The sequence below is a fragment of the Cynocephalus volans genome, chromosome 1, assembly GCF_027409185.1.
Source record: "Cynocephalus volans isolate mCynVol1 chromosome 1, mCynVol1.pri, whole genome shotgun sequence".
Taxonomy (NCBI): Eukaryota; Metazoa; Chordata; class Mammalia; order Dermoptera; family Cynocephalidae; genus Cynocephalus; species Cynocephalus volans.
The window spans coordinates 80143814-80265709 of NC_084460.1; the positions used below are offsets into that span (position 1 = coordinate 80143814).

The window sequence follows — 121896 nt, forward strand, 5'->3', positions numbered from 1 at the left end:
CACTCTCATGGCTCCACTAGACATGACACTGATGGTATTTATCTGCTTTAACTCTGATCCTGTTTCCACTCAGCATTACTCCAGTGAAGGCTCTCTGTGGTGACTCCACCTCTGTTACAGGTCTCCTTCTGGGTCCCCAGGCTTTTCCGCACATCCTTTGAAATTGTGGTGGAGGCTCCCAAGCCTCCACAGCTCTGGCATTCTGCAAGCCTGCACACCTAACACCACATGGACTCTGCCAAGGTTTCCAGCTTGTATTTTCCAAAGCTGCACATCCAGCCACAACTGGGGCCAATTTAGCCCAGCTGGAGCAGCCAAAGAAGCTGGGATGCTGGTGTGGGGGCCAGCATCCCAAGGTGGACTTGGGCAGTGAGCCCATGGAGGGTGCCTTAGGCCTGTTCTCCAGGACCATTCTGTCTCCCTAGGCCTATGGGCTTGTAATGGAAGGGGCAGCCTCTGAAATGCCTTCAAGGTCTTTTTCTTATTCTCTTCATAATCCTTTTCTTCTGTACTAATCTACTTAGCAAATGGTTGCTCGGCTACACCCTTGCTTTGTGGGCAGATTGAAAGTTTTCCAATTTTTTGCCATCTGCTTTCTTTTGAATTATAAATTCTGGCTTTATCTCATACCTTTTTTGCCATAACTCAGCATAGGCTGTTGCAAGTAGCCATGAAGCTTCCTTAATGCTTTACTGCTCAGAAATTTCTTCTGCCAAATATTCTGGTCAGCACCTTGAAGTTCCACATTCCATAAAATTTTTGGGCATGAACAGAATGCAGCCAAGTTTCTTGGCAGTTCATAGCAAGGGTGACCTTTGCCCCAGTTTCCTGTAAGTCCCTTTTCATCTACAACTGAGGTCTTCTGAGGATGGTCTTCACTGTCCATATTTCTATGAGCATTCTGCTCACCACCATTTAACCAGTCTCTAAGAAATTCCAAACTTTCCCTGGTTTCCTTGTTTGCTAAATGCCCACCAGCATCTAAACTTTCTCCGGCCTGCTCCTCCAAATTCTTCCAGCCTCTCCTCAACACCCAATTCCAAAGTTGCTTCCACATTTTCAGGTATTTGTTATAAACAACTTCTCACTCCTGGTACCAATTTTCTGTTATTAGTCCATTTCTGTTGCTTATAACAAAATACCTGGAACTGGATGATTTGTAAGAAAACAAAATTTATTACTTATAGTTTTGGAGGCCAGGAAGTCCAAAGTCCAGTGACACATCTGGTGAGGGGCTTCTTTGGTAGTGGTTTTACAGCAATGCAGGGGTCTCACGTGGCAGAAAATGGCAGAACAGAGGGAGAGAGAGAGCTCCTCATGCACTCTCCTTTCAGAGCCCCCCAAATCATGCCCATAACCACTTTAAATCATTAACTTAATCACCTAATCAAGGCCCTACCTTTCAATTACCATAATAGGATTTCCCACCCTGTCAACACTGTTACAGTGGAGGCCGAATTTCCAATACCTGGAACTTTGGAGGACACAATTTAAGATTCAGTGAGTTTGGGGAGGCATTCTATATTAAAAGTGTCTGTGTATGAGTATGTAATCAACCATATTTCTTCCAACTGAAATATTTGGTAAATTTCTTTTCTTAAAATTTTCTTATGCATTTTTGATGCCATTTTCCTTTTCCTCCTACTTTATAAAAATGTCTCAGATCAAACTAATATATATTCATTGTACAGTAATGAACATGTAAGTACAGAAAAATATAAAGAAACATGGAAAACATCCTTCATCTCACCAGCCAGAGATTACCTCTTAATATTTTTGGCCATTACATTCAGTGTTCCTAGGGCAAAAACAAGCAGCATAACTTGCACACAATGGATGTTGATTACATCCCTGCTGAATTCATGAAAGCTGAAAAAGAACTTGCAGAAGGGCTCATATGTCTTGCTAATAGAATCAATTATATAGATCTTATGGACTAAAATCATTTGTCTTTTCAAGTTTGCTTTATTATTCTCAAACAGCAGGAGCTTGGCCAAGACACAACCAACTTTCTACAATTTGGCAACTGAGCACTGTGGGAGGGATGATCACTTGTCCTCACTTAATTTCTCTCATTCATTCATTCATTCATTCACTCACTCAACAATATTAAGTGCCCACTATGTGCCTGGAATATCGAGGAGAAACAAACAAACATGGCCCCTTGCCTTGTGCAAATTACAGCATAGAGATAGAACAGATCATAAACATAAATACATAAATAAATAAATATAGCTATGTATTCACAAATTTTGATTAAGTGTGGAAAAGGAAGAGAACAGATGGCTGGGAAAATAAATAAACGTGGCAGTGGTTAACTCAGAAAGGGTCAGGGAAGACCTTTCTGATGGAGTGACAAGTCAGAAGGTCAAAAAGGAACGAAAGGGAAGATTCTGAGGGTGTGAAACTTTAAGGGGCTATGTCCAAAACTACTGAGGGAGGAACTGATGGGGCAAAGACTAGGCTTACGAGGTAGGCCTTCGTGCAGGACTTAGTAAGGCATGGTAAAGACTTTGAATTTTATTCTTGTACGGTTGGAAACCAACATTTTTTTTTTTTTTTTTTTTTTTTTTGTAGTTTAAACCAACACTTTTTTTTGTAGTTTAAATCGCATTTATTTTTAATAGATAACTTTCAAGGTTCAAAGCATGTAAGATCCAAAGATTATTGGCTGAAAACTCCCTTCCCGCCCCCGTTTCCTAGAACGCCCAGTTCTTTTCCCCACAGCTACCAGTGTGTATGCCTCTGGAAATATTCTAGGAACAAACTAGCAAATCTATCTGTCCATATTACAAGGCATTTTAAACAGGGAAGCTAGACCATCAGATTTGTATTTTAAGACCACATGGCTCCTCTGAGTTAGGGCTCCGCGTTCCCGCTCATGTATTTCACAAACCCTACCCTGCCACGCTTTCTGGGTTTCAACGCGGGAGACCCTCCCTGTTCCATGGCTTTGCAAATTGCATCTCGACAGAGCTCCCACGCTCTTTCCCACGCTGTTCTCCTTGCTACGACCTCGCAGCTCCGGTACCGCGCCGCCACCAGCCCGCAGCTTCCAGCCCGGAACCCTGGAGCTCAGCACCCAGCTCAGGTGTGCGCGTCTGTTAATTTGTAGACAGGAGCAGATTCAAGGCACGCAGGGGCAGGAAGACAGCTGCTCCCTGCTGGCTGCGACAAAGGCGGGTCCCCGCCTGGCCAAGTCTGGAGGCGGGGCCAAGTCTGGGGGCGGGGTGAGGCATGGGGCGGAGCCGGCGCCGTGGTCGGCTGCCTTGCTCTCCTGAGCGGCCGCTACGGCTCTTCGGTCCCGGCCCGGGCCACCCACCGGGTGGTGGGTACTCCTTGGCTCCCGGCTCTGCAAGTTTCCTAAGGTAAATCCGCCTGGGAGCCGGGCAGCTTGAGTGCTAGGGGACCCACGACGGGGGCGGGAGGCTGGATGGCGGCAGAGGGGAGCGTCCCTCCGTGAGTTTCCCAAGAAAGCTGAACTCGTCCCAAGTTTCTTGTGCATCGACTTGCACCCGGCAAATTGGTGGAGGGCTCGTTCCCTGCGGGTGGTCTTTGGGCGGGACGCGGAGGTGATTGGATTAATCCGCTTGGGCTGCAGTCCAGATTTCCTTCCCGGGACCACGCACCACGGTGGGTGCAGATTTTGCCCGAGAAAGGGCGGGTAATTGCCGCGCGGTTGTGTCCCGCGCAGCAGCAGGGTGACCGCCGGGCTCGGAACGCGCGGCTCTGCAAGGCGTGCTCGGTCGTTCGCAGGCAAAGTTCATAACTTCTTTCCTCTTTAGGGACGACTATCTGGGTGGCGTTCTCCCTGGGGCTGACTCCCAGGCCCCGCTATGGACGGCGACAGCAAAGTGGAGTTTTCTAGCAGCAGCCTAACCCCCTTGTGGCGGAGACGGTCGACCCCTCAGCCCCAGCCGCTGGGCCGGAGCAAGCCGCGGCCCCAGTCTTACCAGAGCCCCAGCGGGTTGCTGATCACGGATTTCCCAGTGGAGGACCGGGCTGTGCTCCCCGCGGCGCAGACTCCAGCCCAGGTGCCCACCTCCTCGGACGGAAGGACGGTCCAGAGGAGCCCCTTGCTTCTCTGCGCCCATCGGAGGGCGGTGGCCAATGGTAGGACGGTCTCCCCCGAGTACAGGGCTGCCTCACCTCGGCTCCGAAGAACCAAGTCACCCCAAGTCTCCAAAGCGGCGTCGAGAGGCTCCCCGAAATCCCCCGCGAATGGCACGGTGACCTCGCCTGCGCCGCCGCCGCCGCCGCGCCCCCCGCGGACTCTTACAGCGCCCGCCCCCTGCGGCCTCGAGGAGGACCCGACCCGGCTGACTGCCAGCCCGGTGCCTTCGCCCACTGCAAATGGCCTTGAGCCTAATGACGACTCTCCTGGCTTCGGTTCGCAGTCCGGCCAGGCGGCTAAAGACCCTGAACGGGGACCTCTGAGACTTTCTCCCGCGCCCCAGAAAATATCTTCGGAACAAAAACTCCTCCTCCACAGGCTGTCCTCCCAGGAGAGCGAGCTCCCCGAGAATCCAAACGTGGTTCTGAGCACCAACAGTCCCGCCGCCCTCAAAGTGGGCAAGCAGCAGATCATCCCCAAGAGCCTGGCCTCGGAAATCAGAATAAGTAAATCCAGCAGTCACAGTGAGGAGCCCCACAAGAGACTCCTCAAGGTACGCAGCATCGTGGAGGGCCTCGGGGCACCCCTGGGCCACGCAGGGGACGACGGCGGGGGCGAGAACGACGGCGATAGCCCCGGGTCTCTTCGGAGGGGCTTGCGGTCCACTTCCTATCGCAGGGCGGTGGTCAGTGGCTTTGATTTTGACAGTCCTACCAGCTCGAAAAAGAAGAACAGAATGTCCCAGCCTGTTCTGAAAGCCGTGATGGAAGACAAGGAGAAGTTTTCCAGCCTGGGAAGGATAAAGGTAAGAGTGGCGGTGGTGTCGCATGCCATGCACTTAGCCGAGAGTGGGGCTGGGACGGAGGAGCACCGAGGAAACCAGGAGTTATTCTCTTTCAATTCTGTTTTTGCTGTTGAGACCTGTGCACATCTATCTGTTAGGCATTCTGTTGCTGGCAGGCACAGCCTAGTTTAATGCAACTTTGTGGGAGGAAATGGAACTGCTGTCACTTTTGACTTTCTAAGCTCAGGCAAAATTTGGGGGACAAAGGGAACACAATTACGGCAAATTAAGTAATGGCCGAGTGGATGCCCAGCATTTCTAATGCAGGTAGCTGAAGCGGGCAGAGCATGCTTACATCTGCACTTTTGGCTGTGGTCAAGTTGCCTAGTGGTTGTTTAGTGGTGTCAGGCAGTGTTAGTATCACAGCTGATGCAGGAAAATACTGATATTGAATTTGTTTTATGAGTGGTGATCACACACTTGATGTCATTCAGGTAAAATGTGAATTTTAAGATCAATTGCCAGAATCACAAAAGACACAAACAGCTTGTCATGTTTGTTGTTGCTTGTTTCTGTCACCATGGCCTTTGGTTGTATTTTATTCCCGTTTATGTATGACCATTTATCCTCAGTGCGTTTAACTGATTGATAGCTCAAAACTTCAGGTCAGGAGAACTGTGTGTTATTGCTTCCTCATATAGGCCTAGGAGCTGCACTTACTAAAATATTGCCAAATATGACATAAAGAAACAGCGAAAGCTAGACAGGGATATTTTGGAGTGTGTGCTGCCTTCCCCAGAAACAAGACAGATCTCAGCAATAGGGCAGAGATTCCTTTTGGCAGCCACATTTTTTCTTGATTAATCAGAGAACTGGAACCAGTCTATATAAATGTCACACATGTAATACACAAGCAAGTCTGTTTTATTTTAGAGCCTATGGTGTTAAAGAAAAGAAATTACATAACATTTTATGTGTTTTTTTCCAACTCTGCAAGTATAGCAAAGTTCAATTTAACAGTGATGGTGAATCACAAGTAGTGAAATGAGCTGAACTGCTGGTCATTTGAGAATTCTCAATCTGTTTTGATGGGATGTGGGAGACATTGTATATATTATGTCATTCTTTCAGTGAATTGTAGTGGTCATATGAATGAACTGCTCTAGGGATCATCTGCTGTGTGCTTTTGGAAATGAATGTAACAAAAAAAGTACTTTTACTTAAAATTGCTGTATTTTCTATTTGGCTCATTCATACATAGTTTGCTTTGCTTTTTCCTTTTTTCTTTTTTGCTTTTCTTGTCTCTCAGAAAAAAATGCTGAAAGGACAAGGAACATTTGATGGGGAAGGTAAGCAAATTTTCCAGACTTCTATTGCTATTTCAATGTGGAATATCAATTATAAGTTGAAATCGAACTGCAGTAACAAAAACACTTAAGATGAGAACTTCCTCCCAAATTATACAGTACAGAACTATGCACTAAGCTAAATTTTCATCTAGTAATACCAGCAGTGAATAAAATTAATGACATTTTTCATAGCTGATAACTTTTTCAGCCAATGTCCTGGGATTTTTAATTCTTCTCTACTTTGGCTCCATCCCCCTCCCTCTCAAATAACACAGAAAGAGTAAGAGCAAGTTTTAGTTTTAATTAAAAATTCTGAGAGTTTGGCATTTAGATCTTAAGTCATATTTTCTTAGGTCACATTTCAATCTTATTTTCTCCATATTTCTACTTTTTATTATCATTTCTGACTTCCTGTTTCCTTATTAAGTTTCAGCTTTAGAAATGGAACTCTCCTGGCTGAAAAAGACATATCCTTAAGAATTTGTAACCCATATAGTATTATTGTTAGGGTTCTCAAAAAGATAAGCAGCTTCAACCAGGTGTTCAAATGCTAATCAGATTAGTGCACTTACTGTAAACGGATGGGTCAAGTGTCAGTCAACTGGAAGGACATGAAAGCAGCAGACCCAGCCTTAGCCCTTGTAGGGCCGGAGGGTCCTGGTAGTAGTGAGGGTAGTTACTTCTGTCATGCCTTGAAATGCTAAGTTTTTCCAACCTTTAAAGAATAATGAAAAAGGGTATGCTCCTCCATAAGTAAAGCTAATGTGAAACCATGCAGTTATAAAATATATGACCTATGTGTAAAGATGAGTTTCCCATTGTAGCACTTAAAAATGGGAAGCTTCTTTATAAAATCAGGGAAAGGAATTTATCCCAACCAGCTAAAATACTATGTCTGAGTTTCTTCTCCATAAATTTATATGACTGATTTATAAAAATTCATTCATTGCACCAATCTTAGGAAACTTGCTGTATGAAGAAGAAACTCAGACACAGATTTTTGTTGGTTGAGATCAGTTCTTTTCCTTGATTTTATAATTGAGGAAACCAGAAGCTCTGAAAGGCTTAGTAACATGTCCACTGTCACACAGCCAGTAACACAGCCATTACTATGATACAGATCTGGTTCTTAGTCCAGTTTGCTTCCTCTTGTACCACTCTATGACCATGAAGGAAACAGAGCATATACCTGATACCTACATAGGGAGATGCTCTACATCCCCTGGAATTGACATTAGTTCTGTGACCTTTGCCTCAGAGGGTTGAAAATTTTGAGATTTTTAAAGCCAGGGGGCAGACCTTTATTATAACTAGTTTTATGTTATTTCCTTTTATAAGGAGATGTTTCTGTGTATCCTCTCATGTCTCTTTTCAGTGTGATGATCTAGATATTCTTTTTCACATATATCTATGTGAGGAATGCAAGATTCTTACAGTTAATGACTACAAGAGTGTAACTTAGGAAGCAGTGTGGTTGAATGGTGAGATCTGTGATGGGAACCAGGCAGACCTGAGTTTCTACTGTTTTGACTCATCAGTTGAGTTACGTTGAGCAAGAACTCTAATATCACTGAGCAGCCCTAGTTTCAACACGTGTGAAATGAGGGCAATTATACTGTTGCCCACGTTGCTGTGAGAATGAATGATAAATCATATCAACACTGTAATACACATACGTTGTGCCAACCACTAAGTACTTTAAAGACTGGTAGAAACTGTGCAAACTGGTGCATTTGTTTTACATATGCAGAACAATCATGGAACAGTAAAATCTTGCATAGACTCCAGAGTTACTTTAGTCACAGTGCATAGAGGACAGTCTACAGTTGATGAGAGAAGAGGCAGATGTTTGCTTGCTTTAGTAGATGGGAAAGGCATTTCAAACTCAGTATGTCTCAAACCAAACTCATAATCTTCCACACTGAACCTGAATCTCTTCTGATATTCCATCTTCTACATCCCAGTTGTGGGACCTGAGGACCTAGGGAACATCTTTAACATGTCCCTCTCTCTGCCCCCATATCCTGTCTATCACCAGTTCATTCTAAGTTGCATAGCCTGACTTTCCGTCTTTTATTGCCCACTCCAATAACATCCTAATTAGTCTCCTAAGTAGTCAATGTTTTGCTCTCCAATCTGAGTAAATCTTCCCTTTCAGCAGATTCCCATTGCATCAGGATAAAATACAATCATTACAGTGTGAAAGAAACTCAGTCCTTTTGTACTCAGGGTAAAACTCAGTTCTTTAACATGGCCTATAAAGCCTGTTTGATTTGTATTGTATAGATCATCTGTCTACACTCACCGTGCACTGTCTGGCCACTAGATACATGCAGGCTCCAGCCGCAATGACCTTCCTTAGTTCTTCTAAAGTAGTATGTTTCCTCTTGCCTCAGGGCTTTTGCTTATGCTTTTTCCTTTAGCCCTGTAACTTCTCACCTTTCAGACTTTGGATTTTCCTTCACATTTCTGACTCCCAGACTATATCATACCCTGTTGACAGTCATTTCTCAGAGCACCTGCATATTAATCCTTCAGTGTATAGGTATGTACAAGGGCACTTCAAAAAGTTCATGGAAAGATTCGTATTATCTTTTAATTCTATTTTCCCGTGAACTTTTTGAAGTACCCTCATATTTGTGTAACGTTATTGTGTCTTCACAATGACTTGCCATCACACTTGGAGTAAAAATCAATATCCTTTCAATGGTACCAAGGAAAGGTCCTACCAGGTCTGCTGTCCACTCACCCTCGACTCCCATCCCCTATACTTTTCCCCTTCCTCACATCATTCCAGGCCTCCTCGCTGCTCCTTGTACATACAGGTGTGCTAAGCAGACTCCTGCCCCAGGGCCTTTGAACTTGCTTTTTTCTCTGATGCGATGCTCTTTCCCTAAGCTGGACAGGTGGCTTGCTTTTTCACCTCCTTTCTGTCTTTGCTTAAATGTCCCCTGTGTGACCTTCTATTTAAAATCTACATGCCCTCCTCTGAGCAATTCTCACCCCCTCTTCCTGTTTTATTTTTCTCCATGATACTTATCCGTGTGAAATACTATGAAAGTTACTTGTTTATTTGTTGCAGTTCTCTCACACTCTAATGTCAGCTCCATGAAGACTGAGATTTTTATCTTTTTGTCCATTGTTGTACTCTCAGTGCTTAGCAGTTGCTGGCACCTTTTCTGAATATCAGTTGAATGAATAAATGCATGAGTGAATTTGACTGTTCTTCTCATTAAATTCTTAGCTCATGAGGGCAAGAGAGGTGTCTTGTGTTTTCCACTTTACTCTCAGCCCTTGATACATCACAGATGTACAATAAATGTTTGTTAAACAGGTAAATGAATGGCGATGGACCTTGAAGGAAAGGCAGGGTGTGAATTCAATTTAACCTAAATAACAGTGATTTAACAGGCTTTGCTATCCTGCATGGGTAGTGGACAGAGACATATGGCATTTCATGTATGGGCCCCTCCCCTGCCTGTGCAGGTGAGTTTGGGACATTGCTGTATAAGTGAGAAAATCACTTTTCTGTAATTACTCTTCAGTGATGAAATGTTTGTCTCTTTGTCTGTTGTATATTAAACTGGAGACCAAACATTGTATAAATATGAATGTTTGTTTAGAACAAGTAGCATGATGACTGGGGGCAATTAGTGACACGTAAAGCTTGTTTTCTTGTAGAAAACGCTGTCCTGTATCAAAACTACAAAGAAAAGGCCCTTGACATTGACTCTGATGAAGAGTCGGAGCCCAAAGAACAGAAGTCGGATGAAAAAATCGTGATCCACCATAAGCTGCCGAGATCTACATGGGGCCAGCTCTCTGCGGTGTGTGTTTAATTTTTTCTTTTCTATCTGTGTAAGGAAAAAACTAGGTTGTGGAAATTATTCGTAAATGTGGCTTTTACTTTTCTGCCAATGGTCTTGTAACTCTAAGGAGAAAGACACTTCTTTTCAGATTGTGAAATGTTCCTTGAAATCTGCAGGTACCAATGAGAACATGAACTTTGAGTCTTCTGATCAGGAAAATTAGGTTTTGATAAAAATATCCAAACCTAATGTACTATTGGGCTCTGGAAACTCTTCCTACTCAGTATCTTTTTTTATGTTTTTATATGTAGTGTATATGTAGTGGTACTTTAATATGTACTGAATTTTATCATAATTATGGCCATATGCACATATATATGCGTGTGTGTGTGTGTGTGTGTGTGTATATATCTATGCACAACAGGAAGCTTATTACAGTTCTTCCTTGGAAATTTCATTCGGTATAGACACATTTATGTTTTCTTGAAGTTGATTAATGAATGGCATTTCGTTCCATCTCCCTTTGTGCATCTTTTGTGTGCATATGTCTGGCACTTATTTTTGTGTTGATGAGTAATTTCTCCTCTCAACATTAAACATCTTCTGTTTTTTAGCCATAATTTCTTTTCCTCCTGGCTTACATAATATCACAGTGTGACACTATTTACTTGGTAAAAGTTTTGGTGCAGGAAAAGATGCATGTACTAGTAGAAAGGAATTCCCATTGCTGGCTTGGGTGGTGGGAGCATTTCATCAAAAACAAGCCAGTACATTTCCATGAGTCCATAAGCAGTATTGCTCCATGCTGGCCAGCTTCCAAAAAAAAAAAAGCAATATAGGAGGAGAGTGATTCTCTCTGAAACTGCAACAAGCATTGTTCAGAGCTAGGAATCTCATATTTTTAGGGAACCCCCAGTGTAAGAAAAGAAGTTGTGTATGTTGGTGCTGAATAACTAGGACCATGGGATTATGAGTTTGTTAATGTTGGGGAACAACTTCTGGTTCAGACTCTACCTCCTCTCCTCTAACTGTATTGGAATTCAAAATTCTAGAAACCAAACTCTTATTTTGTTCTAAGAAGAGTCTGTTCATTTCTAATACCTCCAGGGTGTGACACCTTTAGTTTTATGCCAACGGTGGCAGAGAAAATAGTGTGAGTAAGTGCTGCTGGTGTGTGTGGCGATAGGGAGTTGTGGGGACTGCAGTGAGCAGGTCTTATACAAATAGAGCAGCTACGACTTAGCTCAAACCAGGTAAGTACGAGGGATCAGTGTTGCCAGATCTTCTGATATTTAAAAAGGAGAATACAGAAATTCAGACTTTTATGAATATTATCCTAATTCAAGTTTTAAAAAAAATGTTGTGTGAGTTCAAGAAAATATCCGTGGGTCAGACTTGGCTCCTGTGCCAACAGTTTGCAACTTCTGTGTTATTTTTATGATTTTTGTGTGTGGTGAGGGGGTAACACCTATCCATGGAACTTGTATATTTGCACCTTTATTCCCTACCTCATGATTTCATGATATGTGTGTACCAAAACAGATACCTGGAAAAACTGATATCAAGGTCCAATTTATCATTTCAGCTTTAAATATCTGTCATTCAGTTGTTGGTATGGACCATTTGGTATGGGATCCAGGAGCAGACGGCTGGGGAGTTTTTGTTTTCTCTCTGGAGCAGCAGCTGCTTTCATTAGCACAGGCCTAAATCCTGCTGTTGGTCTCTGAACACTAAAAAGAAATGTGGACTTCTGTGTCACTCTGATCCAACTTAGCTTTAGCACTGAAAATCAGGCTGCCATATTTACACCTCCTGGACTTTGGCTTTCATTTAGATGAACAAATACACATGTGATTAAATAATAGTGCCTGTCCTCAGTACAGCCACAAATATGGGCATGCGTTTTATTTGACAGAGGATAAATGTACCAATGTGCTTTTGTTGGCAAGATTGATATCAAAGAACTATCTTGTAATGAAATTTAAAATTATAAAGTGGATTCTAACTTCGTGTGTATTATCTTGGATTTGAGTGTTCCCAGGAGGCTTGTGTGTATTTATTGTGTTGCTTGGCAATTCAATTATATATCAAAGCAGCGTGATTGGACTTTGCCAGTTAGCATTGCTTAAGCACCAGCCTGCATTTTCTTTGTGCCTTTTGTGTCACCTTTTCACTTAAATATTACTTTACTTTTTTTATTATGAAGTACTTCAAACATGCAGAAAAATTTAAAAACAAGTAAAAGTAATAGAGTTCTGTGTACCCACCACCCAGATTGAACAAATGTTAACATTTTAACATATTTGCTTCATTTGGCCTCTGTTATTTTAGACAGATCTAGCTAACCACCCCCTTCTCTCCAGTCCTTTTCTCCTTCCTGCTTTCCCTGTGGTAATCACTATCCTGAAGTTCTCTTCTGTCCTTTCCATATGGGTTTTCTATCCAACAAAAAGATGTAACCAGCTGCGATTTTCAGCTAAAAAACAGCCATTACTTTTTTAGAAGCCTGTCTGTTCATAATGTCCAAGTTGCAGTTAGGACCCCTAAGAGAGGAGGCTTCATGAATTGTTAACGGTGTCGGGATGTTTCTCATAAGTGATTGGTACCTCCACTTCTCTGTCTGACCTCGTGCCCTGGTCCCTCCTCGTGGAGGAGCAGCAGTGTTTCAGGCAGGTCTTGGAAGACTTCTGCTTTTTACATTTTTTTTGCATCATTCTTCCATGTTTAAGTTTTAAGGTATCAAATTAGTAGGGTAGCCCCTATCTAATCTGGCATATGTCAGTTTAACACAAAACATTTTTTGGAGTAAGGTCTTGATCCCAGAGTGAACAAGGGGTTCTCTAGTAGTGGGTTAGTTCTCAGTTTGGCAAATACCTTGACTTTCTACTTAGGAGGGGAGTGCACATGTGCCTTAACCGCTGTTGATTTTTTTTCTAAAAATCTCTTATCTTCTTTGCAAACACCTGCTTGCCTCTTCAGATGATGAAACTTTCCTTATCAGATGACTATAAGAAGCATTCCCTATGCCGAAGTTTCTTGAAGTAAAGCAATTTGCAGTAATTTATGGTTGTTACGTAAGGACTTTACGCCTGCAGTCAGTAGTGTCATTTGTCTGAGCATGTTTGTTTATATGTCTCCTTTAGTTTCATTGGACACTGCTGGGTAGGGCAGAGCAGGGCAGTGTTCAACCACATAGGTGACAGGCATTCCTCATTTACAGTGTTGGCACAGGTTTAATTGTAGTGTTGTGGTCATCTAGGAATAAAAACAAAATTAGAACTGTGTGTGAGGGCATTTAATTGGGCCTCAGTAGAATAATGAATCTTTAAGCTGCCACAGACTTGTATAGTCGGATTAAAGTGAATTAATCGGGAATGTGTTTAGCAGTGGTGTGTCTGCCCACAGATTCTCCATGTGGAAGTGTTCTCTTGTACTCAGGAACACAACCTGGATTCCTTAATTTTATAAAATAGGGACAGGCTTAGTCTTCATTCAGTTGATTATCAAAGTATATAGATCTCTTACTAGGAAATAGAGGATTTTTTCACTCCAGGGAATATAACTTTGTGCTTCTTTTCAGGCCTTGGGGAACATGAATGTATGTGAAATAACTCAAGTGATCATGGTTCCCAGTTTTGGGTTGGTCATATGTGGAAGGGATTTGAGGTTTTGAACTTGAAAAGTCATTTTTGACCTCGAGAGATGATTATCTGGAGCTGTGCCCAGAGACAAGGAACCTGCTGCAAGGAATTGCCCAGTGACTCACCTGAAACAGCAGCTTGAGGATGAAGCCAGCAGTTCTTGGGTCTGCGGGAAAAGCTTGTGGGTTGAAAGAAAAATATTGCGTTGCCGGGTGTGCAGTCATTTGAGTCCTGGATGCAAAGTGAGCTTCGGGTTTTCCTTAAATAAGCTTCATCCTTTGCAATTCTGGAAGTATTTGCTGTCTCTTCTTTTTGATAAATTTTGACTGGAGTATTTCGCTTTTTATTATAACCACCACCCCCCCCGCCCAAGATCACGTACTGTGTATGTACTAAGCAGTGACTGTTGTGAAACAAGAGTTTGTTTGAAGTTCAGTGACAGCACCAAAGCCACACTTGCCAGCCGTGCCCTGATTCTATTTATTTGCCGTGGGGCGTGTTTGTGTAATTTCTGTCACCTTGAAATACCAGGTACCTTTGAAAAGGGTGTTCAGGCTCCAGAGGCAGAAATGAGCATGCTGGCATATTTTTCTCCTACATTCAACACCTAATATAGTCATCCTCTACTGTACTCTTCTTTCCTATGTGCTGACATTTGGCTTTATCAGTCATCTTAAGTCATTTTGAATGTTTCTTCAGTTTGCTCAAAAATTTTAAACTCTTTAGTTAGGGACTGGTTTTTCTATTTTCATCAATGTATTTCTTCAGCTGAGCTTAGTGTGGCTACCGGTGTAAATCTGAGATCTAGAATTCAGACCTCAGTCTCTTCGGCTCTGGGCTCAGCTCTTGAGACACACATAGTTTACCTTTGGCAGACTTTCTGGAACTTGCAGAATGAGAAAGGAAGAAACAGGAATTTTATTATAAATATAATTTTGTTCAGTTGGAAATAGAACAGACACTTTGGTGTCTTAGCAATTTGATTTGTTGGGATTTATTTTATAATTTACACTGTGTTTATTGTGAAAGACATACTATTTTCTACTAAAAATCAGAACTCAACAAATGTAATAAATCTGCATATCAGTCAGTTTACAGAAATGCGTACTGCATTTAAGCTTTCATTCTTTTCCTTAAATTCTTACCCTTGTCTGAATTTTCACTTGTTCAGTGACATGCTCCTTAAAATAGTAATTTCTGCAGTCATAAAAGTTTTTATTTATGGTTTTGCAACACAGCAATCTCATAAAATTTTTTTTAACCTTAAATGGTGATTAATACCTTTTTACTGTATTTACCTTTTGTGTTTAAAATATAGAAAAATATCATTTTTCAAGTTTGGCTTACTTTTAGCACTAACAGAGGCTTACAGGCACATACTAGTCTCACTTTTAGGTTGGATAGTGGGTCTTCCAGAATCTTTGTGTCGTTATAAACAAAAATAGAGGTCCATGTTCCTAGACCCGGGACCCCATCCGGACCTCCTATTCTAGCCAGGAGAGGTGAAGGTGAAGGACTGCTTACTCTGGCCAGGGATCAGGCTCTTGTCATTTCAAAATAATTAGATTATGGCATTCTCTCATCATTTTTGAAAATTAACCTTGACTTATGAAAGCAATAGATAGTAAGTTCTTCATGTAAAAACAAATTTAAACATTTCAGATAAGACTAGAGTCTCTTTCGATCATATCTGCAGTCCCAGTCCTCTGCCCTTCTCCATAGGTAATGCTCTTCTCAATTTGGTGACACTCTTCTCAAAGTCCATGTATTTTCATTTAAAGAAAAAATATAGATTACATGTTAAGAGGAAAAAACACAAAACTGTTTTTCTACTATGCTCTAACAACATACTTCTGCAGTGGATACCAGCTGGGGTCCTCCAGTTCAATTCTGAACCCTATCTTTCTGGAGATAGGGTCAAATCCTACAGGTTGATGGTTCAGTCCCCAAGACTGCCCCCCACTTCAGATGCCTGTTGAAAGTCCAGGCTTTAAGAACTTCTGACCGACCAGCTATAAATCAAGGTCTCCACAACCCCCTCCTTTGGTTCAGTTGATTTGCTGAGTGGCTCACAGAACTCAGGGAGATGCTTACGTTTACCCACTTATTATGAAGGATATTACAGAGAATACAGAAGAAGAGATGCACAGGGCAAGTATGAGGGAAGGAGCGAGAAGCTTCTGTGCCCTTTCCAGGCACGCCAGCTTCTGGGAACGTCCACGTGTTCAGCTATCAGGAAGCTCCCTAAACCTTGTGCTCTTTGGTTTTTATGGAAGCTTCGTTACATAGGCATGATTGATTCAATCATTGGCCATTGGTGATCAACTGAACCTTCAGCCCCTCTCCCTACCCAGAGGCTGGGGTGGTGGAGCTGAAAGTCCCACCTTGGTCTTTCCTGTGACCAGCCCTCATCCTGAAGCTATCTAAGCTCTGTCAGCCAGCAGTCAACTCATTAGCGTACAAAAAGACACCACCTTTCACTTTGGAAGTTCTGAGGATTTTAGGATTTCTGTGTCAGAAAAGGGAAAGGGTCTGAAACTAGGATAAGAGCCAAATATATACTAGTATATTTCAAAATATCACACATGTGTATTTACATAACTGATATATAGATTATTTATAATATACTACTTGGTTTTTTTCCTGAATGATGTGTCTTATAAATCATTTCATGTCTGTACATGATCTAGTGTTATAACTGCTGCAATATTCTTCAGGATAGATATGTGTTTAACCATCCTTCCTTTGGGGGTCTATACATGCTTCGAGAATCTAATAAAAACTATGAGCCATGGACCTTCTCTTTAGAAAAAAATGCATAAATGTATACATGTAAATATTTGTTTATAACTTTTGTTGTTTCGGTTTGAAGGTATTGTTTTTTCTAGACTTTATTTCCAAAGACTAGGAGCACCTTACTGTACCTCTCTATGTATTGGTACAGTTTCCATGTTGTTTATATCACCTTCAAAAGTTTTTCCTTATCTGAGTAATAGCAATGTTGGAACTTCGACTCCTTAGAGAGGTGAAGAACAAAACTACTGTGGTTGTTTCTAAGTAATTAAAGGGCAGCTGAGTGGTACATATGCTGATGTTGATGTTATTGATTGTCTTTGGAACAGTGGGATGTGGGGATGTGTATGTGTGTGCACCATGCTGCGCAGGGGAGGCAGAGATCAAAAGAGACAGGTGCTCCTAGAAGGTGGGAGGAGACGAGCACAGGGTTAATTTGTTAGGCTTAACTACAAAAGGAGACGTTTCAATCAGAAACCTAGACCTGGGACCTAGACAGGGAGGATCTTCTTATTTCATTGAGTAGAAAATCGACGTGTGAGAATGATCTCTTCACTCATCAAGTCTTATCATGGGTCTGCTCTACCTGAAGCCCTGTGCTGGGCACTGGAGATGGAGCAGGAACAAATCCCACCATGCTCTTGTATCTGCAGACACCCTGAATGGCAGACACAGAGTAATCCTGTAAATAAACACAGAAGTACGACTGTGGTAGAGCTGTGAAGGGCATGTTGGTGCTGTGTAAGGTCTTCTGGGGAGAGCACCTGTCTGGGCAAGGCACTATCTGTCGAGGAAAGGTGTCAAAGGAAGTGACGTGAGCTGCCATCTGAAGGGTGTCTGGACAGGAGGCTGGGCAAGGGGAGGGGTGGCAGGTGGGGATGTGGCATGGGTTGGAGGAGTTCCAGGCAGAAAAAGGTCATGTGCATGGACCTTTTGGAGTGATGGCAGGTAAGAGGAGTTGGAGTAAGGCCGGTACAGCTGAAGCTTCTTGATCTCCCTTGTGGGTTCCCCTTAATTCCTTCCATCTCTAAATGTTAGAGGGTCCCGAGTCTCAGTCCTTGGGCCTCTTTAATTACTTGCACTCACTTGATGATCTCCTCAATCTTGTGACTTTAAATATGTCGTATACTCTGATAACTTCCTATCTCTAGTCTAGACCTTTCCCTGAACTGCAGACAAAGATATCAAACTGCTTTTCTAATACCTAATCAGCATCTCAAAGTTAACATGTCCAAAAGTTTACTTCTGATCATTCCCTTCTCCTCCACCCACACCTGCTTCTCCCACAATATTCATTTTCTCAGCAAATAACTCCATTTTCCCTGTTGCTGAGGTCTAAATCTCAGAGCCATTCCTCACTCTTCTCTTTATCCCATTCCATACACTTGCAATTTGGTGCAAAGCCTGTTGCCTTTACCTTTCAGACTAGATCACCTCCACTGCTGCCACCCTGCCCACCCTGGAGGTGGATTACCCCCATTGCTTCCTAACTCAGCTCCCCTGGATCTACCTCTTTCCCCTCAGTCTCTTCTCCATGTAGCAGCCAGGGTGTTCCTGGTAAAATATACTGAGATACTGTCTCTTTGTTCTGAACCCTCAAGTGTTTTCTCACCTCTGCTCAGGGTAAAGGCAAACCCTGTATACGGTGGCCAGCGAGCATGTGTGATCTGGCCCCTAGTTACCTTTCTGAACCTGTCTCCTACTTCTCCACACTGCTGGGTGCTCATCACACGGAAGTTTCTCAAACACTACGTGTGCTTCTGCCACAGAGCCTTTGCATTGGCTGTCTCCTCAGCCTGCCATAGCTCATCTTCCAGAGAGCCACATGGCTTTCTCCCCCAGCTTCTCCCTACCACCCCCTTGACATTCCTTATTCTCTCCGTGACACTTACCGCCAACATGCAGTGTGATCGATTTTTTTGTTAATTGTCCATCTACTCCCACTGCTACAAAAGCTCCATGAAAACAGAGATGTCTGTTTTGTTTCCTGCTATATCCCTAACACATGAATAGTGCCTGGTTTGCAGTAAATATTTGATGAATTTATGAATGAATGAAGGAATGCAGAAACCTTAGATTTCAAAATGAAGACAACAGAAAGTTACTCAGCAGTGAAAATAGTCAGCAAGTTTCTTATTTAGGGGTCTTCTGGAGGCTGTTTTTTAACTTTTAGTTTAAAAGAAAATCTCTTCATGATTGTTTGATTGCATCATGGATTCAATAGATGTCTGATACATTGGGGAACTTGCATCTATGTTCATAGTTTAGAACCGTGTTAGTACACAGTAGGTATTTGCTTAATATGAAATCAAATTAAATTAGAGCCTCATTTTCAACTAGATATTTCTTTTGGAGGGGAGGATGGGATACATTCAAGAATAATAGTATTCTGTAGGAATACAGTATAATTAGATAAAAGAAGAGAAGGCTCATTCACTTTGGGGAGTTCTAGTAACTATGGGGAAAGTCTCTTTAGTACCCATCTTTGAAGTGTGGAATTTATCTATCAGATTCTTGTATTTGTACTTTTGACCTTACAGTGTCTTCTTGTGGGATCTCCTCTGTCAGTCCTGTGATAAGGCTGTTTCTAAGGGCCACATCTATGCAGTGACAGGTTTCTATGATGATTGGGGAGTATCGTCACCATCAAATTACTATTGAATCTTAACATGGAATTAGTCCTTAAAAATTCGTTACACAAATTTTGTTGGTTTATCTGGAGTACTTACGGTCTGTTGATTTTCTAGATGACTAGTCTGTACTCTGATGTATTAAGAGTATTAGGACATTTATTATCTGTATTTCTATTCTTTGAGGGGGTAAGGATTCTAAAGTCAATGGACAGCTTCTGCAGAGGGAAGTAGTATTGCCAGTAAAATAAAATTGCTGATTTTTTCCCCTTTGATGTAGGAAATAAACACGGCCATCCATTCAACTGCAATAACATGAAAAGGGAGCAGTTTCCACTTTAGGTGGCAAGAAACCCAGCTTCTGCTAGTGGTGTGCAAATGGGTATGGTTGTTGGCCCAACTGAGCAACAGGGAGCCCTTGCAGCCACATGGGTCCCAAGTTTCAATCTGAGCAGGCAGTGCAGTGGCTGACTTGCAGGACAGCTGTAGCTCTGGGACCTGCCACAGGTCATCACAATATTCATTTGCGGTTAAATTATCGACCAAATATTTGCATAAGACTTATTGTGCCAGGGATTATATTAGGTGATTTCACATATGATTTATGTAATTCTCGTGACAGTACCATGAGGGCAAGTACTATTTCTCTACTTTTCATCAAGGCAGCTGAGCCTCTGGGATGTTAAATATGAGATTACCTGGAATGGAGCTCTTACGTTTCCTCAAGTAATGGATATACATGTGCCTGGGGCTCTGGAAGAGCAGGAACCATATTTCCCTCTGGTGCTCCACCAATAATGTGACTTGATGACTCTCTGCCTGTTGTCTCTCTTCTCCTCTCAAGAATTGACTTATTTTCCCTTTTTGCTATGCCTGTTTTCTCCTGAGAGCTCCTGCGTACTCAGAGTGTCCGAGTTCTTGTAACTTAGACTTGAGATTATCTGGCATGGCCCCACCCTCAAGCTATCCTTTCAGCTTCAATATAGAAGAACTATCCAGTTTAGTTTCTTTTTCTTTATTGATTTTTTGTTTGTTTGTTTGTTTTTGGTGGCTGGCCAGTACCGTGAACTGAACCCTTGACCTTGGTGTTACAAGGTGGTGCTCAACTGATCTAGCCAGCCAGCCCACAGTTTAGTTTCTTGAGAGAGAGGATCATTGGCTCACCTACTTTTCTTCCACTTATTAGGTGACTTAAACATGTATTGTCAATTGGCCAGGTGCCTGACCTGCTCTGTACCAAACAGCTTTGGCCTCCATGATGTGTTACAGTAGAAAGCATGGCCGCTTCGGGCTGCTGCTTATGGAGAAGCTGTGAATAGAGCAGCTTTTCTTGTCTTAACAGCCTTTTTAAAGCCCACCTACTATATCATCAAATAAGTGGATGTTTGGTTCTTTTAACCAATTCCCTACTGTTAGTCATTAGTTTGTTTCTAATCTATTTAAAATTCAAAATTTAAAGCCAATTAAGTTCTTTAAACAATTATTTTTGAGTCACGGAAGCAATACAAATATATTTCCTTTTTAAAAAATTGAACATAACAGTTAAGATTGAAAGCTGCTTTGACTTTATCACCATTTCCAACCCCTCAGCTGTGGGAGTGTAAGTGACATGATTGACATATCTAGTGTAAATTTACACATTATGGCGTGTACATCGCAACCATGGTCTATATCAGAGGCTTAACAGTATGAGAAATGCATTTTACCTTGTAACCCAGTATGTGTGGTCTGAGAGAGAGTGTCTGTGTGTGTGTGTGTATGTGTGTGAATATCTCAAACAAAAGTTTTACGAAGCAGAAGTTACCCTTGATGTTTGCAATACACTCTGATATTTTCTGTTCTGTTCTTTCTGTTTTGTTACATTTAAATATATGATGATCAGTCTATTAAAAGATGGATTTTATTTTGCCATTAACTAAGAGATTATAACTTGTAGTTTGGAAAAAACACTAATTCCTTGACTCCAAAATTCATTTGAATTCGACCGCATTGTAGTGGATGGGACAGACAACACAAGCCTGAAACTCAGCCTGTATGGCAGGAACTGAGGACCTAGTTTAGAGGACAATAGAAACAAAATGTCTAAAAGATGTTTTTGAGAGAATATAGGACAAAATCCCAAAGGGAATGGCACAGATGGAAATCATAGAGAGCGGTGAAGTTCAGGAGAGTTCTGCCTGTAAGACGTGACAAACTAGAAGGTCTAGACAGGCAGAAGAGTAGGAATTGAAGCAATACGAGTATGAATGTCTTGAAAAAAGCTTGATACATAGGTAAATGGAAGAAAAAAGATGGTAATTCTGTGCCTACTCCTCAGATCGCCGTGCAATAAGATAATTCCTGTCCAGTGAAACCACTGCGTGCTTTGTACATCTAATGTAAAATATAGGTTTACTTTATTTCCCACTTTTCTGAAAAAGGTTTTGCTCAGATTACATGTTTATTGCTAACCTAAGAAATTAACATCCAAGTCATTGTTCTTCTAAGTAACTTATTGTTTTGGAGTTTGTCATTCCTACCTACCTGCCGCTTTGTAAAAATAACAAACAAAAAATAAAACAGCAACTAAGATGCCAGCACCACCTTTACAAGCAGGTGTTTTCTCTTCTGCAGAAGTTTCTCAGACCTGTTCTGCCTTCCTTGAGCCCTTCTTGACTCATACCTTGGCGTCATTCTCGGTTGTGCTGACGCTAGCCCAGTCCTCCTCCCCCTTGCACACTTGCAGGTCGCCTATCCTCACTTCTTTTCAGCCCTGCCTCGTAAGCCATTGCTTGGTTTGGACTTGACTGAAGTCTTTCTTTCTTATTGCCTCCCTTTACCTTGGCTTCTTTATTTCATTTCTGTACTGGTGGCCCCTTCTCATTTCTCTCGCTTTTCCTTTGGGCAACTAGAAAGAAATATGGGTTTTATTGGCATCCTGGAACAATTTCATTTGTCTGCCCTACTTTGTTTTGTTTTTTTGAGAGAGGACGTTGAAACATATTTTAGTTTTTGTTATTGACAATGATGCTTTAATTACAAAGCTAAGGCATGTTTATTACAGAAAAATCAAAAAGAACCGATAGATAAAACAAAGAAAATAAAAATTACTTGAAATCTCTCCCCACCAAACCAATCACTATCGACATTTTCATACATAACTTTTCAGATTTTTTAAAATGTATATATAGAAATTGTCTTTTCTTTTAAGCAAAAATTCAGTAATACAGTAATAGTTTTGTCACCTATTTTTTCTTCTTAACAGTGTTGTAAATACCTTTTCATGTCATTAGGCCTACTGTTTTGTAACCTGTTTTTTTTCTCTTAGTCATGTTATGAATGACTTTCCATGTCATTAAACTTTCTTCCACAACAACCTTTTAAAGCTTACATACTATTGAATCAGATAAGTGGATGTTTGGTTCTTTTAACCAATTTCCTATTGTTAGTCACTAGTTTGTTTTTAATCAATTTAAAATTTAAAGATAATTAAGTTCTTTAAACAATTATTTTTGAAGTACAGAATTAATACAAACACATTCTCCTTATTCAAAAATTAAACATAACAGTGAAGACTGAAAGGTGCCTTGACTTTATCACCATTCTCAGCCCCTCAACTGTTAACCACTGTTATTAGTCTGTTGTTTCTCAGTATTTGATTAAATGTTCTACTTTTAAAAATTGTTAATCTTTTATTAAATAATTTTATAGAATTTCCCTTTTAATCAAAAATTATTTTCTCTCATTCTTTCTGCTGCTTTGTCTTTAGCTTTTCATGCATTTTTAAAGTTTACTTGCTCTTCTTAATTGCTGATAGATACATGAGCACTGTATTGGCTTATTTGGGGACAGAGAATGAACCAATATGAGTCTAGGCTCAGTAGCCCGTAGGATGAATGCAGGTTAGGGAAAGCCACAAGTAAAAGAGAATAATTTGTTTAGTGGGAGAAATGTCAAGACTAATCAACAAGTTAAATAACCAGGGAGCTCTGCTGACAGCTTAGCTTTCACTGCAGCAGAAGCTGGGAGCCTATAGTGATGTGGTTTCTGGGGCATCGGGGGGGGGGAGGAACTTAATTTAGGGGAAGAGTAGCTGCAGATCATAACTCTTAAAAATCTCAGAAGTTTTAGAATGCTGCGGTGATTAAGAGCTCAGGCTTTGGGAGTGGGCAGGCAGGCCTGGGTTTGAATCCCAGCTTTGCCACTTATTAGAGCTAATGACTTCACTTTTCTGTGCCTCTTTTTTAAGTTTGTAAGTTAGGGATGGTAATTCTTTCCTTGCAGAGCTGTTTTAAGGTTCGGATGCATGGAAGGAGCAGTGCCTGGTGTGTGGTAAGCATTCGATGTGATGGTAGTTTGAGAAATAAGTTATAAACCAACAAGAACTCAGCATCAGGAATTGGCTATACGTGGGTTGCTAGCTAGTGAGGGCTGGCTGCAAATGAAGGAATGCACTTTTATCTCCTGAATCGTACAAAGCACAGCAGCTTATTCTTGTACCTTTAATTACCTATTTGTTTTATGGTTTGTATTCTCAGCCTCTTCTCTCTATTGAAATAATTTGGGTGCATTCAGGAATCCTGGCTCTGTCCATAGAGGGTTCCGCAGGCTGTAGAGGAGCAAAAGTCTCAAGCCCTGGCCTGCTTCATCTGACATCACTTTAGTAGACCTGATATTACCTGCTTGAGTCTGAATGCTTGGTATTTCCTGAGATCCAAGAACTTTGGTGAGGGTTATAGAATTATATTTAGCAACAGTAGATCAGACAGGTTATCATTCTTTTGAACAAATAAATTAGGAAGTCACTAGCACATTACTTAACATGTTTTTAAATTAAGCATATGATTTTATTAGCCATTATCTTCTACCTGTCCTTTTTTTTAAAAAAATTGTATTCTGTATTTACCTACCCTTCCCCAAAAGAATGATCCCATGTTGACCTCATTTATCTGGTCTTTGGTTATGAAGATTTCCAGCCCTTTGATGTTCTGTGGCAGCTCATAGCTTAGTAAAGTGATGTCTCAGGACCTTTCCTTGTGGATGAAGTGGGGCTGGAGAGAGCCTAAGTGATCTGGTTACAGAGTACACTATTTCTAGACTCTGACAGATTTTTCATTTTAAGGACTTCAAATATACTCTCAAACTGTTGCTGTTTTCATGTTATTTGCAGTGAAAGAACTTTAGATCATTCGTCATTCAGGGATGACTTGGGTTGTAAGTCTGAAGGAAGGACCTGGGAGTGGTTGTGTCTTGCAGTGTAATTTTACTTTGCAGTCCCTTTTCCACTTGAGCTCTTCAGAAAAGAAGGCTGTCAGTGGAGAACCATCAATAGGCATGAATAACCAGCTTCTTTTCAGCAAGCGAGTAAACCTTAGCAAGTTTAAAACGGTCTAAGCTCAGGTGGGTATTCATTGCAAATTAGTGCTGGATGGAGCCAGAGTAATCTTGGATTACAAATGTCTGATGTAAGTTTTAACTGGCTATATTTCTGAGTCTTTTTTGGTTGGTCTGTCTTTTGGGGTCCTCCCATTCTGTTTTCCCTGGTTGGTGGGGAAAAACAGAAGGAATGCATACCCATCTTGTCTAGAAACAATATCAAGGTCTGGGGGGGGCCCTGGAACATATCCCTGTTTACCCCACCGAAAATGATGATCTGACTGGCCAAGAGCCTGGTGCTGTTAATCTTGGCTCTCTCCACAGATGAAGGATTGGCTCTACCCACAGATAGGTTCTGTGTAAATGGCAATATTAGGGCTCTGTTTGGAGCTTAGAGAACTAGGCTTATAAACTGTTCCTGTTAGTGGAGTCAAGGGCCAAAGAATACTACACAAAGTTTATGGATTTCCTGACGCAGTTATCTGCAAGGTAAAGATGCTTACACAAAGTGTAACTATTGTGAGTGTGGCAATGGAGTCACTGCCTTAAACTTGTTTGTTCTTTCGAGGGTGTTCATCTAAGAAGCTCAGACTTTCAAGGTGCCTTAGTTTGGGCTACCATAACAAAATAGCATAAACTGGGTGGTGTATAAATAACAGAAATTTATTTCTCACAGTTCTGGAGGCTGGGAAGTCCAAGATCAAGGCATATTTGGTATTTATTTAGTATGGGGCCATTTTCTGCCTTCTTGCTGTCTTCACGTGGTGGAAGGGGTGAGGGTTCTCTCTGAAGCCTATTTTATAAGGGCATTAATCCCATTCACGAGGGCAAATCACCTCCCAAATCACCTCCTAAAGGTTCCATTTTCTAATACCATCACTTTGGGGGTTAGAATTTTGATGTGTGAATTCTTGGGGGACACAAACATTCAGACCATAGCACAAGGTATCAAGGAGGAAACTGGCATAAATTTTAGATGGACTATCTAATTATTAACTTTTGTGTCTATACTTTAGCATGTTTCCTCTTTTATAAATTTCATAGACTATGTTTCGGGTCTAACTAGAAAATATCATATCCATGGAAGTAGTAGTATCTTGTAGTGTTCTTTATTAGTTTTAGCTCATTGTTAATTTCTGTCTCATTTAGACATGTACAATATCTGGGTTACAAAGATCATGGGTAAAGAATTTCAGTACCAATTACAACAGTGAATGTGTAATTTATAATTGTGAATTTAAAACTATTACCATGTTAGTAAGTTCTCTGCATTCTCTCTCTTGATAAGCCACAGATATATGTTCTTTTTTTTTTTTAACAAGTCAGAACTTTAGTCTGATGCATTCTGTTGTTTTATTTGAATTAATTTTTATTCACTTAAAATATTGAAGGTATTAACATGTGTTCACACTTTCTTTTTAGAGTTTAGACTCTGCCATGGCCAGATTTGAATAGTTTTGTGAGTTGGTTAGATTACACAAAATCAAGAACCCCAAATTGAATCCAGTTCTTAATGCTTCGTTAAACTACTTTTGCAATTCTGCTTGTTGATAACATATTTAAATAAGGAATTTAAACCAGAGAGGAATAAGAAGGTTCAAACAAGGTTGCTTTGGCTGTCATCTGTGTGTTCCCATTTGTATCCAGCTGGAGCTACCAATAGGAAAGGTATATTTTAAAAATAAAAAAGGAACCTGTACTATCTTACCATCTTTCACTCTAGATAGCAAAATAGGACTCACAGGTTTTTGAAGCTGGTACATTATTTTTTCTTTTCCACAAGTGGAGACAAGGGGAGGATTTGAAGAAATGTGATAAACTTGACACTACTTTAGATTCTCTTTGCAAAATGTGCAAACTGCAAGAAGTATGTCAATTTTAATACTCTAGGTATAAACATATGCTTTTTACACATTGTTTTTCATGCAAAAAAGCCTGGGCCTTCAATTGATTTTGACGTAAGTTTACTGAAAAGGTCACTGTGTTTGAATTAGTTAATTTTCAGAGATATTTCCTATTAAAAACTTTGAACATGTTCTCTTTCTTTCCTTCCTTTTCTTTCTTTTTTCTTCCTTCCTCCCTCCTTCTCTCTTTTTTCTTCCTTGTTTATTTCTTCGTGATGTTATGCTCCTATGTTCTCATTCTCCCCTAATTTCCTCTCTGCCTTCAGCCAGTCTTCTTGGGGCTCCCTTTTCAAATCACTCTCTCCCCTCTTTGGTTTCATCTCTCCGCACTGCTCAGTTTCTGAAATCATCTTGCCCGCTCATGACCTTCTACCTGCAGGCACCTGCTCTCAGGTGCTGCTTGATTTAGAGTTGAACATAGAGAGAGGCCTCAGGTGGACAAAATGTTTCCTTTTGGCTCTGGAGGAGGAACCTGGCGAGCCTGCTCTGTGCAGGGTGTGGAAAGGTTGAGGTAGGAGGACAGGCAGTGGGAGGACAGGCCCGGGAGCAGTGACTTGGCAGCCATCCTTAAGGAGCTGCTTTGTTATAACTCTCTAGAGCAAACTTTCAGGTTCCCCTAGTGTGCTGCACTTCAGTTTGCTTAATCGTAACCCAAGAATACTTCCTGTAATCTTTTTTTTTTCTATCACACTAGTTTTGTGTGGGCTTCTGGTTTCTTACAGAGGACTTTTCAGTTAAAGGAGTATTTTATCATATGCCACATCAGTATTAGCAAAAGATGATAATTCTGTGTATTAATACTTAAACTTTTTCAAAACTACCTTCTCTCTCCCCTCAAAAGAGCAATTACGTTTGTGGATTTTTTTCCCCTTTTTGGTAGGATGAAGTACTTTTAATCCCTCAATAAACTAGTCATTTGTGTAGGTCTCTGAGTCTCTTCTCTTCCGTTTAAGATTTTTGGGTCTGAACTCCATTTGGATGGAGATGACATGGCCTGGAAATTCTTGCTGGTGACCTCACCTGCAGAGATTGTGGGCATGGTGCCTGTATATCCATCTGCCCGGACTTTGTGTTAGGCAGGAAATCCTGTGAAATTCCTGCTCAGGGTTAACCAAAGGGACCAGCTCTGAAAGGTTTCATTCTTCTGGCCAGTCACCCTCCCTTATTAAAATGTGTGAAGAAGGCTTTTCAGCCATGAATTGTTGCTGACAGGCTGACCCAAGGTCAGGATGCTGGATAAGGCTAAGAACATTCCATGATATAGGTGGACAAGAAAAACACAGGGAAACTTTTGTATAGACCTGGCACTAGAAGGGGTTTTAGTGATGATAGCCCAACCCTAGAAGTGCGCTGCTTCTCATAGAGAGCAGGGGGTCCATAACCCATATCCTATGGTTAATAGCATGAGTCCTGGAGTTGACAGGCTTGGATGCAAATCCTTGCTTTACTGCCTGTTAGCCGTGTGGAATCCTAAGCTTCAGTTGTTATCCCCATCTGTGAAATGCGGAGAAGAATAGGATTAACTTTCTGGAGTTTTTATGAGGATTTAATGGGAAAGGGGGTATAAAATGCTTAGCATATTTCCTGGCACAATAAATGTTCAATAAACGATTGCTGATTTTACTATTGATTTAGGACTGTTTCTACTCTACTGCTTTCTAACTTTTTCCAAAAAACAAATCAAAGACAGTAACATGCAGTTGTCTTCACTCCCATGACAGCACGATGTAGCGAGAACTGTGCACCAGCAGTGTTCACACTATGCGTACACACCCCTGGGCATCTGTGAAGACTCTGCAAGGATGGGCAGGAGTAGTTTTAAGGATACCATTTTCCAGGTCCTCAACTTCTGGGTATTCTCCTTTCTAAAACTGAGACTGCATCTGCAGTTAAAGTGTTATAGCAGGTTGTCTTTCCCACCTCCCTTTTCACAGTTGCTGTTTTGCCATTTTAGTACAGAAAGGCATCTCTTTTCCCTATCTCAAATCTTACTCCAGTGCTGCTGTGTCCCAAGGTGTGAAACCACTGGAGCAGCAGATAAAGGGTCAATTTGAAAGAGTAGTTTCAGCAAAGCCTTTTTTAATTAAGACACTGTAAACGTCCATCTCAATAGGAGATGCATTCTCAATAAAATTTTACTTTTAGTCCTAATGCATTAAAATTAGAAGTAATTGTGTCGTTTTGATCATAGGTTATTAACGATATTTGTGGCGATTATACAATCCAGAAGAATCTCTTACACTTAAGCTCAATGGTCACAGGATGTTTTAGAAAATTAAATTTAAAAACATGCTTTTTTGCATCAAAGTATGCTAGCATGAGTAATAAGAGACCCTTACACGAAGAATTATATTACGTTAAGAAATTTCAGGGGGAAATTAATGTAGAAATGTGATTTCAAGGAGAAAGAAGGATAATGTAAAACCTCCAACTGTTAAGGAAAGCTTATTTTTAAGTGAATGATGGTGAATATCAAATCATTATGGTTTTAATATTCCATTGGATACATTTGAAAGAGTATAGTAACATGTTTAAAAATGTTTAGATTTGCAATTAGCAGGAAAATACATCTTTTGAATTCTTTAAACGTGATGAAAAATTTTAGATGTCAACTCAAAAATAGGCCTCGGGGAACACAGTTTTTAAATTTTTTTTTAGGAACTATCATAGCAAAAACATTTGAGACCTTTATCATATTTTTTTACCATTCATTTCTATCATGAGGGAGGGCACTCTCCTTTCTTGCTGCTCTTCTTTCTCTTAAGGCCAGGATTTAACTGGTTGGTAATTTTTACATAGGTCTTACCTTTTGTTAATATAATCTTGTATGAAAAACATGAACGCCTTTCATATGCCAGACTCAGAGCCAGCTGTACCAGAAGAGACACCAGGTCCTGCTTTGACAGAGTTCGTAGGTCAGCCTCCACTCTTTGGTGTACAGACTGCGTTATGATGGAAACTGCAGCAATCAAATAAAAATGTGTAGCAATTGAGATGGGGGTGCAGCGATTCGACTGACAGTGCCACTGCATTACTGCAAATTTGGTTCTGATGTTCATGGCTCTTGTAAATACTATTGCTTCTCAAAAGAATATCAGATTAACATCCTTATTTTCCCTATTTAAAGGTACTGAAAAGACTGCTGACATTTGGCAGGGTGATGGGGGGTACTTTGTTTTTTTGTTTGATTGGATTTTTCTAAAGAGTGCTGGTATTTCATTGAAGTCTTTGTGGAAAATAGTGTTAAAATCACTTTTTTCAATGTGTGGTCCTGGACAATAAATCTCAGAGTGATCGATTTATTTTCTTTAATGTCAGATTTCCTTATTCATGATTTAGAAGATTAATTTGATATCTATGAGTATTTTAGAAATATCCAGAACTGAGACTAGAACAGAAAAACTCAACCTGGTAGGATTGTGTTCTAGGCACTTCTCAGTTGTTTAGTGTTGAACTATTTAATTTATTAATAGTGATTAAATGTTATTTAGGGTTTTGAGAACCAAAAATTAAAGTGTGCTGAATTCAACATTCTGCATAATTTCTTCTAATTCATTTTTGAAGGGTGCAGAGTTATGCCTTCCCTAATAAAGATACCGTCAAAGTAAATGAGTTCAACTCTATTTTGCTTTTTCTCCTAGGTGAAGAGAAATGGATTATCTCAAACAGTAAGCCAGGAGGAAAGAAAGAGACAAGAGGTATGTTTCTACCAAGCAGGTACCTTAGAGCTCTAAAGTGTGCAACTATGTGCACTTGCTCAGTGTTGTCCTTTGCAAACATATTCATTTTCTTTTTACAAAAGCAGTATGTGATTATTGTTAAATAAAATTACACGTAAGCCCCCAGGAAAAAAAAATAATTATCCCAAGTTCATTTAAGTTACAACAATAAAGCCCCTAGTGCAAATATTTAAATGGGAAGAAATGTGTTGAAAACTGAAACAGACGTTAGACTTTTGAACTTAAAAGGATGTTGGTGGAAAAGCTGGCAAAATTTGAATAAAGTGTGTACATTAGTCGGTAGACAAATATACCCTGGTTATGTAATGTGCCCTGGATAGGGGCAGCTGGGTGAAGGATACAGAGAACTCTGAACCATCTTTTCAAGTTTTCTGCAAATTTAAAGTTATACCAAAATAAAAGTTTATTTGATAAAAAATAAAACAGATAATAGGGTTTTACAACTTGAAGTGTTTAAATCAATGCAGTTTAAGAAAATTGCTCATCGTAATAATATTATGAAGTTCTCAAAGTACTTTCCTCTTGCCTTATGCATACTTATATATGTACACGTATAAGTCTATGCATATACATACATATAGATTAATTCCTAAAGCACACAAAAGTATCCTATTTTTATTTCATTGGCATGGAATAAAGCAAAATTATAAGGGTGGAATACAATGCCATTTTTTAAGTTTAAAAGAACAGAATAGTGTAGAACTTCAGTGTATCCACTACTGAAAATTAACAAATGTATTATATTTATAATTAAAAAAAAAAATTTTTTTTTTTTTGAACAGTAAGGGGATTGCAACCCTTGGCTCGGTGTCGTCCACAGCACGCTCAGCCAGTGAGTGCACCGGCCATCCCTATATAGGATCTGAACCCGCAGCCTTGGCGCTACCAGCACCACACTCTTCCAAGTGAGCCACAGGGCCGGCCCTAAAAATATTTTTTAAAGGAAGAAAATTTTGATAAAGTAGAAGTTTCACATTCTCTTCCTCAGTCCGTTTCTTTCATTTTTTTTGTAACTTGCTTTTTACACTCAACATTATTTTTAGGATTATCCATGTTAACGCATATTAATCCAGATCATTCATTCCAACTACTATAAAGTGTTCCATTTTATGAATACCACCTTTTAAAATTTTTTTATCCATTTTCCTAATGATGGATAGTAGGTGGCATGCTTTTTCTTTATTGTTAATTTTGTGGCATAAACAATATTTCTCCTTGTGGAAAAATTCAAGAGTTCCCCAAGATCCTAATCCTATTTGGACATTTCTGTTCTTTTAAACCTTATATGGTTTGAACCTTGTCTACTTTTATTATATTCTGAAAATATTCAGATTTGTGATATAAAAAAGTAATGACAGCAGCAAATATAACTTATGGTTTCTTCCTATTCCTGTCTAGCTATTTTTAGACCTGATTTCCTAAGCAGTTGATGGCTCCATTGCAGAATATTTTAACAATTATTAAATTAAACTTATTGTATTAAACTACCACTTACTGACCTTTTCATGTGATCTATTCTCTATAGTTCATTATTTCTTTTTGTCCAAGTTTAGTATTTCGGATTTGATTACAAAAATCTTTCCCGTTGGAAATATTTTAAGTCATTCCAAGGTACCATATACGGCAACGACCTGAAATCCACAATTTTTGGTCAAGAAGGAAGAATTTTCTTTAGTTTGCCTTATATTTCTTGGGGATAATTGTATTGATTGAGTAGAGTTACACAAGATACAGGTTAGGTGAGACTATTAATGTTCTTACTCTTTACTCTTCAGACAGTGGTATCACTTCATGCCCTGGAGTACAGCTGGGGCTAGACCCACACATTTATGTAAGACCTAAGTCCCTAAAACCTTACCAGTGCTAAAAAGGGAGGTGAGCACTGAGATTAGCACTACTAACCTGATTTATAAAATATGGCCCATCTGCCAGCAGCTGGGTGTCCACCTGCCTATTCCTACCCCACTCCCACACAGCCTCAGTCCCTGTGTTCTCTGGGGCAAGGGCTTTACGGGTGATGAGAGCAGTGTTACAGAGAGCTCTCCAGAAGGATGCTAATCTCAGGCCTGCGAGGATATTCACCACCCCTCCCTGAGGAGGAGTTCTCCCTACGTTGTCATTCCTAGAGCATCTGACTTGGATTTTGCTAAGGAGCTAGATGAATTCCTTACAGAGGGCATTGGTGTCTATCCACATATGTGGGTTGGCATTTCATCATTAACACTTATCAGGAAAACTGCTGTGTGCCCGGCACCCAAGTGCTTCTGCAGAGGGTCCTTTGCTCCTCCTTGAGACACTGACAAGAGTAGAAAGGGTGGCTTGTTGAATGGGTGGAATTACTTTCAACTGCATGAGTTTATATAAAAGAATTCCTGTGGCTGATAAGACCCTTTGAGGGTGGGTACAGTCATGCCAGAATATTTGCTGTTAATGACTGCAAAATTTTTTAAAACATAGGGAAAGAAAGAGCACATATGAGATGTGAGTGAAGAAAGGTATTTGTGAGAAATTTTCTCTGTATCCCAAGTGATGACCGTAAATCCTTATTGTCCCTGAAACCACATGCTTTGAAAGCAGGACTGGAGGCAGTGACCCCAAAGGTTAATTAATGTCACACTGAGATTTTATGATATGCCCTAGCTTCCTTCCATAGATTCTACCCCTTGGCAAAGGCATGACCTCAGGATGCAATGTCAAATCATCCAAATGCCTTTATTTTTTCATATTTACACTGCTGGCAGTGAGTGCTTCTTGAGATTTGGGGGTATGTGCCTCGTATAAAGACAGTAGCTTGGTGATACAGTTTTCTTAATGCTTATCCATTTGTACTTTTCAAGGTATTATATCATTCTTCTAGCATAAATTATGAAAGCTGTATTTAGTTCTTCAATTAAAAAAATTAATAATACATTTCTTTTCCTTCTTACCAGGCTATCTTTGAAGTCATATCTTCTGAACATTCATATTTGCTGAGCTTGGAGATCTTGATACGAATGTTTAAAAATTCTAAAGAACTGAATGATACAATGACTAAAACTGAGAGGCACCATCTTTTCTCCAATATTTCAGACGTCTGTGAGGCAAGCAAAAAGTAAGTGCATTTCAGTCTGCCTGTGGTCATGCCAGGACGCAGCTGACTGATAAACACCTTCATCATCTCAAAAGAAAGGCAGTATGGTTATAAAGCCTCTCATCCATTCAATTAGCTTTTGTCTTCATTCCCTGAAATAAGTTTCCAGTTACGTTTTAAGTTGTTGAGGTATAGACAGATGCAAGTATGTAACTAATGGGCAAAGCAGATAGCTATCTAAGGCTTCTTTGTCCCTTCTCTTTCTCCACTGCTGCTCACCCTTTTCCTTCCGTTACAAGGAGAAAGTCTTGGTTTGCTGCCAGTTTGTGGTCTGTATCTGCTTACCTATTCTTTTTGCTTAAATATTTCAAGTATATAGATAGGAAGTTGTACTCATCAGTATTTCAGTATTCAGCTCTGATAAGTAAGGAAATTTTCTTACATCATCACGATGTTATGATCATGCCTATCACTGTTTTATTTATGATTTGATTCTATTTAATTTAAGTATAAGTAATAGGTTCACGTGTTTTAAAGATATGAAGGTTATGTAGTAAAAATGCCCTTCGTAAATTCTTCCTTGGCCATCTGAAAGACAACCAGAGGAAACATTTTCTTGTGTATCTTTTTAGAAATAGTTTATCATGTTATAAGAAAATATATTTATACTTTTTCCTTGTTTTTACTTACATCGTAGCGTAAAGCACTGTTCTGCCCCCTACTTTTTTATTTCTATCTTGAGGATCATTACATGTCTGTACGTTAGAAGCTTCCTCATTCATTTTTACACTTTTTCCTTGTAAATTATTTGTTCAAAAGACCGGGTCATTTGTTCTGTAGCATTTCCCAGGAGGCAAATAATGTATGGGTGGAGATCAATACCAGATCCATTAACTCATTAAGGATTGTAAAATGATGTTAGTCCAATTTACCATTCTTTCTTCATTAGCTGGAATATTTCTAAATGTACATCCATCTGTTAATGTACCCAGTGATAAAGTTTAAGTTATTTTATTTATTGATGCTCAGATTTTCCCATCTTTGATCTTAATAATCTTTGATCATTTCCTTGCTATCTGTTATTTCAAGGTGTTAAAAGATCATGTTTTACAATTCCTGCTCTAGGCCTGGAATCAGCCATTTCCCCAAAGAGCCCCAATGTCTTTTGGTGTGAAATGGTGTTTTAGGACCTCAGTGTGAGTGCTAGGTGTGCTCATTGCTAAGTGGTTTTAGGCTGTTTCAGTAGATAGCCAGAAAAAAAATGCAAATTAAAATCTGCAAGACAAGCTATATTCAAAGAAGCCTATAGGTACTCCAAACTCATGAAAATGTGTATATTAAGTGTGTACAATTTTTTGTATATCAATTATACCTCCATAAAGCTTTAAAAATTGCTTAAAAAAGGAAACGTATCTCCTATCCCTGTTCCCTCTACCCTATTCCCTTCCTGTATAGGTTAAAAAAAAGTCATTGTTTATATTTGTTTTTTAATATAAGCTTACACATATGTATATTTGTATTCTCCTCCCTTTCTTAGATAAATGAACGCATATTCCACACACTTTTCTCAACCTTTCCTTATTCATGTGACAATGTATATTAGATATTGCTCTGTAGTAGTTTGTAGAGATAGTCCTTATTCTTTTTTCCAGCTGTGTATTTCTTCATTGAGTGGCTGTGTCATAGTTTCTCCATGCAGCTCCTTATTAGTAGGCATTAGGGTTATTTTCAGTCTCACTGTTACTAGTCTCACTGTTACTAAGAGTCCTGCTTTCTGCTTATGCCTTGATGTATTTTAGCTATTGTGTCTTTGGGATAGATTCCTAGAAATAAGATAGCTAGAGATCAAAGGGTAAATGTGTGTGCAATTTTGTGAGATAGTGCCAAATTCCCTTTCATAGCAGTGCACCATTTTCAATACCACCACCAGCAGATGAATGCCAGCTTCCCCACAGCTTTTCAACAGAGTGTGCCAACAAACCTTTATATTTTTATCAATCTAATAGATAAGAAGGATTATAAGAGTATGGTTTCAGTTAGCATTTCTCTTATGAGCTTTTCCATATGAATAAGAGCCATCTGGAACGTGGCATGTGTTTAGTAAATATTAAATTAATGGTATTGTTATTCCTCTATAATGTCGAATTAAAATTTGAGATAAACACTAACACTATGTCAACAAAAGTGAGGAAAGGAAGGAGTTTTCTTATGCTTGCTGAAACCAAGATTATTTGCTTTGACCAGATTATCAGTACTAATGTGGAAGTTCAGCTTAGCTAATCACAGGGAATTATCTGCTTAACAAGAAGAGTGAAACATTAGCGTTTTTCTGCTCAGAAAGATAGAGGCTGTTACATGCATGTTCTGTGAAAAGTTGGTAAAATCACAGAGCATGTAGAATTGATAAGCATAACCGAATTCATCAAATACCAAAATATTGAAATCCAGGGTACTCCCTGAAGCTTAAAGGAAGAGTACATTCATTTATTCAGTCTTTGTTTTAGTTATTTTGTATAGACTACTTACCATTTATACCAAGCATTATGTTACAGCATTTTCAATAGAATATATACATACAGCTAAATAACTAGACTTGGTGAAAAAGAGGGAGGGGTTCAGTTTGCCTCCCAGGTTTCTATGTGGTTGACTGTGGGTGGTGGTTGTATTAGCCAGGATATGAGAAACAGGTTGGGGCTTAGTGAGGGAGAGAAGGAATTCAGTTTGGAGCATGCTACGTTTGAGTGACTGTGGAACATGAGGGGAAGGTGTCTAGGTGGAAGGAGAAAAACAGATGAGAACTCCAGAAAAATCCTCAATGGGTATGTAGATTTGAGTCATAGAGGTAGTTCTTGTCACTATGGGTTTAAATAGAATACTAGATCTTGTAGCAGTGGTATTTAGGTGGTGGTGGTGTAGTAGTTACTTCCTAGGGGTATTTGAATATGCATTTTTGGTTGCCCCAGTGAGTTGGCCGCTCTACTGGCAGTCGTAGGTGGGTCTGGGGTGCCAGGCATCCTACAATTGGTAGGACAGTCCCAGATAAGCATGCATTGTCCATCCAAAGGCCAGTAGTGCCCTCCTTGAGATACATGGATCGAGTAAAAAGACCAAGGTCGGAATTTTGGCACAGAAACATTTAAGGAGCCTGCGGGTTGGACAAATGAAGTAAATAGGAGAACTTCATGTTGCACACGGACCTTTCTCAATCCCTTGGTTGTAGAGGGTTTGCCTCCCATGTTAGCACCTTTCTTTTACCCTCTCCGGCAGTGCCATGGGCCTGGCAACTGCTTTCTAACCTCTTTAAAAGGTGTGTGTGGAGAGCTAGGTGGACTCCTACTGGATCTGTATTTGCCCCCTCCTAGGAAAGGTGCTACTGTTTTCTTTTTCATGGGATGATTAGAGCTAAATCTTTTAAATTTAGGTAGCACCAATATGGCTTTGGATCAGTGCCAGGGCAGAGCCTTTGAATCCCAACTCTAGACCTATTTTCTTCCACCTTAACTGTACTAACTTCTCTTTGACTCAAATTCGTGAACCCTCCCTGAAATCATTATCTTCCTGTCTTTAAGAATAGAAGATGTCCTAAAAACCTAATCATCCCATGCAAAAGGAGTATCAGGTATCTTCTTTCATTTAGAAATGAATAGTTTTAATTCATAACTGAACCCCACACAGTATATATGCTTTTCATGTCTTTATATTTCCTTTGTTAATTTTTTTGCTCTTCCTTTATAAATCTATGTTCACTTAGAATAATTTATAGATAATTGCTATATTAATAGAAAAAGACCTATAAGTGTGGTTAATTTACATTAATTTGCAACAGAATATGATCTAATTTTAATTGTTTTTAAATTTAAGATATATCTATAGTAAAAGAATCATACTATCAGAAAAGGAAATTGTCTTTGTGAAAGGCTGAATATTAACCCTGCTGCTCTGTTTAGAAACTCTGAGGTCTAAGTAAGGTCTTTTGTGTTAGAAAGCTTTTCACAAAATGAAGATTAGATGGATCTTTGTTTTGCTTTTTGTAAAATAATGTGTTTTTACCCTCAGTTCTGAATTTTTATTCTAAATATCTAGATTATGCTAGTCATCTTTCATTTAAATTTATTTTCAATAAAAATATGCTATTATTTGTACCCTATAAAAATATGCTACTGCAGAACTTTGCAAGGTCCTTATTTCTCATTTTCCCATTATGAAGTTAAAGCATTGGTATTTCTTTGGAAAGCCATTTAAAGCTAAAACTGTGCTTGTCTTCAGTTTCTGCCGAGTAAAATGAAAATATCCATCAATGTGCTTTTGTGTCCTAAGTAACTGAATTTGTTCCCTACATATAATGAGCAGCTAATGCCAAATTCTCCAGTTTCTGCTTTGTGTGGCAGAGTAAATTACAGTAATAGTGAACATACAAAACAATACCTACCAAGCACTTGCTTCCCCAGATTTTTCCCTAATTTTAATCAAGTTTTATTAAAATTGAAATATCATGGGACATTAAATACTATTTTAAGTGCACATGCTTTAATATTACTTTATGAGTTCATGTTACCCAAAAATGACATTTTATTCAAATAATGGCACAGCATATCTGCATTGTGAAATGTGTTTTCTATTTGGTAATTAAAATTCTAAACTTTAATGCATTAACCAAATAACAATAAACCTTCAAAAGTTTTCTGTAGTATTAATATTAGCATTTCATCCTTCCTGACTAATTCTTAAGGCTAAATTTTAAAAGAAAAACATGTTAAATTTAACTAGACCAGGGAATATGGAACATTTTAAGTTGTAGAACTTGTTTAATTTTTGCCCTGAAGTAATGGCCATTTCTGATGTTTTGTGTTAGCAGGTGTTCTTTCCTTATTCAATGTACAATATATGTCTGCCACAGAGTCTTTGATAAATAAAGCCATTGCCCTATTTCCCAGAGAAGATTTATTCTTTCTAAAACCAGTTTCTTTAACCAAGAGTTGAAAGACTGTGATGCTCAGAAACCACTCTTTATGACCTTCTCTGACCTTTTCTCTGTCCTGAGATGAATGTACAAAGAAGTACTCTACATAACATGGGTATTCTAGTCCACGTTGTCCAGCGCTTATCAATAACCAGCATCTGCAGTAATCATAAAAGAAATAAGTATTTATATACCATGTCAAGTAGAAAAATAAGGACTACAGGTGTCTTAATAATAGATGCAGTCCTTTTAGTTAAGACTGGACAAGCAGTGGGTGATCTGAAGTCTTTGTAAAATTGAACAGGAGATGCTTCCATGTAAAGATGACACACATTTAATTCATTCCCTTTCAAAATCCCAGTTAAAATGATGGGAAGATCAATGCACACACTCACAAGAATAAAGGAAACAAGAAAAGAGACAACGGCGACATTTTGGAACCTGAAAAACCTGAGATGGATGCTCAGTGATGATTTCAGGCAATCCAAGAACGTTTAAATCTAAACTGGTAACGAGGAAATCCAAGAAACGACCATGTTTAAACCCCGGAACCTGAGGTGCAGGAATTGATGATGAAGTTGGGGTAAAGGTGTGACTAAAAACAGGAGTTTTGTGCACATCTGAGAAGTAGTCTTGAAGCCGGATCCCTTCTTCGGCTCCACACAGCAGGGTGATGTCCCTCTTCACCCCAGCGGCAGGACACAGCGGGAATACTGGACCTGAGAGGCCCAGGCCCAAGCGAGGAGGGGACTACTGCACAGGCAACTAGGATAAAGTGACATTGGACGCACAAGTGTTCTGTCCCCACTCTTCTTTTGGAACACTGGTAGCCTAGCCAAGTGCATATGTACCCTTTGCTGTTTTTTGTCAAATGGTGATTGATATATTTTGAGTTAAGTAGCATTTTATAATTTTTAACCATGGTGTTTATGTTCAAATACATTGTTATTATTAAGTTTTGCAGGAAGCAATGAGTTGAAGATTATAGCACAAATATGTAAAGCCTCAAACTTTAAAAAATATACCTGTGTCAGGCTTTTTCTAGTGGGGGTAGTGATAGTATACCTAATCTGACATGGTTGTTTTGAGAGTTAAATGAGATAACGCTAGGTAGGCTCTCAAATAACAACTATTTTGTTGATACTATTACTATAATTTTGATAATCTATGTCTGGTATTCTGAAATGTCTCTGGGTTTTGTATTTGTGGACTTTTGTATGTATGTCTTCTCTATATTTGCATCTGCCAGCATTGGTCTAGGACTAGGTTAAAGAACACATCTTGTTCTATATAGATCTACTGCAGTGGTTGGCATGAGTTTGTTTTTAAAGGTAGTTATGGCACAGTTTTACAACATGTAGCAATATTTTTATTTTGACATTGAATGAAGTCAAAATGTGGGTCCTTCCATAATCCTGAAGCATATTAGTTGTGACTTAGATTACAACTAAAAACTGAGCTATTTGCTCCCAACCAGGCTTGTGTTTTCCTTGTGAGTGTAGATTCCTTGGACCAGTGTTTCAGAGCAGGCCCTGCCATGCTACAGATGCCAATTAGGCTGTTTGTTCTCATGGCTATTTTTTGCAGACATTTGAGCCTGCTGCATGCTTTTTTGCCTTTTTGCATTGCCTTTACAAGCTCCAAAATCCAAGAGTCTGTGGATTCTGAGTTGTCACATAGAGATTTAAACTTGGATAATGATCCGGGTTGGGACAGGCTAAAGTGTTACCAAGCTTAGTCATTAACTGTTATCAATCTTACACCGGGGTAGAATTTTGTGGAAAAAGAAACAATGGCTGGGCTTTACTTGCAGTTTTTCATCTGCATTGCATTTACAGCTGTGGATTTTGAACCATTACATGGATTTTTGACTCTGCCAGTTGTGAGTAAAACAAGCAGGACCACACAGTTTTTCTGGCCAATGGAAAAGATTTTAATGTAAACTTTGTGATCTAGCCAAGTTAAATCTCGCACTTGATTTAAGCACAAGGAGAATGGTCGATGAATTAAGTTTCAAAAGCATGCTCTTGTAAGCTTTCTAATTGCTTGTTTGTTGTGGGATGTTGCCTCTAATTGTTATACGTTAATTGTTAGCATTTGGGCATCAGTTTTGTTTTTTTCCAACACTTTTCTTATTTCATCTGATTTAATCTTTCGTAGCATGCTGTGAAGTACCATCATTTCCCTTTTGCAGGTAAGGAGACTGAGGCCCAAATTAATTATGTGAATTCGCTTAAAGTCATTCATTTAAATGGAATTGAAACTAGTGAGTTTTTTGATTCTTTGGAATACATTTCTGCAGACCACTTTTTCAAAAATACACATATATTTTAAGTGCAGTTAAAGGTTCAGTCTAAAGAACTAAATTTTAATTTAGGCCCCTCCTAGGGATTACACATCTGGAAAATTATTAGGATTTGCTTCTTTTGGTGTACATCACTCATGGAGTTAGTCATAGAAGGGGGACAGACTCCTCTCGTATTTGAATGTCTTTGACCTCTTAGAATGTGGAGACCTTAAAAGTAAAGAACATTTTTTTTCTGTGACACAGCTCTGTGGCACATCAAAAACATCATTTTGTTGTTTCCTTGTGGACGTTATTTCCCAAGTGAGGGATATTGTCCAGTATCTTTATCTTAAGCAGTCTCTGAATGTGCCCCCATGGTTGCAGTGTAGTGGTATTCTCTAGAAACAAGCTAATTGATTATAAAAGTTTCATATGGTTTATATATCATCAGATTAAAAAGACATCCAAATAACTTATATTAAACTTCTTAAACTGCTTTTACAGTGATTTGAAGGAGAAAAGAACACATGTGTTTGAAAAGTGCTGACTTAATTCAGATTATAATTTTCTGCTTCATGATCTGAAAAATCTAATGTTTCCAAAATAAACTTTTGTAGAAAATGATTTTGCAAGTCTTTCTTAGGATTTTAATGAAAGAATTCTTTATCCCTTAGGTAGTAATGTAAATACTGAGCAACCTCACAGCAAAATAGTTTAATTTTTAGCATGTCCCCTTTGTGCAATAAGATGTGAAAATATGTTCTTCTTACAAAGTTCTGAAATCACTTTCTGTATGCTAAGAAGACAGGAAAATGCTGTTTTAAATATTAATTCAGTATATTATTACCATTTCTGTCTAGTTTTTTTTAAGGATGTGAATTAAATCATACAAGTCTTGTGTTTTTAGATTTTAAAAGTATATTTATAGAAAAATATGCTGAGGAACATGTGTATATGGTAAATGGTATTTGTTAAAGAACTTAACAGATATTTTATCTCTACGGTGTTTTCTTTGGATTTCAAAAAGGTTTCAGGAAATGATTTGGACTTGGAAAAAAATTTGGTGGAAAGGTTCCATAGAAATGTCAAGATTGGCTAAGATTGACCTTGTCACTTGTGGGGGATTCAAACAAAGATCACTTTGTAACAAGAAAATCTGTCTCTGTATCGGGAGTTCATTGGAATTTCTTTTCTAGCAGAGAAGAGTGATTTGAATGACCAGAACAGGGCACAATAGGAGTGTTTGTACTTATGCTGAAGTGGTCCTGACTTATAGCTCCTATTTCTCATTCTCTTGCATCTTGTGTGTATGTGATGCACACTATTTACTTACACATATTTAGGTATGTATTTACGTATGTATGTAGATATCTTTGAAAAATCTGCTGTGAATAAGATGTTTTCAGGACATCTGCAATAACCATTCTCACAAGTTGAAATTTTACTAGAGTCCATTCTGTAGAAGAGAGAGCAGAAGTGATTAAGCCATGAAATTATGCTCTTGGATTTCACTAAATAGCATTAAGTTACAGATCTTTAGGAGGACTGGTTTTTAAAAATCTGTAACACAGATTTAACTCCCTTATCTTTGAATTTTGGAGCATCTGAAATAGACATTTAAGAATCCATGTTTTGTGGGTTTTAAAAAATGTTAAATATGAGAGAAGAGTTTGGTTTAGCTCATTTGTGTTTATGCCATTCCTGAGGATCACCATATTTAAATGCCTCCTGTTTTGAACCTTCTTTTATCCTCATTTTTTTTTTTTTTTTTTTTCGTTTTCAGTCTTTCTGGTCAATATCGTTTACTCCCACAAAACTGCTTTTGGGATCAGAATCAGAATGTAATTTTATTAACTTAGAATATCAGAACATAATTTTACCAGTTTATTGATAAATTTAGAGATCAAGATGTTATTTTATTAATATTTCTGAGAGGTACACACTAGGTGGTTTTCTGTTACTCAAGAAGTATGCTTTTCCAACTTAGAAAGGAAAAAAAGTATAATTAGACTCAATACATTCTTCCCTCACATGGTGTTAAATAGAATAAAATGTATTCTTCTGGACTCTTTGAAAACCCCCTGCGTGGAAATTCAGATATTCAAACTGGATAAACTGGTTGCCTTTGCCTGTTTTGAACTAATTCTCAACTTTATGCTCACACATTTCCCTTTGCTGATACTGGAGCAAGGAATCTTAATGTCATCCTTAGGTAGATCACTTCCGCCCTCTGCATGTCAGCTGCTAAGTGAGTTTTCCGTCAACACAGAACTAATGTTTATCTGAATAAATAAAGAACCTAAAACCAGGGCTCTTAGGTCCTCACTACCTGTGAGTCTGTTATCACCAGCTCACACTGGAAAATTGCTTATTTCTACCAGTACTTTTTCTAGAGAGTAAATTCTCCCCATGGTATGTTGATTTGGAAAGGCTAGTCTCACAGAGGGGGGTTTTGCAAAACATGTTACCCTAGGCTCAGAAGTCTGACTTACACTAGGGCCTGGAAGTGGTGAAAGCCTTTTGGGGATGGTATGAAAAAATACAGTTGTACATGATGCTACAGTTTTTTGTTTGTTTTGTTTTGTTTTAATGGGAAAGATTGGCGAGAGGAGGTAAAAAAATTACCTGCTAATAGGAGGATAATGTATGAAAATGATTTTCTGAGAGGGCACATCCAAGCTCTGAAAAACAGATGGGGCAGAGGACTTTATAAGCAGAGCTGCCTTCTCCTTTCCTCTGGAAACTGTTGAACTACAGATTTGATAAAAACATGGCATATTTTGATAATTTTAATGAAAGTATTTCTTTGAACAGCAAGCCTGGAATAGAGTTGTCAGCAAAGTTTGACATGGTAAAAGTTTGAGTTGTCCAGAGCTGCTTTTGATCCATTTGAAATGCCTATTCTTTCCCTTGTGAGCTGTGTGCATCCTCGTCAGGGGCTGGCTCTGTTTATCCATCTGGAGGGGCTACACTGCTTTATTCCAAGAAACAAAGATTAAAAGGATCCACCTATCACCACCCAAAGTACTAAATATACATGGTGAAAAATTAAAATTCTGCCATGGGGTATGCAGTGAGAAGTAAGTCCCCCAGTACAACTGGTTTGGGATGTAGCTTTCAGAGATGTTCCCTGCATATACAAGTACAATTTTTTAATAGAATGATAGCCTACCATACACACTGTTATGCACCAGTACCTATTTACTTTTCTTTTAGTTCATCAAATAGCCAGGGTCTTAAGTGAAGAATAACACTGTGTCATTTTTTTCTCTTCCTATACTCTCCAAATAAGCCAGGGCGCTTTGTGTATCTGGTTTCTTTTATTCGGGAACTTTAAATGAATAGCCCCATGTGAGTTATGCAATTTATTTAGTTGTAAAATAGTCATTATTATGAATATGAGATTTCTATTAAACATTACATCTTATTCATTGATAGAATATGTTAGGGTGAGTTTTTTCAGCCTAATTTATTGAACACTTACTATGTACCAGGCACTGTGCTAGACATTGAAACTATAGTAGAAAACATGACAGGCAGGGTTCCTGTCCTTGTGATCTGGTGGGGTAAACACACATGGAGCAAAGTGCCTGAGGAGCAGGCCAGCTCACATGCATAGTAGGACCTTGGCCTGGACTGGGGATCTGAGGAAGTGACTTTCCCCTACTCTTTGATTATTCTTCTTGCCTTTCTTCTCTCATCATATTAATCTCATGAGATTAATGGTCTTTAATAGATGTTTTAATTCAAATGTAATTCAATCTAGTCTCTAAATATAGAAATACTTTACTAGTCACATGTTGTTAATTATTTTATATTTGCAAGTAACGTCATTAAATGGGCAACTGGGATGTATGGAACAGAGCTTAATATACCAACATTTCTGAAATGTAATTGATTATTTGGCTACAATATGAAGATTTTTATTTAATGAAAAACAGAGACTGGATTATGTCATAGTTCAAAATACTGAACATACTCTTAGTTTGAATGCATAATTCTTCGATTTCCTTGCCTCTGAATGATTTATTTGAGGAATTTGGATACTGTTTATTGAGCTTAAGGAGAGTCGTCTGATCTGTGCTTCAGGTTGACTAGAAACTCTTTTTACCTCATGTCCTTAGGTAACATTTAGTTTTACTAAAATTTCTATAACTCATGATTACAGTTTTATTTTTGAACCTCTAGGTAATTTATATAAAATAGGAAATAGAAATAGTAAAACCTGTCAGCTTTGTGACCGTTAGATCATTAGCTTGACTAAATGTAGTTCACCTGCTGTTAATTTAGTTCTCACAGTAAACCATATGGTACAGCTGAGCTCACCTAACTTTTTAACTTTTTTTGTGATTAATAAACTATTTTTGTGGAGTTTTGGGATTAATTTATAGATAGTACCCCAGCCTCACAGCTAACAAAAATCAGAAATAAGGCTAGAACCCAGGACTTCTGACCCATTATTTTCAGAAAAGGGTGTTTCGCTGTGTTTTTAATAAATTGTATATTTACCCAGCTTAAAAGTCCAAACAATATCAGATGGCATATATTTATACACTGAGAAGCCCGTTCCATTGATTCTGTTACCCCTTGCCTTCTGTTAATGTGTTAGATGTCTTATCTTTCCAGCATTTTTAATGCAAATATAGGCAAATACAAATGGTTTCGTATTGTCTCACTTTTCTTAAAAAATATAGCACACTGACTGTATACAATACTTTGCATCTTTTTTCCTCTTCCTGAAGTTTAACGTTAAACTCCTGAGAAGGGTCAGCGTGTCTGCAGATCTCACTTCATGTGCTCCAGTTCTATCAGAACCAGGTTGCTATATTTAGCCTGACTCCAACAGATGGGATAGCTCTATAAAGACTACGTGGGGAAAAATGATTAGAAATGGAAAATAAAAGTCAAGATGAAAAACTATTGAAATTGATATTAACTCAAAGAAGAGAAGGGTTGGGCATTATTACTTTACAGATGAGAAAAGGGAGGCCCAGATGGAGGTAAAGTACCTCACCCACAGTCTCCCACCAGTTGGTGTCTGAGTGGAGACTTGCACTCAGACTTGCCTGTCAGTATTGAGTATCTCAAAGCTCCTTCTGCTGAAGGATGCTGACACCTTTGTGAGGGACAATTGATACTCATTTTTCATAGATTCCATATTAGCCAATTTGCCAACTTGCCAAAATTTATTTATAACCCAAAATCAATACTCGAGGCTCTTCTGGGGTCATTCATAGACATGTGCAGTGAGTTTCCTGTCACACCCGTTCCCGGCTGAGGTTGAACAAGGCAACACTGCCTTTCTGTTTCAGCTCTCATCCTGGAAACAAGTGTCCTTCTCATGGTGCCACATTCTTTCCATTTTTGTGCTTTTTGTTGGTGATTTTGCTGTTTAAAATGGCCCCCAAGCATAGTGCTGAAGTGTAGTCTAATTTTCCAAAGTGAAGAAGCCTGTGATGTATCTTACAGACAAAATGCATGTGTTAGATATAGTGCTATTATAAATTATAGTTACAGTGCTCTAGTGCTATCAGCATGAGTTCAGTGTCAACAAATCAACACTATATTATAGCTATACAATTATAACTATAGTTATAGTGCTATTGGTGTGAGTTCATTGTTAATGAATCAACAATATGTTATAGTGATACAATTTTAACTGTAGTTTTAGTGCTAATGGCATGATTTCAACATTAATGAGTCAAACAGTACAGTCATACATCACCTAACGATGGGATTCATTCCAAGAAATGTGCTGTAGGCAATTCTGTCATTTTGCAAACATCATAGAGTGTATTTAGACAAACCTAGATGATATAGCCTACCACACACCCGGGCTATATGGTATAGCCATTGTTGTCTTATGGGACCATGATTGTATATGTAGTCCATTGTTGACTGAAATATTGTTATGTGGCACATGACACTCTCTATTAAATTATATATATTATATGCATTTATATTTTATATCTATTATATAAATTTATACTTTATATAAATTACATTTATAAAATTATATTAAAATATAACATATATATTGTATAATTTATAACAATATTAATATTATGTATTAAATTATATATTATCATATATTAAATATATAGTAAGTATGTTTATTAAATAAGGTGCTTTAAGCAGAAACACACATAAAACAAGGTTATGCATTGATCAGTTGATGAAAATATTGTGACCAGAGGCTTGTAGGAACCAAACCTGTGTTTTCACTAAGAACGATTGTTCAGTGTTCAATAATTCAGTGTTCACAGCAACTTTATAGAACATAACTACAGTGAATAGTGAGAATTGAAAATCAATGCAAAACCTGAAGTGGCCAGCTCCTTGCTAATTCTAGTTGGGTTTTATTTTTTCTCATTTTACCCTAAGATATAGCAGGAATAATTTAGTTTAGATGTAAGAAAAAAACCCCAAAATTTCCCAGTAGTGAAATAACGCAGGACTGTGAAAAACTATAATTATGTTTTAATTGCTCGTTTTAAAACATTGTAAAACTGAGACTTTTAGAATGTTGCTAGGAGTAAGTAGTGTAACTGATAGTATAGCATGGTGGCTGAGAGCGTCACCAGCCTGCCTGGGTTCCAGTCCCTTCTCCACCACTTGTCCTGTGTGGCTTTGGGCAAGCTACCTAATGTTCTTGTGCCTCAGTAGTCATATGTGTAACACTGAGATGACAGCAATAGCTATTCCTTCTTTGGGTTGTTGTGGAAGTTAAATTAGTCAGTAATGTATAGCAGTTAGACTAGTTCCTGGTATATAGTAAGTGCTCTTTAAATGATTAGGGTAATTGTATATCCTCATTTGTCGAGGATAATTTCAGTTGTCTGGGTTTAGTTATTAATTGCCTCTTTCGCTCTCAAAAGGTATTCCAGTTTGGAGATCAATCATGTGGTGACCCTAGCTGTGAAGCTGATTCGTAATTGTCAGCTAATACCTAATCAGTGGCTACTTCTGAAAATACAAGTTGAGGTGATTGATTTCTTTTTCTTCTTCAAGAAGTAAGCTGAAAAACTCCCTCCTCCTGGTTTTGGAAGGCTTGAAGGAGAGAAATGACAGGGGAACAGGCTGAGTATGGAGATGGGGCATCCTTGTGTGGCTGTTACTCATTTTGTTTCTTGCTCTGTGAGAGAAGGTGGTCTACAGTCGGGTTCTGGGTCCTAGAATAGAGAGGTTATGTCTTTCTGCTGGTCAGCTCTTTCTCCAGTAACCAGGAAAAGACTTGTGGGAAAGACTGTAGTTTAAGGAGCCTAAGAATCAAGAATTATGTTAACAAAGTTCCCATGAAGTTTATCTTAAATTTTAACTTGATGGGAAGAGTCAGGGTGCCTATGGACCCTGTTTGACGTAAGCAAGTATAAATTGCTGGCTGATGTCACAGCTACTAAAGGATGACAAGGACCCTCTTGTCTTCTGGAGATGTAGAAAAAAGCATGTATACCTTTCTAGATGGTTGCTGTAAATACACACTGATGCAGAGGAACAGAAATTGAATGACAAGGTTTCAGGTGTCTCTCTTCACTTTAGCTCATGTGTGGTGGAGCTTTTAAAAATATATATATACACGAGGATACCTCAAAAGTTCATGTAAAGATTCGTGTTATCTTTTAATTCTGTTTCTCCACAAACTTTTTGAAGTACCCGCATGTGTGTTTGTGTGTGTGTGAAGTACACATATATAATGTATATAAGATATGTAAGGTATATATATGGTATATATATATATATATATATACACACACACACACACACACACACATCATATATATACACACACTTTATATTTTATTTTATTTTTATTTTTTATTTTAATTTATCAGTATACAATGTAGTTGATTTTCATGTTCCTTTACCAATTCCTCTCCCCCCCATCAACATCATGTCTGTTCACTTGTCTTAACAAGTTCAAGGAATTGTTGTGGTCATTGTGTCTTCTTCCCTGCTCCTCCCGTTTGTTTGTTTGTTTGTTTATTTTTTTATAGCTCCCACAAATAAGTGAGAACATGTGGTATTTCTCTTTCTGTGCACACACTTTATATTTCAGAATTGTTTTAGGTTACAGCAAAATTGAGTGGAAAGTACAAAGATACAAAGAGTTCCTATGTATTCCCTGTTCTCCCTGTCCCCCCACCCCACCTCTACTCTGCTGTCAACATTCCACACCAGAGTGGTACACTTCTTTTAATCCACAAACCTACATTGACACATCATTATCACTCAACGTTTATAATTTGCATTAGGGTTCACCCTTGGTGTTGTATGTTCTATATGGATTTTGACAAATATGTAATGACATGTATGCACCATTGCAGTATGAGACAGAATAGTTTCATTGCTCTGAAAATCCTGCATTTCAGCTATTTATCCCTCCTCCTGAACCCCTGGCAACCACTGACCTTTTTACTGTTTTCACAGTTTTGTCTTTTCCAGTACTGTTGAGATTTGAAGTGGTTGTTTGTCCCAAATGTCCTGTACCTCTTGAGATGCCTATGAAATATCAAGAGGCACTACTGAACAGACAGATAAGCAGGTCTGGATGTGGGCAGCTTAAAGGATGGAGACATATTTGGGAGTGGTTAGCATGTAGATGGAATTTCAAGCAGTAATGCTGAGTGAGATTATTGGGGAAAGAATGGAGATGGAAAAGAGATGTCTGAGCACCAGGCCCTGGGACCTTCGAACACTAAGATATTGAGAAGATGGAGACGGGCCAGCCAAGGAGACTGAGAAGGAGAAGTCAGTGGGGGTGGAAGGAAACCCAGGAGTATGTAGTGCTCCAGAAGCCAGGTGGTATCTAGCTTTTTTTTTTTTCCCCCCAACTGTATCTATATAGGAAAAAGTCAACATGTCTTAACAGTGACTTCAGTCTCTTGTGGCAGCCTTTGGAGCATCTGTATTTTGCACCATGTGAGTGAGCTACAGAGTTGTAGACAGGGAAGGCTCCACACAAGGAGCAGTTGCAACACACCACCTGGCAGTGCGATCAGTGTGTAAAGGATACATCTTCAGAACCCTGAGTCTTGTTGTGGCGCCTGTGCCCTCCGAGGATTATCAGAGTAATCGGCGTCACTTCCAAAGAAATGAGAAAAGAAAGGAGGCGTAGAGTGCTTCACTCTACATGGCAGTGGTGGCTGCTGTTGAAGTTTCACTGTCGAATTGATTGAGGACAGTGCTTCCTGGTTTCGTGTGTTTTCAGAATACAGGAGACACAGACCATGTTTAAAGACAGGCTGGGCTAGATAGATTCAGACATATAGAACAGATGTATTCCAAGGGGAACATTCCCATCCCCAAATTGTTTTCTTTTTACACAGTGCACCATCCAGGTGTTTGGGGTCATTTATAGTGATTTTATGTATACAAGTATTAGCTTTACAAAAACATCAGTTTCACAAATTATGTCCCCATTTTATAACTTCAAGTTGTTTTGTAAGGGATAAGCTGTGCCTTCCAACTGTTGACTTTGAAGTAAAATGCTTTTAAGGATCATAATGTAGCCCTTGTCTGTACCAATTTTCACATATGCAGTAGCCAAAATCAACATCTGAGAAATTGTTAATGCTTTACAGTGCAGTTTACTTATTAGATTATAGTGTGTTCAGCTAAGTGCTATTAATACCTTTTAATAATCTTAAATATGCCATTTCAAGAGAATTTATTAACTAAGTTTCCATGGATTCTTCTCCATGCCATGACCCCCCCCCCCATTCCCCTAAAAATTCATTATGTTACTGCCTTGGATTTTTGTCAACCTGGTGTAAGTAATTGGACTTAGCTTCTGATATAGTTTCTTCTGGCTCAGATTATGTCTATAAATTGAGAAGATTTTTCTGCTGATTTTAATTCACCAAGATTGTGTTAAGTTTATGAGGAAATGGCTGGGTATAATTTTTCTTCCCTTTACTCCTTCTGTAATTGAACTGTAAAAGTTCCTGATTAATTACAGCTCTTACAGAGGTATCAATTATTGTAATTTGCAAACTCCAAAGTCTTTATAATGAAAGACAAATATTTTACTACCGAACATTTGTCAAAATGTGATGCTAATTGCAGCAATTCTTTCTTACAGTTTAAACAATATTTTACAGGTTAATGAGAGCTTACATTCTCTCTCTCCTCTCTTTTTTTTATTAATATGAGAAACTTTTCAGGGCTAGGGAACAGATTGATTGATACACATATAAATCTGTTTCTGATGAACAATATATTGCTTTACTTAGCAATTGAATGAAAACCATAGGTTCCAGAGGTTTGTTTTTGCTTTTTCCAAGTATGTGGAATTGTAGCTTCAGGTTTCTGACAAATGGAAGCAAAAATTTAATGAATTCCTAATAACTCAGTCTGCTTCTGAATAAAACAAAAATTGTGTTGAATTAAGTGACTTCAGAAATCTTTTTGGCTTGGATGTAAATTGACATCTTCTAAAGTGTCCCTTAGATGCCTTGCCATTTGACAATAATAGTAACATGGATCACTGTTTGTTCAGTCCAATGTGCCAGGTAGTATGCTGAATTCTTTTTATTTAATCCTTGCCACAATCTATGAAGGAGATACTATTATCTTTTTTAGAGTTAAGAAACAAGAGGATAAATAAATTTACCCAAGAAGTAAACACTAAGATACTTGTGTGATAAGCCAGAATTCAGACCCAGATTTGACTCCAGAACCCTCTTTGTAGGGAGACAAATTTAAATACCTGCCCCGGCAGCCAGATACAGTAGCGTGGGTGTGAGAGTGCACTGAGTGATGGGGTCCCCATAAACCGGGATGTGAGTGCAACCCCAGCCACTTTGGCCTTAGTGGAATGTGAGCTGTGTTGCCAGATCTTCTTCTTTATATATTTTAGAGAAAGTGGGAAATCTAGATGTGTCGGCACAGTCTCTTAACTTTTAAGTGTTGGGAGCTAATAAAAGATTTTAAAAATATACATGCATGGGTCAGTTTCAAGCCACCAGCCACCTGTTAGAGAGGCCTGATGTGCACTGCATGGGTTTGATCGTGTGGTCTGAATTAGCCTGATGAAATGCATGTGACTTGTGCCTGGGCACAGACGAGACCCTCTGCAAATTTAGTGAGGGGTGGAGGAAAGAAAAGAAAATATGTCTTTATGTGTTAGGATGATTGTTGTCACCAGCATTTAAGGAAATTGAGCATAAAGACTTTAAAACACTTTTATCTCTAATATTATGTAATTTGGGTCATTAAGAAAATGTTGAATCTCTGGAGGTCCTAAATACAGTGAGAGTGCTGTCAGTGTGCAAGTTATGACTTACCAGCGAAGGATCTTCCACATATAATGCTTTTGGTCTCTACTTTTAAAAAAATTGAATTTACCACTCTGTGACATAGAGTGGAGGGTAAAGTTCAGGTTTTGAAAGTCTCAGAAAAAGTGATGGCATCCCTTTCATCTTGTTTGAGTGGTCTCTGTAAACCATAATGGTTAGATTTTGACTTTTGTTCCTTCACCTGTAGCTACGCTTAAATTAAATTCCTGACCTTGCCTGCACATACAACTTACAGTGTGAAAGCTGCATTTCCTAAGGTATTTCTACTGCTAAAGAGAGAGGTCAGGCATTTTTTACCTAGAACTTCATATGTCTTTTACTTTTCCAAGGAAATGAAATACTTACCTCTTCTTTTGCTACCGTTAACCTTCAAGCTAGCCTAAAAAAATAAAAAAACAAAGTACAAGGAATTAATACACCGAAACCTGGAAATTTGTAAAAGAAAAACAAACCTTTACAAATTATATTTTTCAAAAATTTTGAGTTCTTTTAGAATTTATATATATAATTTAGTAAAGATAAATTATGTATTCTTTTTACTGAAGCTAACTGCCTCTGGTTTATTAGTACATTGCTGATAAGTACTAATAATAAAACCTACAAATGATTTTTTCTTTTGAAGACCACTTCTCAGGAGACAATTCTCCACAGCAGAATAAACATGGTGTCCTTTCTGCTCTTGCCAAGTGTGTCTGTGCCTTGCCTGTCTTAGGGCCTCGTAACAGTGACATGACTTCTTCACAACAAGTAGGAGGCCAAGGCCAAGAACAGTGTATTTACACGTAAAGAAATGTTCTACCACTTCTCAGTGGCATAGACTTGTTAGTTTGCCATGATTCTTTGCTTTCCCATGCATAACTGACTGAGTAGATACCAACATTTAGGACCTAAAAAGGTTTGAGCTAGATCCTTTTTGAATTTTGTCATTGATAAGTACATATTAAAGTTTTAAAAGTTAATGAGAAAGTGTATACTTGTGATTTTGAGTGGATTATGTAGCACCTCCCCTCCCAAACTTAATTAATGGAAATATTGGAACTAGGCTTGCTCTCTTTAAACTTAGTGGACTGGAAAAGGAGGAAGGCCTGCTGGCATTATTTGATGTGTGAATTGTGTGAATTTATAGAGGAAGAAAAGGCATTTTATCGCACCTTAAATGATAATTAATATTAATGAGCATGTACTATGTATCAGACCATATTCTAAAGCACTTAATATGTTTTAATTCATTTAATCATCATGAGAACCTCATGAGGTTGTATCATTATTTCCATTTTACAGATGAGGAAATAAGGCATGGAGATGTGAAGTTGCCTGAGGTTACATAGCTAGTAAAAGAGGGGTCAGAATTTGAATCCAGGCGCTCTGGTTCCAGAGCCTGCATTTGTAACCCTGCTTATGTTTTCCAAAGGTGTGCTGTTCATGGCACGTGATTTGCCTTGCTATAGTATGTATGGTGTGGTAAGCCTTGAAATGGACATTATCTGGAAGTGTATTCATGTATAGGTATTATTATGGAGTTTAAGCATAAGGTGTAAGACATCTCATCTCACCAAAGTGAAGTAAAAGTAAAGTAAGGCACAAAGTTTTGGAAAGAAAGAAAGTGGGAAAGCCTGGTGTTTGGTGTTGAGGAGGCTTAGTAATCACACTCTCTCTCTGTTCACTCCTTCCTGCTCCCTACCATTGGTTTACAGGATCTTTTCTCTTCTTCCTGGCGTGTTTCCCTCCTTACTTGGCTGCAGTGGCCTTTCCTGAGCTCATTGCTGTCCACAGTGGAACTGAAGGTTGACCTGGTCCTCTCCACTCAGTTTGTTTTGTTTTAATAAATGAAGAAACTGAAATTTATCATCATTTCCAAATCCACTTAAAATCAGGACAAGAACATGTTTACCCGATAGATCCTATTCTTCTGATGCTTTGCTAATCATTGCTAATAACCATCTAAAATGAAAATATTTTTAAAATCCTTGATAAAAGTTGAAGGAGAGGGTTGAATGAAAAGGCGCAAACTGGAGCCAGCTGCTCTGTAAGCTGGGGCAGGTTCAAAAGTGTCGGAGAGGACGCGAAGTTCTGTTTCCCTTGTGCAGACAGTAGCGTTTTTCTTAGGATATTATGGCTTAGGAAACTGAACTCTAGAATATTTCAAAACTCTGTGTCCTGTTTCCTTTTTCTTTTCTTTTCTTTCTTTCTTTTTTTTTTTTTTTTTTCCCTGAAACTGATGAGAGCCATAGAAAGTGTTTCTTGGAAGACAGCTTTTTGGGGTATATTTAATAAAGAAAACCTGAGGTGCAAGGATTTAGGGCTCACTTTAAATATCATTTTTACCTGTTGACTGAATTCTGAATTGAAGTATCATGGCACTCCCTAAAAAGGATCTGGAAATAGTGCCTGAAGAGAAATGTGTTCTTTCCTATACTGATTTTTATCCCAGAATGATTAATCCACAGTAGGAAAGGGGGCTTTGTCATAAAAAGGCTTTTTTATTTTACTTGACTTTGTTCCAATATTCTGTAAATTCATTTTGGTACTGTTTCCAAGAAGCAACCAAGAGTCACATTTTCCCATTTTATTTATTTATAATTTATAATTCATACCCTAAGTGCACCCATAAAAGGCTCAAAGCAACTTACAAAAAAAGACATGTACACCATGAGGCTGTATAAGTGGGAAATAGAAAAGGAGGCAGGAGAGGAGAGCAGGCACGCCTACTCACTTCTCCTAGTGTGAGTGAGGATTCAACACAGCAGTGCCCTTCCAGACAGCCAAGGTGACAGGGTCACAGAACTGGTTATGTAGCTATTGTTGACTAAATGGAAACAGAAGTCATAAACCTTTCTTCAGTTTTGAGTTTTCAAAGAATTAGCAAAACTATTCTTAAAGATAAAAGCCTTGCATCACGGATGCTGTGTAAGGAGCGTGAAGTCCCACATGTGGTATATGCCAGCTCTGCTCTGACAGCTGAGAAATCTGGCTTCTCAGCAGAGCCATTCAGTGCTGCTACAGTTGAGCCCACCCCCACTGCGAGGACCCTTGATGATTTAATGTGGGCATTAAGTCATACATGGTGAATACTGGCTTTGTATTATCACTCACTGTTACTCTTCTTGGAAGGTGGCACTGTTAACAGTGGGGCAAGGACAGGCAATAATAAGTATCTAGTAATGACCATTCATCACATTTACTGAGTGCTCATTTTTGGTTAGGCCCTGGAGATCTGGTGGTGAACTGTGCATGCTTGGTCTTGGTCTTCATGATCATATGTAAAATTGAGGGTGAGGGATTTTCCATTAGATGGAAATTAATAGTTGTGTTCTCATAAAAAAAAAAAATTGAAAACTGTAAAACCATCCTTAATAACCCAAAGCATTTCAGGCCCCAAAATATACATCTTCATCTCTTCTAAGAACATTTTGATAAGAGTGCTGGCACATGCTTTCTGTCATTTGATGGAGTGTTATCCTCTTTTCTGGGAAGCATTAGAATAGGGATGAATGCATGTGAGTAGCACTGAAACAAAAAAGTATGCATGGGAACAAGCTCCTTTTTTCCACTTTATATCTGTGAAGCAGGTTAGATGATAAATACTTTAAATCTTCGTTTTTAAGCAAAAACTCAGTCCAATGGCATTAACATTTCAAGGTGTTTTATATACTCTTTCCTGCCTTTGTATGGTTCTGTTTATATAGGTGTTGCCTTTGTATGGTTCTGTTTATATAGGTGAAAGGAAGGACTGAGTTGGAGCCTTAACTGATACGGTGGAGGCTGGAGGGGCACTGAGCTTTGTAGTCTTTCTCTGCCCCTTTCTTCCCTGGCCTGTGGCTCCACCTTCCTTTTTTGGGACTTGCTAGATGCCTGTGTGGAGCTTGATTTAAGTCTAAGCAGGCTCTGTGTTGTGTGGTATTAAGGGTAAGAAAACTCTTTGATTCAAAGTCCTCTTAGCTTATCTCTTACCTCAGTCCCTTCTGCCATATATCCAGGCTGATCTTAAAGGTTTTCACAGGATGATAAGACAAAAATCATCTTAGAGATTTTTAAGGATCAAACAGTAGCTATCAGAAATGGAATGAGAGCTACCAGAACATTTTTATTTAGAACTTCTTTTTCTCACATTCCAAACCACTTTCAATTTCAGCTCTTATCCCTTTATTATCATCAATCCAGAGATAAAATTTCAGAAGGAAAAGCTAACATGTCATGTGAGAAAGTCCTACAGACTGCTGAGGAGGAAACCCCAAGAGACCTTTACTGGATCAGGATGTAGGATACTCTGATTGGGGAGCAACAGCCCTATATTTTTGTCGAATTAACACATTTGCTATCAGTGTTAGTCTGGTGAAGGATTCATAGACGAGCTTCATTTGTTCATCACTGATTTTGATTGATTGATAAAGGCTGCCTGAGTGCAGGGCTGCAGCTGGGCAGAGTGCCGCAGTCGGCTAGGGATGCCTGCCGTAGGGGCCAAGCAGAAACTTCCCCTTTAAGCCCCTGAAGTCTCTCTGAAAAACCAACCGATGAGCAGATTAATATGAAGAAAAAGCATAACAAATGTTTTTATTTTATTAACATGCTGGGAAGGGACAAGGCATGGAGGAATCACAAGAGAGTAATTTCCCAATTTCCGATGGGATACAAAGCTTACATACCCCTCTTCATAAGGAAAGGGAGGGTGGGAGTGTCAGACTAAGTGATTTTTAGGACTCAGTGGCCTGGAGAACATAAGATGGCCTTGGACAAAGTCTGTTTGCCTTGCAGAGCAATGACTGGTAAATGATTCTCTTCAGAATACTGAATAGGACTAAAATAAGACAATGGTCTGTGACAAATTTAGTCCAGGTGTGTTGACAGACTCTAGTCTTTCTTCCTGGGATGTGTGTTAAGTTAATGAAAACTCAGGGAAAGCACCAGAAGTAATTGTCTTCTTTGGTGGATCTGGACGTTAGGCAGATAAGGGAACAGTTCATCGTGTGCTTTGGAGAATGACGGAGGATTGAGGGACAGGAGCAGGGAAGAAAGGTCAAAGAGACCTTGAGCCTGCTGCTTTATTCTAGCATGTCAAGGCACCATATTTTGGAGTAACAGCCTCTGAGCCCCAGCACTACTATGTGTTTGCTATCCCTGATCCAGAGTGTTAAAGAAATTGAGGCCGATCCTTAGTGTCAACACGACCCTCAAAAAAAACTAAGCAAACAAGCCCCAAATGTCACTTATCCACAGCAGAATATAAATTCATTTTGGTAGAGCACAGAATGTTCTGTTGGTGCTCTGTCAGGAGAGTATTTCCAGCAGCACATAGTTTGTTGCCACTTATCTGGAATATTTCTTTGTTTGGTGAAGATATTTTATTATATAATAGTAACTTGGACATGTGAAACCTGCCTGGTGTGTTACATGTCTCCAGCCCAAGTGAATATGACCCTCTCTGGTGGGATACTGTGGCTGCTTAGATTGACAGACAGCTCATTCAAGTGAGGAAGAAGTCCAGGAATGATTTGAGTTTGCTTTAGGCAGATGGAAACTAATGAAGGAAAAGTGCCTTGAAAGGATGCCATTCTGAGAAGGGCACAGGACAGCGTTGATTATAACCAGAGCACTGCTTTCTGTGCTCTGAGAGCTAGTGCGCTGAGTGCTGAGCTTCTCAGCCGAGCTGGAATCCTCCCTAAATTGCGTGGGGGAGGGGCTAGCCTGGTAAGTTTTTCAGAAAGTGCGGCTGGCATTGAAGAAACTCAGGCTGGGTCGGGTCTAGTTTTAGTGACTCTACTTGACAGGATTGTAAAAGCTTGTGCTGGGAGTTCGTGTCTTCATTAATGGCCTTATTGTACTTAGCACAGTTCTGGGAACCCAACTTGTGGTCAGTGAATATATGTTGACTTGAATTGCCAGTGAGAAAAGCAAGGTAGAGACTGACCAATTTGTGGGTGTTACATTCTTAGTAAAATAACAATGGAATAAAATTCCTTGCACAGGTTTTATCTTTATAATTTTCTATTTAAAACAAGTTTGATTTATTCATCCATGTATTCATTTATCAAATATTTGACTGTCTCCTGTCTTTCAGGTACTAGGGCCAGGTCCTAGGTATGGGTGTATAGCGGTAAACACAACAAACATGGCCCCTGTCCTCCAGACTTTGCTAAGAGAGACAAAAGTAAACAAAAATAATAAAATAATCATTATCTTAATAGGTACACTACTATGTAAACATAAAACAAGGGAGCTTAACCCATCCTGGAGAGGTCAGGGAAAGCTTCCTGGAGGAGATGAAATTTAATCTGAGACTTGAAGGATGAGTGGGGCTTCATTAGACAAAGGGCAGGACTTACAGGACAAGGAGGGCCAAAATGAACAACTCCAGAGTGGCTCGCAGGGCACTTGTAAATCATCATTTGAGCATGCTGTGTCAGTCAGGACCAGAGCACATCACTGGCTGCAGCCCTCCTGGTTACCTTTTCTGGAGGCTGCAACTAGTGTGGTTGTGGACTCTTCTGTTGCCCTGCAGATCTTGCCACGGCATAAATCTACCATGAAAGTCTTCAGTATGTTGATTTGTGTAGTTTATTTGCTGAGATGATTCAACAGTTGGTCTTCTTTGAAAGTAACGTAATTCTTCTCAGTTCCAGCTGTTATTCTTCCTGCTGGATGCCTAGGTTGAGAGTTGGCCAGTAGTAACAGACAGACAAGATCAGCTTGCACCCGAGAGCAGAGGCAGCAGGTGTGGTGGTTTGAGCACAGTCTCTGGACTCAGATAGGGTCTGGCTTTCTGAGGCTCAGTTGTTTAGAGTTTTGACTTAAGCTCTCATGGCCATGGTTTTCTTATGTGTAAAATGGACATAATGGCCATCTCATAAAGCAGGCTTGAAGATTAAAAGACATGAGGCAGTGTATGGGAAGCACAGGGCCTGGCACAATGAATTTTGGGCATATTTATCAGGTGTTTGCTCCTTGACATTCACCAAAGCCTGTCTCCCTCTGCTAGACACATGGGAAGAGATTTTGTTGGTTTATTGATTAAAACAAAATTTTTTGTCTGTGTTAAATAAATTTTAATCTCCTCTATAGATTGGTGGGCTTACTGTATAGTCTTTTCAAGAGCTGTCAGGAATGCTCATATCTGACATGCCAGTTCCATCACCAGTTGAATTTTTAGAAAGCTGTCACTAATGCTATGGGAGTGGGGGGGGGGGCATTGATACATCACGTTTGGAGGTCTTTTCTACCTACCACACAAGGACATAAGTGAAGTTAACAAAGTATATTGCTGTTTCAGAAACAGCTGACTCATTGTTGATTTGTTTTTTCCTTGAAAATGTAGTGCCACGTTTAAGACTATCACTTGATAAAGCAAGCACAAAAATCCTGAAGAACAATCTCTGCAGTTGTAGGAAATGTTAGAGGAAAGGTTATAGACCATGAGCAAGCTCCACATCAAGCTCTTTCTTCAAATGGGGACTTTGGTTGAGTCACCTTGAACCTCCCAGCAGGCTGACCTGTGTCCTGGGTGATCTGTCCGTTCTGCACAGCACAGGACCTCGCCTGGGTAGGCTGTAATCACGGGAAGCACTCATCCAAAGTATGGGTGTGACTGCACTGGTGGTGGCGAGTTAGCAGTCAAACAGGGCTGACTTGGGTTTCTGGTTGGAGGGAATATGTTAAAGCAGCCTTTTCTGGTTCACAGGATATTTCTCAAAATCTAGACTTTTGTGATGAGATTGGAATTTTGGTAGGGGAAAAAAAAAAGGTTGTATAACATGATTGGTTGTAAGACATGATCATCTTGGTAATACTACAGAGAGGAAATAGTGGAAGTATTATCCCAGAAAAAAGGAATTGATAAAACTGAAATACATATTTCCATTTAAAATGTTGTCCTCCAACTAAGCCAGATTACTTCATAAACTCATTCAAGTTTCATTCCGGGAACCAGAATGGTTTTACTTTTGCTTCAGATTTGATTTGAATCACTAGCATTCCTGGTTCCTGAAATAATTCCTCATTCTTCAGTAATAGTTTCTTGGTCTTTTTGTAGCTCAGCTCAGTCAGTAAAGTATGCAAATTTGCCAAAATAACCAGTAGATCATTTAACATAGAAAACTTTAAGTTATGTCTTAATTATGCCAATGTCAAAATAAAAGATGGGCAGCTTGGTTTATATTATATTAAGTAGCATAAATAGATATTTCATTAGTAGCTTGTTTTCAATTTTGTACTTTGGCATACCTTTTACAGTGATAAATGAAGTTCTCCTTTTCGTTGGAAAAAGCCAAGTTACTGTTGTTTTTGGTTACATAGTTGCATTCCTTCAGAGCGTTAACAGCTAGCTAAAGACAAGAAACTGTAAAAGATATTTGCCCCAAGATATTTATTTCCTAGAATTACATGTTAATGACCTGGTGAACGGTTTCTTCTTTCAATTTTCTTTGAACATTTTTTTAAAAATTGTGTTAAAAAACAATTGGCGTTAAATGACAAATATTTTGCCTTGATGTGGAAACCAGCTAACAATGAACTTTAGTCCTGATTATGTACTACCTAGAGTTCCAGCGCCTCTGAATTCCACGGGTGTGTATTTTCGGCTGTCCATTTGACATATCCAGGGGAAAATTAAACTGCTTCCTTCTGTTTCTCCTTTCTCCTTCTAAATCCCTGTCTTCATTAATGGTTAATGACCCACCTTGTTCCCAGGTAGAAACCTTGTCCTGAAATCCCAGCATTCTCCCTGACTCCCCATCTAATGAGTTTCTTGAGCCTGTTAATTTCACCTCCAGGTTGTTACTCTTTTTGATTCTGCAGTCAGGCTCCATGTCAGGCACTGTGTAGCTGCCTGACTGGCCTGCTTGCTGTCTGTCTCTCCTCACTTGTAATCTACCCCTCCTCTGTTCCAGTTTTCTCTGTCTAATTTCTTGGCTTCAACACCACAGTGGTTTCTCATTGTCCGCAGATTAAGCCTCCCAGCATCCAGGACAGCCTTCGCAGTCTAGCTCTGGCCTGCTTTTCCTTCCTTCTGTTCCTGCTGTCGTCTGCACCTCGCACCTCAGCCTCACTGAACCTCCCACGGTTTCCCAGACGCAGTCTTGCCTGTGGCCCGTGTTGCTTCCTCCGCCCACAGCCCTCTGCTCCTGTGATGTCATCCTCATCACTGATGACCCTCTGGTGACCCTGCTAACATGTTTCCTCACCTGTGTTTACCATGCAGTTAGTCACCCTGCCCTCTGGAGTTTTCATTCTAGGCCTCTTGAGCTGTTTTTACTCACCATGCTTCTGACAGAAAATGTGTGGGTTTTTTTCTCACACCAAACTGTTCTTGACCTCTCCAGACACCAACTGGGTGTCCTACAATTCAATTTAGTCCTGACAATAACTAGCCTAGAGTTAGCATCAGACTCCACAGGTTTAAGGGCTCAGTCTCACAAGACTGCCTCACTTCAGATACCGGTTGCAAGTACTGGGTCCCCAGGTCTCCCACACTTCGATCCTACTTGGCTGCACAGTCAGGGGGTTCCCACAGTCTGTCCCCCTTTCGGGCTTGATGATTGCTAGAACAGGTCACAGAACTCAGGAAGGTGCCTTACTTACTATTACTCCTTTATTATGAAGGGTGCAACTCAGGAACAGCTAATGTAAGAGATGTAGGAGGGTGCTTCAAAAAGTTAACGGAAAGATTTGTATTATCTTTTAATTCTGTTTTATTTATTTGTATTGTCTATTTTATAGATGATATAGATATATAGATTTTATATATATTATATATAAAATACAATTCTATTTTATTTATTTATTTGTATTATCTTTTAATTCTATACCCTTGTGTAGGACAAGGTATGGAGCAGGTGCAGCAGAGCTTGCTCTCTGGGCCCGCTTCTCAATGTACTCACCAACACTCTCCCAGCCCCATTGTTAGGGGTTTTTACGGAGGTTTCATTATGTAGGCATGATTGATTAAATCATTGGCCCTTGGTGACTGAACTTAACCTACAGCCCCTCTTCCCTCGCTGGAGGTGGGGAGTTGGGGCTGAAAGTTCCAACCCTGTAATCATGGTTTGGTCTTCCTGGTGACCAGCCCCATCTTGAAACTATCTAAGGGTCCCGAGCCACCAATCATCTCATCAGCATGGAAAAGACACTGTTATCATGCTGGAGATTCCAAGGATCTTAGAAGCTGTGTTCCAAGAACCACGGATGAAGACTAAATATTTTTTATTATAGCACACCGCTTCTACAAATCCTGTATTGTAACAGGCTCCATGCCTCCCACTGGCCACTCAACTGTGAGTGTCGGGAGAGGGAGGGGGAGGATCATTTCTTACTCAATGTTTATTTAGTGAATAACCTCTCCTTGGTACAGAACTCAGCTTCTTCTGTATTGGTTCGTGGTATTATGCCATCATTTCTCGATATATATGCTATATTATTGGCACGGAGTCAGTGTGGTTAGAATTCCATCTCTAGGAATATACCCCAAAGATTTGAAAACAGAGACTCAAACAGACTCTTGCATGCTAATGTTCGTAGTGCATTATTCATAGTATCCAAAAGATGGAAGTACTTGTGTCCATCCACAGATGAATGAGTAAACAATGGCTATCTATGTGGTGTACAATTATATGTGAGGATGATGTGATATATATTAATATATATGATGATATGATGTGCAGTTTACTAAATCTGGTGACCCGGAATTGCTATTTATCTATACACTAAATCTGGTTAACCCTAAATTGCAGTTTAAATAAATTATGATGACATGATTTAAATCCCATGCCTATTAATAGATTTAAAATAATGTGTTTGTTTTTATTTTGAGATAAAGGACACAGGATTAGGTTTATTTCAGACTTGTTTTTTAAAGCATTTATTTAGGTGTTTTGCTCATGTTGTTTTTCAGTACAATAAAATATATACGCACGAACTCCCTCCCCCATATCTAGGGAATTCTTGAAAAACAGTTAAATCTATATATTCTAAAATGTACCTGAAGGCAGAAATATGCCCAGGATTATAAGTGTTTTAATCCAAACACTTGAAGCAATAAGGTATTAACATGATAGACTTAAATTTAGGCAGAATTTTCATAGTTTCATTTTTTGGGGATCTTTTTGAGTTGGTACCGTGTACCAGTAATATTTTCAAACCCTGTAAAATAGCATTACGTGAGGATAGTCTGTTGTCTATTAAAATATATGAAAGAAGTGTAAATGCTATTCTTTGTGTTTTTCAGATTCTTTACAGAGTTGGAAGCAAGACATCAGAATAATATCTTCATAGATGATATAAGTGACATTGTGGAAAAGCACACAGCATCCACATTTGACCCGTATGTGAAATACTGCACAAATGAAGTCTACCAACAACGAACACTACAAAAATTGTTGTAAGCAATGTTGAATGCTCTGGTTTTAATAGTCTAACCTAGTTTTAATTAGGCCACATTGATTGCAATTAATTGATCTCAAATTGTACTTAGAAATGCCTCCTATCAGGACTGTTTCCCAGGGGAGAAATGTTTAAGCAGACTACTTTTAGGGTGAGATTGAGTAGAAAAATCTAGTCTGTGGAAGATTTTCTCTCTAAGGCACTTACAGAATTATAGTTTGTTGTTGTCTTACTCAGTGTTTGCTTTGTTTTGTTTTGTTAATTGCTACAAGACCCAGGGGTGATCATCACTCCAAACCCCTAGTTTTCTAAGCCATTAACTAGCAGTTAAGTGGTTTGCCTGAGGCCCAGAGCTGGTTCTTGAGTAAGTGGAGCTAGAAGCTAGGATGGAGGGTTTCTTCTGCCATTCTAATCTCCCTTTGTTCAATTGACAACTTTAACAAATAAATTGTTTATAGGAATTGCTGATTCCCCCCCCCCCCCCCCCCCGCCCCTCGGGTAGTTAGGGCTAAGGACAGGAGGGACAGTCTGAAGGAAAGCAACAGGAAAAAAATGTTCTTGAAGATTTTAATTATGCAACAAAAAAGAGTCAAACATTAAAGTTCCCTTCACACCTTTTCTTTTTATTCTTTTTAGGTTACTGAGAGTTTTGATGTGATATATGAGGGTACTTCACAAAGTTCATGGAAAGATTCATATTGTCTTTTAACTCTATTTTTCCATCAACTTTGTGAAGTTCCCTTGTAAATGCCATCTTAAAAGAGTCAGTGATTGTCCAGTAACGTCTGTGTTGTTTTATTTTTAGGGGTCCCGTTTATCCCAGTAGCTGTTTGTGTTACAGGTGTAGTTGTACATTGCCGTGAACCCAGTTTGGGGGCTTACAGGTGATTATCATCCTCACTCCCTTCTGTGAGTTGTGGCATTGGTGACCCCAGCATGGCGCTCTGGCCAGCTTCTGTGCAATGTGGAGATGCCTATGAAGGGGTTGGGGTTGGTGATGATTACCTTATGGCTGTTTGGAGAAAGAGTCAAAGCCCCCCAAGTTGGTGAGAAGGGCTGATTATGCCGCCTGTTCCCCCAGCATCCTCATGAAATTCTCCTATGAGCAGGGTGGAAAACCCACAGCTGCTAGCAACAAGTGAGATTTTTTTAGTATAAAGCAGGGTTTGTCTGTACTGTTGGCATTTTGGACTGGGTAAGTCTTTGTTGTGGGGGTGTCCTGTACCTCGCAGGATCCTTGGTCTCTACACAGCAGTGCCGGAAATGACTCCAGACATTGCAGAAAGTCCCCCGGGCGACAAATCACACTCACGTTTCTCCTAACCCCTCACCCTGCTGGGAGCTGCTGATATAGGGACAGGGGTGGCTCTGTAACTGTTAGAGAATGCCAGTTCATGTTAGAAAACAAAAGCCTTGAATGAGAGCTAGATTCGGGTTTCATTTTTTTCTGCAGGGTTTAGAAAACGTGAAAAGGACTGCTATACATTATGTGACTTTTAAAAATCAAGGTTTTGTCTAAATTAGTGTAATGATACTGTCTTGTGAGCTTTCACATGGAAATTAGTAATTGTGTTTTCAGGGGCTTTGTTGTAGTTGATGCGAATTTAAGATTAGAGGAGTGACTTTCAACTTCGGCCTGCCTGGGAATCTTTGTAAACTAGTAACAAACAATACCCAGAGTCCATCTAGATTATTTAATCAGAACCTTGGGGGTAGGTTGGGGAGGAGACCTGGGTCCTGAGTGACTTAAATATGCAACAAGTTTAGAGTGATTTTTGTTTTTAACCTCCTGAAAATCTTCTCGAATCTATCAAGGAAAGGAAACAAAACTTCTCAATTTGAGAAAATGAAAATAAAGCATTTCTGCGTAATTTCTTTTAATTTGCTGTTCTGTGTATTTCCTGATTTTTTTTTTAGCAGCCTTGAATCAAATCATTTAATTTGTGAAACACATTTTTCAAAAAAATGATTGCTCTTGCCACTGTCCTGCTTCCTGGCTGCTTTGTTCCTGGATCATAAGAGCACAGTATCCAATACCACCCCTGCCCTCCTCCCCATGGAAAGTAGCAATAGAACTCTGCAGAGCTCCTCAGCAGGTGAAGTCAGGTGAGAGAGAGAGAGGCGGGATAAGAGCATCAGAACGAGTCGGAAGACCTCGGTTTGAGTTTACCAATCACTAAGTCTATATTACGTGGCAAGTTAGGGGCCTTTCTGAGCTCCATTCTCTTATTGGAATCCCCACCTGGACTTTTTTAAAACTTACATGGGTGGTTCCACATGTTGGAGTTTCTTGCTAAGTTCCATAAAAATGTTGTGGCAGTATTGTCACTGTTCTTACGTCAGTGGGAGAGGAGGGGAAATATTCTGGCTGATGTGGTCAAAAGGTTTTCTGTCTTAGAAAGAGGACCCTTGGAAAACGTCAGAAGCCTCCTAATAAGACAGCCGGTCTCAACTGTCATTTCTTAGGTCATTGCCTAGGGCTAGGGGAGTAGCTTAAAATGCATTTGTTATCTTATTAATGGAGTGTTTATAGATGATCAGATATAAGATCTAGTCTGCATTCTAGTTTATAGTCAATATGTTCACCATTGTGATACCACGACCTCTTTTTTTGTTCAATTTTCTCCTCTATAAATTTCTAGCTCATACATTTTTTATCTTATTGCTAATATTGCCATTTGAAACTCACATCTTACAATCAGCCTCGAGTATAAAAGGCAGATAAGCCATCTGTATTTGCCTGTGTAATTATGTTTATGTTGTTTCCACATGTTTAAAAACCATTGATAATGTATGAAGTTGTCACGGTGTTTTGTAATACATTTTTACCTGCATCTTAACTTGAGGAGGAACCATTATGAAGTTTCTTTTTGCTTTATTTGTATTCCCTCAGAGCCACCAATCCATCCTTTAAGGAAGTGTTGTCAAGGATCGAGTCCCATGAAGACTGCAGGAACTTACCCATGATCTCTTTTCTCATTCTCCCCATGCAGAGGGTGACCCGCCTTCCCCTGCTGATGGATGTAAGACACAATGATGGCTTTTTCCTCTGTGGATAGCTGTGTCGCTATAAAACTGATTGAGAAAATTATTCTTATTCCATTTAAATTGATGCATATCCCTTCCATATAATCCCCCAATTAAGTGAGAAGGTGCTGTTTGGTTGGAAAGTCTCGCCTGTGTCTGATATCTCTTCAAATTATCTTTCATTTAGGCTTGCGTGGTCATTCTGAAGAAATTAGATTGTATTAACCACTTACTCAACATTTTTTGAAATGGGAAGAATATTGGCTTCTTTAAGTTAAAAAGGCCTGGGTTGCATTTCTGGCTGAGTGACCTTGAGCAAGTCACTTAACCTCTTTGGGCCTTGGTTTCCGCAGGTTGGTCACTAAGATCCCTCTACTCTGTAATGTGCCAAGTTGCCCTGGTGTTCCCTTTCACACAGGAATGAGGGTCTCTTCAGCACTACAACGCATAAGCTTGCCCCTGGTGTGCATTGCGTGCAGCGGGGGAGCAGAGGCCAGCATCCCTGTCACGCAGGGCAGCATCATGAAGAAAGCAGGTGCATGACTTTGCATACGAGCAGAACGTAGCTGGGGAAGCCACCCGGGACTGCCCCGTGTGAGGGGCCTGGGGAAGGCGGCGAGGCAGGGGCGAGGGCCTGCACACTGTGAGCTGCAGTGGCCAGAGCGGGGCGGCGAGGACGGAAATGGGTGGTCCCCCACGGGGCCCCCCAGCTAGCGGGCCAGACAGTGTCTCTTTGATCTAATTAGAATATTTTGTCACAATCCTACTTTCAAATTGGATTATCATGTTGACATAATGTCAGTGTTTGCATATTTGATTTTTACAAATCAAAAGACAGGATTAAAATATAGTAAAAATTATGATTGAGTAAGGTTACAAAGTAAATTCCATTTTTTATACTCCATTGCAAATTCTAACAGGTATTCTGAAAGAATATGGAAAAATCGAAATATGTAAAAAGCACTTGATCATAGTCCCTGTGTTGACTCTGCTGCCGTTTTGGGGAGACTCTGTCGTTTCACAACTCACAGCACCTTGCTGCTCTCCAAGTTCACCTCAGTTTACAGCCTTTACACCCTTCCCCATCCATCACCCATAGTTTAGAAACTTCTCCTGCGTAAATATTGGGAAATTTGTAGTTTTGAAAATTTAGCTAGTTCTCTGACTTTTTTTTTTTTTTTTTTTTGAGATCATTATTTATCATGTCTAAGGATAGAGTGTAGCTGGACTATCAAACCCAAACTTTGGCTTTAAAGGTTTATTTCATGTTACTTTTAAGACTTTTAGAAAAATAGGAAACTTTTATCTATATAAGAAAATATGATTTCAAACATTACTATTATTTTTAACAAAAAATGGGTGCTTTCTATATGTAATATTTTTCTCAATGTTAGACTTTTGAATTTTCAGGATTCTTCTTTTTCTTTTTCTGAAACTATATTTTAGCCACGTTTCCTTAGGTGCTCTATGTGCTGTGATATTCTAGCTTTTTATGTCCTCTCTCTGTTTAACTTTGAGAAAATTGCTTGAGTAGACTGGGGCTCCCAAAATGTTACATTCCATGTTGTACAATGTTAGAGGTTTATGCCATGATTTCCCAGTGGGCTCTGAATGTTTTTGGGGTCACAGACCCCCTTAAGATTCTGAGTAAAGGTGTCACCTTTCTTCCTAGAAAATTCATATGTGCACAAAATTTTACATAAAATTTTAGTGTATGGATTCCAACTAAGGACGCCTGCTCTTAGAGACAGAAACTAGAATTTCCCATAATGCTTTTATACTCATTAGTAGGTCATGGAATTGATATTTGAATTATGAGCAGTGTTTTTAAAAAATAAAACAGAATAAATATGCAATACCTGATACATACATGGCTCATAATGTAATTGAATACTGTTTCATTAAAAGCCTTGTTTAAGTCCTTTGTGTGTGTGTGTGTGTGTGTGTACTGGTTGTAGTATAAATGTATTTCTTACTATGGGTCATAGTCAAAAAAAGTTTGAGATCCATGAGCATAAACCCGCAGATGGAGCCCCCTGTGCTTCTCACATATCACGTGTAACAATCCTGACGCCTGACTTTCACATTTGTAGGCCTGGTTCTCATCTACATTTTTTGTACCAGTGGCTTGTTAGTTGCCAACTGCTCTGCTTGATGCCTATTGCACTAATCTGTTTCCCATATGTGAGACTTCGGCCACCTAGGTAGAACCTAAATGTACTTAAAGTATTGTTTTTTTCCTATTTTACTTCATTTGGAAATTTAGTTAAACTTGTTCATTGCTATGAACATTTCTGACAATTAAAATGGTTCCCTGGGCTTTGAATGTGTATAGTTTCAAAAGTTTTATGTAATTCAATTTACCTTGAATTGACCCTCTTTAAACTCAATTTTAACATCACAAATTAAATTTCTGGGTGTAAATATATTAAGAGAAACCCCAGCAGCCTTTGTTTCCCTGATATTTTTATTCACGTTGTATCATCTAAATATATACTTACTTTGACCAGTAATGGTGATAAAGTGATAATTAAAGTGACACATATTTATTGCGGGTCTACAGTATGCCAGCCACTCATAAAGGACTTTCCATAAATTATCATTTAACGCTTGCAACAATCTTGTGACATAGCTGGCATTACCCAGTTTTACAGATGAGGAAACTGAGGCTTGTAAAGACAGGGTTAGTGACTTGACCAAAGTCACATAACTAGTAAAGGGCACGTGGGATTTGAAACCAGGCTTACCCACTACTGAAATCTGTCCTCTTATTTTATCTGTTCCCTGAATTTAACTGGATCCTGTGTATTGAAAAATTATTTCCTAGTTTTTTATATCCTAGACTTTAAAATCATTCTCAAACTCATCCATAATATTGTGTTCAGCATCATTAAGTTTGCTATGAGTCAGGGGATGTAGGTGGACACTGGTTTTATTTTACTTAATAAAAAAAATTAATTGATTTTTTCGCTTTTACTTCATTATAGACCATCTGTCAAAAGACACCTAAGGACTCTCCAAAGTACGAAATCTGCAAAAGGGCCTTAAAGGAAGTGAGCAAGGTAACTAAGTACACAAGGTAACTGTTGAGGAGCCCATCAGACAGCAAACCATGCACATACCTTGGGAAAGAGTGTGGCTTGGTTTGATGCTGAAAACTGGAAGATAGGGCCATTTGCACAGCATTCTTTGGATAGTTGAAAAACAAAATAGTGTTTGCTGTACTCAAATAAAACTGATATTTTTACTGTCTCAGACAGCTTTGCCTTAAGGGCCTGTGGCTATCTCATTTTCTTTTGGTGTCTGAATAGCTATTTATTCATTCTCTCATTCAGTGGATATTTACTGAGTATCAGCTACTGTGCCAAACACGATGCCAGCCCCAGAAAATACGGTGATGAATAAGACAGATGTAGTTACCACGCTCATGGACTGTGCATTGTAACGAGGAAGGCAGACATGAAATAGAATTACAGTAAAGGATGGTGAGTGACATGATAGGGAAGCACAGAGTGACGTTTAAGCTGACACCTTTAAGCCTTTCCTTGTGAGAAAGAGAGTGTCTCAGGTATGTGGAAAGACCCAGAGACAAGACAGTGTTGGTGAATTAGAAGAACTGGCATGTTTTTCAGTTGACTAGAACCCAATCCGAGAGAGAGTACTGGGGAACCAGTCGTGTGGGGCCTTATTACATGTTAGGAATCGGGGACTTTATCCTGAGGTGACATGGAAGCTGTGAACTCCTGTGTTAGGGAGATGGCAGTGTGTGTGGGACTAGTTATGAGGCCAGTTCCGGGGTCAGGGCAGGTGGAGAGCACAGCAGGACAGCAGCACTGAGGAGGCTCTGTGACTGCACGTGGAGGGCAAAGCACACGGGGAGGTGTGAGTGGTGAGGGCCAGGTTTTTGACTTGGGGAGGAGGGTGATGCTGGGGTTAGTCACTGAGATGGAGGATGTGGAGCCGGGGGCAAGGCAGGGTGAAGGTAGTGCTCAGGTTTGGCCTGCTAAGTTTGAGATGGCAGTGGGACATCCAAGAAGAAACGTCATCGTCATCTGGGAAGTCCAGTCTGGAGCCCTGAGGTTGGGTGGGGTTGCCATGGGTAAAGGCGAGGACAAGGGGCAGGATGGACAGAGACCTGGTGTGTGCGATGAACCAGGCATGGTTCATGGAACACACCAGAGTGTGGGTGGAGGACGTGGTGTGGTGAGAGTGGAGGAGGATGAGGCACAGAGGATGTGTCCCTGGAAATTTTCAGGACCTTTTTCCCCTCTGTCTTCACATCCTAATCGTACCACTTCTAACTGGGTGCAACGTCTCAACTGTGTGAAACTGTGAGTTCTTTAACTGTTGGAAAGCAGTCTCTGGGCTTCCCAAGTGCTCGTTATTTCCCTGGAGAGATGTGCATTTGGAAGTGACGTTTCTCTTCCTGACCTTTAATCCTCTTTCTTACTCTGTGTTCACAGTTGGTTCGACTGTGCAATGAAGGAGCCCGGAAGATGGAAAGGACCGAGATGATGTACACGATTAACTCCCAGCTGGAATTTAAAATTAAGGTATAACTGCTCTTGCTTTTTTTAAAAAAAATTATTTTATTCAAAATGTTTTAAAACGTACTTGTGCATATTTGTGGGGTACGGTATGTTGTTTCAGTACACGCACATGCGGCACAATGATTCACTTAGGATGGCTGAACGTAGCAGCGTGGTTGAGGATAGTGGGGTGGAAAGGAGTTTCCTTTTCAGAGAGGAACCATACATTGATAAGGGAGAGGCTGGCAGAGGAGCAGCAGATCCTTGGGGAGATTCTGCTCTTCCTTGTACAAGACAAAGTGATCTTTTTCCAGGCCGTGAAGTTAGGTATTATCTAAGGAGCACATTATTTTTTTCTAGAAAGATGCCACACTTGGAGGAAAGGGTAGTTAAAATAATGGAATTTTAGAACCAAAAGGAGATTTCTTCAGTATTCTCAAAATGTCCTGCAAAACAGTTCTCTCCATAAGCTGGACCAGAGTGTTCTAAATCGAATGACATTCCTTTTCTTGTTTGCTAAACAAATCGTTGATAGACAGTTCTTTTCAAGTTTGTTTTTCTCCCATAACACTTTTCTAAATATGTGCTGCCTATTACTGCTTGTCTGATACTGTTCCTGAGCAGATGACAGGATGAACAAAGAAGAAGAAAATGACAGTTAATGGCAAATCTAGGTCATGGCTGGTCCTTTGTTGGCTCACAGCTGAGTTCTTAATGGATGTGAGTGCTCAGGATTGTGATTCTACTTTGTTCTACAATACATACATTTAATGAAGCCATTTAAAATGACTGGTCATATTTTTGCCTAGTAAAAGTGTCCCTAATTTATGCAGTGGAATTATAATGATCAGCATTCCATGGTGTTCTGCAGAGAGCAGATTCTCTGCCATTTCATATAGTTTGAGGACCACTTATGTAGTACAGTGACACCCTTTCATTTTTTAAATGAAGAAAGTAGAGCTCAGAGAATAATTGCAACAGAGTCACTGAGCTAGTGGTGATAAAATCAGGACAAGGGTCCAGGCGTCCTGACTTGCAGGTCATTGTAAACTTTTCTACTGTAATGCCCTGACTGTAATGGTTTGGATGCAGAAACAGGACCCATAAAACAGGAGATGATAGGAACTTGCTAAAAACAGCACATACTTCAAATAGTTGTAATGTCCTCATACAGAAATTGACAACAATTTCAAAACCCATTTTTCTCCCAAATCTCAAAAAGAATCTTGTCCTTCTCTTTAATTTGTTTCTAAATATTTTAGAAAATATATCTGACAAGAGAAGTTATTTACCCCCTCCTCTTTAAAGATTAAAAAAAATTCCTAACCGTTTTCCTTTTTAAAGGTGATAAATCCCTGACCATTTTTCTTTTTATTCTTCACTGAATATCAGTTGGTGTAAGATTTCTTTAAGAAGCTCTCTCTCTCTAGAACCCCAAATTGATTTGTAATTGAAAATTGCTTACCCCAAGGGTCCTTAAAATTAAGTGATTAATTGATTAATATCAGTTGATTTCATGAGTTTTGGATTGTTTGTTTTCTTTTGGTTCAATGATTAACATATTTGCAAGCCTAAGGGAAAATATTCTAAATATAAATTTACTGTGGAGCACCTAATTCAGACCATTTAGAAATACAAATTAGTACTAATTAGAAATACTTATAAAATCTTAGGACCTCTTAACACTTTATGGATAACAATGGACATTTTTATTCAATTCTTTTTAAAGATGAGAAAATAGAGATTCAAAGAGGTTAAGTGACTTGTCCAAGCACATGCATCCGTCCAAAAAATTTACTGTGCATCTTCTTTGTGGAAGGCAGATGGAAAACAAAAACATAACCCTACCCTTAGGGAGCTTACAGTCTGGTAGAAGACTGCTGAGATTAAAGAGTCAACAGAGTCTATAGCTGTTACCACAGATGGAAGACCATTGAGAACTCTGGAAATGGAAGGGGGTGGGCACTCTAAGAGTGAGGGATGGAGGGGTGGGGAGCTGGGAACATCAGGTGAGTCTCCTTCACACTACACATATGTTTGAGCTGAATCTTGAAAGGTGAGTTGGGAAGGGTCTTGCAGGAATAAAGAGCAGCTGCCGTAGTCCAGGAATTGTAATTGTTTAGTGTGGGTAGACTTGGGGTGCAAGAGTTTCAGGGCAGAAATGGGGTGGGAAGCAGAGGCTCATGTGGACGGCCCTGTGTGCCGAGAGAGGAGCTGAGTCGGGTCATTTGGGTGCCAGTGAAAAGTTATGAACCAGGGAAGTGACACGATCAGACACACATTTAGTAAAGATGACTTCAGCAATGTGGGAAAGGCTGTTCCAACTTATTCCAAATCCAGGAATCATCAAAAGGAAAAAGTGGTAATTTCATCTATATGAAAATTTTAAAAAATTCTCTATAGAGGGAAAAATGAAGACCATTAAAAAAAGTGAAGGAGCAAATAGAAAATTGGAAAAAAAAAAATAGTTGCAACTCACATGTGGACAAATGGCAAATATCTCCAATAAATAAAAGCAAAGTGATAGCAAAAAGATAAAAAAAAAAAAAAAATCCACAAGAAAATTTCAAATTAGAAAACTGCTACCAAATGAGTAAATACAAATGACTGTTAAACCTTTGAAAACATGCTTTACTTCACTCAGAAGAAAATTGTCTATTGAAATTAAGATAATGAATTTCACCTCTTAGATTTATAAGTAATCCAGAAGTTTGATAACACATTTTGTCAGTGAGATTGAATGGAAAGGCACTTCTGTGTGTTGCTGGTGGGAAAGATTGTTACAACCACAATGGTGGACAATTTGGCAATAACTACCAAAATTATAAATGCAAGTTACTACAACCCAGAAATTTCACTTCTGAGAATTTATCCTGCAGATATAATCATGAGCGTGTAAAATTATACACACACTGTTATTCATATAATTCATATGTTGTTTGTAATAGAGAAACATTGGAAATAGCCTAAATATTTGAGAAAGAATTTATTAAATAGATTATAGTACCCTCAAATATATGATACCACTCAATATGTAAAATTTGCTTATGCATAAGAAACCTCTGGAAAGTTACAGAAAAAACTAACAACAGTCATTACAGTGGGGGGCAGTGGTCAGTGGGTGGGAACTGGCTAGATGAGGAACAGGGTGGGAAGGAGACTTTTCACTTAATACTTTTTTATAGTACTTGCTGTTTTCAAAGAACCCTTCCCACTCCCACCCCAAATTGAATTTATTTTTTAAAACGCTTATTGTGGCAGCTGTGTGGAGGATGAGTTGCGGGGTGGAGGACAGGGGTAATACGACCAAGGTTGAAAACCCGTTAGGAGACCAGCAGCAGAGCTGGAGAAACATGCAGGGGATGCCAGGAGCAGGGCAGTGGTGGAGCCCCAGGGTCTAGCCTGGCTGACCTGATGGAGAGCCACACCGTCTACCAGATGGGGAATCCAGGAGGAGGAAGGAATTTGTGGGGAAGGTAATGAGTTCTGTTTTGGCCATATTTGGTTTATGGTATGACCATAGGCGTTGCTACTATGAGTATTGAGTATTTACTATGTTCCATTTTCACATAGTCTCATTTAATTCTTACAAGAACCTCATGAAGTATTGTTATTATCCCTGATTTATAAAGAGATGAAATAATTTGCCCAAGATTATACAACAAGACATAGTGAAGTCTGGATTTAAATCTTCGTCTGACTCTGGAGTCCACATTCTTAATAATGACAGTATAATAATGCAAATCTTCTAATTTGAAGGGAAATGAAGTTCGTGTGTGTGTGTGTGTGTGTGTGTGTGTGTGTATGTGTGTGTGCATGCACACGTGCTTAAACACACACATTTTTCATTTTTAAATTTGTAAGTCTCTGGACAGGTGTCATGTGTGAAACAGCAGTGATATGAAAGGGGTGGAAAGTGTCCCTGTGTTGGCACTTAGGAAACAAGTATAAATTAAGAGCATGGAGTCTGTAGCTGGCCACCTTAGTTCCAGTAGTGGCCACACCACTTACTAGCAGAAAGACCTTGGGCATTACTTAACTTCTCATGTCTTGGTTTTCTGAACTGTAAAATAAGCCTGATAATAATACTTTCACTCATGGGGTTACTGTGAAGATTAAATTATTTAAGAGCTGTAAAGGACTTGGAACAGACCTGATTCATAGTAAGCAAGCAGTCAGTATTCACGTGCTCTTGGAATAGTGTCACAGGCATGGTGGCGTGTTGAAGAGGGAATAGGATGTGCCATAATTTAAGCAGTCAGACTTTTCATTCAAGAAGCTTGGCTATCAAGAGGACAGACCAGTGATAGTAACCAGAGGAGACACAACGTCAAGGGACAATTTTCAGTGAACAGTCTCCAGTATATTCTGTAGGTTGCAGAAAGGGAGCCAAGAAGGAAAGAATACTAATGAGAGGGGAAAAATCAAAGGAATATGGTCTTAGAGGTGACGGCAAGGTGTTGAAGGCAGGAGAGCTCATCCTCTGACATGGGAGGAAAGGAAGTGATGGTTGTAGAAAAAAGCTGATCACCAAACTAAGATCAAAGACCATAAGTTAGTTTGTGCCTCAAATCCAGTGTATTTTTCCACTAGATCATACCTTCCTCTAAGAGTTGCCCTTACAAAGTTGGGAAGGATCTTTTTTTGTGACCTTATAAATAAGCACATGGAGCAGGTGAGGGTTCTCTGGCCACTCCACGAGCCATATATTAAGTTTGATTGAATGGGATGGCAGGGTGTTGGTGGTAGAAGGTTTTGCTTGTTGGTGTTTGGGGGCTTTGCTGAGAAGTAGGAGTTTAAGACCTAACAGATGAAATGAAGAGTTGTAAGGTGTTAAAGAGTCTTTGTGCTATAGCAGACAGTCCTGCAGTTCCTCAGAAAGTTAAACACAATTGCCAAATGACCCAGCAATTCTATTCCTAGGTATATACCCAAGAGAGCTGAAAAGAGATACTCAAACAAAAAATGGTACACTAATCTTCATGACACCATTATTCATAAATAGCCAAAAAAGGGAAAGTAACCCTAATGTCCATCAACTTATGAACTGATAAACAAAATGTGGTATATCCATACAATGAAGCCATGAAGAGGAATGGTACATGCTGCAACATGGATGAACCTTGAAAACACAATGCTAGGTGAAAGAAACCAGATTCAGAGGTCACGTATTTTATAATCCCATTTACATGAAATGTGCAGTAGGCAAATCTGTAAAGTTAGAAAGCACGTTAGTGGTTGCCAGGCACTTGGAAGAGGAAGAGGAACAGTGAGTGGCTGCTTAATGCATAGATAGAAATTTAGTTTGCCTAGTTTTATGAAGAAGATATAACAACCACAATTACTTGAAGTTGATATGACAAGCAAACAGAAAGGACATTGTTGGGGGGGAGGGAGGAGAGGGAGGAGGGAGGGAGGATTTTGTAAGTTGCAACAATAATCAACCACAATGTATATCGACAAAATAAAAGTTAAAAAAAAAAAAACTGAGGATATATCCCTTTGGAAAAAAAAAAATCATAAAAATCAGTCTGCTTTAAAAACAAGAAAATAATTTTAAAATATTTCATTTCCCATCTCCTAAACGAAGAACAGTCATAGAGCAGCATGTGCACTGTAACTTAACCGTCATACAACCCTTGGTTTATTCTGTGAGGTTACTCTCAATTACAGCCCTTTGGCAGGACCTAACCTGACACAGAGTCTTTGTGGTGACCTCTTGTGTGCTGGTTGGTCCTCCAGAGTTATCTAAGCAATCTTTCTGTCTGTTGATCTTCAGTGTCTCAGTTGTCCCTGTTGGATAATTGTCTGATTATAGATTTGGGGGGCTGGAAACTCTGTGAACTCTCTTAATAGTAAGTTTTGAAAAAGTTTGGGGTTAGCCATAATCTCACATCTTCCTTTTTAAACTTTCAGGAAAATAGTATATTACTGATGAGCAGCCTTCTTATAAAAGCCCTTCATAAAGTTTTTAAAAAATATTCAATCCTTTCTTAGTCCACTCGTTTCCTCCTTAATATCCTCAGTTTCCTTTAGCTATTTTTAATCATGGTTCTCTGGAAAGGATGACATTTGCTTCTACCACATTACTACATTTATGTTTTGTGTGTCCAAAAACTTTTGCTTATTTTATGGATATAGTCTTTTGAATCAGATCTTTGGCAGTAAACATTTCTGGTAACTTTTAAAAACAGAAAGAGCTCTCAAGGGTAAGAATTCTGTGGTTTTGAGAGTTTTCCAGTTGGCTTATAAAAGACTGAATAAAGAAAAAACAGTATGTAATTCCTTCGATACAGCATTTTCTATGAGATTATGATAGATTATTTTGGAGGAAAATGGCATGATGCTTTCAGGGATGCACTTCCATAAGAAAAACTACTATAAGCTTAAGAACTTAACTAAGTAGATAATCTATAGACAAAATATAAGTTTGTGGGGGTATTTTTTTCTCTTGAAAAAGGCTTTTTCGTTCATAAAATGAATGCAAACTTTTATACTGGTCCCTTGTTAACTAAAGTTATCTATTTTCTACTATATGTTTAAATTCTGATTTGAGATATTTCATGTAACTGCATTTGATACTGATAGATTTCGTTACTAGGCCTTAAGTGACTCTTTTTCAGTTGAGTGTTAATAGAAAGGTCATAATTTTTTATTGAACCAATAACATTTTCTCATTGAGCTTTAGTTTCGTATTGATTGGTAAGTCAATAGTATTTTATGTTGGAAAATAAATTGTTATTCATTTTCTGTTGGAGAATGCACTGTGCTTCTCTAGTTACATTTCATTATTATATGGCTATAAAATAATGATGCATATCATAATACATATCATTTGTTTTAGTGTAAGTTTTATATTTTACTTTTAGTAATCTTAAAAGGACTTTAATTTGACTTTGGGCACTGAGTTTTTCTCTTTTTTGTAGCCTTTTCCTTTAGTCTCTTCTTCCCGGTGGTTGGTGAAAAGAGGAGAGTTGACAGCCTATGTGGAGGACACGGTGCTCTTCTCAAGAAGGATGTCCAAACAGCAAGTCTACTTCTTCCTTTTTAATGACGTGCTCATTGTCACCAAGAAGAAGAGGTAAGCCTCTGCCTGCTGTTGTTGGCTGGACATCCCAGGTTTAAAGTTCTGTAATTCAAGTTCCTGTTAGGGTGATGATCCTTTAAAAGCTTGAGATGTTAGATGTATAGTTTCTATACATTAAATCATAGTTGCTTTTTTTTTTATTGGTTGTGAATATTCATGAGATACAAAGCTGATTGTCACCCCTCGTGCCTGTGATGTGTTGGCCAGATTCATACTGGCAGCACACCCATTACCACAAATTGCATTTGTACTCCGTGTTTACCACCCAATTATCCCCAGCCTCCCTCTCCCTCCTCCCCACCCCAACTCCACTTTGTAGCCCATAAAATGTTCTCTCCCTCTGCAAGTTCAACGCACTACTGTGGTCTTTCTTTCCTTCCTTCTTTCTCTCTTAGCTTCCACATATGAGTGAGCACATGCGGTATCTGTGCTTTGCTTATTTCACTCAACATAAGTTTCTCCAGGCTCATCCATGTTGTTGCAAATGGGAGTATTTCATTCTAATAGTTGCTTTTTTCCCCCCTCACTGAACTGCTTTTTATGGACATATACATTTGTATAGATATAGGTAGATAATATGTCTTAAAGGTTGAATTGTACTATAAAATTGTTTTTAATTACAGATATATTTTCATTTTTAAATGACCGTGTAGAATTCATTAATATGGATGCTTTTTTGTCATTTGACCATTCCTAATTGATTAGCTTTATTTAATTTGTTCCGATTTCTTTTTTTTTTTTTTTTTTGGTTCTCAACTTTTTTTAAAAAGGTAATTTATTATACGTATAAGTGTGGTGTACAAAGTTGACTTTCAATAGTTTTGTACGATGTGTGATGTCCGATCAGAACAGTTAGCTTATTCATCATTACAATATGTAATCATTCTTTGTGTCCCTTACCCAGTTTCTCATTAATCCCTCTACTTCTCCCCTCTTCCTTCCCCTTTTCCACCTCTAATAACCACAGTTCTTTTGTCTCCTTCTAAAAGTTCAATGTATTGTTTCCTTCTTTCTCTCTCTCTGTCTTTCCTTATTGTTTATTTGTTTATTTATGGATTCAGCTCCCACTTATGAGTGGAGACATGCAGTATTTGTCTTTCTGTACCTGGATTGTTTCACTTGGCCTAATTTTCTCCACATTCGTCAGTGTTTCTGCAAATAGCAGAATTCCATTCTTTTTTATGACAGTAGTATTTCATTGTGTATATATACCACATTTTCCTTATCCAGTCATCCATCGATGGATTTTTAGGTTGGTTCCATATCTTGGCTATTGTAAATAGAGGTGGGATAAACATGAGAATGCAGGTACCCCTTTTACATGATGATCTCCAATCCTCTGGGTATATACCCCGTAGTGAGATTGCTGGATCATATGGCAGTTCTATCTGTAGTTGTTTGAGGAACCTCCATACTGTTTTCCATAATGGCTGCACTAATTTACAGTCCTACCAACAGTGCAGAAGGGTTCCTGTTTCTCCATGTCCTCACCAGCATTTGTTTTCTGTATTTTTTATAATGGCCAGACTAACTGGGGTGAGGTGATATCTCAAAGTGGTTTTGATTTGCATTTCCCTGATGATTAGTGATGTTGAAAATATTTTAATGTACTTGTTGGTCATTTGTATGTCTTCCTTTGAGAAATGTCTATTCAGTTCCTTTGCCCATTTTTAAAATTTGATTATCTGAGTATTTTTGCTGTAAAGTTTGCTTGAACTCTTTGTATATTCTGGATTTCTTTAATCCATTTTGAGTTGATTTTGGTATATGGTGAGAGGTACAGATCAAGTTTCATTCTTTTACACATGGACATCTGGTTTTCCCAGCACCATTTACTGAAGAGGCTGTACTTTCCCCATTGTATGTTCTTGGTGCCCTTGTCAAAGATCAGTTGGTTATAAATATGTGGGTTGATTTCTGGGTTCTCTGTTCTGTTCCATTGGTCCATGTATGTGTGTTTTACACTAGTACCATGCTGTTTTGGTTACTATAGATTTGTAATGTAGTTTGAAGTCAGGAAGTGTAATGCTCCAACTTTACTTTTTTTTGCTCAGGATTGCTTTGGCTGTTTGGGGTCTTTTGTTGTTCCATATGAATGTTAGGATTGTTTTTTCTATTTCTGTGAAGAACATCATTGGTATTTTGAGGGGGATCACAGTGAATCTGTAGATGGTTTTTTCACTACATCGATTCTTCCAATCCATGAGCAAGGAATGTCTTTCCATCTTTTGGTGTCCTCTTTATAATTTTTTTCAGCAGTGATTTATAGTTATTGTAGAGATCTTTCTCTTCCTTGGTTAGATTTATTCCTAGGTATTTTATTTTTTTGGCAACTATTGTAAATGGGCTTGCTTTCTTGATTTCTTTTTCTTCTAGCTTGTTGTTGGAGTATAAAAACACTACATTGGTGCTTTTTAAAAAAAAAAATTATCTGTACAGTTAAGACTTGGATCATTACCAGCCTCATTATTCTAGCCAACTTCTATTGAACTTTTACCACATGCAAGCCATTGTCCTAAGCATTTTACACATTTATATCATTCAGTTCTCGTGATATCCCTGGGGAGGCAGCACTCTTATTATTCCCATTCAGTGTTTTCCAGACTTCTTCTGCCATAGAACCTTTGTGTAAAACAGATTAAAATTAGTCTGGTTGAGAACAGCCTGGGGACCAACTCCAGTGCTCCTTGCAATTTAATTTAAAACCCACTGCTCTAAATGATTGTTAGTCTAAAAGCTCCCCCATCTAAAAGTATGAGGTGTCAGCCATACTCCCTTCTGACAGGAATAAAGTAAATCAGTTGATTGACAGATTGTTGTTCTTACTTCAGACTTCTGGTCGTGTGTTCATGTCCAGCTCTAAGGAGATATCCACAGAGAATACTGTAGAAGCCTTTTCGTCACAGTATTTCTCCTCTCAAACCATTCCCACTCTTAAAACACACACACACACACACACCCGTCAGCTCTGCCTTTCTCTAGGGAACACTCTTTATTAAATGTACCTAGTACATGTAAGGTAGTAAAATATTTTCCTGCTGGTCCTACATAAATACTTCATCTTTTCTAGAATAAGAACTTAGAGTAAAAACAAATCTGTGGAGTGTTATTTCCACATATGAAGGCAGGGTGGGCTGAACTGATGGTAGATGACAGGAGTGGGCTTAGTTCATAGGTGAAATTCAGGCAAGGTGGAGAGAATCATAGAAACAGACCCTTTGAAAATACAAAATAAATGTACAAATCTATCATGAAATTTTCACTTCAGTGCTACTTCTGAGTTGCTGACGTTGTAGCTTGAAAATTCGAACCAAATTGGAACAGAGATTGAGCTTTTCTTTTAGCTCCTTTTAATCAGACCATATTATGAGTTATGTCAGCTGCTTGGCTGTCTAGCTGAAGCAAAAATTTTGTGTGGTCTACACTGAAAAGCCATAATATGACTATGATAAATACAGAAAAATGCTGATAATTACTTTTCATACTCAGGAAAATGGTATTTCTGTATCTCCAAGGAGAAATTATCTTTCTTACCTGGGGTAGTATCAATAGTTCTAATAGCTAAGTAAATTTTATAAATAAAGATTGGAGAGAGATTATAATTTCTGTATTTTTATGTTTTGTTGGTTTCCAGTGAGACAGCATGTTTCCTTGGCTTTCTTCAAGATGTTTTGTTTTTAGGGGATAGTGATTATATATGTCTCTTCAAATGCCAGAACTCTCGACTTTTGATATCTTCCAGCTGTTGAAATATTTGTTCTGTCTCAATGGATCAAAAGCCTTAACTAAACTTTTGATTTAAATGACAAAATATACAGTACATTGACAGTACAAAGCCAATTTTAGGTATAAATGTAGTTTTGATTATGATGACTTTGGTGACTTGATGAAAACATTAAGGGTATTTAAACCAGTACAGTGCTACTTTTATTCCTGTAATTGCACAGAACTACTCAATAAATAGAGACTTTTGAAAGTTAGAATTAAGGTACATGCTATTCCTACTTAGCAGTGTGCTTTGCTCTCCACAGGTAGTTTTGCCATTATATTTAATGTTGCTCTTCTAGCTTTTCTACATTTATTTGTTCAGGTATATTTGAACTTGTATTATTAATAAAAGAAAGAGCAGGATATACAGCTCCAGTGCAGAGGGCAACCTTAGTATCTAACTTTGCTTTTACCAAAACTGAGGTTTTCTTGCCTTACCAATTAGTTCATCATATTTCTAGGGTGCTCTTAATTTAGGGAATCGCATTGGAGTCCCAACTTGTTTATGACCTAGATATGTGGTGAGGGTGACAAGCAGTCCACAGAAGCTTGACAAACAAGCCAGGTTAAAAATGTACAGAATGCACAGCCTTATTTACATGATAGCTTCAAGGAGGCAACTGCAAATACTTTGCATGCCAGAGGCAGCAGCAAGGGAGATACAGCAGTTTTGAGCAAGGCAATAATTTAGTCTTGGCTACCAGGTAGAGATAAAGGATAATTACCTGCGCTGGCTCTTCAGGACTGATCCAACCACCCACTGCCTAATTATAATTCCAGGGTTCAGTCAAGGAGCTTAGCTGCTGGGTCTCCAGTGATTTTCAGCATCAGGGAGACTTTCCAGCTACTGGGAGAGGCTGCTTGGGAGGACAGTTACTTTTCCTCCCCTGATCCAGATTGGCAGATGGTTTATGCTAAGCACTTTCAATAAATTGCTGGGGTGTGTGGCCCCTCAGCTTTGCAGTGCATGTGTTACTGCTAGTGCTTGCAGAGCTGGGCTTGGTTAGTGGCCACAGGGCTATCTTCGAAGACAGGAATTCTCACTTTTTTGGAATATTAAAAGAAAGTTTAAAATTTCCATTATACCATACTGGCCAGCCACCAAAATAAAATAAAATAAAATTTTTATTAGCTTTGGGCTGCTTGTGAGCCACTCTATTAATAGTCTGTTCTACCAGATTTCAAAAGGATACATGATTATCTGAGTACTCTGGATGAGAAAGTGAATTGTTTGGTGACCAGAAGTTACCCGGGTACTGAAAGACTCCCGCAGTGGGTAGTCAGTCAGTTCAGGGAGACCCTCCCAAGGAACAGCGAGACCACGGCTTCGGATGCAAAAACAAGAGGTTTATTGAACACACAGGTACCCGGGCGACTCAGTCTTTCGAAAGACTGGCGCGCCGAGTAGAGCTCCTGGGTCCTTTTTATAGCAAAAAGCGCGGGTACAGAAGCGAGAAGCAAGGTAATTGGTTAGTTTAAATCAAGCCAGGGGTGAACTTCGGTCAAGTGGGAGTCCTTGAAACAGCTGAGGGGCACTCTTGAAACTTTAACTGACTTGTCTATTTCTGGGAACTATCCGCCCTTTGCCTCGGGCCGGGGCCCAGGTGCATAACCACAGATATCCTGTTTGACTCTGTTCCCCTTGTTTCTTAACTTGACTTTTTGGCTGTATTTTCCCTATACCCTTGTAAAAAGCACTTCCTTCATTCCCCCATTTCTCTTGTGGATCGCTCTAATCTTAGAGCGGAATTAAAAGTTATCTTCGCCATTTAAGGTTTGGTATTTTTGCCTAAGGACCAGAATCTTAACTGCACTTACCCTATCATTGATGAATTGGACTAGTCTATTGATGACGTAGGGCCCAAGGGTGAACAACAGAAGGAGGAGTAATAGGGGCCCGGCGATGGTTGACAGTAGGGTGGTCAACCAAGGGGAGTTATTTGATCTGGTTATAAGCATTTTCATAGTTTGAGTCAGGAGGCCTGACTCTTTTAGAGGCCGGTGCATCAATTTCTGGAATATCCCAAGCCTCGAGACCCGCCGCCAGGGCACATATATCAGGGGTAAGGGAGGGCCACCAAGTCCAAAGGGGGTGGACTTCTGTCTTGAACCAGACAACCTTTCCAGTTTGGGACAGTACCTGCCAGGTGAGGGTGTTGGGCTGGTTAGGGTTATTACTTGGTAGGCTTGCTCCGCCGCCGCCGAATGCGCAACTTAAGAGGATTATCAGTCCTCTCCAGCTCCCAGGATTCATCTGGTACGGAGGGTGGCGCAGGCTTGAGGTGAGAAGCATGTACCCAGGCTGCAATGCCATCAACTTTTACTGCGGTCGGGGTGGTCAGCAATACCAGATACGGGCCTTTCCACCGAGGCTCAAGGTTGCTGGGTCGATGGCGTCTGACCAGCACTTGGTCTCCGACCTGGAACGGATGAGGGATGGCCACGGCACCTGGCTCGTATACCTCCTTGATCTGGTCCCAGATCTGGGTTTTTACAACTTCTAAAGCCTTTAAGTGAGTAAATAAGACAGGAAGAAAGTTATCATCGGGACCCAGTGTTCCTCCCAACTCAAGTATGGGGGGGGGTCCCCCGTGGAGGATTTCATAAGGGGTCAGACCAAGCTGGCCAGGGGTATTCCTGGCTCTGAACAGCGCTAAGGGAAGGAGGGCCACCCAGTCTTTTCCACCGGTCTCTAAGGCCAATTTAGTTAAGGTCTCTTTGATGGTTCTATTCATTCTCTCTACTTGACCTGAGCTCTGGGGCCTATACGCACAATGTAATTTCCAATTTATTCCCAGTTGTGTGGCCAGTCCCTGGCTTACCTGAGCAACAAAGGCTGGGCCATTATCTGACCCGATCACCTTAGGGATCCCGAAACGGGGCAGGATTTCTTCTAGTATCTTTTTACATACAGTCAGGGCCGTTTCAGTTTTGGTAGGGAAAGCTTCTACCCATCCAGAGAAAGTATCTACAAATACTAGCAGATACCTGTTCCCATACCGGCCAGGCTTTACCTCTGTAAAGTCTACTTCCCAGTATACGCCGGGTCGATCTCCCCGTTGTCTTTTTCCGGTCTCTCGGTAGGTGGTAGTCGCATTAGTCATGGCACAAGCCGGACACCGATTGGCGACTTCTTGAACGGTGGACCGGAGATTCGGGATGGAGAGGCTGGTGCGGCTCGTTAGTTGAAGGAGCTTTTCTGGTCCTAAGTGTGTTAGCTGATGTAACCGCTAAATGAATTCTTTTCCCTGGTCAGGAGTGAGCTCTCTTGGCTTGGTCCTAGCTTGAGCAGGCTCGATTGGCTCTTGAAGCTTTATAGTTTCTGCTAGCACCCTGACCGACAGGGCGGCTTGTTTTGCAGCCTCGTCGGCCCTCCGGTTCCCGGCCGCCACAGGGTTATTTCCTCTCTGGTGGCCCGGGCAGTGGATAATGGCGACCTGCTGTCCGTGTAGATGTTGATGTTTTTTCCTTCGGCTAGGCGTAATGCCTGCGTCAAGGCGATTAGCTCGGCCTTCTGGGCTGATGTCCCTTCTGGCAGGCTGCTTGCCCATACCGTCCGTTTGCCATCTACGATGGCGGCCCCTGCTCTCCGCTTACCTTCCACAATGAAGCTGCTACCGTCTGTATACCAGGCAGGCACTCCGGGCAATGGCTGGTCCTTCAGGTCCCGTCGAGTCCCAGCTTCTTCAGCAAGGATTTCTGAGCATTGGTGTACTGGGGTGGATTCTGACTCGACTGGTAGTAGGGTAGCTGGGTTCAGGACAGCAGGGGGCGCGAAAGATATCCTTTCGTTTAGCAGCAAACTCTGGTAATGAGTCATTCTGGCATTGGTCATCCACCGATTGGGGGGCTGCCGCACAATACTTTCGAGGCTGTGGGAAGCAATCACAGTCACATTTTGCCCCAAGGTTAACTTATCAGCGTCTTTGAGGAGGAGTGCCACTGCAGCAACCGCTTTTAGGCAGGTTGGCCACCCACTGGCCACTGGATCCAGTTTTTTTGATAGATAAGCTACTGGCCGTCGCCATGGTCCTAGGGTCTGAGTAAGCACTCCTCGGGCTACACCGGCTCTTTCATCTACGTATAGAGTAAATGGTTTGGTGAGGTCTGGGAGAGCCAAGGCGGGGGCAGACAGCAAGGCTTTTTTTATGTGGTCAAAAGCCTTTTGATGCTCCTCAGTCCAGGTAAAAGGAATGTTTTCCCTTGTCAGGGGGTACAAGGGTGCAGCCAGGGAAGCAAACCCAGGAATCCAGAGCCTGCAGAATCCGGCAGTACCCAGAAATTCGCGGACCTGCCTGGGGGTTGTGGGAGTAGGGATCTTCATAACTGTAGCTTTCCGGGCCGGGGTCAGCCATCTTTTTCCCTCCTTGAGCAGGTACCCCAAATAGGTGACCTCTTTCTGGCATAACTGGGCCTTTTTAGCTGATACCCGGTACCCCAACTTACTCAGTTCCTGCAAGAGCTTTTGTGTCCCTCTTTTGCAGCCTTCATATGTGGGAGCTGCCACTAGGAGGTCGTCCACATATTGGAGTAATATGACCTGGGGGTTGAGAGCCCTAAAAGGAGTTAAATCCCGGTGGAGGGCCTCGTCGAAGAGAGTGGGTGAGTTCTTGAACCCCTGTGGCAGCCGTGTCCAGGTCAGCTGACCAGCGTTACCTTTTTCTGGGTCTCTCCACTCGAACGCGAACAGTGGCTGGCTGTTGGGGTGTAGTTTGAGGCAAAAAAAAGGCATCCTTGAGATCCAAGACTGAGTACCAAGTGTGACTAGGCGGAAGGGAACTCAGGAGGCTGTATGGGTTTGGGACTGAGGGATGAATGTCTTGCACCCTTTTGTTAATTTCTCTCAAGTCTTGGACTGGCCGATAGTCATTGGTCCCTGGCTTTTTTACTGGTAGCAGAGGGGTGTTCCAGGGCGACTGGCAGGGCACTAAGACCCCTAGGTCTAAGAACCTTTGGATGTGGGGTCTGATGCCTTCCCGGGCTTCTTTAGTCATTGGATACTGTCGGACGGCCACCGGTGAGGCACCCGATTTCAGCTCTACTACTACTGGTGGGACGTTATTGGCCAGTCCCATACCTGTCTTTTCTGCCCATACGGTGGGAAAAAGTTGGAGCCAGGATGGGTCGATGGAGGGAGAGGCCGGCTTTTCATACAGCCGGTATTCTTCTTCTAGGTTTAGGACCAAGCACATGGTAGAGTGATCTCCCCATGTTACTTGTGGGCCCTCTGTAGAAAACTGGATTTGGGCCTTTAGTTTGGTCAGAATGTCCCGGCCCAACAGAGGAGCAGGGCACTCAGGTATGACCAAAAAGGAATGGGTCACTTGTTTATGTCCAACCTTTAAAAGTCTTTGTGTGGTCCAGGGGTAGACTTTGCTGCCGGTTGCTCCTACTACGACTGTCCGCCTGGACCCTACCTTCCCCATGGGTTGGGTCAACACCGAATGTTCAGCCCCGGTATCGACCAGAAACTCGATGGGGGTCCCCTCCACAGTCAGTGTTACCCTAGGTTCGGGGAGGGGGTCCGAACCCCGACTCCCCTAGTCATCTAGGGATAGAACCTTGGCTTCTCTGATGTTCTTTTTCCGGGGACATTCTCTTGCCCAGTGACCCTTCTCTTTACAGTACGCGCATTGGTCTTTGTCTAGAGGGGGTCTTCCATCCCTAGGTGTTTTCTTTGCCCGGTTGCTCAGGTTCCCTGTCTGCCTATCTCTAGACCCTCTTTCACCTACCACTGCGGCCAAAATCCTAGTCAAGTTTTTTTTTTTTTTTTTTTTTTTTTTTTTTTTCTTGGCGCCTATCGCGCCGTCTCTCTCTCTCTTCTGTCTCTCTTTTTTCTCTTTCTTGTTTTTCCTCTTCTGTCTCTCTCTTGTGGTACACCTTTTCTGCCTCTCTCACTAAATCTTGTAAGGAATAATCTTGGAGCCCCTCTAGCCTCTGCAACTTTTTCTTGATATCTGGGGCTGCCTGTCCGATGAAGGCCATTGCAACTGCCGCCTGCTGTCCCTCAGAAGAGGGGTCAAACGGAGTGTATCTCCTATATGCCTCCATCAGGCGTTCCAAGAAAACCGAGGGGGGTTCTACCGGTCCCTGCAAGACCTCTCTTACCTTAGCCAAATTGGTGGGGCGCCGGGCTGCCCCTTTGAGACCTGCCACTAGAGTCCGGCGGTAGACCAGAAGACGCTCCCTACCTTCGGCCGTGTTGTAATCCCATTGAGGTCGATTGAGGGGGAAGGCCTCATTAATGAGGTTCTCGAGTTGTGTAGGGGCCCCGTTGTCCCCGAGAACGTTCTTGCGGGCCTCCAGAAGAATCCTTTCTCGCTCTTCAGTGGTGAAGAGGATCTGGAGTAGCTGTTGGCAATCGTCCCAAGTGGGCTGGTGAGAGAACATAAGGGACTCAAGAAGTCCCGTGAGTCCTGCTGGTTTTTCAGAAAAAGACGGGTGGTTAGACTTCCAATTGTAAAGATCTGCTGAGGAAAAAGGCCAATACTGTAGAGGGACCAAGCCATTAGGCTCAGCTGGGGGCCCTATGGCTCGGAGGGGCAAAGCTACGGTGGAGTCAGGACCGGAGCCGTCTCTCGGACTGCGAGGTTGGCGGCTCCTAGTCCCCGCAGCCGGTCCCTCAGGGCTAGGATCACCGGGCGCTCGGCCTGGTGCCGATCTGTTTCCCTGAGGGGCCAGAGGGGGCAGCGGAGCCGCCGGGTAAGGTGGGGTTTCAGAGAGAGAAAATAGGTCATCTGGTGTCGGGAGGACGGGGGGTTGGGGAGGGGCGGAAGGCTTCCTTGTAGGTGGCCTTTGAGTATTTTCTGATCCCGAAACAACAGCGACTTTGCTGGAGGGTGGCACCCAGGGAGGGGGATTCTGGGCGAGGTCTTGCCATACCACGACACAGGCAACCTGGTCCGGGTGTCCTCCGGTCTCCTGAAAAACAATCTTTTTAACTGCAAAAATGACAGTAAGATCAAAGGTTCCCTCTGGCGGCCAACCTACGCCGAATGTGGGCCACTCAGACGAACAGAAAGTCTGCCATTTTCCTTTTTTGATCTCCATGGACAGATTGTGAGCCCTGGCTTTGACATCTTTCCAATGATCTAGAGTAAGGGAGAGGGGCGTAAGGGCACTTTGCCCCATCTCGAAAATTTCCAATAGGGGAACGACGACGCAAAGACCTATCACAACTAAGACAAAAAGAAACCAGAAACGACGACGAGACCGAGTGCCGTAGAAATAGAAGAAAGAGTCCGATGGCAGAGCGCGCCTCCCGAGACGCGGTGAGACCAAAACACAATAATCCTCTGCCAAGGGGTCCACCAGGCGTCCCTGGTCCTCCCCTGATCCTGGGACGTCTCCCAGGATTGCCGGGTGGCGAGCCCCCGAACACGTCTGTTCGCTACCCGCACTTCGCTCCCAGAGCGACTAACCCGGAACAAACTGAAACCAAAATGCGCGCGCTCAGAAAAGACAGTCGAAATCACTGAGTCAGACACAGAGACGAGACACAGAAACGAGACACAGAACGACTGCTGGCCAGCTTACCTCCCGTTGGTGGGTCGGTGGTCCCTGGGTGGGGGTCTCCGATCCCGGACGAGCCCCCAAATGAAAGACTCCCGCAGTGGGTAGTCAGTCAGTTCAGGGAGACCCTCCCAAGGAACAGCGAGACCACGGCTTCGGATGCAAAAACAAGAGGTTTATTGAACACACAGGTACCCGGGCGACTCAGTCTTTCGAAAGACTGGCGCGCCGAGTAGAGCTCCTGGGTCCTTTTTATAGCAAAAAGCGCGGGTACAGAAGCGAGAAGCAAGGTAATTGGTTAGTTTAAATCAAGCCAGGGGTGAACTTCGGTCAAGTGGGAGTCCTTGAAACAGCTGAGGGGCACTCTTGAAACTTTAACTGACTTGTCTATTTCTGGGAACTATCCGCCCTTTGCCTCGGGCCGGGGCCCAGGTGCATAACCACAGATATCCTGTTTGACTCTGTTCCCCTTGTTTCTTAACTTGACTTTTTGGCTGTATTTTCCCTATACCCTTGTAAAAAGCACTTCCTTCAGTACTACTAGAGCAGACTTCTTGACCTCAGCACGACTGACATTTTGGGCTTTGTTGTGGGGGTCTGTTCTGTGCGATGTAGGAGTTTTAGTAGCATCCCTGGTCTCTACCCACTGTTTGCTACTAGCACCTTCCCCAAGTTGTGACAACCAAAAATGTCTTTAGACATTGCCTAATTTCCCTGGGAGGCAAAATCGCCCACAATTGAGAACCACTGTACTAGAGAGTGATGGGAGATTGTAAACCAGCTTTGCCTTCAGAGTAGTAAAGATGTGTAAGTCTATCAGACATGAAGCAGTAATAATAGTAATATTGTACTACAAAAGTAATAGATTGTCCAGTTGTGTATTAGTCCATTTCTGTGCTTATAACAGAAACACCTGAAACTGGGTAACTTGTAAGAAGACGAAATTTATTGCTTACAGAATTGGAGGCTGGAAAGTCCACAGTCCAGGGAACACTTCTGGTGAGGGCCTTGGTGGTGACTCTTCACAGTAACGCAAGGTGTCACATGGTGAAATGGCAGAAGCAAGAGAGAAATTAACCTCCTCACTTGCTCTCCTTCTAAAGCCATCAGGACCACATCCATGACCACCATTAAATCATTAATGAATTAATCCATTCACTAGGGCATGGTCTTCCCAATCTAATTACCTCTTCAAGACCCCACCTTTCAATTACCATGATAGGATTTCCCACGCTCTTAGCACTATCATAGTGGGAATTAAGTCTCAATCAGCTTTGTGGGGACATCCAATCCCCAACAATTGTATTTATAAGTTAACGAGTTTGTGCCTAATAATAACTTATAATTTCCTAATCACAGACTGCACCGACATGTACAACCCTACAGGTTGAGAGTACTATTGTCCTTAATTTTGAAATGCAGAAGTGAATACAAGACCTAAATAGGTTCAAATTCCCAAAAGACTTATTTTGTAAGGTGGTTAACTGTCATTCTCTTAACTGTTATTCTCATTCAGCCTTATGTCTGGCTTAGGTCTTCCTTCCCAATTTTTTCTGAAGCTAAAAACAGAGTTTCCTTCCTTGTATTAGTTTTCTACAGCTGCTGTATCAAAGAACCATAAAGTGGGTGGCTTACAACAATAGGAATTTGTTATCTCACAGTTCTGGAGGCCAGAAGTTTGAAATCAGTGTGTTGGCAGGTCGGGCTCCCTCAGAAGGCTCTGAGAAAGAGTCCTTCCTCGCCTCTTCCAACTCCTGCTGGCTCCTGGCATTCCTTGGCTTGTGGCAGTGTAACTCCAGTCTCTGCCAGTGTTTTTATCTGGCCACCTTCTCTCCTGTATCTGTGTGTCTCTAAATCTCCCTCTTTTTATAAGAACATCAGTTATTGGATTTAGGGCCCACTCTATTCCAGTATGACCATCTCTTGATTACATCTGCAAAGACTTTTTATCCAAATAAGACCGCGTTCAAGGTGCTGGCTGGTTAGAACTTCATTATGCTTTTTTGAAGGGCACAGCTCAACCCATTACACTCCGTCAGCTAATCATTTCCTCACTTAATCACATAATTAAGAAATGTGCCATAATGTCTTAAGCTAGTTTTGGAACACATTTTTAAACATTAATTTATGCCATTTTTTGTGGATTTCCGAATGTCATCATGGTCCTGTGACTTGAACACCTCTATTTGAGGGCCTCGTAGGTTGCCTTCATGTCCAAAACCTCTTCTTTCCCCAGGGTTTATTCCCTCCTAAGTAAAAGTCACCTCCACCCACCCAGCTGCTCCCTGGTAACCCTGAAAGATTGCCTTGACTTTCCCTTTTCCTCACTGTGCTCCATGTCCGGTCAGTCGCCAGTCTCCTAAGCAGCCCACGAAATTGGCTGCTCTCTTCTGACATTGCCACCACCCTTGCACCAGCCACCTTGCGCTCTGCCTGTAAGACACATCTGATGGGACTCGTGCTGCTGCCCCTCCATCCGTTTTACATTCCGCAGCTAGAGTGTGCTTTTTAAAAGACAAACTTACCCATTTTGTCCCTTGCAGAAAGTCCTTCCATGGTTGTACCTTGTACTTAGCATAAATGCCTCCTGAACACTACCTGCTCCCTTTTGCCCTTCCTGGAACTGTGCACCTTCTTAGCCGCTAGGACCTGGCATGTGTTTTTCTCTCTGCCTGGAATGTTCTCCCTTCCTTCCTCCTCCAACCTCACCCCACATCAAACCTTTTCTAGGAAAAGTCTTTATCCTTTAGGTCTTACATTAATTGTCACATCTACTGGGGGTTATTATCCAGCTCTCTAGAGTGGATTTTTCTCTGTGGTGCTGTAAAACCATATACCTCCATTGCCATGCAATTGATGTGAATTGTGTGCTAATGTCTGTCTTTTTGCCCTTTGTATACCCAGTGCATAGCCAAGCACCTTGACCTGTAATGCTCATTTAAAAAATATTTGTTGAATGTGAACTAAACATGTAGACAGTTAAATATAAACATTTTGAATGAATGCATTATTCTGTGGGCAGATTACCCCCTCCCATCCTACTCTCATGCTAAAATTTCCCTGAATTCTCTTTTATTTTTAAAAGATATGAAATTTTTGTGTTCTATTTCATTATATGGTCACTTTTTTAAAAATTATTTTTATTAGCACGTTCATTATTATAAATCATACTTATTCTTTATGCCCCTTATCTAATATCTCCCCTTTTCCTTCCTCCCCTCTCTTATTCCTCTGTTGGTTTGTTGCCTAGATGATCTGTCCAGTATGAGACAAGTGTGAACGATTCCTCTTATTATCGTAAACAGACACTTCTTCTATTACTCTGGAGTGTGCTTTATGGAAAGAGAGGACCTCTTCTCTTTTTTTTTTTTTTGTCTCTGCTGGTGCCTCTCCTTGTGTCAATGCAGTTGAGAGTCTGGCGTGCCATCTGCACGGTGGCTGTCACTGCTGCTTATAGAGACCAGCCCTTTTCTGGCAGCCATGGCAACTGCAGTGGCTGTGGTGGGCTACCCACATGGAAATGGTGTTTCTGATGTGCTCTTTACCTGGTTGTGGCTGGGTTTGTCTTCCCCCGGATCCATGCCTCAGGCCCCTTGTGGGGCCCCAGAACAGTGGCAGCAGCTTGCCTAGTTGCAGCTGGGTCATTTTTTAAATAAACTTTTTTTTTTATGCTGAAAAAATGTATATTTAGAATTAGCCAGCTGGACTCAATTTGGATGATTTTGTTGGCAACATCCAAGCATCATAGTCAGGAGCCAATTGTACGTATGTCGTCTTCTCTCCATCAGTCCTGATCAGGGTGTTGACTTTGGCTGCGACAGTGTCGTGGAGCTTCGTCACAGTGTGTTTGGTCTGGTGCTTGTTGGCCTTGACATCCACAATGACACAAGTGTATGTTGTCTTCCTTCTTCTTTATGGTCCACTCAGCATTCAGGGTGAACTTGATGATGGCATAGTGGTCAAGCTTGCGTCTCCTAAGGACTCTCTTCTGAGAATATTTAGGCTACTATTAGAGCTGCAGTGTGTTAGGCCACTGGAAGGTGGTGATGTGTGGGTGGATCTTCCCTTTACTGTGGCTGTGGACACCATTCAGCACTGCCTCTGTGGCCTCCAAAGCCTTTGCTTTGGCTTAGGCTTTGGGAAGGACAGGGGCTTCCTTCTTCTCTTTTTGCACCATCTTCATGAAAAGATAAATAAATCTTTCTAATTATTTAGTTTTGGCAAAAGCAAATCTGGAACTTTGTGATCATGTGGCTTCTCACATCCTCTGAAGCTTTGACCCATATACTTATCTATAAATGTCACATAACCTCAATTGATAAAACATCCAAGGCTAGTTACAAAACTGCTTTGTAGAGGAATCAATTTGTTACTTGCTTTTATTTTGTGTTATTGTTTCAACTAATGTTTTGGGCTGCAAGTAAAAGTGTACTCATATGAAAGGGCTTAAGTAATAAAAATGTTGAAATTTCTCTCTCTCTCTTTCTCTCTCTCTCTCATACACACACACACACACACACACACACACACACACACACACACACACACACACACACACACACACACACACACACACACACACACACACACACACACACACACACACACACACACACACACACACACACACACACACACACACACACACACACACACACACACACACACACACCCCAAGAAGTCAAGTGAGTCTGGGAAACCCTACATACTCTGTTCCTCTTTGGGAGATTCACTGTTGGATCATTTAGGCAAGTTTTTGGCTGCAGGTAACAGAATTCCCAAATAACAGTGGTTCAGCAATAAAGAAATGTGCTTCTCTCACAACACATGAAAACTGAGAGTGGGCAGTGCAATTCCAGCAGTCATTCAGACCCTGCCCCTCTCTAGTCTTCAGCTGCACTGTGCTCTGAGCTCACTTTTTGCCCCATGCATGGAGCTTCATGGTTACAGATGGCTCCTGCAGGTCCAAGCATCATGATTTCATTCAAAGACATGAGAGAGGTGAGGGTGAGGAACAGAGACTGCCCAAAGGGGGCTTTCCTCAAGTGCATTTTCTTTTTTATTGGCAGACAGTTCCCAGACAGTTCCCAGAAGACTTCCTGTACTTCATGTTCATTCTTGGGTCACAAGAATTCTCATTGTAAGGGAGGCTGGGAAAACAATTGCATGAAAAGAGGAATAGAAGAGCCATGCATCTCCTGCAGATGGGCATGAGGGCTTGATGGACAGGAAGCAGGAGAGGATGGTGGCTGACGAGATAGTAGCTGGTTCCAGCCACAGCTATGAAAACCCCTTTTCCACAGAACACCTGTTAACATATGAGTAGTTTGGGAAAAAGCAAGAGCTATTTAAAAGTACAGCATGGGCTGAGCCCGTGGCGCACTTGGTAGAGTGCTGCGCTGGGAGCGCGGCGACGCTCCCGCCGCGGGTTCGGATCCCATATAGGAATGGCCAGTGCGCTCACTGGCTGAGTGCTGGTCACGAAAAAGACAAAAAAAATAAAAAATAAAAAAAAATAATAATAAAAGTACAGCTGACCCTTGAACAACAAGAGGGTTAAGGGTGCCAACCCTCCGCACAGTCGAAAATTCACATATAACCTTGATTCCCTCCGTATTTAACTGATAGCCTATTGTTGACCAGAAGCCTTACCGATAACGTAACAGTCATTTAACACATAGTTTGCATGTTGTATGTATTGTATACTGTGTTCTTACAATAAAGTAAGCTAGAGGAAAAAACAAGCTAGAGAAAAGAAATCTCCAAAAAATTTTTCATTTTATTTATTGAAAAAAATCTGCATGTAAGTGGACCCATGCAGTTCAAACCCATGTTGATCAAAAATCAAAGGTACTGACATCTGGCCTTTAGGATAAATGGGGTGGGCGCATTAATTTCAAAGGAGACAGAAGTGATTGGAGATCTAGAATCACTTCCTTTCTTGGCTGGTGTTCATCATCCAGCTGTGGTTCACGTGAGTATCCTGTTGGTTGTGACTGTTTGCTCCCACAGTCCAGGTGTGCCCTTCAGAGCATTAGAGCATGTGATGGATGAGCCTGGTCTGTGCTTTAGGCACAATAACAAAAGAATGCTGAATCTAGCCTGGTCTTATCTGTCACAGTAATGTTCTGTATTCTTCTCAGTTCTCTGTGCCAAATGATCTAGCCATGGTGTTTTCAGGTATTCTTTGTAGTTAGATCAGTAGTATCAGTACTAATGATGATAAGAGTCTATATTATTGAGCACATACAGTGTGCTGTTCATTGTGCTCAGAGTGCATATGCAACATATTGAATTACTATAGTTACCTAGTATTATGTCCATTTTACAGATGGAGACACTGAGGAAGAGAGAAACAAAATATGTTTCTCAAGGTCTCTCAGCAGAGACAGGATTCTGATCTGAGTCTGATTCCAGAGGCTCAATTTCTTTGTGTTCACTACTTCTTGATTTCATTTTTCTAGAATATTATCACCTTTTTCCTTATCCTATAATATCACTGGCAAAAATAGCTAGAAACTCATATCTTTTTTGTTTGTTTTGAGAAAAACGTTTTCCAAAGCAAGTTTTTGTTAAGAGAGTATTTTTATAGTTTTACTGGTTGTAGGAGAAAAACTAGAACCAGTACCAAATTATATTTGCAAGCTTTCCTCTACCCTTTAGCTAATCTAGTGGCAGAATCTGGGGAAGCATTTCCCTTTCTTATATTTCCTTCCTGCAGACATTTAAGACAGTGTATTTCCACTTCCCGATTCCTGGTCCCGTAATTACTGTGTACTCATACGTTGACATAACTTGAGCTCTATGACACATTACAAGTCCTCAGGTTTTATAAAGAGGATTTTCTGTAGTGGAATACTACCAGGTCATTATCATAAGGCCAGGGGCTTAAGTTAGAATTTGCATTTTCCCAAGTAGTTTGGGTGCTCAGTGGCTTACAGCTGTGACCTGGAAAGGGTCATGACCTGGTTTGGTCTCATTTTAAGTTTTGCCAAGGGAATGCTCTTCCCCATTTTAGAAAGCTGAAGTCACCTGACATTATCTGTTTTCCTCGGCAGAATAAACCCCTTTCTTGGGAAATTAACTTTAAGAGTATCGTGGATAAAGGAAAGGCAATAAGACTCAGATTCAAATCTCTTATTCCTGGAAAGTAAAACTTGGATTATTTCTGATCCTTGTGGCATTGGGTTCTAAATTCAAGATGGCGAGATGGGGTGGGAAAGAAACAACAGCCCCGTTTCTTTTTCCTCCTCCTTTTTTCTTTCCACTGCCGTATGCACCCTGATTCCTCTGATTGTGAGGTATTATTTCCTCCTAGTCTATCAAGAGAGCTGACATCACCATTCAGTGTTGGAAGCTGCCACTACTGAGAATGTTGATACCTGGAGTCAAAAAGAACTGGGATCAAATCCTGGCCATGTGACCTTGGGCAAGTTACTTTTAACCTCTCAGAGCCTCAGTTTTCTCATCTGTAAAACTAGGATAATAATGTCATCTTCGTAATGAGTCTCTGAGAATTCAATGAGATATGTACATAAAGCTCTAACTGCAGTGAATAGTCCCTGTTACGTAATTGACTCATGCTATCATTATTTTATTTTAGTATTGTGTTTCTCTTTCTAGAGATCCTGTCGTAAGTCAAATTATTGCCCTTCTACTTCTGGAATATTTTATTGTTTAAAAAAGTGGTTTCAAATGACCTTTATGCCATTTCTCCACAGCTGACAGTTGTGGTACATTCTGGGACCAGACCTGAATTTATGGCCTCCGAAATAAGAACGGTTTAGAAGCAAATGCTTTAGCTCCATGCTTTTCCCTTGTTATCAAGCCCACTCAGACAGCGAGTGAGGGATAGTTGTTGATCTGCTTTTATTCTTTTCTAAATTGGTGTGAATCATGTGTACACTTTGTAGTAGCAATTTCCTTGCAACACCCCTTACAGCTGATTAGGAGACACTCTAACATTGTGGCTGAAAAAAAGTGAATTAAGTGTATTTTCCCTTTTCATTGAAGGAAGACAGTGGTGGTAAGCCTGAATAGGAGTGTGGCTTTGCGCCTGTAACCTTGTCACCTACTTGAGCAGCTGCCTACATGCTCTTGAGAGCTTGCTGAGTTCTGGTTATCCCAGGGAGAAAGCTTCAGTGAGTGATCACAGCCTCTCGGAGCTGGCTGTCCCCTGACTGTCAAGGTTGATGGGTTCAGGGCATCCCAGGGGCAGCTGTGGACGTGCTGGGCTGTGAAATCTGGTATTCTGTGGTGACAGGGATGGGGGCTTCTGGTCCTGTTGGGGATCATTGGCCATCTTTCTTGGTGGCAGTGAATCACAACAGATCCGATGAATGTGTGACCCTCATCTCTGCTAAATTCTTGACAATGAACAGGAAGTGTGTGGCATGTTTGTTAATTTTCAGAATTATTTTGAGGAACTGAGCAAGTACGGCTGTTTGAAATCAATTTCTGGATAAATATTGTGCCTTGTTTTGCTGGTCAGAGAGCTCGCCAACTTATGAAATTTCCTGACATGGGTATTTAGCTCTAATTATGCTTAGTCCTCTTGCCCATTTGCAAAGCACATATAATTATCAGGCTTTTAACAAAATGTCAGGCAATTTAAATGGATGGTGTTCTGTTAAAAAAGTTTAAAGTAAGAGCTAACATTTTCTGGGCATTTACTATAAATCAAGTGTGATTGTAAATGCTTTACACACAATGAGGTAATAAATGTATTATCTCATTTAATCCTCACAACAATCCAGTGAGGCTGGAATTGTTACCCCCATTTTACAGATGAGAAAACTGAAGCACAGAGAAGATCAGTAACTTGCTCGAGCTCACAAAGCGAATGAGTGATAGAACTGGGATCCTTACCAAACATTCCAAATCAAGTCTGTACTCTTACCTGCTATACTGTACTTGTATATTATTCCACAAAAACTTGTTAGTATAATTCTAAAATCAAGCTTTCAAGTTGAAGTCAGTCTCGGTTAGGTGAAAAAGTGTTTCCACCCCTTAACTTGAAACACATTTTAGCATAGTCCAATGTCCTCCATCCCAGCAATGTTTGACTAGATTATTTTTATTCCACTTAAGCACAAGATCAAGTGTGGGGATTTAGGAATCATGTTTTAGAAGGAAAAGGGAAACAAGTTGAAATCTGCAGAGAAAGAGTTCTGAGACGTGTCTCGGAGGAAAGTAGGAAGAATTTCCTTTGATCTCATAAACCCCATGGGCTCCTGTGTATCAGCACTACTGGAAGAACCACTGAATCCCTCAGAGAGATTTAATGCAACAGGGTCTAGAAAAAAATCTTGCAGAACGGCCCTGAAGAAGGATGACTTAGAAATGTCACAGGAAGGCATTAGAAGAAGAAAGTAAGAGTCTCAGGATATCACAGCTGCTCAATGTCATCAAATTCTTTATTTTTTATTTTTAAGTCAGATTTATTGAGGTATAATTTACATATGGTAAAATATACCCCTTTTTAAAGTGTATAATTTTATGAGTTTGGACAAATGCATATAATAGCATAAACACCACCATGATCAAGATACAGAAGGTTTCTGTCACCCCAAAAATTTCTCTCAAAGCCCTTACCATCAGTCCCTCTCTCTATTCCCACCTCTTGGCAACCACTGATTTGTTTTCTGTCATTATAGTTTTGCCTTTTCCAGTATGGCACATAAGTGGAATCATACAGTATGTGGAATTTAACATCATCAAATTCTGTACAGATATCAATGAAAAATAAGGGTGAAATCCAGAGTATTGGACTTGGTGGGGTGTTGGGTCACGATGACCTTAGGGAGCCATTTCACTGACATATAAGCACCGGGGTCTGAGAAAATGCAGGCAGCTGCTATCTCAGGAGACATTTGTCTTGGTACCCACAGATTCTAGTAAAGGTTTTTTCAGGATGGGGAAGCTGTGTGGATGTTTTAAACAAAACCGATTGAGAAGGAGCTACTGAATGGGTAAAACATAAATGTCATTATCTTGAGGATATATGCCAAAAATCATTGTGTTTGGTTTTGGATAAATGTTGATAGCATCTTTTCTTTTAAACTTAATTTAACTCTTACAAAAGGAAGAATTGGAAGTGCTGCTTGTGTTTCCATCTGTCAGATCTGGGCTACAAGAGAGTTCTGGAACAATGCAAGGTAGTATGGGAGACTTACAGTTGGGGCTGACAGCAGTGGGTCGTGGGAAAGCTGGCCTTTGCAGTCTGACCTTTCCCCTTGCTTCCCCATCTCCATCTTTTCGTCCACACACCTGGGTCCGTCTTGGTCAATTAGCCTATTTCCCACTCCTGCTCACCGTTGTTAAGTACCTAAGATGTTTGCTAATAAGGGATAAGGTGGGAACTCTTTCTAAGGTGCATGTGTGCTTAAAAGCAGCTCCCCGATCACAAGGCAGACCGCACAGGTCTGTGTCCAACAGAAAGACCTGTCCTGCCACCCACCTCTTCTTCATGACTCCTGTGTGCCCAGAGCTTGGATTCAAGGAAATATTCTGGTTCAAGGAGTAAGACTGGGATTCAATTTTTTTTCCAGATGTTTTCTCAAATGTCTCAATATTGTTTATTGACTAACCCCTCAGTTCCCTACAGACTTGTCACCTCTGTCATTTACTAAATCCCAGATGTGTTTGTGTCAATTCATGAGCTCACTGTTCTGTTTCACTAATCTATCAACCTATGCCCTGGTCCCAGTCTTAGAATTACTGCAGCTTTACAGTATGTTTCAACATGTCATAGGGATTCTTCATTCTCATTTGTTTTTTTCAGTCTTTCTGGCTGTTTTTACATGTTTATTTTTCCATATGTTTTAGAATCTGCTTGCTATTCCTGTCCTTACCACCTCCCAAAAACCTGTGTGTGTTTTCATCAGGATTGTGTTAAAATTATATATTAATTTAGGAATAATTGATATTTTTATAATATCAAGCTTTCTTACTTGTTAATTCAGGCCTTCCTCTAAAGTTTTTTAGGGTTGTTTTCATATAGGAGAAACCCGGTAAGTTTAATCCTAAATATTTTATGGGTTTTGTGGCTATTATAGATAAGATGAACATCTTCAATATTTTCTCACGGGGTGTCATTCGTATGTAGAAAAGACATTATTATTATTTTTTTTACCCAAGCACTTTGCTGAATTCCCTCTCACTTTGTAGTGTATTTTCAGTCGTGATGTCATCTGAAGTAGTCAGTGGTGAGTAGGACAGAAGAGACTCCATCCCTTAGGAGTTACTTTGCATCCTGAGGGGTCACAGACACCCAGAGTGATGACAGTCTTCACATCTATGCATATATAATTTTTTACATGTCTTTTACCTTTACTTGCGAAACAGTTCAAGCACGCAGAAAATTATCAAACATTAACATACCTATCATCGAAATTTAACAAATACTAATTTTTGGACACATTAGTGTCCGCTTTCTCCTTTATAAACAAACAATAAAAAAGATATAAAATGCTGCACATTACCTAAAGTGTCTCCGCCCTCATTCCCTCTTCCTCCTCCTTCCCACGGTAGCTATCGTGCTGAAGTTGGAGTCTGTTATTCCTGTGCTCACTGCTGCAAATGTGTGTATATGTAGTTTTGGCATTTTGAAAGTGTATGTCAGTCATATGTAGTTTTTAAGTGTTTTCCTGTTTAAAAAGAAATAAACATATGTCCAATATGAGAAATTCTAACCTTTATTGAAATTGTGGGACAGAAAGTTAAGGTGCACCAGAATAATCTCTTGGAGAAAGCCACTGTTTCCAGTAATGGATATCATTCTTCCACACATCATGCTGTGTTGCATGTAGGAGAACCAAACACTGTCTCAGCTGCTTAACAAAGAAGTTACCTTCCAGAGGGAAAAATAATTGAGATTCATGTTCTCTGTTGATAGCTCTTTATGTGGTTTAAAAAAAAAAAAAAGAAGAGAAAGAAATCTCAAAAAGGTTACTAGGACTTTAAGTAAATTTCAGTAGGGACTCCCATCATTTTTTATACCACAGGGCATCAGACTTTATAGATTTGATTTGATGGCTGTGCCTGATAGCAGCCGCTGCTTGCACAAAGCAGACAGCCCTGGTTAGCAGCTGGTAAATGTGGAGCACATAGAAGACAATCAAAGGAAGTCTCCATTCAGACTTCTTCATGCAAGGAAAGGTGGTTTTTCCATTTGCCTTTTTCTGAGCGATTAAACTTCCTAATTATATGATCCAAATGGTTTCACAGACTATGTAAACCATATGTTTGTTAAATGATAGAGGCAAACGTGGGGAAGTCTGATTAGCATCAACTTCCCTCAGGAAAGAGGTTTCTTTCCCAATCCAACTTACCCTGCTTTATACTTACTGGACATGGGTGAGTTGGCGGAAGAGGGAGATGGGCTGTGAATAGCTGCGTCTGGCTATGGAGTCCCCCCTCCTCCTGCCCAAGCACATGTTTTAACACGGAGGTGTCCTTCTGGGTCAGGATGAGAGAGGAGAGAGGTGCTGGCTGACATTAGCAGAACGAATTTCATTCAGTCTTCAGCAGATGAAGAGAGGAGAAAATACTCTTGATTATTTTGAACCTTCACTAAAAGAGTAGTGAAGAAGTTGTAAACACCTGCATTGTTTGTTATGTAAAGCAGAAGTTTATTGGTCTAGATAAAATAATGATATTGAATGATTGATAGTAAATCTCTTAAAAACAAACAGGCGAATATGTTTCCTATATCCTATTTAGGATCCAGAAGGTCAAACGGTGAGCACAGTTCCCTGTTCGGGCTGTGCAGATGTGTGGAAACAGATACTTGGGGTGAACTCACATAGCTATGAGTAGAGTGGCTGCAGTTCATCACCCACACTGGACATCTGAGAGGACAGCAGGCGTAAACTGGGTCAGACAGCCACCCTAGCTCTAAATCAATGGTATTGTAGTTGTCACCACTTAAGAGAACAATTAATAAACATTTTAAAAAATTTATCTCCTTCTGTCTGTAATCACCCCCAAAAGACAATGATCCAAAACATCAATGAAACATACTAGCTGGTTTTATTTGCATTTAGACAAAAACTGGGGGAGATGCGAATTCTGAAAATTAAGAGAGGAAAAAAAGACTTAACTAATTTATTAATGTTAGTTTATATGAGTTTCCTGTGAACTACTGGTCTTGAATTTTATTGGGTACGACTTAATAGGTGAAAACAGTTTATGCTGTAGAATATTGTATTAGTCCATTTTCTGTTGCTTATAACAGAAATCCTGAAACTGGGTAATTTATAAAGAAGCAGAACTTATTTCTTACAGTTTTGGAGGCTGGGAAGTCCGAGGTCCGGGGAACACATCTGGTGAGGGTCTTCTTCTTTTGGGGACTCTCTGCAGAGTCCCATGGGGATGCAGGGTATCACATGGCAAGAATGGCAAGAACACTTTCAGATGCTCTCTGTATAAGGCCACCTGTCCACACCCATGATAACCAATTATTAATCCATTCATGAGGGCATAACCCTCACTGTCCAATCACCTCATAAAGGCCTCACGTTTCAACAATGCCTCATTGGGGATCAGTCTTCCACGTGAGTTTTGGAAGGTACAGACATTCAACTCTTACCACATATACATTTCTTTGGCTTTTGTTCTTTGGCAATGCCTATGGTATCTATGGAAATGTCATTGTTTTGAGCCCTTCCTAAATAACCTGTGTTCACAACATTAGGTTGCTCCAATTTCTCTGCCTGAAGCAGAATTATTTTTAACTGGAAACAGGTGCCTTTGACTGACAGGTCGTCTTTTCTGGCTTGTGCATCAAGACCAAAAGTGTAACTAGGAAATGCAGAGAGAGCACAGAGACAAGCAGGCCCTAGTTGATCTTCTTTTTCTCATTTTTGACGTTGTTATCGAGGTTTTGCTTTTGTTTTGATGGTTTCTTCTTTCGTTCATTTGTTTGGTTTTTGGAGGTTTTCATCCTGAGTCCTTGTCTGTTAATGTCTGAGATATTTACACAACATTATGACCTTTTTCCGCTCTGCTAAAAATTGACTGCTTTGTTTCTAGTAAACATGGCCTTTTAAAAATATAATCATACTTGATTGTAAAGTGTATTATCCTGTTTCCTCCTTTTATGAACATCATGTGTGCCTTGATAAGTCTCACTTTGAATATGGGAAGCATGTTATGTACCCTGGGTGTGGGTGTGCTGTTCTGTAGGCAGTCTCGGGAGAACTTTGGAGATGATCTTACCACATGAACTTTCAGTTAATACAGATTACTGTCCTAGTAAAAAATAGGCTTGATCAGGTGTCAGTATTTTGCTTTTATAGATAACTGTGTTTGCTGTTTTCTGAGGGGAGAATCTATTGAACTAAATTTTAGAAAAGATTATAAAGTTTTTCAAGAAGAGTTACAAAGCAGTGGCTGACAGACAGTGTCCACCACTGAACAAAAGAAATGCCAAGAAATCTTCAGCAAAGTGGTCTGTTCTGAAATTCCTAGTATGTTTGATTGGGCATGAGGATTTTTCTTTTTTCTTAGCTCCCTTGAGCTCATATATTTGCATTTGTTATTAAGTAAATTAATTACTCCCTATTCCTAGAATATATTAGAATGTATTGTGTATTCATCCATTCACTTATCAGTTATTTACTGAGTTCCGGAGGTTTGGGATTTTCCAGGCAGGTACATCCAAGGAGATGAGCATGTATGCAAGGAGTGATTTTAACTAGGTACCAAGAAATCGAGGCTGAGTAATTTGGTATGCATGAACAGGATGCCATGAAGGATTCAAGTTCAGGGAGAAAGTGGTAAAGTCAATGGGCTGTAGGAACTGTTGGGTTAGATAATTGTTGGGGTTGAGAACTAGAGGAGGTGAGTTGAAAAGATGGGGGTGCTGGTTAGAGGGTGGTATGTTTGATGCTGGGGTTACAGGGAGGTTGTAGTTGATGGTCATGACAAGGTCTAAGGTATGACCATGGATAGGTGGCTGAAGTAGGGCAGAGGAAAAGATCACTGGAGAAGAAGAAATCGAGGAACTGAGAGGTCAACGTGATGGAAGGATCCTCCACATGGAAATTCAAGAAAGCAGTGTTGGAGAGAGACAGTGAGCCAGCAAGTAAAGTCATGAGGAAGGATAGGGAGTGATTCGGGGTCAGTAGGTGACTATAATCATGATAAGGAGATGATGGCATGAGCTTGAAGGCCGAGGACTTTTGGAGAAGAGGAGTTGAGCATTGTCCGGAAGCAGGACTGAGAAGCAAACAGGCAGAGAGCCCTCAGGGGGTACGGTGTCCTCCAGGGAGAGCCAAGTGTCTGTTAAAGCAAGAAGGTAAAGAGAGAGTTCCCAGAAGAGACTGAGCATTTAGTAGATTTTACTGGATTCTCTAACAAGGTCCATCCCCAGGGGGCACAGTGGAGGGTCCGGGAGCCAGATGAGAGCTGAAGCAGGTGGGACCGGATCAGGCATGCTCACAGTGCGATGGGCGTGAGAGGCCCCGGGAATGAAGGGGCTGGGGTCCCTGCGCATCAGAGGGACAGGGAACGTGACATGGTGGGATCTGTCCTGGTGGTTTCAGACACAGACGGTGAAGCTGTGAGTGTGGGAGGGAAGGATGGGTCAGGTGTCTTGCCAGAAGCAGGCAGAACTCTGGGGCCCTTCTCCTGTCCTCTGCATGGTTGTTTGAAAGTGGGGGGTGAGGCCCTGTTAGCTGGAGCATGGGTTGGTTTGGGGCTCCCTCTTTATTCTGTGGATGGAGGTGTGGAAACTGGGGAGGTGTGCTTGTTTGAGCATTACTGGGATGACAGTTCCAGGGTGATGTCAAATGAAACCTGGAGGGTTTATATATATATATTTTTAATATTGCTTTTATACATGAGATGCAAATTAGTATGTTACATACATAAAAATAACAATTAACAGGTTTCATTGGAGGGGGTTACATTGATTCATCATCAGTAGATATAATTCAGATTCCAATTCATATTTTAAAATAAGTCATTGTCTCCCTTTCCTCCCTCCCTACCCCCTTGCCACTTACCTCCAAAATGTGACTCGAGAACTGACAATGTCACAGTCTTATCCACTGCACAACTGACACGTTCTTCTCCCTTTTTCTTATAGTGAAGAAAGCTACAACGTCAATGATTATTCCTTAAGAGATCAACTATTGGTGGAATCTTGTGACAATGAAGAGCTTAATTCTTCTCCAGGGAAGAACAGTTCCACAATGCTTTATTCAAGACAGAGCTCTGCCAGTCACCTCTTTACTCTGACAGTCCTTAGTAATCATGCCAATGAGAAAGTGGAGATGCTGCTGGGGGCCGAGACACAGTAAGTATGTGCAGAGAAAGGGTTTCAGAGTAGCTGATGTCTGTCTCCCCCACCTGATTGCCCTTGGTCTACAGACTCCCTAAAAACAGTAGCTACTGTTTATTTTTTTGTCGAGCACCTACTGTGCACCAGGCACTGTGTCTTGGTGCTTTATACAGATGTTCTTTTCATCGTGATCTGCTCAATATCTCAAGAGATGAATACTATTATTTTTGTGTCTATAAGTCCTGATGGATGCATTGTTTTAGGTGGTGTGGTTTTTAATTTTTTAGAGTGGTTTAACAATACTTTTATTTTTTTCTTTGATAAAGATATGACCCACCAACCTTAGGGAGTGACTGAACTGGTATTTTGAGTCCAGGCCATACATTTTCTTGGATAATAGAATTGGAGTCATTTTTTATTCACCTACCTTCAGCCAGAAAGCCCAGTGATGGCTGCCAAAGAGGCTACTGTTTAGGGAAAGGTATTGATTAATCCTCTTTGCAATCCAGAGTTTCTGCAGGGGCAAAACAGGCATCCCGTTTGTGCCTGCAGCTCCACCAACAGTTAGTGTGCAGCCAGGCCTTACACTGGATGAGGGGAAGGGATTTAATTTTGAAGTCCGCTCAAGTAACGTGGTCCATTTAGAGATAGTTGACCAATTTATTTGTTTGGAAACTAGAAACCTCCTCTTGCAACAATCGTCATGGGCAGGTGTTATGTTGGGTCAGAGAGTGGAGCAGTGGAGAGAAAGGAGAAGGTCCCTAGATCTGTCCTCTCAGGTGCCTGCCTAGGTCTCCCACCCTACGTCTTCAGGGCTCCCACATAGTGCAGTTGAAATGGGTCAGCAGGTGAAATACAGTCCTAAGACTGGAACAGGAGAAAGTGATCCCAAATTGCTGTCTCCACTTCTTAAGAGTGATTTTAACTGTGTTCCTGGATCATTAAAGAGTGTTAAAGAAAATTTATTCAGCGATGCATGTGAAAGCACAGTAAGGCAGCCTTTATTCCAGACCATCGCGATGGCTATGGGGACGACTGTAATGGAGTCTTGCAGTGGAGAAGAGATTGGGCTCAACTCTGCACACAGCACGGACAAGGGCGGGTTCACAGCCAAGGGGCAGTGTAGGGTCAGTGGATGCAAAACGACTAAGAGGAAACATCAGGGATAAGGGGAAATCTGGCTAAACCGACCTAACAGGATTCATGCTAACTAGGCTGGGGTGATCAGACTTCACCTGAGGGTGGTGGAGGATGAGGAACCAGATCAAAGATTGAGGGTGATCAAATATTTTTTTGCTGAAACTGGATTTTACAAAGAAGTGCACAGATGGGCCTAGGAGAAGGTTCAGAAGCCTGACTAAAGTTAGGCCAAACAGAATGTCAAGAGACATAAGAAAAATGTGAAAATTATAAGGCGTCCATGTAAAATGTTAAATGATCATTTCAGATCTTTTGGTACTAGAAGTAGCTTTTCAAGGGCTAAAGAAAACCAGGGATGGGTTGATGGAAAGCTATAGAATGTTCTGAATGAACTTGAGAGTTAACAGAGAGAAAGAATAAGAAAAGGAACTTTATCCTAAAGTGTTTGTTTACAAAATGAAGAAATGCCTTTTTCTGAGGTCCCAGAGTTCCTTCTTCCACTGAAAGTGCTAGAAGGCCCTGTTGGCATTCCAAGCTTGCCCCTGTGTGTCTGCTGCTCTGGAGAGGAAGGTGTGGGTGGGCGTAGTGCTTGCTGGTCTGCAAGGTGACCAGCAAGAGACATCCCCAAGGTCAGGGCTGGGGGAAGGCATTTCTTGAACTCTAAAACCCTTTGGCCAATGAAGACAGACCTGGACTTCCTTTGATTGGGCAAACCTCTCTTAAAAACAGAATTTGGTGCTGGCTGGTTAGCTCACTTGGTTAGAGCATGGTGCTGATAACATCAAGGTCAAGGGTTCAGATCCCTGCACTGGCCAGCTGCCAAAAACAAACAAACAAAAAGAAACAAAATTTTGTAAGTCTTAGCTTGGGGTTTTATACAACTTTAAGGATGAGAAAGTCTTAAACACTTTGGAGATTAGTACCTGTCCAGATGTTCTAGAGAGTTCTCAGAAAGTAGACACTTCCCTCTCTCAGAGTTTGTAGTGGAGAAACAGTGCTGGTTTTGCCTTGCATTTTCCTTTTCTTTCTGTTTACAAGAATTTTTTATTCAGGCCTTGCCAACATGCCAGTAGAGTTTTTCCTGACTGTCTCATTCATAACTGATGTGATCTCCACCACTTGTTTCTTGGATTATTCCAGGGGAGTAGGAAGCGAACTGACGTGCCCAGTTGTTTTTACACCAGGGCCAGTTCCTTTCCTGGGACTCTGTAGCGTTTGTTCTACCTTCCTGCCTTCTGATTTCATTATGGACTGAGTGGATGTTCATTTCCTCAATCAGACATGTTCTCAGAGTATTTACTTATGTCACCCATAAACCCATGGGTGTGACTCATATTTGTAGTTCTGAAAAATAGCGGGAGAACATTCCGGAGGGCAGAGGGCAGAGGTCTCCTTGAGTACAGAGGTTTGACTCTCATTCTCCTGCTCCCTCCCTGCCCACCCCCCACACTGCCCTCAATTACAGTTGAGAAGTAAGTAGATGGACAGGTGCTTACGAGACGATGGACAGGTGCTTACGAGACATAAAACAGTACTGGTGTTGAAAGAAAATGTATTATAGCCAAAGATGCTCTTTCCTTAAAAAACCAATTAACTGTAGAAGCTTAGCAAATTGTTATATTCCATGCTTGGAAATATGCAGGGCAGCTCCAGGCTACCTGGTTTTGAGCAGAGTTTTGATTTGTGTAGAATGTGTTCTTTGCTTCTAAGATTTGCAAAATGTATAGATGAGCATATGTTTCAGGTTTTCTCTCTTTTATGTCTTATTTGGTTAATATGTTCCATGGGCAATGTAGTTGAGAAAATTTGGTTTTCACTACCACTCTGGAGTAATTGCAGAACTTCACACTGGTCACCTATACCCTTTGGCTGCTTTTATATTTTTTTAGCAGCTGGCCAATGCGAGGATCTGAAACCTTGACCTTAGTGTTGCAACACCACATTCAACCAACTGAGCTAACTGGCCAGCCCCTGCTGCTTTTTTTTTTGACCTGAAAAATTAATGGGCTTCATACCTGAAGAAGGTAAATACCTTCTTTGAAAAACTGTTCTTAATGGTGATCACATGGTGATATACAGAATGTAAAACTGCAGTGGGAGGGTGGAGCTGTTTGCCGCAAGGACAGTTCAACTTTATAAGACAGTGAAAGAACAGATCGATGGCTTGGATTACATAAAGAATGCAGAAAAGCTGACCAAAAGGAAATGGGGCACTTAGTGAGAATCCAGGATGTGCCAGGCACTGAGCCAGCTATGGCATGTGAAGAAAGGACCCAGGGGTGCTTGTGGAGGAGGACAGGATGTCAGAGCTGAAGGAAGCAATAGACAAGGCAGCCAAATATCTGTCAGTTTCCCCAGAATCAGTAGTTCAAGTTTACGTGAGTGGTCCTGGCCAAATTATGAATAGCACTTTCCTTGTCTCTCAAAAGTGTTTTGTTTAGACAATAAAGCATGTGGTGAGCCTAATTATGTATATAATATACAATTATAATTTTATAAGAAAGTTTTATATAGCTATATATAATTATATATATTTTATAATATTATTTTATATATATGTTAATTGTATATAAAGTCCAACTCCCTCATTTTTCCCCCATGTAAAGTGAAGCTCAGAAAGGCTCAGTGATTTGCCTATAGTCATATGGGAAGTGAGTTAATTGCCAAAGCCAGAACCAGAACCTGGCCTCCTGACAGTCTAGCGATCTTTCTAGTGACAGATTTTAATCTTCTTACTGAGCAGTTGCTGACCTACTAGTAGACTGTCCACTCCCACCTTGCTGCTCAGTTTAGCCTTGTACTGGATCTGGAAGGGAAACTCCAGGAAGTCAGTTGCTGTTAAATGTTAGAAACTACTAAAATATGGATTTTAAAGAAAGTCTGTAGACTCAAAAAAGGAATGTTTGTGGAAACCCAGATGGTAAATTTAGGGCACCATGGTTTGAAATAGTTTATAATGAGATGCTGAATAGATATTGCATCTCCCAAATTACTTTCCACATAGAACTTCCTTTTCTGTTCCTTTGTTTGTGTTTTTCCCACTTCCTGGAATGCCCGCTTTAGTCTTCCTTAGATTGCCAGATGGGTCACCTCTCAGGGCCCATGCGACATCTTTCCTCTGCCAGGAAACCTTTCAGTGCTGCTCCCAGCAGTCTCATCCCTGGGGATTCCAAATGCTCGCTGGGTGTGCCATTCCCATTAGTTCGTTTATCTGCTATGTTTCCCGTCTCATCTGCCCTCCAATGTATTACTCCTGGCTCCCAACCCACTCCTAAATTCCTCCATCCCTTTGCAGAACTTCTCAAGAGAGTGGCCTTTACTTCTCCCTGCGAATTAATTCAGTGAGTTTTTACTGGGCAGCTACTTTCTGTCAAGTGCTATTCTGAGTGCTGGGATATAGCAGTGAAGAACACAGAGACCAGATCCCCACCCTGGGCTGATACTCAAGAGGGAGCTTTCTCCAGTCTGCCTGGGAACATGGTCTACAGCAAGCTGGGACAGTGGGAAAGCATTTCTACTTGATCCAGTTAAAAAGTAAAAGATCATTTCAGGTAGTGTTAAGTGCAGTGAAGACCATAAAGCTGGTGATGTGCTACATAGTGAGTGTTATGTGCTGGGGGTAGGGATATGTACCCTAAATTAGATAGTGCTGGAAGACTTCTCTGAGGAGGTGACATTTGAACTGAACTCTGAATGACAAGGAGTTAACCCTTGTCGAAATGCCGAGCTAAAATGTTCCAGGCAAAGGGAGCAGCAAGTGCAGAACTCCCAAAGAAATGAGTTTGAGCGTCGTGGAACTTGGCATGAATGTGGTGAATGTGGCTGATCAGAGTAAACTGGGGAGAGGGTGGCTGGTCAAGAGGGCAGTGGAGCCTGGAGCATTTGAGAGCAGAACTGTTCCAGTACAGTCTGTGTTAAAAACTTAATTGACAATTTCTGAGGCATCAAAGCATGTGATGATTTCGACAGTAATTCATTTTTACTGTATTTCTGAAAACACCTGGTCCACCGAGGACTAGGAGCTGGGGACTGGTTCCCCACCACAGCCCTTTTGAGAAGCACAGGTGTAGAGCCTTGTAAGCGACAGCAGGAGGTTCCGTGGAAGACGGGAGTGTTGGGGTGGCAGAAGTTTCAGTGGAGAGAACAATGACGATCCTGTTGGTGTAGCCAAGGGGAGTCCTGATGTTGGCTTGGACCATGGTATATCGGAGGACATAGAAATATTGCATTTTGGAGTCAAAAGCAACAGGATGCACTGATGGACTGGATGAGCTGGGGTGGTAGTAAGTGAGAGGGGCAATGAGGCTTTAGATTTTTGGCTCGAGCAGCTGGTGCCATGTATTGAGTTGTCCCTTAATCATCTTCACTGTGGCTTCTCCCTCTGTCACCCTGCTGAGGCCTCTCCATCAAAAGATTAACAGTAGCTCCTGGTCTCACATCCAGCAGTCAGTCCAGACTTCCTCTTTCTTTCCCTCTAGTTTCATTTAATTTCGTTGACCATCCAGCTCTCTCGCACTGACCCCTGCTGGCGGCGATCCTCCCTCAGCCTCTCTGCCATGCTGTCTGCGTCTCTGCCCGTGTCTGTAAGTGCACCTGCTCTTCTCTTCCCTTTGGAAATGCAGCCTGCTGCTCTCCCCAACACTCACATTTCTGCACGTGGTGCCATTGACAGTTTTGAACTAGCCAGTCTGGAGACCTGGTGCGATTTTTCATGCTTGTATGTCTGAACAGATCTGTTATCTTCCAGTTCTTCCTCTGCACAGGTCTGTTGCATCTTTCCCCCTGTTTGTGTCTCAGTCCTCCTTCCTAGGTCAACCATCTCACTTATCTGTGAGCAACATTAACAGCCTCCTGACCCCCCGCTTCTCTCCCATCGATCCTGCACTATTTTATGGCTAATGCTAAACTCAGCTCCAGTCTTGTTCTTTTCTTGCTCTGTACATAGCAAGTTCCCCCCCACAAATTTTTGGGATTGACCCATAATTACTATAACTAGCTTTTCTATATCCAGGGCAAGGTAGAATGGTAGCCTCAGGTGGGGGAGTGCTGCTTCCTATCAGTCTTTATTCATTGCCCTTGTTGTTGCTGCTGGGGCAAGTTTTCCCCAAATTTCACTAGTTTTTACAATTTTGCTATTAAGGGTGTGGTTAAACAGTTATTAGGACATACATCTATGTCATGCATACTGTGTTAATCTGTTTGTCTGTTGCAGATTCTAAGTCATTGTGTCGTTAATAAGACAATAGTCTGTGGAAAATACGAATGCTTATTACCCTTTATGAAAGGACAAAGGAAGAATGTTTTACCGCTGTCATTTTTTTTTTCTTTCTGGGCCTTTCAAGAGGAATGTGGGAGCCGGACAGTCCCCTTTGTCTGCCTCCATTAAGATGAAGCACAGACAGCTGCAGCTGACACAGACGACAGGCTGTGGCAAGTGGTGCCCTTGGCTTCCTGCATTTGCAGTAGAATTTGGATGTCTTTGGGGGCCAGTGTATACAGTGAAGAGGCATCTAGGACATGTTCAGTGATGAACGCAAACTTTCTTCACCCATTATATTTAGTTATAGGATAATAAAAAAAAAAAAACAGCACCAAAAACACCGTAATAAGAAATCCCTCTCAAAATTCCTCTCACAAAGAGGAGCTAGAAGCCTAGTGAATGTGGCTGGTGCTGTCAGCCATCCAGATAACCAGTTCCTGGGCCTCCTGACAAAGGGGCATTGTTTGAGGAAGTCTTTGCGCTCTTCCTTCCTCTATTAATGATTTAATTAACAACAGGAAGTAAATGGGATGGACTAAAATTGTAAGTAGTATCTCTGATATAGTCTTTACTTCATGCTTTAGGAAAAATCACAATATGAAGAAGACGGTTTACATGGAAAAATTTTTTGCAGGTTACAGTATTTTTTTCCTTGTTGAACCTGGACTCTAAGTCTAATAACAATCTTTTATGTTTGTATCGTGCCTGTCAAAGTATTGGATTTTATGTTTCTTATCACCAACCCCAATAGGACAGGAGCAAGGTGATGGTATCAGTATTTTATTAGTGGGAAAACAGATCATTTGACTTCATGTTAACTGAAGGATTCTGGACCAGACTTGAGGTCTGAGCTACTTAATATGCTAAACAAGAAATCATTTATTTAATTACATAACATGTCACAAAATCTAAATTTTAGAACTCTTTTAGTGGGCTAAGGCTATTAAGTTTGCTTTGCTTAGATTTTTTTCATTAGGTGACTTGAGCTGGTTTCCAGTTTTGTAAGGCTTGGTCTCACAGAATTCACAATGACATTTTTTTACACTGTGGGTTTTCTTTCATGGATCAGTTTATTGAATTAATCTAGTTGAATTGAATGTGTGAGGTAATGAAAAAACACAACTGTCTTTGCAATCCAGCTCCTTACTGTGGCTTGGCCTGTTTTCCAAGGTCATGTATAAATAAATTTCAAAAGGAACCACAGGTGAATCTGTAGGCTATAAGAAGGAACACAAAAGGTGACTGTTCAATGCCATTTTAGGAGGGATAAAAGGAAGGTTAAAGAGCAACTGGGGTCTCTTCACTTCTACTGAGAAATCAGGAGACTCTGTCAGTGATGAAGTCCCTGGAGGGGCCCCCATCCTGCGTGGTCTCATTTGCAGCCCCACTGTGTTATTTCAAAGCCTGCTTTCCACTTTCCCAGCTATCAGCATCTCTCTCTTTTCTAGCAGATGCCTGGTATTCAATGAGAAGTTGGACTTTGTCATATCTCTGACCTCTGTGCAATTAAATTTAAACCTCCTGTGCCTAATTATATGAGGGGCAGGACAAGGTGCTTCCACAGCTAACTTCCGAATTGGAAACTGAGAGACATTTCATGCCATGCATGGAGAATTTGGGGATTATGGAAGGACTGCATTGATAGATATTTAAGTTAAAAGAGTCTCTACCTGGGTCAGATGTGTTTTAAGGAGAGTGCTCTGTCTCTGCACGTTGCTCACTGTGTTGGGTTTTGTGTGTGTTTGTTTCCTGCTGTCTGCTCGTTCATGTTGGAGGGCTGTGAAGAGCAAGGGACCCCGTTTTATTCACTGTGAGCCCCCCCACTAGCACAGGGCCCTTGCAGGGTGAGTGGGTTGAAGGAGTGGTCAGGTGAACCTTGGCAGTGGATGCACTGCAGGCCGACTTTAGTGCAGCATTGCTCATTCTAATCGCTCTGTTTGGGCAAAGGGAAAAGTTTATGAATGGGTGTGTGGTAGACTGTGAATTCATCTTGATCATTTCATATTGTCCCTGGAGAAAATAGATGTCTGTGAGTGAGCCCTGGACTTGATATCTAAATTTCATAACGGGTAAGTCAGTGCCCTGGTTTTTCTTGCCCTCAGCATTCCATCTTTCAATGAGCCAGTCTCATCCCCGCTTTAGTGATGTGTAGTGCTTTCTGCTTCATGCGGGGAGGAAGGGCTTGGCAGGACTCTGCGAAGCCCCGGGGGATGTTATGCAGTATTGACGGCATCTAAGAGGGGGTGGGACTGATTCAATTGAAGCAGTTTCAAGAAGCGGCTCCTTTCAGCACAGGCAACAAGGACTGTCTTGTTCTGTCCTCTGGAGTCTCTGTGAGCGGCTGCTGTGTCTAAGAGTTGCTATTAGCATCCAGGCAGCATGCCACAGGACTGACAGATTTCATCTGGACTTCTGCAAACTGGCGGCAGGGTGAAGCTGCCACTGAAACCAGCCATTTGGTGCCAGAGATGGGCTCACCTGGAAAGTTGTATGTGCAAGATCTGCTTCACCGGCTCCAGATTGCTCTGAAGTGCTCCGGGAAGACGGCAGTGTGGGCCGTGTGAAGATGAGGTGGTAATCCAAGTCTGAGTCTGACTTGTTTGGGTTTGGCATACAGAGACACAAATGGATCATTTTAGATTTCTCTTGCTGAGCAGTTCTTCCATCTGCAAGATATTTAGTCTTCGGTTGGCTTTGTGCTTTGGAAGTTCTAGTTGAGCCTGAGTAAAAAATAGATCTTATCCTAACAAAGAGATGATATAAAGATTTAAGTGTTGCATGAGGACTATTTTAAAGGAAGTTGTTTTACTTGTTCCTTATAACTGCATTGTGAAGCCCTTTGTCCTGTATTAGGGAGAGGCAAAATTTTTAAAAGCAAGACAGTGTCATCAGTCTCTATATAAATTGTGCATATTGCTACATGCCACACCAGCTTGGCCAGAGCCTGGTCTCATTTTATTCTTTTAAGTAAGCCTGTCTTCCAGCACACTGCAGTTTCACCCTCCTGCCTCCTCCATTCTTTTGGAAGCACCTGCCAGGGAACACTCATCTCCTGGGAGCAGGCACTTAACACTCCGGATTTGCTTTGTCCTCTGGAAAAATAGAAATAATAATGGTAATATTTTCTTTCCAAGATTGTTGTAAAGATTAGATTGGATGACACCTGCAAATTACTTAGCACCATACCTGGCACATAAGTGCTCTATGATATTATTTACAAGATCTAATCCCTGTCCTCTTAGAGTTTATGATCTGATAAGAGAAGTAGACAAGTCTATAAATGATCGGGCTCAGTGTGCAGTGAAGGATGTGATTCATTGGTCAGCAGATGTTTACTGAGCCCCTGTTAAGTGGCAGGCAGTGTTCTGGAGATGATGCAGTGACGCAAACAGATAAGATGCCTGCCTTCATGAAGCTTACTGTTGATTGACAGTGTGATAGAGCTGTGCAGAGGGGTGCCTGTGCACAGGATTATCAGACTGGAATGGGGACGGAAGTGTGGGTTTATGTATCAGGAGGCCACCTGGAAGAGGTGAGGGTTGTGTTTTTAATACTGAGTGGATGTGTTAGCAAAAGAAGCCAAATACAAAAAAGTTCATACTGTAGGATTCCATTAAAGTACAAAACAAGCAAAATGAATCCATGGTGATGGAAATCCTAATAGCAGTTAACTTTGGACAGAGGTTATTGATTGGAAAGGGATAAAAGGGAACCTCTTGGCATGTCTGTATCTTGATCTGGCAGCATGTGTACATGGTATACGTAAGTGAGCACTCACGGAGCTGTATGCACTTACAGTTAGCACAGTCCATTTCGTGTATGTGATTCCTCAATAGGAAAACTTTTAACTGGCAGTGGGTGGGCGTAGCTAGGTAAAAACAGAGGGAGGGGCATCTGAGAGGGAGAGAGCAGACAGGACAGGCTGCATGTTCCAGTGCTCTAAAGAGCCCTCTCTGCCTGATGCAAGGACACACCTGGGGGGGGGGGTGACAGTGACAAGCCTTCTGACGTGCTGGCTGTTATGGGAGGAAAAGATGTTTTCAGGTATTGGGCACAAAGGCGTGCCTTCTTGAGAGGGTAGAGTGGCGTAGTGACCTTGGTTTGAAACAGTCACCCTGAAACTTTCATCTAGTCTTCTCGTCCTTTGGATGGGCTTTGGGAGGATTACGTGAAATAATGGATGTCAGGTGCTTCTATCTGACATGTAGTGTGGCTTTAACTAGTTCCTCTTAAGAGATGTAAGAGTGTGTGTGTGTGTGGTTTATTCAATTAGTTGCAATCCTAATACTTGATTTTCAAAATAAAAAACGAGGGAGCGGGTGACCGTATTATGGAGCAGTGTTTACTTATCTGAAACTTTCAATTCTTTAGTTAAGTCATTATTTTGTTTCATGTAATTATAGCTTAATATTATATAAAATGTCTTGGTTATCTACACCACCACCCCTTTTTTTTGCTGTACTCATTAAACCATTTTAAGCATTTGATAACAGTCTAAAAAAGGTCAGAGATTTTCTATTTAAATCAGGCTCATATCTGGCAAAATTAGTTGTATGAGGGATGAGACAACTTTTAAACATGTCAAGTTTTTCATCTTCTTCTGAAATGGTTTGAATGTGTGGGAAGGGAGGAGAAGGAGTAGAGAGTGTTTTACTAGTATTTTTAAAAAATGAAATTTACCTACCTTAGAACAGCAGAGAAAGAAAAATAAATAAGAAATTTACCTTTTTGAAATGTTAAAAGTCAGACTGGGAGTGTGCTAAATAAATATTTTTGTGATTATGGGTTAGAGTAATCAGCTCTTCATTTAATTGTAAACTGTCATATGAGAAATTCCATTTAATCGGTACCTAGCCAAGTTCATTATGAGTCTTTTGACAATGATGACTAGTTTTCTGCCTATTTTAGATTTCCCAGATGATCATTTTTAAATAACTCTGACCTTTGTTTTGAAGGCCAGCCCCGTTCCTCTCTGGAGAATCTCTCCCGTTTTCTGGGAATGGCTTTGCACTGTCTGTCTAGAACATGCTCCGTTCTATGTGTCTCAGCTGGATCTGCTCTCTGTGTTTAGGAGTGAGCGTGCCCGCTGGATAACCGCCCTGGGACACAGCAGTGGGAAGCAGCCTCCCGACAGAACCTGTAAGTTCTCTCAAGGGGCAGCCTATTTCGAAACATGGAGGGGCTCTGCCCCCTGCTGGACTCTGGGTTGTCAAGGGATTATACCACCACAGTACTCGATTTGTAAATTTCTTCTGAGGTTTCTTTCCTTCTGCCTTATGCCAGAACTGGGTGATCCCTGCTTTGAAAGTCAGTGTGTCTGAATTCAAATCCAAGGTGCAGTTCTTTGCTGTGTAAAGGGGCAAATCATTGCTTAGCCTTCCCAAGCCTTTCTAATCATCTATAAGTCAGGTGCATCATTATATACGACACGGAGTTATTAGAGGATTAAGTTAAATAATATACGTTGAAAGACAGGCTTATACTATAAAGCTCTTAAATTTTTACTGTTATTTTTGGGCAATGGCTGCAAGTTTAAGCCTTCTTTATACTGACAATATGAATTTAAGCTGAAAAGCATTTTTAAGCTAAAATAAGATTACTTAGCCATTCCTTTTGACCTTTTAAGAAAATGTTTTTCATTCTTCTAGAGAACTAGGACCTGGTGCAGTACAGGGTGGTATCGTGTGCTTATTAGCTCCCTAACTTTGATGTCATGCTTTTTTGGATGATTGTGGTTAAAAGGTCAAATCCAAAGAATTAGGACAGCAAAACTGATTATCCTGAAGCTCTCAAAAATCATAGCTTTAAGCTTACGGTCAAAGCCCAAGTGATTGGTTTGAAAGCTCCCTAGAATCAAGTTTTATATTAAAAAATAAATTAACTAACGAGGCATGTCAGTCAGTATGAAGACACTGAAGTAGTTTTATGTTACACATCAGCATTTTGAAGGAACTCTAAAATGTCTTCTAAGCTTTTGGTTGGAACTCCTTTTATTTCTAAACTCCTTTGGCAGTTTTCATATGCTCCTGCTGGTGGGATGAGGAAGTCCTGTGGATGAGAGCCAGGAGAACCGGGAACACTGCAGATTTTATCATCAGTTGTATGGCTTCGGCACACCACCAACTCTTTCTTGCCTCAGTTTCCCCAATGCACAATGGCTGTTTTCTGCTCCATTATGTGACATGACTAATGACTCCTGATCAAGGCTATTATTGAGCAGATTTGTGCATCATCAGAGACCTCTCAAATCTGAGCTTCTACAATTCTAAAGGTCATAGTTGTGAGAGAGTTCTTAAGAAAAGATTTTTTGCTTCTTGATAGAAGCCCAGTTTGTCTCTCTCAATGCCAGTCCTGAGTTGCACAGAAAGACTGAGTAAATGTACACTCTTGGTTTGTGCATGTGTTCTGATTTTCCTCTGCTCCTCGAAGCTCAGTATGTCCCCATTCCCCCGCAGCTCTGACTCAGGTGGAAATCGTCAGGTCGTTTACTGCCAAGCAGCCGGATGAGCTCTCCCTGCAGGTGGCGGATGTGGTCCTCATCTATCAGCGTGTTAGTGACGGTGAGTTGGAAGTGTTCTTTCGGGGCATTCGTGGTGCAGCATTCAGGGAGCCAGAGATGAGGACTCTCATTTTGTTCTTAATGCTCATATTCCATATCCCAGTGCACTCATGTCCTGCCTTCTTATCTGTCTCTAAGGCTAATTTTATTTTATTTTATTTATTTATTTATTTATTTTATTTTTATTTTTATTTATTTATTTTTTTAATTTTATTTTGTCGATATACATTGTAGCTGATTATTGCTCCCCAACTAAGGCTAATTTTGATTCTTCTCTGTTCCTGTTCCTTTTCTTCTTTCTCTAGACCTCATTTCCTAAATCAATGGCTTCTCAGAACCCTAAAGATGACTTAGAGTGGTGCTTTAGGGACTTGGAGACATTGGAAAAGTTTTACGCTGACAGCCTCTTCTTTTTATGCACCTTCCCTTCAGTTTTCCTATATGCACCTGCCTCTCAGCTGGCTGCATTTTATCATTTATCTACACTTTTAATTCATTTTTGAATAGGGATGCAGTCACATGGTGTGTTATTCAAAAGGATCCATGAAAAGTTTTCTTTCCTTCCCAGTCCCCCAGGGACCTAGTTCTCATCTCCAAAATTTCTTCCTTACTTTCAAATTCTTTTTTCCTGCTACTCCTACACAAAGCATCCCCTTCCCCGGCTCAGCCCACGCCCATAGCTCTTAGCTTTCTCACTGTGGGGCCTCTGCTCATGTTCTGTCCCTGGTAAGTCCTTCTTTTCCCCTTGAAGCCTTCCCTCTGTCCCTCCTCTCTTTTCCAACGTTCATCATTGTGCCCAGCCTGGCAGGGATGCGGCCTCTGAACTGTTCTCACATCCTCCTCAGAGCCTGGCCCAGTCAAGATTCTGCCAAATACCTGCTGCTTGACTCTGTTCTTGCTTGCAGGATGGTATGAGGGGGAACGACTGCGCGATGGAGAAAGGGGCTGGTTTCCTATGGAGTGTGCCAAGGAGATAACATGTCAAGCTACAATTGATAAGAATGTGGAGAGAATGGGACGTTTACTGGGACTGGAGACCAACGTGTAACCTCTCAGATGGCCTTTTGTTACTGCAAGATTTGCACTGCATAATAGTGGGCTGGTTGATTCTGGACTGGTTGTATTGTTAATTTTATCACAGCCTATTTAATTAAAAGAATAAAAACACTTGCCTTTAAGCTTGCCAGGTTGTTCTGCTTTCTCAGGAGAACAGCTACTGGATACGGTTCATTCACAAAGCTCAGTTTTTACATAACCATCCCCTTGCAAGCCTCTTTAGGTCCAGACTAGCTGAGCAGTTCACTTCAGGGATCAGGCTGTCTCGGCTCCTTCTAGTGTCACCATGTTCCGGCATAAAAAAATGTATATAAGCTGCTGTTTTCTGGTTTTCTCTATTCTCACTTCACTAAGAATGTTACTATTCCTCCTTAAAGATCTCCTTAATATGGTTCTCCCAGTATTAGCAAGATTTTGTGTCTTTAAGGAATGCTCGATTTTGTATGTATTTTTCCTGCCTCTTATTTTTAACATCCGATTCTAATGCTGTGTTCATTTCAAAAGGAATTGGTAGAATTCAGAAGGTAAGCTGTTATGTTTTTCTCAGCCTCTTCCCAGCAAAGAGAAATTGACTTTTGAATTGTTGCCACCTTTTCCTCATAAGAAGGAGAGTAAGGGTGCGGACGTTAATTATTTTTAAAAATCCATCTCACCCAATATTAGTCTTAGATAAGTATAGCCTAATAAACCTAGCTACTTTAAATAATATAGAATTTAGATGGTTCACATGTGTGAAAAAAATCCTGAACATAGAATAGGGGTCCTACTTTTCAAAAATATTTCCAAATGAGCTGATAAAAAGCTGACGTGAGGCTGCTATGCCTTCAATAATGCATGATTTTTGACTGTTCCTATTCCAGTTTCCAAATAGGAAATTGGCTGGAATATACTTTCATAATTTTGAGGAAGGGAAAATTAGGCCTTAAAAGGTATCAAGAAGCAAGCATGGTACCCAACTGAAACATTTTGACCTTAATGGGAATTCATTCTATTTGCACTAAAGGCTTTGCTTGCTGGATTTGGAGTCTCTCTTAGCTGCAGATTTCTTCAGAACTTTATTTCTTCCAATAGTGCAAGAAGAGAGAAAAGTCATTTTAACGGGAGGTTTCATAAAAAGGTAATGAGGGTTTGGAAGACTGAGAGGAGAGAAATGATTTTTACTGGCAGCTATGTTCCCTCTCTATTCTCTTCGACAAAGGGATAAAACCTGATACAGTGTACATTATTGGAGGACTCAGATCTATATGTGACATGTCCCAGCTACCATCTGCTAACCAGTTACCCAAATTGTGAATAAGGTTACAGAAGCCCAGTGTGGAGGTAAGTGTGTTTGGCTCACACACCCTGCACCTGCCACCTCAGCAGTGAGCTAGTGTGGCCCCCTAGGGGCTTATCAGACTTGGATTGCTTTCTTTTACCTCTACGTATGATCTGGCCGGCCCATGGCTCATTTGGGAGAGTATGGTGCTGACAACACCAAGTCAAGGGTTAAGATCCCCTTACCAGTCATCTTAAGGGAGAGTGTGGTACTGATGATCTGGTTGTAAAAAGACATTCCAGGCACTGAGTTCCTGGAAGTCTGAGAAAGTGTGTCAGTGAAGTAATAGCAGACAGAGGACCACAGCAAGAGATGTCCCCTCTTTAATAATGTCACAGACTTTACACGGGGGAGGCTAACAAGTTGTATAATTTAATCCAATGTCATGTTTTATTTAGGAAGGTAAATTTGTTGCTTGCAAGGGGATCATTTTGTATTATTTTTGATAATACCCAGTTGAAGCTAAAAAGCAACTGTATGGATCCTGTGAATTAATTTATAAGTAGAAATGTTAAACAGTTTTGAAAATATGTGCATCTTATAAGTCAAAGCCTTATTTAGCAAGCGGATTAGTACTGTTATTAGATAAAATGCTGTTATATGGCAGGTATTTAACACAATTACAATGTTTAGTTTCAAACATAAATTGTTGTTTTTAACATGACACAGTATTTTTTTTACACCTAATTCAGTTTCTGTGAATACCATCCCTGAATTGTATAATGACTTCATTCATGGACAAAACTGTTCATTTTTGTCCCAATAGATTGAGAGTGCTTGTACACTTTTGGCAAAATATGTGAATTTATAAAGATTTTGTATATATTTATCCTTTTGTGCTGGTGTGATTTAATTTCCTCTAGATCGTTTTCTGTTAAGTGTATGGTTTCCAGGATTTTTGACCATATCCTACTGTAAAGGTATGTACATTTATCATTGCAGAAGACTCATCTCTCCTCTTTGGTATTTGCTGGCATCAGCTGCTCTAGACACTGGAGCATTTTTCAGAGATAGGCCATGCTATTTCTTCTCATAGTTGCCACAGAACTGCAGGACTGAATAGCTTATCTTAAATAGTGCACAGCTCTCTTACAGCTGTTGTCCCCTGGAGTGTATCTTATCATTCATTTTGGCCATCCAGTATCCAAACCTTTGTGCTTGTGAAATTTCACCACCCTGTCAATCTTGGTGGAAGACAAAGGATGACTCCTCCTATATTAGCTTTCTCTGCCACATAACAAACAACCACAAA

At 40.5% G+C, this 121896-nt stretch overlaps 1 protein-coding gene across 1 annotated transcript; it reads left to right on the top strand.

Annotated features, from left to right (window-relative positions):
- Positions 1-3836: 3836 nt before the first annotated feature.
- On the top strand, positions 3837-119453 carry ARHGEF26 (Rho guanine nucleotide exchange factor 26). Its single transcript, XM_063113971.1, has 14 exons — positions 3837-4919; positions 6208-6247; positions 9929-10074; positions 30021-30077; positions 33050-33210; positions 62946-63098; positions 65994-66123; positions 69115-69189; positions 70591-70680; positions 77583-77737; positions 105117-105326; positions 116783-116850; positions 118167-118271; positions 119176-119453. Exons 1-14 carry the CDS (start codon positions 3837-3839, stop codon positions 119316-119318), a joined length of 2616 nt encoding a protein of 871 aa, XP_062970041.1. The 3' UTR covers positions 119319-119453.
- The last annotated feature ends 2443 nt before the right edge of the window (positions 119454-121896 follow it).

Bases quoted from the DNA above. Each gene is read 5' to 3' on its own strand.
- ARHGEF26 (XM_063113971.1), top strand. From the start codon at position 3,837: ATGGACGGCGACAGCAAAGTGGAGTTTTCTAGCAGCAGCCTAACCCCC. The intron at 6,248-9,928 runs GTAAGCAAATTT...GTTTTCTTGTAG, and splicing joins AGGAACATTTGATGGGGAAG to AAAACGCTGTCCTGTATCAA. The intron at 30,078-33,049 runs GTATGTTTCTAC...CCTTCTTACCAG, and splicing joins AGGAAAGAAAGAGACAAGAG to GCTATCTTTGAAGTCATATC.